At 41.1% G+C, this 121,896-nt stretch overlaps 2 protein-coding genes across 3 annotated transcripts in view; both read right to left on the bottom strand.

The window, feature by feature from the left end:
• Positions 1 to 4,625: 4,625 nt before the first annotated feature.
• Positions 4,626 to 58,488, bottom strand: zgc:113516 (uncharacterized protein LOC541449 homolog). Of its 2 annotated transcripts, XM_034684855.1 has the most exons (8): positions 58,243 to 58,479; positions 44,406 to 44,668; positions 42,017 to 42,169; positions 28,484 to 28,632; positions 27,849 to 27,932; positions 23,333 to 23,493; positions 16,118 to 16,191; positions 4,626 to 5,203 (listed from the first exon to the last, which is right to left on the bottom strand). In XM_034684855.1, exons 1-8 carry the CDS (start codon positions 58,381 to 58,383, stop codon positions 5,134 to 5,136), a joined length of 1,095 nt encoding a protein of 364 aa, XP_034540746.1. In that variant the 5' UTR covers positions 58,384 to 58,479; the 3' UTR covers positions 4,626 to 5,133. The 2 variants fall into 2 exon arrangements, 1 of the variants encoding a protein (XP_034540746.1); XR_004631463.1 differs by lacking the exon at positions 4,626 to 5,203 and having other exon boundaries at positions 27,845 to 27,932; positions 58,243 to 58,488.
• A 40,071-nt stretch (positions 58,489 to 98,559) lies between these two features.
• LOC117813710 (protein inscuteable homolog) overlaps positions 98,560 to 121,896 on the bottom strand; it is a 104,725-nt gene continuing 81,388 nt past the window's right edge. The window contains exons 9-15 of the mRNA XM_034684707.1: positions 114,583 to 114,708; positions 107,973 to 108,144; positions 106,299 to 106,477; positions 105,987 to 106,053; positions 104,042 to 104,197; positions 102,287 to 102,363; positions 98,560 to 99,577 (exon numbers count right to left, since the gene is read on the bottom strand). Coding sequence (XP_034540598.1) covers positions 99,449 to 99,577; positions 102,287 to 102,363; positions 104,042 to 104,197; positions 105,987 to 106,053; positions 106,299 to 106,477; positions 107,973 to 108,144; positions 114,583 to 114,708 — 906 coding nt within the window. The 3' untranslated portion in view covers positions 98,560 to 99,448. The remainder of the gene's footprint in view (positions 99,578 to 102,286; positions 102,364 to 104,041; positions 104,198 to 105,986; positions 106,054 to 106,298; positions 106,478 to 107,972; positions 108,145 to 114,582; positions 114,709 to 121,896) is intronic.

Below are 121,896 nucleotides of genomic sequence, written 5' to 3'. Positions count from 1 at the left end.
AATGGAACACATCAAAGCAGAATAGAATGGAACACACCAAAGCAGAATAGAATGGAACAGAATGGAACACATCAAAGCCGAATAGAATGTGACGAATTGGAACTCACCAAAGCAGAATAGAATGTAATGAAATGAAATGGAACTCACCAAAGCAGAATAGAATGTAATGAAATGAAACACACCAAAGCAGAATAGAATGGAACAGAATGGAACACAAATCAAAGCAGAATAGAATGGACTGCTTGGGACTGATCAAAGCCAGTGATTCATTCTAGAATGCAAAAGCAACACCAGGTACAACCTGATAACACACGTCATATCAAATCAATCCACAGAAAGTAGTCTGTTACATTCCCTCTCTGCCTGTTGACACTGTGGTAAAAACGTTAGTGTGGTCTCAGGCTGGTCTTGAGAGTGGGGACATAATGACAGTTAGTGGGCACAGATGTGAGAGCAGCCTGAGGAGCTACTGGACCCAAAAACAATCTCTGACATGGGAAAGTGGAGCAACATCATGTCCTGTAATCCAGGCAACGGCAGCGGAGACTGTAAACATAAATCATTTCAAGTCACCAAACTCATCATTTAATCCATCTTTAGTTGGTAGCTTATAAAGCAGGTCATTTTAAGCAAACAGGTGGTTTTGTGGGTCTTATTCAGTTTTTATATTTTTTACTCAACCTAGTTTGTTTATCTGGTACATCTTGTTGCACTGAACTGTTTTCTTTGCACCATAATCCAATGCAAATTTCCTCTCAGGAGTTATGAATATGGCATTTGATCGTAAAGAAGATTTGTCAATGTGTTAAATTGGTTATCACTACAAAAGAAAAAAAGGATAAATTAATGCGTGGTGAATACAAATTATTTTTCATATTCTCTAAATACCCATCTCATATTTGTCTTATTTTACTTTAGAGTGAGTTCTTCATTTTCATTCTTGCAAAATTGTATTTCTTGATCTTTTTTGTATTTATATGATGCATCTATGGCTGCATGATTGTGTGAAAGGTGCTATATAAGTGACATTCAATAGGGTTGAGAGTTACAGTTGTATGTAAAGTATAGAAGTTCAAGCTGAGCTCCTCTTACCTCATATTTCTAAGAAGAAGAAGTGAAGCATGCAAACGCTCCTGCTGCCAATTCTTTGACATGACTGCTGGCTTCACCGCCCGGAGCATTTACATTAACACACCGCGCTGAAAGGAGAAGGTACGAGTCTATCAAAGCTTTGTCATGGGAGTTCTCATCAGGTTATATAAAGCCAGCGGAGGGGACTCAGGGACACGCAGAGTCAGGGAGCTTCTCTCATAAATCAAAACATGCTTTCTTTGCAGGGTTTCATTTGTTAGATAAACTAATTAATCACTAATTACATTTCGGTCACAGACAGAGCATTGTGTGTGCGCTCAGTCATATGATGTTTACTGGACATTGGATCAAAATCCATTTGCTGGTGTTGAGCTTTGGTCACATGGTGAATATAAAACGGAGCACATGCAGTATCACAGAAACCTCCTGCAGTCTTCAAGCATGATCTTGAAGTTGTGGCATCGTTCCAGGTGGCAGAGGTGTGATCAGGGTAAAGTTATGAACCTGTCGTTGTGATTGACTCGCTCTATAGCCATCTTTAAGGAAAATATTTTGACATGTTGCAGCAAGATAAAAACAAACCATACTGATTGTGGTTAAAGAACATTCATAATGTATTTCTATTCTCATGCTCAGGTATGAAATCCTATGATCCAGCTCTGACAGCAGGAGATTAAATATCCTGTCAAACTTAGAAATCAAGCTGCAGCTCTCATTTTTAGGTGACACTAATCTTAAAACTTTGCACACTTCAGTTTCTGAAGAACATGGGGTGTAACGATTAACTCTTTTCTGCAGCAGAGCAGGACATGAGATTGTACCTGTTGGTTTTCTGTCAACAACAACATGCTATTTAATATTGATCTCAAAGGCTAGAAAGATCAGCTGTAGTGGTACCTCTACAAAAACTCTGTAGGTAGAGTTTTCAATGAGTATGGCTGTTTTCAAAACCGCCTTCTATACTAGCAGTACTTACTGATTTGGCCAAAATTCAGTATGTATGAACAAGAGTCAAATCTGCAGTATGCCAAAACTCCTTGTATGTCGTACTGATTCAGGAAAATCTCTCTGTAAGCAGCGGATCAGTCTCCCTCACATATTGTTTCCCATAATGCACAGCGCTAACATTCTCTTTCTTCTTTTTTTCCATATATGACGGGGGCACTCAGTTTTTAGGTGCTGGGAAAATGATTCATTTCCTTATAAACCACTTCTTATCTTTTTAAATCAGAAGTGATGCTAAAGAAGCAGTTTCACTCTCAGCTTGGCCGTCGTCTACTTCTGCTTTCCACACAACCACAATTTCAGCGACGCCTGACCCAGCATCCTGCAGAACAGATCCAACAGAACACTCATACTACAGACTACCTTCAAACGCAGTATGCAACATGCAGTACGTACTGCATACTACATCCGTGGGTAGTATGTGGCAAATGTGTTTATACATACAGTGCAATAAACTGTATTAAAAGATGGATGACATTAAAGTGAAGCTCTCTCTACTGGCTGGGTGCAGGATAGGTCATAAAGCCTGCCTCCTCCATGCGAACAGATGGGAGATGAGCATAGACTGTATAATAAATGGACGTAGTATCCGTGACGTCACCCATCTAGTTTCTGAGTTGTTACAGTGTTCCCACCTGTCAATCAAGTCAGCTGTGCCTCTCATAATGGAAAACTTGTCTCTGAAATCCAGGCTCCAGGAGTGTGCATGGATTGACTCTGCAACAGCAGTCTCTTCTCCTTATCTAGCTCAACAAGGATTGCCACCCGTGCCTTGTTTGGAAAGGCTTGTCCTGGTGGATTTGCAGCGATGTCGATCAAAGCAGAAAGACCCGCGTGAGAGTAAAGAAAACAGGCTTATTGATGATTTAGCTTGAGTTTATTGTTTCCTTTCGCTTAGCTAATGATGCACTAGTGGATACAAACAGCGCTAAAATTTCCCCCTGGATGATCAGTCTAACTCAGACTTGACCTCGGTGTATTACACTGGACTTATGATTCTGTTCCACACCACTGCAGCGGTGATTGAAAGTTTAAAACCCCGATAAAAGTCAATTACATGTGAATGGTGAGTTGCATTCTGCCTCCCCGAGACGTGTGTAGCCGGTGTTTATCTTTGAAATTACTGTGTTATGAAAAAATTCACACCCCGTACAGTGTGTGCCGATCAAGAAATGAGCTATCCAGACTACACTTGTTTTTTGTACTAGGCTGTAAACATGTTTATTTCTGCTGTAAAGATCGGCTTTTTTGAATTGGTGTGTATGTGCCTTCCAGTACTTCCGGAGCCAGCCTCAAGTGGACACTCGAGGAACTGCAGTTTTTGGCTTCAATTTTCGTGGCCGGAGGTTCATCTACACTGAACATGTCTAACAAACAGTAGAGCTGTTACAGTATTATATATGTGTGATAACTTTTCTCCTGATATCGTGTCATCAGTACAACTGGATAATGCTAGAATGACAGTTGTGAGTACTAACAGCAGCCATGTTTGTTTGTGTTTTTAACTTTCACTATGAGAATGTTTTGGTGAGGACCGGTTTTGAATCAGTCACCATCATATGGTCGCAAGTCAGTGGCGCTCGTGCATGTGAGCGGGGGGGAGCGTCATTTTGGAGGAGCTCTGAGGGAGGAGGGGAGGGGTTAGACGGAGACCTGAGGAAATGCTACATTCAAATACATGCTAACTCCAGCTTTAATGTGATTATTTGCCATGAAAACAGCCGAAAAAGGGTGTTTCTAAAGCCAAATGTCAATCATGTGGTCTGACACCTGCCCCCTCTGAGTGGTTTAAGGCATTAAAAATGACAACAGAGAAGGTATCAGTGTTGTTGTTTACGGTTTTGTTTGCTTTTGAAGGTCATAAAGAGGCATCAGTGTTGGTTTCAGTCTGTTTCTCAGCTGGTGAAAAACTCCTCATAGTGCCTTTAATTGCGCCTGCCAAACAGATTACACTGAGTGGAGTGGGTGACCGGACCAAGATGGCGGCCCCACGGCTCGTAGTAGCGGTCGATGCGGCGTCTACTCTTTATATGTCTATGCAATAAACTGTATAAAGAGATGGATGACATTAAAGTGAAGCCTAACTTTGGAGATCCCTCTACTGGCCTGGTGCAGTGTAGGTCATAAAGCCTGCTTCCTCCATGCCAACAGATGGGACATGAGTCAAACTGTAAAATCAAGATACAGGTCAAATAAATGTCTCTCAAACACGGTTTCTGTCTTTATAGTTCGTTCTTATCAGACTGGTTTACGTCCAAGTGTTCATTTTTCTGGGAAGTGTCGTTATGCGAGTTATACGATGTCATAAAAAGCTCTGTTGAGGAATGAGCTGTCAGTAATATTGAAATATCAGATCTGAAGAGAAGCATCTGGAAGTGAAGCAAAATAAGCAGCTGTATCCTACACTGCACTAAACTGCTGTTCCACACTGTGATAGTTCTCAATCAGGAGTCAATGAATTTGAAACACCTCTCAGGGTATACGCAGTGACCTTCGTGATCTGGTGACATCATGCAAAGAAGACGAGAAGCAGCTTCACAACTTTATTCCTCAGGACAGAGAAAGGCTTAAAATAACGCTCTGCATGTTTAAGTCAATAAGTAGAAGTGGAAACTTGTTTTCCATCAGATCTGTGGTGCACACTGAATAAGCATGCAAATAACCATCTTATGGCTTTTATGATCAGGCTCCGTTTTTGCGGCTTCATGCGACTCTGCTGAATGTGGGAACAATTAATGCGTTGCTGGCATGAGCTTCGTCTCAATGTGCCAAATAGGCTTATCGGCGTACTGGCTGTGGTAAAACAAATATTTAAAAAATCACAGTGATAGCAAAACACATGAAGTCACACTGCAGCCTGAAGAAACAAACAATGGGGAGCACATTTAGAAGCTCATTCTTTGCCTTCGTTTTGACTGTGGAGTTGGATTGTTTGACAAAAGAGGACGGCTCTCATCAAAGAAAACTCTCCTTGGACTCACACAGCGGGGTGATCCTCATCTGATTCACACGACTTGGGTTCGTTAACCTTTGTTTCTAGCTCATAGTCAGTCCAAAGAATTCCTCCTTCTTCTCAAAGTAGTAGTTGAGTCGGGCCATGGCGTATCTGTGAAGAGAACACAGGACAGAGACAATCATTAAAATCTGCTTTACAAATTTGTAACTAAATATTTGAAGTACAGATATCATCCAATGGATCTTTAATGCATAATCACAACATGAATTCTCAGGCTCCTGTACAGTCAGCTCTAAGGTCTGTTTTCATCCTTTAAAACACATAATCAGGCCCGTGTCAGGGTACCCTCTACTGTCTGTTTAAAGCTGTGATTCCAACCCTTCAGGTCTGTTTCTAGGTACACCTGAGCAGCAGATATGTGGCTCCTGATAGTGACTATAAGTCTTTTTTCTTAATTTCTTCTGGTGTGAAAATACCTTCAATATGTAATCAGCTGTGTCAAGGTACCCCTAGATGTCTGATTTAAAGTCTGTTTAAGAAATTTCAGAATTGTTATTGGGTCTGTTTCAAGGAACCCATAATGGGACGTGTCCAGGTACCTGCTTGTGTTTATCTTGCTGTCCTTCTCTAATGAATGATAGGGTGTTCTCCTGTACCCCTGGTCCTTCCTTAAATGCCTCTTTTCTTTCTACGTAATGAATCATAAGCTGTGTCAAGGTACCCTTAGATGTCTGACTCAAGATCTGCTTTTATTAATACTAACTTGTTATACGGTCTGTTCAGAAGCACTTAATAGGATGTGTCCAGGTACCCTTATATGTTTAAAATAAGGTTATATTTTCCTTCTTTCCAACAAGTGATTTTTACGATTTAAGGTACCCTCAAGGGTTTTGTCATGAACCTCCTGGTGTTTCCTTTTAGGCCATTTCCCTAACTCTGTGAAAAATGAGCAGCTGTGTCATGGTACCCTTAATTGTATTTTTTAAGGTATTTTTAAGTCATTGTTTACACATTATTAGGTCTGTTTCAAGTAACCCTTAATGGGATGTGTCGAGGTACCCTCCTGTTGAAACTTTAGGTCATATTTCCCATTCTATCTAACAGGTGATTTTGACAATTTAAGGTACCCTCCACAGTTTTTGTCTTTAACCTTCTAGTGTTTCCTGTAAGGCCATTTTTTTTACGTTTTGATGCACAATAAGGTCATTTCAAGTCATTGTTAAATTCATATTAGGTCTGTTTCAAGGAACCTTTAATAGGACAGGTCAAGGTACCCTCTGATGTTTTTATAAGGTCTGATTTTTCTTTGGTGATTTAAGGTACCCTCAAGGGTTTTGTCATGAACCTCTTGTGTGGTTTCCTTTTAGGCCATTTCCCTAACTCCATGAAAAATGAGCAGCTGTGTCCAGGTACCCTTAGATGTATATTTCAAGGTGGGGCGTTGGTGGCCTAGCGGTCTAAGCGCCCCACATACAGAGGCTACAGTCCTCGTCGCAGGGGTCGCCGGTTCGATTCCCGGCCGGTCGACCATTTCCTGCATGTCTTCCCCCACTCTCTACTCCCCACATTTCCTGTCTCTCTTTAGCTGTCCTATATAATAAAGGCAAGAAGCCCCAAAAATATAACTTTAAAACAAAAAAAAAAGATGTATATTTCAAGGTATGTTTAAATCATTTTAAACCTGTTATGAGGTCTGCTTCAAGGAACCCAAGGTACCTTTTATGAACCCTCTCTAGTTACCTGTTTTTAGGTCTGTTTGAAGGCGTTATTTCATGGCTATATGAGATCTACATATGGTCCGTCTCATCCTTTCTTACACATAAAAAGGTTCGATCAAGGTAGCCTGTGGCAGCTCTTTACCTTAGATACCCTTTTACTGTCGTGTCCAGTTACCCTTTACAGGTCTTTTTCTTTCTCAGGCCAGTCAGCCCTGAAAGTCTCAAGAAATCTCAACTCAAAGAACATTTCTTAACTAGTACATCGGCAAGATTATTTCCTCAGATTTAACAAAGTTCCAGTTGATGGACACTTCTAAGCCTGTAACTCACCAAATGGGTGTCTTGATCTGATTCGTAACACAAGGAAAAGAACCTTTGAAACTGATGGACTGTATGAATTTCAATCATTAAGTCCGTCTCTATTCGATGTTTGCAGCAGGTAATTAAAGTACTTAAAGTTCTCTTTTCTGACCTCTGACACGCCGTCAGACTCTAAAGCTTTCAGTCCACTGAGCTGGAACATTTTCATTGTCATTTAAAAGAATACGGCTCATGATATGCACTTGTTCTGTCTCTACCTTACTTTCAGTGTGAGTAACATAAAAGATGTAAGAATAATAGCATACATTTGAAAGCTGTAGACTTTAGGAGGTAGAAGTTAACAATGAAGTGTCTCCAGTTTCCTGTGTGGTATACAGGTCAGACTGCCGGCCCTGTTAATAGCTCAACGTGGGCAATGTGGAGGTTTTTTTTGTTTGTTTCTTTGGCAAAACTTGCATTACAATAAAGCATTAAATCTCTATTCAATAAAGCACTGAGTCTGAAAGCTGTGTCAAAGCCTCGGTGCATTTCAGAACTTAACTGTGAGGAAAGTGGTTTTGTATTTGTTCAAACCATATTATCGAAGGCTTCAATAAATCTGATGTCTGAGTACGCTGTTGCCCTTGGCCATTATACTATCCCCTTTGAAATTAAGTGAAGTTTCAAAAGCACAGAAAATGGAGGCACAGAGAGGAGTTTGTCCTTTAATCAGTGCTTTCACTGAACTGCTCAATGCCAAATCAGTTTTCTCTCTCTCACCGCGCGCTGAGACAAAAAAGATAATTCTGACACATGCCTTTTAGTTACTTGTGTTCCATCACTCTGTTCCCCCACCTGTATCTCTGGGCAAAACTGCTCTCTAATTATTGTGTCAGAGTCTGCCTTCTGTTGTCTGCAGTTTTCCTAAGAGCTGCTTCTTTCTTGTACTTTCTTAGCTTCGAACTCGGGCCTTCTTTAGAAAGTGGAAAAACACCTGTGGCTTTTTGAGAGAGATAGGCGTGTCTGATCTCTGCCACTGGAAAGCAGTGGATGAAAAGGCAGGGGGAAGATGAAACCTAAGAGTTAGAGCTGGCAGATTAGTTTGAACATATATATTATGGTTTGGTGACACTGAAAATTAGTTCTTTTTGTAATCTAGAAAAAATCTAATTCAAGAACAATTACAATAAATCAGTCCCTCCAGGAAGTTGCGATTTCGCGATCGCAACTATCAACGCAAATTCAACCAATCAGCGCAATTTTTTCGTGGCCTTGCAATTTTTTACAATCAGCGCAACTTTCCCGCAAATTTGACCAATTAACCTCAATCTCAGCCCCTGTACGTCATCAGTTTTGTCATCAATTTCACTTCCTTGGAACATAAACGTAAGTCCTCACTTGATCGGCTCTTTTCAACAACTAAACACGCACAGAGAACGGGTGAAAAGAGAGGACAGCAGGCAGGACAAGTGACCATGACAACGTTATTATTTATAGATTGAGGGGCTCAGTGTTAGCTTGGTCTCTACCTGCAGCAGGTGTGCTTTATGAACCAGCTCTCCTCACCTCCATGCATCTGTCTCATCTTCATTGATGATTTTTACCCCCGGTGTGCGTTAGTGACACAGGCACAACCGGGGGACGTCTGTTTACTATTTGATGTTTGACGTTGTTGCCTTGGTTACCGTAAAAAGCTCTGCTTCTACAGCTTGATTTAATCCAGTTTGGTGATACATCAGACACATTTAGTAAGTTTTGATCAACTCATGGTCATCAAAGATGCAGATTCAATTCAGAGTGCGTGAACTGACTGTGCATCAGTCGCTGCGAGGTGCATTCAGGGACCGTCGTAAATGTGCAACACAGCCCTTTCATGGCATTTTTCTGTGAATCAAGAGAATCAAAATACAGTCAGTGGCCACATCAAGAATGTTTTCTAAAAACAACTGTAATTTAGCGTATTTACTTGCCCCTGAGATGTTATTGGGGGAAAAAAGCAAAAAAAAAAAATCGCAACTTTCACCGCAATTTTTTCAAAAAGCTGTCGCAAAATCAGGCTTTTTGGGGACGCAACAATCACAAAAAATCCTGCGAAATCCTGGAGGGACTGAATAATGATTGACAGCTCCAACATTAACTCACACTGCTACATGAAGCCACCCTTAACCTGATGATATTGAAGCAGTTGAGCATAGACAACCTTAAAACAAGGGTGTGTTGTTTCATTTTGTGAATGCAAGGTGTCTGCAGAATCAAGTTTAAAGCTCCTGGGAAGAACCTTTGGCTTTTGTTGATTTTGGTGTCCCCTGTGCCCAAAGAGGAAGCTCCTTTTTCATTGCTGACACCTCTTACAGTGAGGAAGTGTAAGATTGTGTTGATTTTGGCGCCCCCTGTGGCCAAAGTGCTAACTCTTATTTGACTGATGTCATCATGCACATGTATAACGGCCAAATTCCACCAGATCCGTGTCCAGTCTGTCACCGATCTGTCACAGCACCAGATCTGATAGGTTTCTATTCTAGTCAATGTGTTAACTTCCACTGGATCCGCTCCGTTGCGTTCCGGCTGAGTCTTTGATCCGGCAGAGACGCAAGAACCCTCCGGATCAGATACACAAGACTTCTATTTTTGCCGGATGCCGGAGCACGACGCATCAATCTCAACAGAGCAGATGGAGCGGGACAGGAAGTCAGGTTTCACCAAAACAAAATGAAAACATCCGGTTAATTTTCAGAATAAAACACTCTGTGTTATCACCAGATCGTATTTCACTTAACTACAACAACAAACCAAAGTCATGATGAGCGGAGCCAGGCCTGGAGTCAACAGGTCAGAGGTTTTCAGAGGACCAGAAAGACAACATGGATGAGGAGAGGAGGAGGAGGAGAATCCTTGATTCAGGGATTACCGTGGGGAAAACCTCGGTCCCATGACTCCAGCTGTGCGGCGGTCCTGCTCTGTGCTACGTTCTGAAAACGCAGCCGGTGGGTGTTGACGGACCAGAGAGCATAGAGCCGGACCGCAGCGGATCAGAGACTGACCGGACATGGATCCGGTGCAAGTTATCTCAACCTGAGTTATTTTAACACCCAAATGCATGACTCATCGAAACTCTCTGCTGTGAGAGAAGTAAGCAAAGGCTGCTTCAGCAACACAGAGTTAAAGTCTTTGACTGACACCAACCCCCGCCAGAGGTTTCAGACTAAATGGAAATATTAAATCTCTATGCTGATGGTTTTGTTTGCTTTTGACAGTCATAAAGACACATCATCATAAGCAGATAAAAAACTCCCCACAGGAGCTTTAATGAATCTAAGTCATTCAATAGACATGAGGTTAATTTAAATAGAAAGTGTTGAAGGATTCAATGTCAGCTTATCCCAAAAAAACAGAAGACATGAAGTGAAACACTGACTCTGTTAATCATCAAACCCACGCCCTTCCTACGTCAAATTATGTTTGAGCATACTTGTTTTAAAAGAACAGCAACCTTCACAGGGGATCCCATTCATCCCTCACTTTATTGAAGCTGACACCTAAAACTTAGCGTGCTTAACATTTATCATCATCAGAGATGAAACTGAGCCGCTTTTCTCTTTAGCAGAAGCAGGGGAAAATGAAGTCCCTCCATGGCAGGTATTCAGTTTCACAATGTGCTTTTGTGCACAATTCCCCCCAATTTAACAGGCAGGCTTCTCCAAACAGTGGGCCTCCTCCTCCTCCTCCTTCATTTCCTCATAATAATGTCTTTGTCAAATAGCGGCTCACCTTGCCAACGCGTCCACAAATCTAAACCGCTGACTCGCAGACACTTTCAGCACATGAATAAAATCACATAAAGAAAAGTAAATAACGCGAGCGGAGGGAGGGGAGCTCTGCATTCCCCTTGTGGCTCCCTATTGTCACTTCTACATCTGGCTCTGGTTAAAGCACAAGGCCTCGGCGACGCCTGTCACTCGTTGGGAAGTCGGCAGGGATTTGGCTTGGGGGGAAAACAGTGGGAGGAAAACATAAACACACACACACACATACTGCAACACACACACATATTTTCAGTCTGATTCTAACTTCCTTTCCCTTTTCTTTTTATCACAGAAACTTCAAACTTCAGCGGGTCGTGTGTTTTTCTCTCTGAGGTTGAAACTTCTGGGTTAAGCTGTGAGTGAGGTTGTGGTCATGACAAGTTAATTATAGTAAAAGCTTCATTTATCACTTTATTTTAAATCAAATCATTCGATGGTGTTTAATGCAAACAGGTCACCTGCAGAGATCAACCCACAGAGAAATAACAAACTCAAATCTGCTGAAGATTTCATGGCAAATGAACATTAATGCACTCACTCATTGAATGCTGCACACATTAAAAGTTAGCTGCTAGCTTTTGAAGACAGCCATGCATCTAGAGAGAAAGATAGCTTGTTGTGTGTGTCTGCAGCTTGTTTTGAAGAAGAGTTAATACAAAAAAAAAAAAGGTAAAACTTTTCGCTCAAGGTTTTGAAAAAGTAATTGAACTATGATTCACTTTCGAGTCGACAGCTAGCAACAAGTCTGGTTAGGAAAGTGGATGATGGTGCAGCTTAAGAACCAAATGTTTTCTTCTGGAGGTTCAAGGCTCCTGGAAGCCAAACAGACTTACAGAACAATAAAAGTAGATTACTAAAGAGCCAGGGTTCCCAAAGTGTGGGTTGGGACCCCCTGGGGGGTTGCGAGACACAAATCAGGGGTCGTGAGATGTCTTTCAGAATGCTTTTTTCTTCAAGTTATCTAAAATTAGTAAATTTTACCCATTATAGTAAAAACAATCCACAAAAATAGTAGCTGAATTTGATATAAAACCTTGAAAATAGAAAATGTAATGAGTTTTCTGCCTTTCTTTGTTTCCAGATGACTCCTAAATTTAGGGTTAGTGAACAGTTAATTATCAAAAGCATCAGTAGCAGCACAGGAGACACAGACACATGCTCGTACAGGTAGGCTAATTATCTGCAGACTAGTTAAATGAAGCCACATTAAATCACTTTGAGGGACAGTGGGGGTCGTAAGTCTTTGGCATCTATATTTTGGGGGTCACAGGCTGAAAAGTTTGAGAACCCCTTCTCAAGAGGAGCTGGAAAACAATTTCAGCTCCTTGTTACAATTATCAGCCAAAACTTGAGCTAACTTGGGCAGTGACTTTGCATCTTTAATAATATATGCACATATGCTGTTCCTTGAAAACATCCTCAAGCTCTTAAATGAAGTGGTGGTTAAGTAATCCAACAGCGGCTCCTGTTAGCAAATAAACCTTTGTACACTTAAAGCAAATAAAGGTCTTGTACCCGTCTTATCTCAACAAGTGAGTCATGGATGAATACATGTTTTAAAATGTTCTGGCACGGGGGAACCGGTGGCCTAGTGGTCTAAGCATGCAGAGGCTATAGTCCTCATTGCAGAAGTCCCTGGTTTGACTCCCAGCCGTGACCATTTGCTGCACTCTCTACTCCCCATGTTTCCTGTCTCTCTTCAGCTGTCCTATCAAATAAAGGCGAAAAAGACCCAAAATATAAAATGTTCTGGCTGACTCAGGTATCTATTGATTTGAGTCTGTATATAAACATGGACGACACAACAGCTCCCTGAAAGTGAAACCAAAACTTTGAGAGCCCCCTCTGACTTCAGCTGTGGAAGGTACCCGCCTGAAGGACCTTTGAAGTTTCATTGCTAAGTTAAAAGCATGTCTTGGTGGGGCGCTGGTAGCCTAGCAGTCTAAGCACCCCACATACAGAGGCCTCGTTGCAGAGGTCGCAGGTTCACCTCCTGGCTGCAACCATGTCCTGCACGTCCTCCCCCGCTCTCTACTCCCCATATTTCCTGTCTCTTTTAAGTTGTCCTATCAAATGAAGGCGAAAAAACCCCAAAATATAAAATGTTCTGGCTGACTAAGTTATCTGTTGATTTGAGTCTGTATAAAAACATGGACGACACAACAGCTCTATGAAAGTGAAGCCAAAATCATGAGAGCCTCCTCTGGTGACTTCAGCTGTTGAGTGTACCCGCCTGAAGGAACTTTGATGTTTCATTGCTAAGTTAAAAGCATGTTTTGGTGGGCGCTGGTGGCCTAGCAGTCTAAGCGCCTCACATACAGAGGCCTCATTGCAGAGGTCACTGGTTCGACTCCTGGCTCCAACTATTTCCTGCACGTCCTCCCCCACTCTCTACTCTCCATGTTTCCTGTCTCTCTTAAGTTGTCCTATCAAATGAAGGCAAAAAAGCCCCAAAATATAAAATGTTCTGGCTGACTCAGTTAGCTATTGATTTGAGTCTGTATACATATATGACACAACAGCTCTATGAAAGTGAAGCCAAAACTTTGCCAGCCCCTTCTGGTGACTTCAGCTGTGGATTGCACCCCTCTAAAGGAACTTAGATGTTTTATTGCTAAGTTAAAAGCATGTTTTGGTGGGGCGCTGGTGGCCTAGCGGTCTAAGCGAGCCCCATATACAGAGGCTATAGTCCTCGTCGCAGAGGTTGCAGGTTCGATTCCAGCCTTGACTATTTTCTGCATGTCATCCCTTTCTCTCTAATCTCCACATTTCAAGTCTCTCTGAAGCTGTCCTGTCCAATAAAGGCAAAAAAGCCCCAAAATATAAAATGTTCTGGCTGTCTCAGTTATCTGTTGATATTTGAGTCTGTATAAAAACATGGACGACACAACTGCTCCATGAAAGTGAAGCCAAAATCATGGGAGCCTCCTCTTGTGACTTCAGCTGTGGAGCGTACCCGCCTGAAGGAACTTAGATGTTGTATTGGTAAGTTAAAAGAAGGTTTTGGTCAGCGGCTCACCAGCATGATTTGTCGGCGGTATTTTGGTTTCACTTTTTCCCGGCGACAAGATTGAGGTGCGCTCTCTATATTAATATACATTCAATGTTTTGAATGCCAAAGAAAAGGCGTGGAGCGAGGCGCCAGCTGCCTACATGCAATGCAAGGTGATTCGTGAAGGCTCTACTGGCACGAATCAGCAAGCAGGAGATAAATCCTTCAGTAAACTTTCCCTTCAGAAGCGATCGGACATGTGCGGACGCTTCAGTCAGATATTTTTAATAGGTTGACAAACTAATGACAAAACCCCTGTGATGATAATTCACAGGATTCAGAGCATCATTTATTATACAACAAAAGTTAAATGCTTTTACAAGGTTTGAGGGAGATAGAGAGAACGCCACGCTTCATTTTAGCTGATGAGAGAAGGACGGCGAGAGAAGGTCAGTCACGAAGAGAAGAGCAGTACACGGGGATGTCCTCTTGAGGTATAGTATTCAAACTGTCCCCAGAAACAACTGAAAGTTACAAAACCTCCCATACGGATCTGGATAACCAGAAGCGAACATGTTCTGCGATTGAATTAGCCCACCTAGCAAAGACAACACCAGCTTTGATGTTCCAACTCCAACCACCTTCTCCTGTGTTTCTCTTTTCTATATAGTATCAGTCAGCTACGCTATAAATCCTGGTGTGACCTGCTCTTTATGCATCCAATTAAACATCCTCAGTGAGACCTTTCATAGAAAAAAGGAGTACATAACATTACTTACTGCTCTGCCATTGAATTTTAATGAAGCTGGTTGCTTTATGCTCTTTAAACAAATGGCAAGGACAGTTTCTGTAGATGATGTTCTGACTGTGGTGTGCTCCCTGTTAATGTATTTAAAATGAAAGGATGAAAGCGAGGGCAAACTTGACCGTTGCCTTCCTCGTTGTCTCTTTCTTTACAGCGTGATAAATCAATCCATTTAACGGCGTTGGCAGATGTAATTAAGTGTATACGTGTGTTTACATGTGTGTGTATTTTCATGTAAGTTCCAACTTGACTCTCCATCAGCGCTGTTGTTCTCCGAGCTCATTTCAGCTCAGCCCCTCTGCTCTGAAGAAAAGGTAACCCGACCCTCATCGTGCACTTTAGGACAACCTCAGCCGGCGGCTTAGAGGAGCAGACGTCTAGCAGGCGCATGTGGCCCAGCCGGGGATGAGAGACGTATATGTAAGGGAGGACCGACGGCACGGGAACAATAGTGCCTCTGTGCCTCGGCACCCCTCTGGATCACATTTCCTCCGGGGTCCGGATCGAAATGAGGCGGGGGCCCTTGCCGCTGATCTAGCAAGCGTGCAGAGAAAGCCACACAGAGGGGAGGGTGCCGTATGTCAATAGTGATTAGGATCACGATCACAACTGTGGCGGGTGTGGGGCGCGCAGAGAGAAGGAGAGAGGAAGAAAGAGTGGGGGAGAAGGGAAACATTTTGCCCTCCTGAACTTTATTGTCTGGCTGCTGGAGGAGAGGAATGCCTCCTCCTGGACTTGTTTAAAGATGACTTGCCGTGTGCGGATCATGGAACGCATAAAGACATGTAAAACTAAAGAAATGCACTTTTAATTATTTTAAAAAGTGTTTGTGAGAGCTCAACCTTTCATGGCTGAGAAGTTCAGACATAAATAGTATGTAAGGATGCAAAAACTGCATTAAAACATCTGTAAGAAGAAGAATAGAAAAGGTGCCTCTGTAGGTTTTATGCTGGGAGCTCCAAGTCTTGAAGCACCGGTTGAGAAACATGACATATTTCAGCTCTGGACTTAAGCTCTGAGTTCTTTTCTGAGTGTTTTCTTTGCCTTAATTCTTGTTAGATCAATCCTAATGTTGCTCAGAATAAAACAATGCAATCAAACAATGAAAGTGTGAATTCAGGGTGCAGATATATTCGCAGTCTGCTTGTCTTTGTTAGAGGAAAGATGATTGCGGTTCCATGAAACTGCACCCAAGTCTTTGTGGTTTTAAGTGTTTCAACATTAATCAGCTTTTTGAGGTGGTGTCAGTGTGAAGGTGGGGCTTCATGTCAGCTGGGTGTGAATCAGTTTGCAGCATTCAGTGTTCAGAATGTCAGAACCAGAGCACTCCAGAAAACTGAGACAATATTTATGAAAAGAGACACCCAGGCACGTGCCTCCGACTGTGGACACAAGCAAACCACACGGAACACAGACTTTATCTTTCTGTTTGACGGTTACACAAACCTTTGGAAGTCAAAGTCAATCGAGGAGAAGCGTGATTGCAGGATGGCCCAGAGACCCCAGAAGAAGTTGGAAGCCTGGAGGGGGAAAGGGGGAAGAAAAAAAACATGAAAAGGACACACCACTTGTTTCCAGCTCCATACATCACTGAGCAGTCTGCAGAGTTTTAGATGTCTGCTGCGTTTCCAGCCAGGGATTGGTTGTCGTTTAATTTAAAGAGGTGGTCTCATGCTCATTTTCAGGCTTCATATTGTCCTTCTGACAGCTTTGTAGGAGCTTTACATGATTTACTTACTTAAAGTTCTATAATTATCTCAAGCTGGGGTCTTTGAAACCCCCTTCATTTCAGCTACTGTCTCTTTAAGAACCACCCAACATTCATTGAACCCTCTTTTACCGCTGCCAAGCAAAAAAGTTTGTTTCTCTTTCTTAAAGGAAATATCTGCCCTTATAAGGATATTCCTCAACTTGTGATGTCACAAGTTGAGAAATTATCATGTTGATCTTGCTTAATTCTCACATGACTTCTTGAAGAAGTATTTCAGAGCAGGCTGCAGTCTTATCGGGGGATTGCTCCAACACTGAGCAGTCTGGAGTGTTTTAGATGTCTGCTGCATTTCCAGCCTGGGATTGGTTGTCGTTTAATTTAAAGAGGCGGTCTCATGCTCATTTTCAGGCTTCATATTGTCCTTCTGACAGCTTTGTAGGAGCTTTACATGATTTACTACTTAAAGTTCTATAATTATCTCAAGCTGGGGTCTTTGAAACCCCTTATTTCAGCCTCTGTCTGAAACACTTCATTTCAGCTACTGTCTCTTTAAGAACCCCCAAGCATTCTGGAACACAATATTCTGGAACCCTCTTTCACTGCTGCCATGCAAAACACTTTTTCTTTCTAAACTGACAACCTTGCCCTTATAAGGAAATTCATCAACTTGTGATGTCACAAGTTGAGCAAATCTCGTGTTGATCTCGTTGAATTCTCACATGACTTCTTGAAGAAGTATTTCAGAGCAGCCTGCAGTCTTATCGGGGGATTGCTCCAACACTGAGCGGTCTGGAGTGTTTTAGATGTCTGCCACATTTCCAGCCAGGGATTGGTTGTCGTTTAATTTAAAGAGGCTGTCTCATGCTCATTTTCAGGCTTCATATTGTCCTTCTGACAGCTTTGTAGTAGCTTTACATGATTTACTACTTAAAGTTCTATAATTATCTCAAGCTGGGGTCTTTGAAACCCCCTTTATTTCAGCTACTGTCTCTTTAAGAACCACCCAACATTCATTGAACCCTCTTTTACTGCTGCCATGCAAAAAAGTTTGTTTCTCTTTCTTAAAGGAAATATCTGCCCTTATAAGGAGATTCCTCAACTTGTGATGTCACAAGTTGAGAAATTATCGTGTTGATCTCGCTTAATTCTCACATGACTTCTTGAAGAAGTATTTCAGAGCAGCCTGCAGTCTTATCGGGGGATTGCTCCAACACTGAGCGGTCTGGAGTGTTTTAGATGTCTGCCACATTTCCAGCCAGGGATTGGTTGTCGTTTAATTTAAAGAGGCGGTCTCATGCTCATTTTCAGGCTTCATATTGTCCTTCTGACAGCTTTGTAGGAGCTTTACATGATTTACTACTTAAAGTTCTATAATTATCTCAAGCTGGGGTCTTTGAAACCCCCTTAATTACGGCTACTGTCTCTTTAAGAACCACCCAGCATTCTGGAACCCAACATTCTGGAATCCCCTTTCACTGCTGCCACGCAAAAAAGTTTCTCTTTCTAAACTGACAAATGTGCCCTTATAAGGAAATTCATCAACTTGTGATGTCACAAGCACTTGTGACGCCCCAGCATTCTGGAACCCAACATTCTGGAACCCAGCATTCTGGAACCCAGCATTCTAGAACCCAACATTCTAGAACCCCCTTTCACTGCTGCCACGCAACAAAGTTTTTTTCTCTTTCTAAAATGACAAATTTGCCCCTATAAGGAGATTCCTCAACTTGTGATGTCACAAGTTGCACAATTCTCGCATTGATCCCGCTGAATTCACGTGACTATTTGAAGAAGTCCTTCAGAGCAGCCTGAAGTCTTATCCGGGGACATGCGACCAAACCAAGCGGCAACCTTCGGTCCTATAATATGAAGCCCATGCGGAAGTGCTAAAAAAAAACTGCAGTTCATCGAGTGTCCACTAGAGGCTGGCTGCAGAAACACCAGAAACCACATACACACCCATTCAAAGAAGACGAACTTTACAGCAGAAATAAACATGTTTACAGCCTGGTACAAAAAACAGTTTAGGTCTGAATAGCTAATTTCTCTATTGGCACACCTTTTTTATAGCTAGTAATTTCGGAAGATATTTAACTTACGAATTTCGCCCAAATAAGGGCATGGCTGACTTGATTGACAGGCGGGCACCCTGTATCTGTTAGCAAAAAGTCTAAAGGCCAGCCTCTTTACCTTGCATTAGCTTGGATGAAGTTAGGGTGAGTTCGGCATTTTCAATATGGCACCCGCCGACAATCGGCCTCCAAACAGGGCTACAGAAACAGATGGGTGACATCACGGACACTCCGTCCATTTATTATAAAGTCTTTGGTCCAAACAGTCTGAGCTGAGGAGAGAAGCGCCGCCTACATCTGAATTATCATCCATTCCCAAAGACAGATTTTGTGCAGTGTCATCAGACAATGATTGCCGATGGGTTCAGAGATTAGCTGCTTTATGACTCTTAGACATTTGAAAAAGAAATGTATAATATCCATGTCATTTTTAAACTAACTTACAGTAAGGGGAAAATATTTAGCATTTAAGTTGATCTCTATTGTGTTTATATCTGATATAAACAGGTAAAAAATAAATGAATGCTGATGCTGTTTGACTAAAGCTGATTCAGTACGGAGCTGTAGAGCTGCTGCTGTGTTGCGGTTGGATTCAACAATGAATCTATTTTAAAGAAAAGCTGTTTTAAGGTGTGTGTGTTTGTGTGTGTGTGTGTGGTTTATTAAATCTACAATCTACAGTATAAAAGAACATGTTATGATATCAGTGTACACGCTAATTCCAATATTTGTCATTGACTAAACAGAAAAGGCAGCAGGAACTTGACTGACACGCTCTTCTGATGTTATTTCATGATCCTATTAAGGCTGAAAACATTTCTCCCTTCCTCCCTGCAGGGAGGAGGTCACGCTGGGGTCAGATGTTTCACTCAGGGACATTTCAATGGGGCCAGAGCTTACAGACAGAGACTGAATTGGAGCGCTCTCATTGAATAACAAACTCATAAATAACAATGTTTATCTTGTCCATGATGCTCCAACAGGACTGGATGTTATGAAAAAAAAAAGAGCATGCTGTAAAGTGTGTGTTCACTGACTCTCAGCTTTCTCTTTCTGGGATGTTGTGCTACTTTTTTCCCGTGCCACAGAGCAGAACTGTAACAACACAGATGAGTGACCTCCAGTTGTCGTGTTATAACCGCTCCCATGACGGCTGCTGCTGCTGCTGCTGCTGCTGCCTGCCAGTTGCACGCTGCTCAGTCAGGATGACAAACCTCCGTATTGAATGGTTCCCTCCTTAATGGCTTTGCTCACTTAGGCTTGCGGACTTCCATGCCTCCATAAATTTCTGTTGTTCTCCACCCTTATTGTAAATCTTCATGGTAGGACCACTAATAGCGAGTCCTAATAAGATCCAGACAGGCCTCTGTTCTGCGGCCCAGTGATATAATCACATTTTTATTTGATAATCAAATAAAGGGCGGAATGAAATACTTGAAGAGCGATGTGCGGTTTTTCCCTTGGCTTTCTCCCCTCCCTGGCGGATTTTCATCTCTAATCTCTGTCTTTAGTTGGAGGGAGAGATGGAGTGTGTTTCCATTATGATTAATAACTGCTCTCCATTAAGACAGCATTAGTCTAACACTAAGCAGAGACCAGCAGTGACAGGGAGCCATTGAGAAAAACCCAGATGAGAGATGTGTGGGGGGTGACATCACAGAGCCACAGGCTTCGGCTTAGGGGGGGTGGGATCCCTGCCGGGGAGAGGGCGAGCGGTAAAGACCCCACTGCGACTTGGCACAGTTCACCAGAGTTCGGTTTGTGAAGGAGGCAGCTTCACGCCGCACGGCTTTGGCATCCGGCCAGGCTTTGTGGAGGGCACACAGCGCAGACGCAACGTGCACACTGGTTCCCGTAGATCCTGATCCCTGAGACTTTACTATAGCGTGGATTCAATGTACTTTGATTATCGCAGGCAATTACAAGAGATATGACAGTGACACACGAGACAAACGCCATTTCATCCTATTCACACAAAAATACACGATTTAAAACGACATCGTTCGTTATTACTGATTTGGAAATGATCCAAAGACTATCTCACATATCCAGATACGTACAGTATATCATCTGGGTTTGCCAGATGTGCTGCACAAATAGACTCAGAATGTCAGTGAGATCTGTACGGTGCACAAACAGGAAAGGCTGTAATTGCATGAACACATCCATCACCTCTGCTTCGTCTGACTGAACCAGTAGAAGTGCAAACAGTGGTATTCTGAGGCTTTCAGTATGAGTGCGTTAATCACAATCAGATTAAGGTTCAAAGTTTGCACATCGTACTTTAGCAGCTGGAGCGTCTTCATGCTGCTTCTGTGCTGGAAAGTAACGACACTCCTACACGGGATCGTTGACAAGTCAAAGGTATTCTGCACTTTATGTCAAATAGAATTAAAACATCAATGAAAGGTTTGAATTTGAGCAAACACAGCAACACATTCAAGCATTTTGTTATGTGTGGACCCCAGGAAGACTAGCGACCATGTTGTGGAAGCTAACAGGGATCTGAATAAAGAATAAATAATAAAAGCTAAGCACACCAGACTGATGTCAGCATGCAACGGCATCACAAGCCAACAGAGCATTATTTTGGATTGTGCAAGTCAACACGAGAAGAAGAGAAAGCAACCAAATTGGAACTCCTGAAAAGTGTGCATGCTGCTGCATTAACCAGGAAACACTGGATGGCAGTGAGTAATCAAAATGGTCTTTTCTGCACATGCACTCCTGCATATTTCTTAATATGCAACAGCATCATCTTTAAATAATAAGAATAAACTCTGTATTTGAAGAATAAACACAACAGAAGCTGTCTCCTTTTGCTAAGTTGTGGTTCAAACCACACTGATGAAGGAGTGCAGCATTTATTTAAATCTTAGTCTGGATCATAAAGTACATTTCATTGCATTTATATGATCCCAGATCGATATACTATGAAGATTTGCTTTACATGATTGACATGGACTTAAAACTGACTTTAAAATGCTGATTAAAAATGAGATTAATCTTGATTTAAAAAAATGTTAACGTTTGAAAGGACGGCTCCAACTCATCCAGAACACAGCAGCTAGAGCCTGACACATGCAAGAAAATATGATCATATCACCCCAGTTCTTAAAACACTTCACTGGCTCCCCATTCAATACAGAATCCCTTCCAAATCCTACGATTTAAATCCTACTTTTAAATGTACCCAGGGGGAAATCAAAGTCCGGTGAAGAAGCCTTTAGTTACTGTGGTCCATCTTTTTGGAACAAACTGCCTGCTGACCTCAGGTCCATCACAAATGTGTCCACTTTTAAAAAAAGACTGAAAACATATTTATTTTCAGAAGCGTATGAATGATTTAATGACTGTTGTGACTGGATGCATGTGCAGGAACACTTGCTGTTTGTTTGATTGCTGTGTTTGATGCATGTTGGGTGCATCTATTGTTTTTATGTTTTTATTTATTCTATTTGGAAAAATGTTTTTATGTTTTTAATTCTCCATGTAAAGCACATTGAACTTACGTGGAATGAAATGTGCTTTATAAATAAAATTGCTATTGATAGCCGTAATGTTTTTTTAAGGAACAATTAATTGTTGGAGTTTGATGATTTGTTGATCCATAAAATGTAAGAAATGATGTAAACTTCTGTTTTTTCCTCTCAATTATTATTAGAATTTTTTATTTTTTTGTGGATTTAATTGAAACAGCCTGATTTTTTCCGACGACTCTTTAAAAATTCAAATAATTTATATTTAATTCTAGAAAAAAAAAGCACATTATTACATTTTAGCAGATGGACCAAGGACACTTTATTACCATTTTTACCATCATTTTAAATGTTGATTATCACAAGAAAAAAAATGATTGTGTGTTTTTGTCCACTGGATGTTAAACGCAATACAAGGGGGAAAAAAAGTAGAAAAGAGCTTTGAAGGAATTAGATTAGGAATTAAAGTGCTGTACAAAAACATCAAATCAAGCAGGCAAACATGCCTGTTTAGGGCTCCTTTAAAAAAAAGAAAAAGGGTGGCTGTGTCCCCCAAACGATGAAAAATAGACCCTGTTATTTTCTTAATTAACCGCCTCAGTCTCCCTCATTTTGACGCGCCGCCCGTCAAAACGAGTGGAGCTGGAAACTTGGCTTGTTAAACATCAGTGATCAATTCCTCCCTCTCCCCTCTCTCCTCGAGAGTCGTCCTCGGTTTGTCAGAGAAAATCTGATTTCAATCAACATGATGTTATCGCCTCTCTCCCTCCATTCCAGGCGTTATATCTCCACCCTCCTCTCGTTCTTCCCCGGCTGCTTTTTGGCCGGGGCGCGAGTTATTTTAAAAAGTAATATGCTTCCTCATCATTTCTGGGGCTATTTCAAGAGACATTCACACCAGCCCAAAATTGGTCGCACAATTCTGCGTATTGTGTCGAGCTATGAGAGCACTTTGAGACTGATAGCCCAGCACCACTCGAGCCACCAAAGAATGAAAATTGTGGTCATAAGAAAAATAATTTTGGCCGCTGTCTTTCATTTTTCCCTGCGGCAGCTTCTAATCAACTCAGATGGAGTCCATCAAAGTTTGGTGGGTCAGCTCTGGTTTGCTTTGGGAGCCTCTCTTTCTTTGGGTGCTGGAAATGTAAATTGTTAAAATGTAATGGTGGGGTGTAGCCGCCCTGTCATTTCAGGGATCTGCACACATATGGATATTGTTGAAATGCACACACTAATCTCATAATATTGAGAGATTTGAGTCTCTCCAAGAGTGGAACTTTAAAAAAGGGAAATAACTGTTGAGAGATTTGTCACTTTTGGAAGTCTTTCCAAAGCACTGAAGCACTTCATAATGACAGATTTCAACATTTCAGCAGAGTCGCAGGCAGCAGACACTTACCAGTGAGAATTTGCAGACTTGAATGTAGAGCTGTGTAACTTCTGCCTCTGTAACAGTGACCTCATGTCCTGAGCTGTGCTTGTAACTCTCCAGATACGCCGTCAGCCAGTCGGTTTGCAGCTCCCGGCTCGGGTACAGGCTGTAGTTCACATCGTTCACACCTCAAACATGAAAAATACACACACACATACACATACACATGTCAGTGGATCTACTGTGAGTGAATTACCTTATTTAAATTCTGGCTGAGAGCTTTAAAGATCTGCACACAGCTGTTTCACATCAGCTTAACTCTTCTGTCAACACGTGTCAATCACACAGAAACGGTTCAATAATGCACACGACTGTTACAGACATCTCTATTTGAACTCAAATACAAAGTGAAAATGTTAAAAAAAAAGAGCGCAGCACCTTCACCTTTATTTAAAATCAGGTGAAGGTGAAATCGAGTCGATTCAAAAGATGGAACAATGAAAACAATTTTCATTTTGCATTTTTTGGTAGAAAAGGAGAAGGACAACTTTAAAAATTATTTTCATTTTCACAATTTTTCAACTTTTTTTTTCTGCAGCTGGTTTAAAAAATAAAAAAAATATATGAAAAGTGTCCCATATGGTTTTAATATAACAAATATCCTCTCTGATGTGTTGTGCATATTTTGTGCAAATTTAAGGAGCTTGTATTGTCCTCAAGAATTTCAATTTCATGCCATTGTTCTGCTTTTCCTTATTAAATTTAAAAATTCAAAGTCAAATTCACACAGAACATTTTCATACTTTTCTAAAAAAATGCATTTTGTAATGCAGGATTTGACCCTGAATACGTCCTCTACCTCCACATACCGTGGATGTACTTGCACACAGAATCACTGGAGTAAGAGTGATTGACATTTCATGAAATTTAAAACACCTTCAGATGAAAACTGAAAACTGCTTTTGGAGAAATGTGAGATTTGTGCTGCAGATGTAACAGAAGCATTGCCCAGTTTTGATTATTTGTGTGCATCAAGGGGATTATAGTCCCATGCAAACACTGAGTAGATGCATCGAACAAATCAATGACTGGACGTGTCAGAGTTGTCTTCAGTTAAACAAAGAAAAACACTGAAATGATTGTTTTTGGAGCCAAAGGAAGAAAGGTTCAATCTGCAAAGATGAAATGTTCAAACAAAGCCAGACACCTTGGTGTCGTCTTAGACTCAGACCTTAATTTCAGCAGCCACATTAAGACAATTACAAAGTCAGCCTACTATCACTTTAAGAATATATCAAGGATTAAAGAACTTATGTCTCAGCAGGATGCAGAAAAACTCCTCCATGCATTTATCTTTAGCAGACTAGACTACTGTAACGGGGTCTTAACAGGACTCCCTTAAAAGTCCATCAGACGACTGCAGCTCATACAGAATGCTGCTGCTCGAGTCCTAACAAGGACCAACAAAGTAGACCACATCACTCCAGTTCTTAGATCTCTACACTGGCTTCCTGTCTGTCAGAGAATAGACTTTAAAATCCTGCTGATGGTTTATAAAGCACTGAATGGTTTAGGCTGATCTGCTGCTACTGTATGAACCATCTGGACCTCTGAGGTCGTCAGGTACTGGTCTGCTTTCAGTCCCAAGAGTCAGAACGAAACATGGTGAAGCAGCGTTTAGTCATTATGCACCACATATCTGGAACACACTCCCTGAAAGCTGCAGGTCTGCGCCAACTCTCACCTCTTTTAAATCAAAGACTAAGACTTTCTTATTTGTAAAGCACATTTCATACATGAGAGCAACTCAATGTGCTTTACATTAAAACATTAAAAGCACTTGAAACATTTAGGCAAGCATAACAGAGCACAATTAAAATAACAAATATATAATAAAACAGAAAAGAAAAGGAAAATTAGAAATATATTAAAGAATGAAAATTAAAAGTTGCATTTAAAGTGAGTTAAAATGAGCTAAGATAGGAAGGCAGTGGCAAATAAAAAAGGTCTTAGTCTTTGATTTAAAAGAGGTGATTTTATCTTATTTTAACTCGCTTTAAATGCAAATTTTAATTCTTGTTTTTAATATATTCCTAATGTTCCTTTTCTTTTCTGTGTTTCATTATATTTGTCATTTTAATTGTGTTCTTTTATGCTTGTCTAAATGCTTTTAATGTGTTAATGTAAAGCATATTAAGTTGCCCCCTGTATGAAATGTGCTATACAAATAAAGCTGCCTTACCTTGCCTTACACAAGGGCAACTAAATGTGTTTAACATTTAAACATTGAAAGCATTAAATTAACATTTGAAGCGAGTTAAAATAAGCTAAGATAGGAAGGCAGTGGCAAATAAAAAAGTCTGCTTATTTTAACTCACTTTAAATGCAAATTTAATTAATTTTTTGATATATTTCTAATTTTCCTTTCCCATCTGTTTTATTATATTTGTCATTTTATTCATATTTGTGTTTTATGTCATTACTCAAAACACCTTTTTACAGGAAAGCTTTTATTGTGTGATTTTATTTAATTTTAGCTCAGATTTTAAGTGTCTGTTTTATAAGTTTGAAGGTTTTTTAAGCTTTGTTTCATTTTGTTTTTCATTGCCTCATTTTGCTTTGCACTTCTTCCTGTTTTTAATGCCCACTGTAATGCACTTTGTTACTTGTATTGAAAAGTGCTATATAAATAAAGTATTATTATCATTATTATTATTATTTTAATTGTGCTCTTTTATGCTTGTCTGAATGTTTCCAATGCTTTTAATGTTTTACTGTAAAGCACATTGAGTTTCCCTCGTGTATGAAATGTGCTATACAAATAAAGCTCCTTACCTTGCCTTACACAAGGGCAACTACATGTGCTTAACATTTAAACATTAAAAGCATTGGAAAGATTTAGACAGGCATAAAAGAGCACAATTAAAAAGACATATATAATTAAACATAGAAAAGAGAAGGACAATTAAAAATATATTGAAATTAAAATTAAAAATTGCATTTAAAGCGAGTTAAAATAAGCTAAAATGGGAAGGCAGTGGCAAATAAAAAAGTCTGATTTAAAAGAAGTGAGCCACTTCCTATTTTAGCTTTTTTTTAAACTCAATTTAAATGCAAATTTTAATTTTATTTTTTTTATATATTCCATATTTGTGTTTTATGTCATTACTCAAGTACACATGTTTACAGGAAAGCTTTTATTGTGTGATTTTATTTAATTTTAGCTCAGATTTTAAGGGTCTGTTTTATAAGTTTGAAGGTTTTTAAAGCTTTTATTTCATTTTATTTTTAATCACTTGATTTTGCTTTGCACTTCTTCCTGTTTTTAATGCCCACTGTAAAGCACTTTGTTACTTGTATTGAAAAGTGCTATATAAATAAAGTATTATTATCATTATTATTATTTTAATTGTGCTCTTTTATTCTTGTCTGAATGTTTCCAGTGCTTTTAATGTTTTAATGTGAGTTGCCCTCGTGTATGAAATGTGCTATACAAAAAAAAGCTCCTTACCTTGCCTTACACAAGGGCAACTAAATGTGCTTAACATTTAAACATTGAAAGCATTAAATTAACATTTAAAGTGAGTTAAAATAAGCTAAGATAGGAAGGCAGTGACAAATAAAAAAGTCTGATTTAACAGAGGTGAGCCACTTCCTATTTTAGCTTTTTTTTAACTCAATTTAAATGCAAATTTTAATTTTATTTTTTTTATATATTCCATATTTGTGTTTTATGTCATTACTTAAAACACATTTTTACAGGAAAGCTTTCATTGTGTGATTTTATTTAATTTTAGCTCAGATTTTAAGGGTCGGTTTTATAAGTTTGAAGGTTTTTAAAGCTTTTATTTCATTTTGTTTTTAATCACTTCATTTTGCTTTGCACTCTTCTTGTTTTTAATGCCCATTGTAATGCACTTTGTTACTTGTATTGAAAAGTGCTACATAAATAAAGTATTATTATCATTATTATTATTTTAATTGTGTTCTTTTATGCTTGTCTGAATGTTTCCAGTGCTTTTAATGTTTTAATGTGAGTTGCCCTCGTGTATGAAATGTGCTATACAAATAAAGCTGCCTTGCATTTCAGCTGCTTTCTCCTTTTAAAACATGACAATGCAAAACATGTTAATTTTAATTCAAATTTGCATCCCCGTTAAATTCTCCGTCGCAATCAGTCTGAGTTGTGTCGACGTGAAAGCTGCAACTACACGCTTTAAATTGATGATTGTTCCACAAACGGTCACATTAACCCCGTCAGGCTTTGCTGGGACTCAGCTGCCACATGAAAGAAACATTTATCACTCTGAAAAAGCAGCAATTTGTCCTGGCTGCATCAGAGGGAGGACACAGTTTCATAACGGCAGAGAAATAAATGATATCATCGACAGAGAGGTGACACGAAACCGGACCGTGTTTCTGCTCATCACACGCTCGGGGAAGCTATTCCTGCTTCTCTCAATATTCCACGTTAGGCCTTCGTGAAAAAAAATCAGTATTTGGAGGCAAATTGAGGTTTATTTTCATCACAACACATACCTACCAGCAAATTCATTGAAGTGATTGCCAATATCGAAGGCCTGGTAGTTGTAATCGGCGTACTCGTAGTCAATGAATTTCACTGTTCCTGATGGAGGAGGAGAGGGGAAAAGCAGCAGCAGTTACCAGGACAACATGACGAACACTTCCTAGGTACGGGGGTCTACAGAAAAACTGAAACCTCCTTTTTTTATTGAGAGCACAGAACCTTGTAGGAGTCAAAGGAACAAGGAGTCTCTTTTGACTGAGAGTCAACCCGGGCATCCTTGTGAAACACGTGAAAGAAACGAAAACATAATAAAAGGATCCTGCAAATGAGGTAAGATTTTTCATAAAGGAGCGAGTTTGCAGCGGTGCAAAGGTTGCCTTGTGTGTGTAAAATAAAGGGGAGAGGTATGAAGACTCTATGAGTTGCATTATTTCAATCTGATGTAAAAAAAAAAAAAGATATCGATTTAACGTGTGAGTAAAAATCTCTCATCATCACAGAGCCACGGCGAGAGAGTTAAACAGTCTTTTAACAGGATTCAGCTGCTTCACTTTCAAAGACTCGTGCCACAATGACTCAAACGAGCTCATTCAGCGCTAAACTTAGTATGCTCCGCCGTGGCACCGACATGCCCGGCGGCTGCTCCTCACCCTCTTTGTGGTTGTAGATGATGTTTTTGGTCAGGAGGTCGTTGTGACAGAGGACAGTGGGCGAGTCGATCTGGGAGAGGTGTCTCTTCAGGGACTCCATCTCGGCCGACAGAGTCTCAAAGCTGGGGACCTCTCGCTCCGCCGCAGGACTGAGGGAGGTGAAACAGAGAGATTAGGTTTTATTAGAGGCCAAGAAGAGGAGGAAGAAGAGGAAGAGGAGGAGGAGATAGACATGTGTCTTTTTCCAAGAGAGAGGGGTGTCTTTGATTCACAGCAGCTCAGAGGAGTCACTTCAGGTGAGGCTAATAAACTGCACATATCACAATTAACAATGGTTGTCTGTCTCTCTGTGTTAGCCCTGTGATAGGTTGGCGACCTGTCCAGGGTGTACCCTGCCTTCCGCCCATAGCCAGCTGGGATAGGCTCCAGCCCCCCGTGACCCCTAACGGGATAAGCAGTCAAGATAATGGATGGATGGATATCACAATTAACACCAACACCTGCACAGAGGTCTCAGAAAGTAACATATCTTAACTCTGATATAAGTGAGACAAAAATCTTCAATGAGGCAAACATCTATTTTAAGGGTTGAGCTAATTATTCTAAAATATATAAAAATGAGTCGTTTGTAACTTCCTTTGAGGACTTAACTTCAGGGGTGTCACAAGGAATTCTGGGTCCCATGAAAAGATCATCTGGGACACCACCACCACAACCAAATCCATGATATCGCCTCCGTTACATTTACGACCAATTAAAAGCTTTTAATAATTGAGGCTTTATTTTATAACTAACCACAGAGGGGACGTGTGATATTTCCACAGCAGCAGCAGCAGCAGCAGCAGCAGCATTTAATCTGAAACTACAACATAGCTTATAATCCAGCTGTGTTTAATACTGGATTCTGAGTGTGTGTTCATTGCACAATGACAGAGGAAGATTTTCAGATTCTTTGCTTATGTGAAAGTTGCCCATCAGTCATATAAATACTCAAGATATGACTTCAGTAAAAGATGTAAAAGAAGTAGAATCTGCAGAACGTCTGCAGAATTCTTAATGGCATGACCACGACAGACTGATGTGCAAAATTGCATGTAACTGACAAAACCAGAAGCTAGCTGGTGGTTCTGGCTAACACGTGCCTCCCTGAAGTATTAAGATGATGCCAGATTCCAAAACAAAAAAAAACATGACACGAAATGATACAACACAACACGGCACGATATGAAACTACATGATACGACACGATACGATACCACAAGACACGAAACGACACGACATAAAAGGACCTGACGGGGCGCTGGTGGCCTAGCGGTCTAAGCGCCCCACATTCAGAGGCTACAGTCCTCGTCGCAGGGGTCCCCGGTTCGATTCCCGACCGGTCGACCATTTCCTGCATGTCTTCCATCGCTTTCTACTCCCCATATTTCCTGTCTCTCTTCAGCTGTCCTATGGAATAAAGGCAAAAAGGCCAAAAAATACAACTTAGAAAAAAAAAAAAAAGGACATGAAACAAAACGACAACACGCCATGAAATGACAAGACATGACACTATAGGCAAGACATGAAACGACACGATGCAAACAACACGACACAAATAAAGAAGCAACATGAAGTGGAAGAAAATCGCGGGACTCCACTGACTCCACCCACTTTCTGTGCACAACACACAGCTCTATCTTAAAGTGACAGCGACTTAAAACATCTATCAAAATGGAACAAATAAAGCCAACAAAACAGCCCCAAATCCAATAACAAATTTCCTATGCATTACAATTAGCATTTCTTAATCAGAATCAGAATCAGAATCAGCTTTATTCGCCAAGTATGCTTGAACACACAAGGAATTTGACTTTAGTAAACTGTGCTCTCTTTGTACAAGGCATAAGAATAAGAACTACAATAAAAAATAAAATAAAAATATAATAACAATAACATCAGCTATAAATACAAAGAAACAACAAATAGGCTTGACTAATATGTACAGGCTAAAATAATATGATAAAGTGCAGTGGTGAGTTGCAGAGGTAGTTTTACATTATAAAATAGCAGTTAAATAATACAAAAAATAGAAATATGGAATTCTGCTTGAGAATTGTTGCATTGTGTATCTACATGTATATTTACAGAGAGTATTGATCCGACAGGTATGACACTGTTATGGTTTAGTGTTCATCAGAGTGACAGCCTGGGGGAAGAAACTGTTCTTATGGCGGGTTGTTTTGGCGCACAGTGATCTGTAGCGCCTGCCGGAGGGGAGGAGTTTGAAGAATTTGTGTCCAGGGTGTGAGGGGTCAGCGGTGATGCTACCTAATTACCACAACTTTGCCTCACATATTGCATTTTGCACCTGTTTGTCATATTTTATTGATCTATTTTAATGTGTGTGTGTGTGAGTTTGTGTTGAGCAGAGTGAATGGGAACAGTCCTTTTTTTGAGAGACAGCAAACTTTGTCTGATTTGAACATGCAATGACAATAAAAGGACTATTTTATTTTATCTTTTTAAAGTGCAAAAACTAAAACATCCTGCAGATTGTGATGTTAGGCTTTCTTTTAAACATTTTCCTTTAATATCAGGTTGAGCTCCATCTAATTTAATTATCTTATAAATTGTATTTTAGTTTGTTTGCTGGGTGTCGGTTCAGCTCAGAGTTTAAATCATGTGTGCACAGATGGTAGAATCCATGAAGTGGTGGCTATCTGATCTGCAGCATGTCATCCTTCCCTGTTTCAGACTCCACTGTCCTCTCAACAGAGGGCATTTTTACTTGAACCAGTTTATTGTTTTGTCTTTCTTTTGATTGTTTCCTTCATGCATCAGGTAACAATATCCCATTCATCTGATTTTAAATGGACTAATGGTTCTAAGCAAAGCTAGTTGAAGGGAGATGAAGAAGAAAATACATGCTCACTCATTGAACAAACCACAGAGACATTTTTTAGTCTCATTGTAAAGCAGCGTTTCCTCTGACAGGAGGTGACTCACCTGCCTCTCAGAACTGCTCATATAGAAACAATCTGATCCGTCTGCATGGACACACAGACTCGGTGTCCAGTTGTTACTATAAATATTTGTTCAGTGGGCTCACACCCACGCACAAAGAATGTTAAAGAACAGACTTCCTGCAAATTATTTCAAAGGAAATCTGAATTTATGAACTGAGGTAAAAAAAACAAAACAAAAGGTGAGTAATATTCATCAGAAATATTGGCCTTCAGAAATCTCCTTAAGGAAGTTTGATTCCTTCACTTGAGGAGAAAAGATAAGGTCGAGGAAGAGAAGTAACCTTGTGTAAATAAAGAGAAATTAAAACTTCCCAGTGAGAGAGAGAGTTCGCTAGAAGAATGCAGACAAACTTTTTCATGAACTCCTCACTTTTCCCTCCGTGTTTGTAAACTGCAGCGGCTCCGAGAAAGGCCACATGCCTGTTTTTTTTCCCCCTCCTCTGATTCCTCCATCCATCCATCACAGACGGCACACACCGTCGTCCTTGGACGTCAGAGCGGAATGCACCTGGAAATAAATGCTGCGCAAGCGTCTCCCAATTAATTTTCATGTTTCCTTTTCAGCCGTCTGGCCACCATAAGAGGCTAATTTAAACAGTGTAATTCAAACAGTATTCACGGGGGGACAAACAGACGCTCCGGTATTATACACACACTCGTGGACATAATTTAGAGAGGCCTGTTAGGAACGCACAATAAAAGCAGAGGAGAGGAGACTTGTTTATAGTGGTGACACAGAGCTCTGCTGCCTCCTACACATCCTCATCAACACAACTCATTTTGTACATTTCCTCCAGTGTGTTCACTCTTCCTCTCTGCTTTGCATTAATGAAAGGAGGATTGATTGAATCCAAATCTGAAATATCTGTCGTTGAGTGTGCAGGAACATATGTATCCTCTCTAAAGCTCACTGCTGTTTTCTGCTTTTTTTTTTTAGAAGTAAAGTTATTTAACCGTGCTACCCGAGCCAAAAGGGACTTTATTCCAAATAGCGTTTTAAAAAACATGTAGGCCTGGAGTAGAGCTGAGTGTGTTCCACTCAGACCTATCAGCCTGTGAGATCTTTGTTTGTTCAAAATCGACCCCCTCTGACACGCACAATTCACCCATCTCCTCTCCAACACGAACTCAAACACAGCCTCACACGTTGAATCACACTGATTCCTTTTCAGCCCCGTGCATTTCTTTTTTTCGACTTAACAAAACTGACTTTATCATAGAGCGCCCGCCACGATTGCTCGGAGTCAAAAGCTAAATGAAAGACTTGCATTGACTTGAAATGGAAACCTGTCGTCTTGCCATCAGATCTTTTCCTCTCTCTCTTCTCTGGCCTTTTCATGCCAAACAGTGCTTCAAGTGCGTTCGCCTCCTGCTCCTTGTCAAGTCTCTGTAAGGTAATTAGTGGAATTTCCTCCTCTGGCGCTTCATTATCAATGTGCCTTATTTACATATGATTTCAAACACCAGCCGAGCTCTGCTGATTCTTTTTTTTTTCCTCCTCGCGGTTTTTATGCGATTATGGGAGAGCAAACGGGAGTCACAGCAGGGGGGCTTTTAGGAGGAGAAGAAGATGCTGCACTCTTGCTTTCCATTGCTTTTCTCTCTTTTCTCTCCCATCTCTGACTTCTTTGGCTGTGCACTCTCTCTCTCACTCTCTCTCTCTCCATGCAGCTGCCTCTCTCTCCCTCTCTCTCTTTGCACAGCGGGTGGCTTGAGAGCTGAAGACCTCCTCTGCAGGTGCAGCCTCTTCCTGCTTTCTCTCCCTCTGCCTTTCTTTCACCATTTCCTCTGAAGATCACATTCAGAGCAGCCCCTCGTACATTCTCAAGCACAAAAGTTTCTCTGATGCCTGTTTGAAACCTCGTTTTCTGTCCTCTCTCTGTGTGTCTGTGCCTCTGCAGGAGTGTGTGAGTCTCACATGCCCTCCAGAGACCAGTGAATATGCAAACAGACGCTCTTCATGGATGTGAGTTTGAACCCCTAAATTAGCCTCTCATAAATCAAGCTTCAGCGCCTTACTTTCCCTGCACTCTTTATTATTCTACATACTCATATTATTTATATTTCCCTGTTTTTCATGCCTGTGTCTGAGCAGCAGTGGACTCCGCTCATTCACACAAAAGTCTCACAATATAGCACCATCTATTGGGCCTCTTAATGAGGTGCAGTCTGCCTCTTTAGATGCAGAACACACAGCGTCCTGATTCAACCATAAACTCGTCACCTCTGGTTCCACATTGCTGCATGCGAGTGATAACACGTTGGACAAATTAGGACTTTTATAGAACTTGTGACTCATACTTATTATAAACTGCTGTGCTCGGGTTCAAAGTGAAGCTCAAATGGAAGAAAAAAGGAAGATTTGCAGTCAGAAATTAAAAAGTTTGAGATCAGATCTCAAGAAAGAGTCTAGTGCATGTCAGTGTCAGAGTTTCCTTTCATGCATTATTTAGTTTCCAACATGATGAAGTTTCACAAAGATCATTATCGGCTGCCCATAACTTTTAGAAGAGATTTTTAAAATTATTTTATTGGTTTTTAAATCTCTTAATGGTCTTGCTCCTTCTTATTTATCAGATTTGCTTTTATCATATGAGCCAGTGAGAGTCCTCAGGTCTTCAGGTAGTGGATTTTTAATTGTACCAAAAGCTAGAACAAAGACTCACAGTGAGGCAGCTTTTTATTATCACGGCCAACGCCTGTGGAACACCCTACCTGAAGATCTAAGCTGCACAGAGCATCAACATTTTTAAAAGCAAACTCAAGACTGACCTTTTTAGTCTCACTTTTAACTGAGTTTTATTCTAATAACAGTTTTATTTCACCTTACTTCATTCATTTATTTATTATCTAGTTCAATATTTAGTCACTTTTTATTTAATTTAAGTATAGCATCTTATTTTCTTTTAATGGTTTAATATTTTAGTGTTTTATTATCTCAGAAATGTATTTTATTTTGGTGAGTTTAATTTCCTGTGTTGAGTTTTAACATCTTATGTTTCCTCCAGCGTTTCCTCATTTAGACATCATGAGAGCGTTTCCTCGGTTCGTTTCAGCAACTTCTTATGTATTTTTAATTTATTTATTTATTTTATTTTTTACTGTTATCACTTTTAAAGCACTTCATGGCCCCAGAATGCCACCCCCCCCTCCCCCCTTCCTGAAAGTTCCCATCTCAAACTTTAAAACTAAAAGGTGAGCGAGTGTTTGCCATTCAGTCTTGCCCGAGTATCTCAGGTGAGCTTCATCAGGATCTTCTTTTAAACATATTGTTATCAAAAGGCTACATGATACATTTATTTTAAATTTAGTTTTATTCCCTCCTTGTTTTTAAATGTTTTACTGATTTTTAATTGTTTTTAGTAGTTTCTCTTTTACTCTGTTAATCAGCTGTTCCTCTTTAATTCTCTTGCTAGTTCAACATGTCTCCCTGTCTTGCTTTATTTATCATTGTTGGGTTTTTCTAATGTTGTAAAGCACTTTGTAACATCTGTTTTGATAAGTGCTGTATGAATAAACTTTATTATTATTATTATCACTACTTAAAGCTAGGGTTGGTAGTCTCGGAAAACCAGCATGAATTTGAATGTAGCTTTTCCTCATGACTCCGTCTAACCCATCCCCTCCTCCCTGGGAGCTCCTCCAAAACGACGCCCCCCCCGCTCACATGTACGAGCGCCGCTGACTTGCGACCATATGATGGTGACTGATTCAAAACCGGTCCTCACCAAAACATTCTCATAGTGAAAGTTAAAAACACAAACAAACATGGCTGCTGTTAGTACTCACAACTATCATGCTAGCATTATCCAGTTGTACCGGTGACACGATATCAGGAGAAAAGTTATAACACACATATAATACTGTAACAGCTCTCCTGTTTGTTAAACCTGTTCAGTGTAGATGTTCTTAATTCCTACAGTGTTGACAGTCAGTGAAGGCATCAGGAGAGGTGTAGAGTGTGTGAGCTGGAGAGAGGAGAGACGAGAGGAGAAGTTCTTCATTCATTCAAACATTGATTGTTGTTTTGTTGGTTGTCGTGATCACGGCCGACAGTGACCGGTTATTAAAGATCAACGTGTTCACGAATCGTCTCGTCATCACTACAGCGTCCGGACGGACGCTACAATAAATCTATATTTTCTGTAGGACTTACTGAACGTCATTAATTATTCTGCTTGTTGATGAGAGCTTTTTAGACTCTGATCCGGACTACAGTCCTGAGCAAAGCACCTCATCAGGTCAGAGGGGACAGGCCCGAGGACGAGCGAGAGGGGCAGTAAATAGAGTCAGGGGAAGCAGAGGCAGGAGACGGGGACTCGGAGGAGTGCACGCCGGGGAAATGTACGCGCAGGAGGAGGGCAGAACGGCTGGACGGGATTTGATTGGTTTAAAATTTGGGGAGCCAAAAAACGGTGATTGGTTGGTGTTTTCCCAGGTTTACTCCGGCTGTAGATAGCAGTTTTTTTCACTCTTTTTTAAGAACACATTATGTATTGATTACCATCAGGACATAAAGATCATTTTAACCAGTATGACAAAAAGTGTATCGAAATCTGATTACCAACCCCAGCTTTAATGTTGACTTAATGTACTAAAGATTGTCAGACTCTCTGGAAACAGAACTATTAAAATCTAAATCACGTACAGTCTGTCTCCTAAAATGCAAAAGGAAACCCTCGGTCCTGTAAATGTTCTCCTGAGATGATAAAACTTCATCTGATTTGGATTTTAAAGATAATTCACTTTTTTAAAAAGCTATTTTTTTGGGGCACTATTTCCTTTATTGATGAGAGACAGGAAATGAGGCGAGTAGAAAATGCAGAAATATACTGTGTATTGTTCTAATAGCTGATCTGACATTCATGGGCCCCTTGAATCATCCTAACTTTTCTCCCCCATGCAGCACCCCTGGCTGTTGCTACGTCATTACCCACAAATCAAGTTTTTCACCAGAGATCACATTCTCCTCCTCTCTCCCACAAAGTGCACATTATGAGCACATCATGGCAGCATCAGGAAGCAGGAAAACTCTGCTGTGGCTGAACTACAGTGAGCCGAAAGGGACAAAACAGCATGAGATTCAAAATGATTTATTAATTTCAGACTTTGGGGAGTCTTTGCCCCAGGCGGAGGAGTTTAAGTATCTCGGGGTCTTGTTCACGAGTGAGGGGAAAAGGGAGCGGGAGTTTGACAGACGGATCGGGGCGGCGTCTGCAGTGATGCGGGCGCTGTACCAGTCTGTCGTGGTGAAGAGAGAGCTGAGCCAGAAGGCAAAGCTCTCAATTTACCGGTCAATCTACGTTCCGACCCTCACCTATGATCACGAGCTGTGGGTAGTGACCGAAAGAACAAGATCGCGAATACAAGCGGCCGAAATGAGCTTTCTCCGCAGGGTGGCTGGGCTCAGCCTTAGAGATAGGGTCAGGAGCTAAGACATCCGGGAGAGGCTCAAAGTAGAGCCGCTGCTCCTCCGGATCGAGAGGAGCCAGATGAGGTGGTTCGGGCATCTGGTTAGGATGGCCACGGGGAAGGCCCAGGACACGCTGGTGAGACTATGTCTCTCAGCTGGCTTGGGAGCGCCTCAATATCCTCCCAGAAGAGCTGGTGGAAGTGGCTGGGGAGAGGAGTGTCTGGGCTTCCCTGCTGAGACTGCTGCCCCCGCGACCCGGACCCGGATCCGGATAAGCGGAAGAAGATGGATGGATGGATGGACTTTGGGAACACGGACAGCCCTACAGTCTATGATTTACCTGTTACTCAAATACCCTATATAGTCTATATTTGATGGAATCATGGTGCAATATGATTTATTCTTACTAAATATTCTGCTTTACACTAAAAATTGAACAAGCCTTAAATACAAAGCTGCTCAGACATTCGTTTTTAAATTTGCGCTCCATCTCTTTATCTGTTTTGAAGGATGTCTGGACATTGTGCAATCTGTTGTTCCCTAAATCTAAACTAGGACAGAAAGCTTTTCAGACTGATGACTGAATGATTTTAAGTCTTTGGTGAAGTGTTGTGAGTCCAGGAGGAATTTCTGTGTCTGATGATTTTAACATTTCTGTGACCTGCAGACTGTGTTTGCTTTGAATGTGCTCACCTCCTTTGCAGAGAAAATGTGTCTGAACTCACACCTAAACTCAATCTGGCCTCTGCAGGATTTTAGTCTCTGCATCCAGGAAGCTAAAACGCCTTATCATGTCTCCTCCACTGTCCTTTTCTTTAAGGGATGACTCACCCTTCTCTGGTACTGAACGTCTTTGTCCATGTGATAAACCTCAAAAAGGAAACTCCACATGTTCAAAAAGCTCCAGCTTGAGTTTTGGTGGACTTCCGACCCCTCCACACAAACATAAACACGGCTGAACGTTTGACCGATAAGGGAGAGCTCTGCAGGAAGCTGGAGGACGAGCTCTGTTTCTTTGTAGTGTCTGAACCCCCTCCCTCCCCTCACCTTTCACCCCGTGACCCCTGTCAGAGATAATGCAATGTCAATGCCACGCAGGCCACGCCCCCCGCTTCGTCCCTCTGACCAATCGCAGCCCGTCGTGACCGGCTCCGTCCACATGAGGAGAGAGGCGAATGTGCCAACACCCTCGGAGCTCTGGCTGTTACACGTCGAGGTTTAAGGTTTGATGAACGTGCTTTTTGCATGTGAGAAACTGATAAGACATCAGCGGAGAGCTGCTGCCGGAGAGATAAAGATTTGGAGAATGTTGCTGGTTTCCATCAAAAAGGACGACAGCAGATATCTCGCGGTTATCCTCCTCACACGAGCTCGACAGACATCTGTTTAAAACTGATCAGAGGAGACAGAGTGAATGTTTACTCCTCTCAGTTGATCCTTTCCTCCACCTGACTGAAAGATGAACCTGCTGATCCTCAGACACTCTCCCTTCACTCTCTCTACACCTGCAAACGTCTCACAGTATTGATTTCTCTGTTAGATACTCGCACTTGACCATCATCTTCCACATTCCTGCACAACTGCAAGGTTGTTCCATTAAACCCGCTGTACATATTTTGTATTGCATTATATTATTTTACATTTGTATTACTTCTTTTTCTTTTTCTATTTAAGTTTCCCTGACAGTAAGAAAACTGCTGTGAGCTCATTTTTACTTTATATTCTATGCACCAATAACACAGAGGCACATCCTTCATATATGAAAACCTCCTTGGCATTAAACTAAACTTCTGACTTTGAATACTAGGGACATAGACACACTTTTCAACAATGCTTTCTTCATTTCATGCAGAAGCAGACAAAAGCAAGACTCTTATATATAGTTGTGAACGTTTGATTTCACTGTCACGGGCAGATCCTATCAGCTGAGCTCACTGCAGCTGACTTCTTTCATTTCCAGCTGCATGTTTTATCCGAGTCTCTTTATTTATTATGTTGTGTTTTTGGTTTTACATGACTAATCAGTAATAGATTCAAAGTAAAACTAAACTGATATGTAAGCTCCAGTAAAGTGTCTTTGAGTTTGGCTCCTTGCCCCTCAGGTTGATGAATATTCTCCTCTTGTTGTGATAGAACAGAACAAAAGACCAAAGGTGCACAGCTAAAACTCAAATCTTATGAGTATTTGTCAAAACATTTCACATCTTTTTTTTTTTTTTTTTTTCTTTCTTGTTTTCTTTTTTTCTTTTTTCTTTTTCTTTTTCTTTCCTCTTGTCTGCATATATAACTGGTTTGTGTCATGTTTGTCACAAACTGTCAAATATTAATGCAATTTATTCTTGCAGCAAAAGAAAAGAAAGAAAACATTTTTCTTCTGCTTGTGACTGTGTGCATGCAACCATCACCATCCCTCTTAGAACTCTGGCCTATCTTTTATTGACAGCTAATATCATGTTCTGTAGAAGAGGGCGTGTACACCTAGCTGGACCAAAAAAAATAAAAAAAATCAAGAGAAAGTGAAAGAAAGATTACATAAGGATATACAAAGGGACAGGGAAAGAGAAGGAGAGAGAGACCTAACACACTTAGATGGAGAGGGACCATCTCACCATGACTCCAAAAACTCTGTGTGGTGATACTAATGATTAAGCAACCCTTAGTGTCCACAATCATTACTGAAGCTTGGGTCGCAGAGGGTTGCCGCCGTGCTGTGTTCTATTTGTGTAACAAGACCACCACTGGTGCAGATGAAACCACTTGGGTCAGATCAGCCGAGCGGTTCGGCCCGGCACCCGGGCCGCGAGAGCAGTCAGACCGAAGGACCCAACCCGCCGCGGGAGACCCAGGCCAGGGGACAAGCCAAGGACCCAGACCGGAAGCAAACAGGCACCGCCGGAGCACCCAGGGCGACCCCCAGGTCACCTAGTAGGAGGAAAGGGGGGCGAGGGGGGAGAGGTCCCGCAGCCCCCCCAAGGGACACCCCCACAACACCGCCCCCACAGCCCCCCAAGACGGAGCCAAAGGAGCCACCAGGGCCGAGGGGGCCCAGCACCAGGAGCAGACAGCCAGGCAGACGGGCAGGACCAGGACCAGAGCCCGCCAACCGGCGCGCCGGAGCGGGGGGAGGGCGGAGGCGGCAGGGCCAATCCCCCCCGCCCCCCCCAGACGGCCCGACCACTCCCCCCAGCCACGCCCCCCACCCACGCCCTGCGACTGATGGACCAGACCGCGGGGGCATGGAGGGACACCCCAATGGCTGCCGTAGTAACACCCCCCCAGCAGCGCGCCACCCCACCCCCCCAAGAGGGCCGCGAGGGAACCCCCGGGAAACCCGGCCCCGAGGGCAGCCGCGGACCAGACCCCCACAGGGGAGGGGGCAGCAGGGGGACGGAGGGTGACAGGGACACCAGCCACCCACCCAGCCCCGATGGACCCCCAACGAGTAGAATAATACTTATAATAATAATGATAATTGTTCTCCACAAAGTTTTTCCGTTTTGTCACTGGAGCCCCATTCACCACTCACCACTGTCACCTGTACTCTCAGCTGAACTGGCCTTCACTCCACTCTCGCAGACAAACACACTGGTTTCTATTCATTTACAAATCCCTCACTGGTAAAACCCCGTTATATCTACAGTCACTAATCAAACTTCACAGCACAAACCGGAGCCTGCGCTCAATTAGCCTTATCAAACTCATCCCACCCAAAGCCCGGACCTCCTTTGGTCGCACCTCCTTCCAGTTTTCCACTGCAAATGACTGGAATCACCTTCAACAATCCCTAAAGCTGACCTCTCTCATTCCACTCGCCACTTTCAAAAAACTACCCATTCTCCTCTACTGTTCCCCCTGCTACTACAACATGCTAACTGTCTCCAACAAAAACAAACTCATACGCACCACAAACACTGCCACCAAAATCATCCGCCTCCCCACACCCAACCTGTCTGACCTCAACAACAGAGCCATCACACGCAGAGCACGCACTATAACACTGGACCCCCAACACCCCCTCTACTCGGTCTTCACACTACTCCCCTCCGGTCGCAGGTACAGATCCCCTTACTGTAGGCGAGCCCGATTTGGCAGAAGCTTCGTCCCATCGGCCATAGCACTGCTAAACAGAATGCCACTGTAATGTGTCCGGTGTGTTTATATGTGTCCGGTGTGCATATATGTGTCCAGTGTGTTCATATGTGTTCGGTGTGTTTTTATGTGCCCAGTGTGTGCATATGTGTCTGGTGTGTATATTTGTGGGATGCGGGGCACCATTGCTGTGAGGCTGGGTGGATGATTATGGTTATTGTGTTCATACATGTATTCCTGTACAGACGGTGGCAACAAATATCCTTATTAAGGACAAATAAAGATCTATCTATCTATCTATCTATCTATCTATCTATCTATCTATCTATCTATCTATCTATCTATCTATCTATCTATCTATCTATCTATCTATCTAATACACCCCATAACTCAACATCACTGCACTTGCTTTTAAATTGCTTTTAAGTTGTTCACTGCTGTCATATTTTTGTATTGTATTGTTCTGTCTCTAGGTATCTCTGTTTCTTGTTTTGTCTTTTATTTATTGTCATGCCACCTGTGTTGCCTCCTCGCCCAGGTCGTTATTGCAAATGAGAATTGGTTCTCAATTAACTCACCTGGTTAAATAAAGGTTAAATGAAATAAAATAAAATAAAATAAAAAGTCATATAATAGTTAGTAATAACATAAATAAACTTCATATCTGGACTTTTCATGTCAACACAGCTTATATTAAGCGTTAAGATATATTTTAAAAAGATAAACTAATATACTTAGTAAGAGTTGAATTTTTGGAGGAGCAAGTTTTAGTTCGACACACTTTTTTATTTTCTTTGATGTAGCTGACAGTTTTTGTGTCTCTACCCTCTCCTGACGTCCCTCTGTTGTTTCCCCTCTTCTCCTCCGTGATCAGAGATGCATGCAGAACAGTCTGTTCTTCATAGTAATGGTGAAATAATAAGTCACTTCTCTTACAACCAATAAGAGATAAGTATTTAAAACAGTCCTGTAATAAGTTAAGACATCTTTAAGTCTACTGAGAGGATTTCACAGTCTCTGTACCTTGTGGATCCGGGCTGCTCAGCCGGGCTGCCGTTCAGACTGCTCTGCACCAGTGTGAGAAAGTGAGACATTTTGGTCCAGAGCAGAGGTTCAACAGGCCGACCACACTTTGGCTGGATGGAGTGGATTCTCCCCATCTCTGCTGCGATCAATCTGCAGAGAGAGAAAACATTTCTCAGATGAGCCTGGCTGACGCTGTTATTGCACAAACAACCATTATCAGAGGAGAAATAAAACTCCCTCTCCATTTAGCGCTCTTATCTTGTTCTCCTCCTTTTAAAAAAATGGGGCTTGTTGCACCGGTGACCTTTCGACTATTTGAGAGCTGGTTCTTTAGCGGTGACATAAAGTCCTCTTGGTTTCCCCACACAGGGTACCAGGTGATTGATGTGTGTCGTGGCCCTGGCTGCTCGGCCTCAGCTGGCTGTGTTGTGTCCCACTGTCCTGCACTGAGAGTTATGATGCCGGCCTGTTATCATGAGGATGATGAATGAAACCGGGGGCACGGCTACACAACATTGCTCAACATGAAACATGACTCAGCTGAAATAATTAAAGAAAACACCTGCGTCAGCACAATTGAAATGCTCGGCATAAATACACACACAAACGTCAGTTCATGCACACACACACACACATGACCTCCAGGAAACACACACACTGTTATCTGGGAACACAAATGTTCAAGGTTTCACATCAGCTGCTGAATTTATGCAAGATGACCCCTGAATGCAACATTTTCTTTATGTAACACTGAAACCCAGAAAAACTGAAATAGAAAATATTTAAAAAATACCAATGTATGCTTTATTTTAACATTCTTAGCTTATAAGGGCTTGGGAAAAATGTTCTCCTTCATGATGATGCAAAAACAAAAAACATCTCAACATCTCATCTGTGTGCTGCTTTTGATTTTTAATTTTTTTTGCTTTTCTCTGCAGAAATTAATCAGTAAATAATAATAATAAATATTTTATACAGCAAGACATAAAAAAATCAAACATTATGTGCATGTTCATTTTAAATTAAGCTTTTTAAAAAAATGTCTTTGTGAATAAATTATTTACATATAATTACATATTATGTTATCTTGGATTGTGACACTGACAGTTTTTTTCTATGCCTGTTTAAAAATGTGTTTCTAAATTAAATTAATGGACACAGCTAAATATTTAAAAAATGATGAAATAAAAATCCCCATGATATGCTGCTTTGTTGAATTTAAAGGTCATTTAAACTTTGATAGATCATACTGTTTTCTTTTAATTCTAATATTATAAAATCTCAACTTTTAGAGGCTTTTTACTCATTTTGATCCATTCTCATTGGTCCAAATTAAATATGTTTTTTGCAGGTATTGTTATGCAATTAAATCACTTCTACAAACACAACCAATCTGCAACCAAAACAATCTTCAAACATCGAATGTTGCTGCAAATCCTGCAGCAAATCCAGACATGATGCAAATATCATGCACACAAACAAAAGTCCAAAACAAATAGCAAATAGCAGAAAGATGCTTCAAACGATGCAAAAAGACAAAACAACTGCATAACCAGTAAGTAAACTGCAAATGCATAAATGATGCAAATCCAGAAATGCAAGAAGACAGAACAATCATGTAATGTAAAAGGTGACAATGGAAGGGCTCCAGGCCTCTAGGGGGCACTCTGTTGAACAACTTATTGCTGACGTTAGCTGTTTTCCAACTAAAACTTTATTTAAACCGCACAAGATTTATGTCCTGGTTGATGTAATGGCATGATAGGATGACAGAGAGTAATGTAAGACTCAAACTAGCTGCCATGTAGCCAACACACACAATCTGTATTCAGAACCTGACGCTGGGCAGCTAATAGCATCGCTAGCTGCACGGCTCCCTGAGATTTGCAGCCAACTTAAGCTACTCTTAGAGGAGGAAGCTTTAGCATAGGTGTCCAACTGAAAGCATACCTCAACTAAAGCTGTTTGGGTGTCTCTACAGATGAGATAGTAGTGTTAACGCACAGTAGTCAATGAGGCCCGGCCTTTATAAAAACCCTCCTGCAGCCATGTGTGTCACTATAAAAGTCCCCTGCCTTGTCCTCCTCACAGTCTACATCAATGATCCAGTGTTAGAACCTGTTCCACTGAGCATCTCTAGAGGCCTGCAGCACTTTTGTTGCCTGTCTAAATTTGCAGAGTTTCTTTTGCATCTTTGTGTTTCATTCAGTAGAAACAACACAAACAATCATTTTCAAAGTCAAACTGAGAATATAGAGTTTTATGAAGCAGGATTTTCCTCCATAAACAGCCCACTCATGCCCAGCACACCTCCTCTGATCAAATCTCCATCAGAAAAAGAAAGGGTGAAGTAAAGCAGAGCGCTGAGAGCTGTTCTGGCAGAGACCTGTAGATGGAGGGCTGTCGGAGCAGCTCGTCGTCCAGGACCTTTCCTCTCACAAACTCGTAACAGATGCCGTTCTGGAAGCTGCAGTAGATCTGTGGACCGCATCCGTGGGCGTGCAGCACCTGGAACATTTCCACCTCCCGATCCCGGTTCACATAGAGCTCCGTCATCCTGCCGTACAGGCGCACCAGAACACAACCCGGCTCCTGCAGAGAGCCCACGAAGCAGCCGATCAGCTGGTTGGTGATGCCCTCTGTGAAGGTCTGAAAGTGAAGGACAAAAACACAAACATTTACAGACTTATATTTTGTACATACTTTCATAATAATAATAAAAATAAAAAATATATATAAAAAAAAAAAAAATAATAATAATAATAATAATAATAATAATAATAATCATAATAATAAAAATAATAAAAATACAAATTATAAAAATTATAAAAATTATAATAATAAAAATAAAATACTACTACTACTACTAATAATAATAATACTTATAATAATAATAATAATAATAATAATAGTTAAAACAATAACACTAGATACAACATAGATGATAATAAGTAATAATAACAATAATAATAAAATAAAAAAAATAATAAAATAAAAAAAAATAATAATACTAATACTACTACTACTACTACTAATAATAATAATAATAATAATAATTAAAGTTAAAACAATAACACTACAACATAAATGATAATAAGTAATAATAATAATTAAAATAAAATAAAATAAATAATACAAATTAAAATACAATAAGTTAGCCATTATTTGTCCCACAACATGGCCATTTTACAGCAAAGAGACAGGAGCATCACACAGAGAAATCTTGACCATGAGAGGTGATGGCTTTGCCCTCATCCTCCTGTCTCCCACCATCTCCACAGGGTCGAGAGGGCAGCCCAGAACAGAGCTGGCCTTCTTCACCAGTTTGTTTACTCTCTTCTCATCTGCAGCTGTGACGCTGCAGCTCCAGCAGACCTCTAGATAAAGGACGGCTGATGCCTAAGCATTGCTCCCTGCACACCTAAGTGCCCCAGTCCCCTCAGCAGAGTGAGTCCGCTCTGGCCTTTCTTTCAGTGGTCTGTTCAGTCCAGTTCTTTGTTCAGGCGAACACGCAGGTACTTATAAGAGTCTACAATCTCTACCGACATTCCCCTGGTTGTTTGTTTCAGAGGGAGAGATGTGTTTATGTCTGCATAAATCATATGATGATGATAGTTTTACAAAAATTAACTACAAACAGATGAAGAAAAATAAATAAAGGAGGAAAGAAAAGAATAGAGAGAAGAAAGACAACAACAAGAAGATCAAGAAGAAGATACAAGGAGAAGAAGGAGAAGGAAGAAAAAGGAAGATGAAAATTACAAAAAGGAGGAGTACAAGAGGAAAAACTGGATGAATAGAAGATGGAACTGAAGAAGGGAAATAACAACAAGAAAGACATGTGGTACAACTAAAGTAAGAGGAAAAGAAGGATGAAAGAAAAAGAAGAAAAAGAACAAGAGGGATGTAAGGAAAGGCAGAAAATGATGGTGATGATTAAGAACTTTTAAAAGTCAAAGCAAAGGAAAAAATAGTGAAGAAGAAGAAGAAGAAGAAGAAGACGAAGATGAAGACGAAGAAGAAGAAGAAGAAGAAGAAGAAGAAGAAGAAGAAGACGAAGAAGAAGAAGAAGAAGAAGAAGAAGAAGACGAAGAAGGAAGAAGAAGAAGAAGAAGAAGAAGGAAGAAGAAGAAGCAAGAAGCAAGAAGCAAGAAGAAGACAAACAGAAGAGAAAACAAATCAAACCTCAGGAAAAGTTTTTTAAAAAAGGGAAAAACAAAACAAAACCAGGACAGGCGACAGAACTAAACTCTACCATGACCTAAAACTACAACTAAAACATCCCATCAAGGTCAAAGATGAAGCTAAAGAACAACATATGTAAAAACAAAGAAGAGCGGAGGAAGAGAGAAATGAGAAAAAAGCAGAATGAGGAAATACAAGAAAAAGGAAAACTATAAAAAATGGAAATCAGAAGAAATTCAAGCTTTAAGAAGAAAAAGAAATACAAAATAAGATGATTTAAGATGTTGAAATGAAAAGCTGGATTAAAAGATAAAGAGAAGATGTCACACGGCTCTAAAGCAGGTGATTTAAAAGAGGTCTCTGATTCTGGACTCTTATCTCCTTGGTCTTTCCAGAGACACGGCCCCCTTTAGATTTAAACCTTGACTTTGAAACGACCAGAACAGCCCCACCTCAGGACCTGAGGCTGTGAGCTGGTGAGCTGGTTCATGAGAGGTCAACAGACTCCAAAGACAACTCCATAAACGTTAAACCAACAACTGGAAGGTTTTCTAAGCAGATTGTAAACCGGCTCTTATGTGTAACTTCACAGATTACACTGATAACACAGTGATAACACAACCTCCTGTAAAAGAGGGGAATGCCCTTTAAGATGGAGTTTATGACCGTCTTCACATGTTGACAGCATGCTCTGGTCTATCTACGTCAGATAACAGTCATGTTGTTGTTCTGTCACTTCTGTGCAGGAGAAATGTGTGTAGAATACAAGTTACACCCTCAAACCTCAGTCTGAGTTTCTGTTAATCCAGAGCTTTGAAAACTGTCAATAAAGTTTCCTTTGAAAAACTTTTACAGACAGAAACTAAGGTCTGTGAATATGATGTCAACAATGAATATAAAGTACAGTTATCAAGTATATTTAGGGGTCAAGCTGTTGTTTTTAATTACATTTCATTCACAAATGGTCCAAATTATTATTTTTTAAATATGAGCAGTTGTTGATGGAGATGAATTGCTGTCTGTCTGTGAGGTAGGATGAGAGCCAGGAGAGGGCTGAACCAGTTATGCCAGTGTAATGCCAACGTTGTTTTACTTCATTTTGTTCGTCTAGCACTTGTAAAGCACTTTCTAACCCTCTGCTGTATCAATAAAGATTATTATTATGATTATTTTAAAGGTGACATATCACGCTTTTTTCATCAACATATATTGGTCTAAGAGGTCCCCAAAACATGTCTTTAAAGTTTATGCTCAAAAAAACACTTTGAAATCAGATTTTGGTCTGCCTGAAAAGTCCTCTTCTTCAGTCCTCCTCAGAACACTCTGTTTTCCCTCTGACCACGCCCCCTCAGGAAGTGGATGTGTCTCGGCTCTCCAACACGTTGATCTAATGTTTACATGTTGGCTGAATATACACGGCTGCTCAGAGATCACGTTACTTCAACCCTCTGAATGTGATCCTGACAGAGAGGCGCCTGTAGTAGGACCTTTCTGAAGGATTGGTCATAGATTTAGTGTTTCTTGTTGTTTTATTTATCAGTATGTAGAGGTGTGTCTTGGTACACAGCTACGAACATGTAGCTATGTGGCTATGCTAACTAGCACTAGCACTTATCCATGATAAATAAAAATCATCCACTAGATCTTCAAATCTGCAGACGTGGGGAGTAGAACCGACCTCTGCCAGAAAGGCAGCAGGACCTTTTATGAAGGATTGGTCACAGATTTAGTGTTTCTTGTTGTTTTATTTGTCAGTATGTCGACGTGTGTCTTGGTACACAGCTACAGCTACAGCTACAGCTATGAACATGTAGCTATGTGGCTATGCTAATTAGCGCTAGCACTTATCCATGATAAATAAAAATCATCCACTAGATCTTCAAATCTGCAGACGTGGGGAGTAAAACCGACCTTTGTGTTTATTAAGACAGCCTACAACTAGCATGCCTCCCTCCTAAGCTCCTTGTTAGCACACATTTGTGCAGGTAATGAAAAACGGAGGAGGGATTCAGTATTATTTTATACAGTCTATGGGCTGAACAAGCTCTGAGCTCTGACTCCGTGACAGACCGGATATTGTTGTTACGTAACAAAAACACGGAAGTCTGAAACGGCTCGTTTCACACACATTTACAGAAAGGTGGAGAAATCAGAACAGGGGCAGAATGGATTTTTTTCATTCTCGGGGGGTTTGTAGACATGCCAGGGACACATATTCCAGGTAAAAAAACATTAAAAAGTCAATTTTGCATGATATGTCACCTTTAATGTAATGACTGATGAGTTTGCATATCAGTGTATTTCAGTTGTTTACATCACCTGACATTATGCCATGGTGCTTTCATACACTGTCATTTGCACAATCAGGACAACAAGCCTCCCTGTATCCTGCACATTGAACGACACATCAAAATCCGTTGTGAGACTGAAAAGCTGGGTCTGAATCAGTCTCAGGTCATGCAGCGAACGCTTGGCTGAAACAAAACTACACCGAGCTTTAAAGGGAAAATAAAAAGCAGCCGAAAGATGCAGAATGTTTGGTGTCTGAAATCTGGATTACAACTTCTCCACAAGCATGCTATTGCTAACGGCTAATTGACCTCAATTTGGTCCCGAACTAACATGAAAGCCTTCTTTTCACAGAGAGATCACTTTCCAGCAGCAGCTTGTTTGTACTTTAAATGATACTTGAGAGAGACCATGAGACCGCATTTAATCTGGAGTTTTTCAAATTGAAATCCTCAGGAATAACAAAATGTCAACACACAAGCAGCGCATGAACGATCTGCATATAGTGTTGGAAAACTATGAAACACAGGAATGCTTTAATTTGACTTCAGATGGAAACTAAAGCAGATATATACAACATGAGGCAGGTTACTGAAAGCTAATAGATGTTCAGTGTCAGAGAACCTGTTGATGTTAACAGATCCCACTCACTGCTCTGAGTGTGTGTGTGTGTGTGTGCGTGTGTTAGTGTGTACACAACAGTACCACAGTGACCAGTGTTTGCTTGCTGAAGCCTCATGGGGCTTTTGTTGTCATTCAGTGGTTTCTCAGAGTCTCTCTTTCTCTGCCACAATCCCCCAGAGTACTCAGAGAGCCTCGGGCCTCCGAGGTTTCCATCAAGACGGAGAGTGAACAAACATGTTCACCTTGACATCACATCAAGTATTCATGTTCTGGATGGAGGACGACATGGAGACTTGAAGCTACCTTTGACGTTGTTGCTTTCTGAGCTGCCGTAGACGTCCTCCTGCTGTGGATGATCTGGACTCCAGCTGATACGGACGTGCTGGACTCCAGCGGCAACAGCTTCTACGACTCGTCTCATCACTATCACCTCTCTCTCTTACTCCCCTCTATCTGTCTTTCCAGACCCAACTCGGTCGAGGCATGATGGCTGTCTAACATGAGTCTGGTCCTGCTGGAGGTTTCTGCCTGTTAAAAGGAAGTTTTTCCTCACCACTGTAACTTGCTAAATACTGCGATGTGCAATGCTCATGGTGGATTAAGGTGGGGTCAGACTGAGTCTTACCCTGTCTTGAAGTTGGGTCTCTGTTCATAATTTGACATAGAGTGGTCTAGACCTCCTATGTTTGTAAAAGCGTCTTGAGGTAACGTTTGTTGTGATTTGGCGCTATACAAATAAAGATTGATTGATTGATTGATGTCAGTCAAGCTTTCTGATGCACTTTCTATCTTTGAATCAGAGACTTCATAAAGATGGACGGAGGATCTTCCACTACTTTTAGTGTTTTAAAAAGAAAGTACAGTAAAGTCCACATCAGATCTTGTCCTGTGTTGGTCCGAAGCAGACACTCACAGTTATAGAAAGTTCAGAGACTCTTGTGTTATCATTTGTTCTTACAGCTTGTCCTCTACTTTGCTCCTCTTGATGCAAACAGCACCACAGGAGCTGCATCTGTCAACAGAGCTGTCAATCACTGGGTCACACCCCCTTTTCATTGTCCAATAATGAAATTAAAACTAAACTTCTCTCCTCAATGAATCAGAATCAGAAATACTTTATTTATCCCGGGGAGGGAAACTCGAAACACACACAAACACAAACTAACAAAAGAAATGACTGATTTGTGTATTTCCAAAGTCTGTTCTGCTAACTGCTGCTAAATACTACAGACTGCACCTTTAACTACAACTCTACCAGGCTGTGTGTTAGTGTTACCTTGTGCTGAAGTGTTTGAAGGAGCAGTTTTTAATCTGGCTTTTCACTTGGAGTAATTTCCTTTTAGCCCTGGACAGCATTATTACAATTATGACCATTGTTTCAGCATCATTATTTCATTCTATCTTTATTTTTATTTTTTTCTTAATCTGATTTGATTTGAGTTACTTTATTGTAATGATTTTGTTTCATCTTACATATATTTATCTGATTTAATTTAATTGATTTTATTGTAGTAATTTTATTTATTTTCCTGGTATATTTATTATTTTATTTTTCTAGTTTTACTGTACTGATTTTATTAGATTTTTATATTTATCTGATTTGACTTTATTGATTTTATTGTAATGATTTATTTAATTTTTCTGGTATTTATCTGATTTTATTTTATAGATTTTATTGTAATGCTCTTATTTATTTTTCTTATATTTATCTGATTTAATTTTATTGATTCTATCATAACTTTATTTTATTTCAAAGTATTTCACTTTCCTCTCTCTTTTTTAGCCATGTATCATTTTACCTCTTGCTTTTGTTTTCCTGCTTCTCTGTTCTTTTGTGAAGCACATTGGGCTGCATGCTAAAATGTATGAAAGGTGCTATATAGATACAAATTAGCTGAGTTGACAAGTTACCACACTCAAGGCCGTATTCAAAGGATTGCATGACTTTTGCACGTGCTTAACTTGCAAATGAAACAAAAAGACACCGTCCATTTCACAAAGCACACACAAAGGGTTAAATGCCACCCTAACTGCACTGCAGAGCACATAGCTCTTCAATGCTATGGTTCTATATGTGGGTATTTAAATGGACCATCATGCAATCATTTGCCCCCTCTATATGCTTTCTGCAATTAATGTTGAATTCACAAACACTGAAGTGAACAGCCATGTGCAGTAATTCAGAGTCTCTCTCTTTTCCTCTCCTCTCTAAAGAATCTGCATTAGGGATCTGTCTGCACCCCTGTAGCTTCACTGTAAACATTTTTATACATACATAACTGGGGCATCAATTCAAAATGATGAACAGTTTCATCTGCATCACAGGTAACATCCTGCAGCCAATCAGAATCCAGTATTCACTTAGTTCCATTATGATAAATTTGCATTGTTCCTTTCACGTACATCACTTTGTACACTTTTCAAATAAATCGCTCAAAGTGCCTCAACATGCATCACCTTGAGCCTCCTAGTTAATTTGCACGAAAACAGATTACATAAGAGCTTCACAGGACAGCTTCAAAGCAAGAAGAGTCTGATGGAAACACACATGAAAACAAGATCCAGCAGGAAGGCCAGGTCTTTAAAAAGCACAGCCAACAGAGAGGTAGCAGCAGAGACTCTGTCTTTTCCTTCACAGTCTGAGTACTCCAAACAGAGGAACACAATACATCATTAAAGAGACAGTCGGGATCTGAGCGCTGTAGGCAGACATCTACTTCTTTGTGTACATTTCTGGACCCGCTGTAGATTGAGAGGTCACCCACCCAACGTACCATCACCTGACAAACAGAAACCTTATTTCTCTGAAAGATTGGACCTTGTGTTTGCACATGGGACCAGAAAGGGTTCATTCTGTTCTGAACAGCTGCTCTGACAACACTGCTCATCTGTTTCCAGGGTTAAAGAAATAATAATAAAGTCTGCTATTGTGTCCAGTTACCTTGGGCTATCTGCTGGTTCTAAAAAGGTGTTTTTCTATACAGAGGCATAAGTAGAGTTTTTCTTCACATTTTATCACCGTACGTGCTTTTAATTAATCTTTCCCATAGCATGCTTTTATTTTGAAAATTTGAACATTTATCTGTAATAATATTCACAGCCAAACATCTTTCATCAACACGTATTCAGCTGACAGCTACACACCTGTCAGGATGAATCTCTTTAAAGACTATATGCACTATTTCTTTCTTATGGTTTTTAGCATCAATCAATCAATCTTTATCAATAAAGCACCAAATCACAACAAAGATTAGCTCTTTACAAACAGAGCAGGTCTAGACCGTACTCCATGTTCTATTATCAACAAAGACCCAACATCAAGACCGGATAAGATCCAGTCCCATCTTACAGACAGGACTCAGTCTGATCTCATATTAATCCACCATGAGCAGAGCACTTTGCAGCATTTAGCAAGTTACAGTGGCAAGGACAAACTTCCTTTAACAGGCAGAAACCTCCAGCAGGACCAGACTCATGTTAGACACACATCTGCTGAGACTGAGTTGGAGAGAGGGATAGAGGGAGATGAAGAGAGAGAGAGATGATAGCGGTGAGACGGAGAGTAGTAGTTGTAGCAGCTGGAGTCTGGCACATCCACTGCAGCAGGCCAGAGCAAACCTACGGGACAAGGGAGCTCAAGGACTCCAGAAAGGTCTATGGTTAGTAACTTTAATGGGACAGGGAGAGTTAAAGTGATCCCAGTGTGTCAGTGGGTCAGTTCCCCTGACAGTCTAAGCCTATAGCAGCATAACTAAGAGCTGGTCCAAGCCTGATCCAGCTCTAACTATAAGCTTTATAAAAAAAAAAAAAGGAATGTTTGAAGCCTACTCTTGAAAGTAGAGAGGGTGTCTGCCTCTAGGACCCTGACTGGTAGATGATACCAAAGGAGAGGGGCCTAATAACTGAAGGCTCTACCTCCCATAGTAAGTTACAGTGGCAAACTTCCTTTAACAGGCAGAAACCTCCAGCTGGACTAGACTCATGTTAGACACACATCTGCTGAGACCGTGTTGGAGAGAGGGATAGAGGGAGATGAAGAGAGAGAGAGATGATAGCGGTGAGTAGTAGTTGTAGCAGCTGGAGTCTGGCACATCCACAGCAGCAGGCCAGAGCAAACCTACGGGACAAGGGAGCTCAGGGACTCCAGAAAGGACTATGGTTAGTAACTTTAATGGGACACGAAGAGTTAACCCTCCTGTCATGTTGCGGGTCAAATTGACCCTTTTAAAAGTCTATTTTAGGCAGTATATGCCTTCCAAACCAGCTAAATGCAGCATAAAAATATGGGCAGCATGTGACAGAAGAGGTGTCTCATGTTAATTTATAAATTTCACTTCATAAAAATCAAAAAATCAAAATGTAAAATAAAATAAACAAAAATCAATGTCATGTAAAACTATTGTATTTATATTTAGGGCTGTCCAATGTACATTAAAAAAAGTTTCAACATTAATTTTAATGAAAAACGAGAGTTATCTTCATTGAACTATGATCTGTGAGGATTAAAGAACACCAATGGACTAAATCTTGATTTAAATGGTTAGTAATGGAGTTAATAATTTAATTTTAATAAAGTGTATTGGGATTTTTTGGGGTTCTGATACTTTTGCATAATTGAATATGCCCCGGGTGAAATTGACCCAAGAACATTATTGCTGTTCCAGAGAAACGAACATAACAGGAGGGTTAAAGTAACAGGCAGAGAGAGGGGAGCCTAGTGTGTCAGTTCCCCGGCAGTCTAAGCCTATAGCAGCATAACTAAGATCTGGTCCAAACCTGATCCAGCTCTAACTATAAGCTTTATCATAAAGGAAAGTTTGAAGCCTACTCTTAAAAGTGCTGCTAACATCTTCACTTTATGTTTCTGTGTTCTTAGATGTTTGAGACCAGCTGGTGAGTTAAGTAGTATTTTCATTATGTGTGCAAAACTAGAGGAAATGATAATAAAGAGAAATCTTGAACTTTACTTTTCACATTTTTCAACTTTTCAAAAATGCATTAGCTGCATTAGCTGTTCTATGGTTTTGTTGTAGTGCATTATTGTGATCACTCTCCATGAATAGCTAACAGTGAGCGTCTGTCTCTCAACACTTGTGTAGCTTTCATCTCAAGGCCCTCTGCTCTCTGTAAACACACCACATAAATACACTTTATTATATATTCTTTCAGAAAGGCAGCATATTGTCCTGAGCTCCAGTGTTATTAGCAAACATAACTATGAACAGACATAATGTTTATGTTCTATCTGGGGAAAAATAATTCAGATTTGTAACAATGTGCTGGAAAAAAACAAGTTTCTGTAATCTGTTCTGCTGAAAGGTGCATCAATGTTTGGAAAGGTAAGTTATTTACTCGTGTCACACTGACCTCCTGTGTTGCTGATGCTCTGACCAGGTCAATGAAAGCCCCACTGTGTAAAATACAACATAACAATGTACAGTCATGGCCAAAAGTTTTGAGAATGACACAACTATTCATTTTCACAAAGTCTGCTGTTTCAGTTTTTATAATGGCAATTAGCATATACTCCAGAATGTTATGTATAATTGCTCAACTGCAATTAATTGCAAAGTCCCTCTTTGCCTTGAAAATGAACTTTATCACCAAAAACACATTTCCACTGCATTTCAGCCCTGCCACAAAAGGACCAGCTAACATAATTCAATGACACCTTCAAGGAAACACGTGCAGCCATCATTGCATTGCACAAAAAGGGCCTAACAGGGAAGTTTATAGCAGCGAGTAAGATTGCACCTCAGTCAACCGTCTATCGAATTATCAAGAACTTCAAGGAAAGAGGTTCAGTTGTTGCCAAACAGGCTCCAGGGCGCCCAAGAAAGTCCAGCAAGCGCCAGGACCGTCTCCTGAAGGTGTTACAGCTGCGGGATCGGGCCACCACCAGTGCAGAGCTTGCTCAGGAATGGCAGCAGGCAGGTGTGAGTGCATCTGCACGCACAGTGAGGCGAAGACTTTTGGAGGAAGGCCTGGTGTCAAGGAGGGCAGTAAAGAAGCCACTTCTTTCCAGTAAAAACATCAGGGACAGACTGATATTCTGCAGAAGGTACAGGGACTGGACTGCTGAGGACTGGGGTAAAGTCATTTTCTCTGATGAATCCCCTTTCCGATTGTTTGGGGCATCTGGAGGAAGGCTTGTTCGGAGAAGACGAGGTGAGCGCTACCATCAGTCCTGTCTCTTGCCAACAGTGAAGCATCCTGAGACCATTCATGTGTGGGGTTGCTTTTCGGTCAAGGGAGTGGGCTCTCTCACAATCTTGCCTAAAAACACAGCCATGAATAAAGAATGGTACCAGAACGTCCTCCAAGAGCAACTTCTCCCAACCATCCAAGGGCAGTTTGGTGATGAAGAATGCCTTTTCCAGCATGATGGAGGACCTTGCCATAAAGCAAAAGTCATAACAAAATGGCTCGGGGAACAAAACATTAAGATTTTGGGCCCTTGGCCAGGAAACTCCCCAGATCTTAATCCCATTGAGAACTTGTGGTCAATCCTCAAGAGGCGGGTGGACAATCAAAAGCCCACAAATTCTGACAAACTCCAAGCATTGATTATGCAAGAATGGACTGCCATCAGTCAGGATTTGGTCCAGAAGTTGATTGACAGCATGCCAGGGAGAATTGCAGAGGTCTTGAAAAAGAAGGGTCAACACTGCAAATATTGACTTATTGCATGAATTCTGTGTAATTCTCAATAAAAGCTTTTGATACTTATGAAATGCTTCTAATTGTATTTCATTATACCATAGAAACATCTGACAAAAACACCTAAAAACCCTGAAGCAGCAGCCTTTGTGAAAATGTAATATTTGTGTCATTCTCAAAACTTTTGGCCATGACTGTATGATGCTGTTATGGTTGCAGACTTTTGAAATTGAGCACAAGAAAACAAACCTTACATTGAAACCAAGCAGCAAACTCCGGTCTCAAATGATGAAGCCAATGCGGAAGTGCTATAAACTGCAATACATCGAAAATCCTCTTGAGGCTGGCTGCAGAAACACAGGAAACCACATAGATATGAATGGTAAAAAGACGATCTTTGCAGCATTAATAAACATGTTTACAGCCTGGTTCAAAAAACGTCTTGGCCCTACAAAGCTAATCTCTCTAATGGCACACACTGTACGGGGGTGAATTTTTTTCTAACGTGATGGTTAAGAAGATATTAAGATTATGAGTTTTGCCCAAATAAGGACATGACTGACATGACTCCCGGTCGGGAACACACAGCCATTGGCTAAGAGACTCACACTACGTCACACTCTGCCTAGTTGAGTTCCGCATTACCAATATGGCTGCTGCCGTCGATTTGCTTCAAAACAGCTCTCAGGAACAGATGGGTGATGTCACAGATACTACGTCCATATTTTATACAGTCTATGATTGAAACTCTTCACAGCATGGGTACCAACCATTCTGCACCTGAGACATATTTATATAATGTACCTGGGTTTTACTGCACTCTGAACGTCGTCATTGCTGCTAGAACTTTTTGCATTGACTGTATAATAAATGGACGTATTATCCGTGACGTCACCCGTCTGCTTCTGAAGCCCTGTTTTGAAACCTGTTATCGACGGGTGCCATATTGGAAACGCTGGACACAACCTAACTTCTGTCCAGCTAATGTGAGGTAAAGAGGCGGGCTTTGAGCCTCCTCGCCAACAGCTACAGTGCTCCAGCCTGTCAATCAAGTCAGCTGTGCCTCTCATAATGGAAAACTTGTGATCTTAATACCTTCAAAACTGCTGTCATCAAAAATTTCACCCCTCATACAGTGTGTGCCGATAGAGAAATGAGCTGTAAGGCTAAAATAATTTCTTTTACCAGGCTGTAAACATGTTTATTTCTACTGTACAGATCGTCTTCTTTGAATGGGTGTGTATGTGGTTTTCGGTGTTTCTGCAGCCAGCCTCAAGTGGACACTTGATGAACTGCAGTTTTTAACACTTCTGCATTGGCTTCAATTCTCACGACTGGAGGTTGCCGCTTGGATAAGATAAGATATTACTTTATTGATCCCCCGGGGGGGGAAATTCAGTTGTTACAGCAACCCAGACATAAGTACAATCAAGAAAGAAGTTTCAATAAGTAAAAATAAGTACAAAATAAAAATAAAACAAAAATAAAAACAAAACAAAATAACATAAAATAAAAAAATAAATAAAATAAAAATAAAAATAAGTAAAATAAAATAGATAAATAAAGCTAGAGTACAATTTAGATATATACAATGTTACAAATGGAATTTAAATTAAATAGCAGTAATTACAGGCAGTATTAAAAAAAGTTTCAGTAGTGACAGGTTGACATGGTGTGATTATGGTTGGTAATGACAAATTAAGCAATAAATATTAAGAATATTTGTATGTAATATGACCATGGGTTGTAGTTAGAATAATAACCATCTGCACTACTGAGGTATCAAACCCAGGGGTGCATTGGTTAACGTGCTTCTAATTGGCAATCAGACCGTACTGCAAAACTGTCTCTTAATTCGTTAGGACAACACATTAAATGCCACGGCGGACAATATGAAACAATTTTCAACTTAAGATGATGACAAGACTTTGCAGTATGGCGATCAAAAACCATTTGCCACTCCAGGATTACACCTAGCAATGATTTTCCTGTCTTTAATCCCTGAACTCTTTCAGCAGAGCTACTCCCAAAAACACTTGGCTCTAACCTTCACAGACAGAAAAAATTGGCGTCCGCTAAAGAAGGGAACTCGCTACAAGATGATCGATTCCCCCCTTCGGACAAAAGTCAGCAAATTCCTGACTTTGAGATGGTTTTAAAGATTATTTTACCTGATTTTTCTCTGATGTGAGGTGTGGTAAGAGTGATTTTACTTCCCCTGATTACAATCAGATATCTGGTGGTGTGTAGGGATCCCCTAGCACAACAAACTAAGCCATGGTGTAGTAGTATAGTAAACGCAAAGGAGAGGAGGCGATTCTTGGGTTATGGCATTAGGACAGTGCGTTGACATACTCACTGATACCCAAAACCTCATTGAGGCTGACACAGATATTGGTATTATCATAAGAACAACCTCTAACTGGGACACAATCCTCTATCTGGAGAACCGAACATTCACTTGCCTTCATCTGAACGTCCTCTGCCTTCCAGTGAGGACGGAGTCTGCTGAGGAGGTCCAGGATTCCTCCACGAGGTTCCTGCTCATCAATACGGATGTCCACATTGAAAAGTGGACTCCCGGTGTAAGAAGAATGTCTGTCCATTATCAAAAAGTAGATCCAAAGTTGAAGAGATTTGAACTCAAAAAACACTTTGAATGTGTTCAGAAGCTTCTTGACCAAAGTACTCCTCAGATTCAACAACTCATTCAAACATCATCCAACGAGTCTAGAGTTTCTGGACATCAGTCTCATCTTGAAGCAACACCAAAGTCAAATAAAGCGCACAGAAAAGTCTTACAATCCAAAACCAACTCTAAGACCTGCTATACAGGAACTCTTAAAGAGCCATCAGTGGTGTTTGTATCGTCTGAAATCGTCCACTCGTGTGTCCAGTGACTCAGCAGCCCAGGTTGCTTATCAGGGGCCAATGTTCCTGTGGGCATCTTCATGGACAGAGTACAGAGTTTACACATTAACCACTGGTGGTCAGAGCTGGGCTGCAGGCAGGCGCAGTGTTAAACACAGCTAAAGGAGCCTTTCTCTCAAGTATACCAGACCTTCTTGAACTTTACTAATTCAACCATCATGCAAGTACAAATAGAACTTTACCAACATGATATAGAAAGAAAAACTTTCTTTAAAATGACTCCTAAAAGCTACTTCCAGTAACTCTCTGTTTGTTTTTAACATTCAAACATGTCACTCTTGGTGAAACTTCTCCTTGGAAGTTGTAAACTAAGTTACTTTCAGTCTCCATCCCAGCCATCTGACAGCAACCTGTTAGGTCTCATTCACACCAAACGTGAACGGCCACGTCATCAACTTGCTAAATTTGCGTGTCAAAATAGCGTGTACGCAAGTGCCCAAGAGGCAAATCTCTGCAGAAGGAGAGGGGTTCCCTTCAAATGCCACTCCAGTCTGTTGTCATCAAACAAGTTTGAGCTCGACTACATTGAATGACGGAGCTTGTTGTGCTTAAGGGGGCAGTGCTAACTTCCTAGTACAACCGATAGCTGAAATCAAGTGACAGACAATGGTTTTCACAATTTAACAGATAATCTGACCTCCTGTGAGCTCCTGTTTATTCCTGATCCTGTAAAAAACAGGTAGCGTCACAATGTTTGAGGGAGCCGCACAGAGATGTAATCAATTTGTCAGATATGTTCCAGATGAATGAACCTCCACTGGTCCGTACGTCACATCATACGCCACCAGATGATCTGCATGCTGATTGGCTATCGCTGCAGGAATGATTCACTGGAGTTCAGATTTTTTTTTAACTGTTGCAAATTCATTAGAGTGTAATTCGCTTCATTCTAACCACCATACAAGAACTTGTGTCTACTCAAGTTTTCACCTTGACTTCACTCACCCAAATGATTTTCTTGCAATTGGTGTGAACGCCCCATTACAGTATTAACAGGTATTAAAGACTAACTAATTACTTCAAATACATCTGATAAAGTGGGACTGTCTTATAGTCATGAGGTGCATTTCGACCAAGAGTTCCAGGGTCTTTTAGCCCCCAGAACTACTTTCCCTGGAACTGAAAGGTTCCTGTGCCCCCATTGTTGTCTGCGTTTCGACCACGGGCTGAAGTCCCGGGGAGATTATGCAAATCAGGCCAGTGACGTATGGAGGAAAAAAATTATATTAAATAGTATTTTGAAATCTTAACAAATAACTAAACTAGTTTGCAATCCCAGGAACTCCCTCTGGGTTTCAACAACTGTGTAAACTCCACAAACACTGTTACGTTCAGCCAAAAGTCCCAGGACCTTTGAAAAGTACTACCCCCAAAAGCAGGGGCTTTTCAGGGGGGAGATTAACTACCCCTGAACTAAATTTAGACCCTGGTTCCTCCGGTTGACATGCATGTAGTTCAGGGATAAAGTCCCTAGTTCTGGGGTAAAGTTCCTGCGGTGTGTAGTAGTGGTGCAACGGATCATCGTTGATCCGTGATCCGTACGGATGCCTCTCCACGCTTCGGCACGGACGTGGTCCGCGGATCGGTTGATGAAAAAAGTTGCGCGTGTTCACGTGATGACCATATGTTCAATCCACACTCACTCGTCAAGCGCAGCGGTAGTCATGGCAAGTGAAGGAGCAGAGGAACTTGAAAACCCTCCTGAATCTTGTAAGTCACATGTATGGGAGCATTTTGGGTTTCCCTGTGAAATACAGTGAATGCTGAATGTGCTTGAGCCACGTTATGAAATTCCGTTGCGCACCCACTAGACCAGAGGCCGTCAATACGAGGACCGCGGACCGCACCTGGCCGCCTCTTTGTGGCCCCCGAACTGTTATCCCTTCACTCTGTGTTTTGGTCGGGTCACTGCGTGTTTACTGGGACTTGTCTCCATGCCAACAATACGCAGACAGGCTGTTACTGGGTCACTTAGAGTCCACTGCTCCCAGTGCAATTTTTAACTTTCACTTTCGTTTATGGAGCAGTTCACATATTGGCACTTTGCCAGCTGTAGGACCCGAGAATAAAACGGTGTGTTCCAAGTTTGCAGCTCAAAGAAAAGTGGACGGTGAAAATCAGCGTTTGAAAGAAGAACAGAGTGAAACTTTTGAAGTTCCTCTGCTCCTTCACTTGCCATGCCATGAAATGCAGTGAATGAGGCAGGACTGGGCCCACAGATAGGGTGCTTTGCACATGCAGTACATTTTGAGTTGAATGTTGTTTTTATTTAATGGGCGAAGTGTTTTACAAAATAAATAGAGGGAGAGTTATATTTGTCTTGTCTTCCTTTTTTTTTTGCTGATCCGAAAAATTATCCGATCTGTGACTCAAAACCGTGATCCGATCCGAACCGTGAGTTTTTTGATCCGTTGCACCCCTAGTGTGTAGATTGTTGAATCTAGACTCTGGACGGCCCCACTTCTCTGTTCCACTCATGACTGAGGCCAGCTGTCACTCACAACCACAGTGTCAGGGGGATGAAAGATGGAGAGACACAGTGATCGTCCAGAACAAAGTGGCACCAAATCAGACCAAGTTATTCAACAACTGAGGCAAAGTTTTGATGCTGATTTAAGATGATGATCATCAGTGCAGCAGAGACATTAAACAACTGTCAAGCCAAGAAATATGGCGCCACAAAACATGCTATAAGTCGGAGAAAATCTTACCTCCGTATTCGCTGCTTCAAAGGGATTAACAGGAGAGAGAGAGAGTATTTATCGTCAGTCCACAAAGATGCAACACAAGTCTCTCCAAACAGAGCCGAGTATATTTCCTCTCCTAACACTAAACCTCTTTGCAGCCAATTTAACACAGCCCCTCAGATAGTTGATTCCCCACCAGGCTGATCCAACAGTAAAACTGGGCACGCTGCAAACATCACTGCAGCAAGTTCCACATGGGGAAAGCAGAATTTAGGTTACAGATTACTTTATTGAACTTCATTCAAGCTTAAAAGTAAGCATACGACTGAAATGGGGCCATTAAGATGACTTCGGATACTGTAAATAGTTTTCATATGCTCTGGCCCGTGTGCAGCAGAAACAACTTCAAATGGGTGGAGTCTATTGTCTGACCCGAGTCGTGGTGAAATCCAGAAGATCCATTTAAATATCATTCAAACATGACCTTTTATGCTAGCTCAATGCCACAGAACATTTCAACATGATCATTCTGTAAACACAATCTCATAAACATTGGGGCAGTATGTTTTCAGCCTGTTAAATTATTTAGATGTTGAGCCAATGTTTACCATTTTGCATCATTACAGTAATTGCCTCGAAGTCACGAACGCAGTGATCATCTTGAACCGAATACTTTGCAAGCTTTTAGACGCAAATGAAATTCGCTTGCCATCAAAGGGCGTCTCATCATCAAAGATGTTGTGCATTGAAAGAGAGATGAGCGTGGAGATTAAAAATGTAAGGGTCAGGCTGTAGAACAGAAGAGTGGAGTCAGTGTTTGCACTGCTGCATGCACCTCTTGAATAAAGCTGAACAGGAGGGCAGATTTAAGAGATGACACAGACAATAACCCATGCATGCATTAATCTACTGTTCTGACACGCTTCAGACGGATGCACTCGCTGTGTGTCGGGCTTCTCCTCCTCCTCCTTCTCTTGATTGTTGATGAGGAGAATGCAGACATTAACTTTTGGGCCTTTGAGCCTTGAAAATTAATCATTTATAAAAGGATCAACAAAGTAGCAGTTGTGTTGAAGACAAGCATGAAAGAGTAACAAAACTGAGTTAATGTTGCTGGAGTTTCTCTTGACTTCTTGACATTGCTTTAACATTATTTTTTTTTGCACTGAAGTCAAGAAAAAAAAAATCGAGCTTTATCTATTCAACGAAATGTTGGAATAAAAAGAGAGCGGGGGAGAACAACCAAAGATTTGACTGTTTGCAAATTATATATTGTGGCGAACAGACCTTCCCGTCTTTTCATGATTCAGTCCTTTATTTTCTGGAGCAATGCAGCAAATGTTCAATCAGTGAAAGACAAAATCTGAACATAAAAAACTAACCCTGGACACAAATGATGTTCAGTTCTAAAATGTAGAATAGAATTTAAAATCCTTCTTTTAACCTACAAAGCCCTTAAAAATCAGGCACCCTCGTATCTTAAAGAGCTCATAGTGCCCTATTACCCCTCTAGAACTCTACAATCCCAACATGCAGGCTTGCTAGTTGTACCTAAAATCTCTAAAAGTAGTATGGGAGGTAGAACCTTTAGTTATCAGGCTCCTCTCCTTTGGAATCATCTACCAGTCAGGGTCCGGGAGGCAGACACCCTCTCCACTTTTAAGAGTAGGCTTAAAACTTTCCTTTTTCATAAAGCTTATAGTTAGAGCTGGATCAGGCTTGGACCAGCTTTTGTCATGCTGCTATAGGCCTAGACTGCCGGGGGAACTGGCACACTGACACACTGGGATCCTAGCTCACCCCCTTTCCCCCCAACCCCTTCATCACTTACTTTAACTCTGCCTGTCCCATTAAAGTTACTAACCATAGACCTTTCTGGAGTCCCTGAGCTGCATTGTCTCGTAGATTCCTCTGAGCTGCCGTAGACGTCCTCCTGCTGCGGACGATCTGGACTCCAGCTGATACGGACGTGCTGGACTCCAGCGGCAACAGCTTCTACGACTCGTCTCATCACTATCACCTCTCTCTCTTACTCCCCTCTATCTGTCTTTGTACGGGGGTCATTGTCTATTTAGGTAGGAACCTTTGTTGTGTGGTCAGGTGTTCCGCCCGGATGGTTATACAGGTTTTGACCGCTCAAGCAGCATGGTGCTGCGGGAGTTATGCGTGTATGTTTGTCTATGAAATGTCATGTTTTTGGACACTTTTGGTGAATATATCACGAAAATAAACGGACCAAGAGTTCAACTGGGAAATATGACTCGGACTTTCATTCATCAATCACGGTATCCCAAGAGCGTCAGATAGGTATTCCAGGTGCAGCGCCTCAGTGGCTTAAAGCTTTGGCTTGGCCTCTACAATCAAGTCAAAAACTTGACATTTCATAGACAAACATACACGCATAACTCCCGCAGCACCATGCTGCTTGAGCGGTCAAAACCTGTATAACCATCCGGGCGGAACACCTGACCACACAACAAAGGTTCCTACCTAAATAGACAATGACCCCCGTACAACCTTAATTACGCACACAGGTCACACACATTCATTCATAATCTGCCGTTACAGGTGTAGAAATCAAAACAGGGGCAGAATGGATTTTTTTCATTCTCGGGGGGTTTGTAGACATGCCAGGGACACATATTTCAGGTAAAGAACCATTAAAAAGTCAATTTTGCATGATATGTCACCTTTAAAGTTATAGAGTCCGGTTGCTTTGAGTGACAGGTGGATCCTGCTGCTTTATGAGACATCATCCAGATAATTCATTAATGAACTGAATTTAACCCCTCAGTTGTTAGTGGGATTGTTTTCATCCAATTTCAGACACATAATGTATCTGAATAAATAGTTTATGGCATCAATTGGCCATCCAATCAGCTTTTATGGTGAGTAAAGTTCTGGGAATCTTGTATTCGTATTTTCTCATTCTGTTGAAAGTTAACTTTGTTCGCCATGTCTGAATTGTTGGACCTTTTATGAAGGATTGGTCACAGATTTAGTGTTTCTTGTTGTTTTATTTGTCAGTATGTCGACGTGTCTTGGTACACAGCTACAGCTACAGCTACAGCTACAGCTACAGCTACAGCTACAGCTACAGCTACAGCTACAGCTACAGCTACAGCTACAGCTACAGCTATGAACATATAGCTATGTGGCTATGCTAATTAGCGCTAGCACTTATCCATGATAAATAAAAATCATCCACTAGATCTTCAAATCTGCAGACGTGGGGAGTAAAACCGACCTTTGTGTTTATTAAGACAGCCTACAACTAGCATGCCTCCCTCCTAAGCTCCTTGTTAGCACACATTTGGGCAGGTAATGAAAAACGGAGGAGGGGTTGAGTATTATTTTATACAGTCTATGGGCTGAACAAACTCCGAGCTCTGACTCCGTGACAGACCGGATATTGTTGTTACGTAACAAAAACACGGAAGTCTGAAACGGCTCGTTTCACACACATTTACAGAAAGGTGGAGAAATCAGAACAGGGGCAGAATGGATTTTTTTCATTCTCGGGGGGTTTGTAGACAGGGACACATATTTCAGGTAGAGAACCATTAAAAAGTCAATTTTGCATGATATGTCACCTTTAATAAATTATATTGGTAGAGAATATATGATTCTGGGTACAGAACAGCAGGTTAGTCCTGAGTCTGATAAATACAGCTGTAGCCAGCCTGAGGACAAACAAACCAGTTCATCCACCTGTTAATGAGTTAGCGATGGATATTGATTGTTAACTGTTTAGATTCCTCCAGAAAACCAACATGGCGGCAGCTGAATGCCAAACTCCTCCAGGCTCCATTGAAGCAGTGGAGAAACCAGTGGATGAGGTCAGCATCCTTTATTTATACAGTACATGGTTTAGTTTCAACCTCTATTTAATGTTATAATGTGAGGAATTGTATTGTAGTGACACTAAATGGATAAAACTAGTCTTAGTAGGAGATGGATCATCACGTCTGTCTCCTCCTTCAGCACATCCAGTAATAGGTGTAATAAACTGCCATCAGGCATACAACATAGCTCTTGGAGATCAACATCAGTGAAGTGCATCTTTTGATCACTTCAAGTGTAAAGAATGAAAGAATCTCAGCAATGCTTTGAAAGAAATTTAAAGCTGTGTAGAGAAGTTTAAGGAATGTGGCGTCATTATTATATGTCTTTAAGTTGGTAACATATAGCCGTCAGTTTAAGGTCATTTCATAACCATCTCTGAGCCGCTGCTTTTATCTACGATCTCAGAAAAAATTGAGTCCACTCGTAGATAATCAGATCTTTGAAAAGTTCAACCTGCTCTCTGCTCTCAACAAAGCACTGAGTAGGCTCGGGTCAAGCTCTCCAACTATCAGCTGCTTTCAGCTTTCACTCCAATTTATGTCTCCTTGACCTCAGCTCAGCCTTCAACGCAGCAGATCACACTGTCTTAATTAGCTATTTGAAATACTGTGATGGAATTAGAGTGGTTTAGTTTTGAGTTTCTGAAGTTTAATATCAACACTTACTTTAACCCTTCCTGTCCCATTAAAGTTACTAACCATAGATCTTTCTGGAGTCCCTGAGCTCCCTTGTCCCGTAGGTTCTTCTGGATCTCTGCTGCTATGGATGTGCCAGATTCCAGCTGCTACAACTACTACTATCCATCTCACCACTGCCATCTCTCTCTCTCTCTTCATCTCCCTCTATCCCTCTCTCCAACTCGGTCTCAGCAGATGTGTGTCTAACATGAGTCTGGTCCTGCTGGAGGTTTCTGCCTGTTAAAGGAAGTTTGTCCTTGCCACTGTAACTTGCTAAATGCTGCAAAGTGCTCTGCTCATGGTGGATTAAGATGAGATCAGACTGAGTCCTGTCTGGAAGATGGATGAAGCCAGGTTAATGTGAAAAATATGACAAAAAAATCTGTCTTCCTGTCCCATTAAAGTTACTAACCATAGACCTTTCTGGAGTCCCTGAGCTCCCTTGTCTCGTAGGTTTGCTCTGGGCCTGCTGCTGTGGACGTGCCAGACTCCAGCTGCTACAACTACTACTATCTGCCTCACCACTATCATATTTCTCTCTCTCTCTTCATCTCCCTCTATCCCTCTCTCCAACCCTAAGTCAGTCAAAACAGATGTGTGTCTAACATGAGTCTGGTCCTGCTGGAGGTTTCTGCCTGTTAAAGGAAGTTTGTCCTTGCCACTGTAACTTGCTAAATGCTGCAAGAGTCAGATCAAGTTTTACTCATGATCTTAAAAGTCACTGAGTGTTGAATCAGGATCTGGATGGATGGGTGTTTTTCTAGAGTGGGAGCAAGAAATTCAATGTCTCATCCGGTCTCAGCAGATGTGTGTCTAACATGAGTCTGGTCCTGCTGGAGGTTTCTGCCTGTTAAAGGAAGTTTGTCCTTGCCACTGTAACTTGCTAGACGCTGCAAAGTGCTCTGCTTGATCTTATCCTGTCTTGATGTTAGGTCTTTGTTAATAATAGACAATAGAGTATGGTCTAGACCTGCCCTGTTTGGAAAGAGTCTTCAGACGTTTCTTGTGATTTGGCACTTTATAAGTAAAGATTGATTTATACTGTTTGAAAAAGCAATGGTCAGCTTTTTGCTTCTCCTCATGCATACAGGATACTCAAGGCAATCCATACAGAGCTGCCTTTTATAAAAGAATACAAACAATACTAACTAATATAACTTCAGTATCCTGTTGAAATGTGTTAAAAGTCTTCAAAAATAAAAGTGCAAAATGACAAACACTTTCTCTTCTACTTGAATTCCTCTTGTTTCCTAAATGGCCATTAAAATCGGATTTTTCCAGCACTGAGGAAAATTTTAATAAATGTATACATGAAGCCACTTCATCAACTGACTTAACAATTTGAAATGAGTTTGTCCTTCGCAGGAGAACCGTTTATGCACCACATAACCGCATACCTCCTTTCTTCCCCCCCAGCGTCTTGCTGTCTTTCAGAAGTTTTTGAAAAGAGAAAATTCCCTTTTATTACAAGGCAAACAGTTGTTGGTGTCCTTTATCAAACAGCTCTCTGAAGAGAAAAAGAGAGAGGTAGCTATGCAGACATTTAACCTTTTTATATAGTCTTACAATTGGGGCTGTCAAGGCCTTTCATTTGTGAAGTTCCTGTGGAAAAATCAGGGAGCTTGGACTCATTACATCCACCGGTACAGTATATTTATATTTCAGCTCCAATCAAAGCTAGCCAATATGCCATCCCTATGTATTTTCTCCTCTGAGCCCTGCCTCCCCACTATAATTTCCACCGACATTTTGTGTGCAAATGCAGTAATAGACACATTTATCACATCAAAAGGGATTCAATTTTCTTTTCAATCATCCACCGGTATGAATAGCACCACATCCTCTGCGGCCAACAATGAGGGGCCATTACCGTGAGCCAAAGGATGGTTCGCCGTCTCTTTTTGCATTCAAGGGGAAAGTGTGTCAAACTGTTTGCCGACGTTTGTTCTAGGCAAATGGAGACTGCTTTCAGACAGGTTAGTATCCAATTTTATTGTCAGACAAATGTCATTTTTGTTTGGGGCGGCGGTAATCATTGGGCTCACACTCCGGTGTTCCTCCGCGGTAAAGCCGGCAGTTAGTCCATTTAATACTCTAACTCTCATGTCAGGAGCAGATTGCCAAGTCCACACATGACACCTGCTGTCTCTTCATTATGTGGAGAGGGTGACATGCAGGACGCCAGCCCCGGTGTGAGGAAGGGGGAGGGGCGCGGAGCCTAATTGCTAATGACATTGTTGATCTACATGAGGAAAAAAAAAATACTTCACAACCGCAATTAATGGTCGCTGAGCGCTGACAGATCAGAGAGGTGGACGGGAGAGTTTCTGTCACAGTGTCTCTTTGCGGTGACGTGCGTCATGTCTTGGAGTTACAGTACGACATTAAACTGATGATTACAGCTGCACTTAAATGCCGTCTGTGAACGTGCAGCACATTCAGGAGGTTGGAATAAATCTGCACGATGATGACGATTCGTTCTGATTTCTGCTGAGTTTTTAAGACTAAAAACAGAAAATAGGAAATCCACTTGAGAGCAGAGTTAAAAATAATCACACAGATTTTTCTCCACATTTTACCTCTTATATATAAGTGTTTTTCTATGTGTGTGTGTGTGCATGTGTGATTAAATCCATGTGGATATGAATCCATTATAGTTAGTGTGTAATTACTGCATGGTTTTCTATTCAATCATGTGTTTGTCTTGCTGACTTTGGAGCTCAAAGCAGGATGAAGGGAGTTTATGTACAGGTAACTGGGTTTTAAATCATTAATCATTTAAATTCCTGCTTTTGTTTTTTCTATAACTTATTTGAACTTTTTAAAATTGTGATTTATCACATAATTATTAGTTAAACTGCACAAAAATTATGCGTAAAGCTCCATTATTAATCTTTAAGTTTCATATTAACGATGTAAACAATATCTTCTTGATTTGGGAATCAAATGAATCTCAATAGTCACTGAGGGGTGAATCAGGATCTGGTTTGGATGGGTGTCTTAGAGTAGAGCAACAAAACCCATGTCCCACCCAGTCTCAGCAGATGTGTGTCTAACATGAGTCTGGTCCTGCTGGAGGTTTCTGCCTGTTAAAGGAAGTTTGTCCTTCCCACTGTAACTTGCTAAATGCTGCAAAGTGCTCTGTTCATGGTGGATTAAGATGATCAGACTGAGTCCTGTCTGTAAGATGGGACTGGTCCGGGAGGCAGACACCCTCTTTACTCTTAAGAGTAGACTTCAAACTGTCCCTTTTGATAAAGCTTATAATTAGGGCTAGCTTAGTCTTGGACCAGGTCTTAGTTATGCTGCTATAGGCTTAGACTGCCAGGGGAACTGACACACTACTGGGATCCTGTCGTACCCTCTCTCTCCTCTCTCTGCCTGTCTCTTACTTTAACTCTTCCTTTCCCATTAAAGTTATTAACCATAGACCTTTCTGGAGTCCCTGAGCTCCCTTGTCTCGTAGGTTTGCTGTGGACGTGCCAGACTCCAGCTGCTACAACTACTACTATCCGTCTCACCACTATCATCTCTCTCTCTCTTCATCTCCCTCTATCCCTCTCTCCAACACGGTCTCAGCAGATGTGTGTCTAACATGAGTCTGGTCCTGCTGGAGGTTTCTGCCTGTTAAAGGAAGTTTTTACAGACGTTCCAGACTCCATTGGAAACATCTACTATTATCAGTCTCACCACTATCATCTCTCTCTCTCTTCATCTCCCTCTATCCCTCTCTCCAACCCCAACTTGGTCTTAGCAGATGTGTGTCTAACATGAGTCTGGTCCTGCTGGAGGTTTCTGCCTGTTAAAGGAAGTTTGTCCTTGCCACTGTAACTTGCTAAATGCTGCAAAGTGCTCATGGTGGATTAAGATGAGATCAGACTGAGTCCTGTCTGTAAGATGGGACTGGTGTTGGAGGCAGATAAAGTTAATAGTTAGAGCAGGGTCAGGCTTGGATCAGCGCTTAGTTATGCTGCTATAGGCTTAGACTGCCAGAAACTGACATACCTGGATCCTGTTTTTCCCTCTCTCTCTCTTCTAGCTCCCTCTCACTTACTTTAACTCTTCCTGTCCCATTAAAGTTACTAACCATAGACCTTTCTGGAGTCCCTGAGCTCCCTTGTCTCGTAGGTTTCTGCTGCTGTGGACGTGCCAGACTCCAGCTCCTACATCGACAACTATCCATCTCACCACTATCATCTCTCTCTCTCTTCCTCTCCCTCTATCCCTCTCTCCAACACGGTCTCAGCAGATGTGTGTCTAACATGAGTCTGGTCCTGCTGGAGGTTTCTGCCTGTTAATGGAAGTTTGTTCTTGCCACTGTAACTTGCTAAATGCTGCAAAGTGCTCTGCTCATGGTGGATTAAGATGAGATCAGACTGAGTCCTGTCTGTAAGATGGGACTGGATCTTATCCTGGTCTTGACGTTGGGTCTTTGTTAATAATAGAACATAGAGTACGGTCTAGACCTGCTCTGTTTGGAAAGAGTCTTCAGATAACATAAAACATACTGTGTTACCCTTTAGTTTCACACAGAGAAACAATAAGAAAAGATACAAAAACACATTTCAGCTCCAACAATGAATAAACTACAAAGAGCTCCCTCTCAAGAGTTAATCATCTTCAAGGTAAGGGACTGTTCTTAAACTCTTCAGATAATAGAGTTTTATGCAGCCTCTTCATGACCTACACAGTGAAATAAGAACATCAGAGACAAGATTGTTTTTTCTTTATACTGAGTTTTAGTGCCTGAGTTCAAGTCGATATTCGTCCCTCACCCTGAAGTGTCTCTGTTTAGAGCGCTGATGGTTAAGTTTGTCAGTGAGAAGTATGTTATCAAGCAGGAGGAGTTTTTCTTCTTTAGATAACTTTCTTTTAACATAATGTTTTATCCTCATGTCTGATAATGGAGCATCAAACAGACGGACGCTTTCTGTAGACGTTTCAGACGGAGGAAGTTGGGTCTTCTAATGTCAATCAATCAATCAATCTTTATTTGTATAGCGCCAAATCACAACAGACGTTATCTCAAGATGCTTTTACAAACATAGGAGGTCTAGACCACTCTATGTCAAATTATGAACAGAGACCCAACTTCAAGACAGGGTAAGACTCAGTCTGACCCCACCTTAATCCACCATGAGCATTGCACATCGCAGTATTTAGCTAGTTACAGTGGCGAGGACAAACTTCCTTTAACAGGCAGAAACCTCGAGCAGGACCAGACTCATGTTAGACAGCCATCATGCCTCGACTGAGTTGGGTCTGGAAAGACAGATAGAGGGGAGTAAGAGAGAGAGGTGATAGTGATGAGACGAGTCGTAGAAGCTGTTGCCGCTGAAGTCCAGATCGTCCGCAGCAGGAGGACGTCTACGGCAGCTCAGAGGAATCTACGAGACAATGGAGCTCAGGGACTCCAGAAAGGTCTATGGTTAGTAACTTTAATGGGACAGGCAGAGTTAAAGTTAGTGATGAGGGAGTTGGGGGGAAGGGGGTGAGCTAGGATCCCAGTGTGTCAGTGCGCCAGTTCCCCCGGCAGTCGAGGCCTATAGCAGCATAACAAAACCTGGTCCAAGCCTGATCCAGCTCTAACTATAAGCTTTATCAAAAAGGAAAGTTATGTACTGTGGGTCTCCTGGCAGGATGACAGGCAGGTGTGATTGGCACATGATCTGCCACTGCTGTTTCATCTGATCTAGGATCTGTAGAGTGCAGTCTGATGTATTTACAAGAGTTAATAATCAATATACATATATCTACAAATCAGCACATTAGTTCATCACTCTGCAGAACAAAGAAATCTAGTTTTAAAAAGAAGATCTGTATTTAATTTATCTGCATCAATTATTTTCATTGAGATAAATAAAGAGCTACTTCTTTGTACGATGAATTTAGCTCCTTTGCGCTCTACACAAACTGCACCTCTTCTTCGTGGAACCAAAGCATTTAAAGCTTGATTCTTCATTACAGCCCTGATCTTGCATTCTTCTTCAGGCATCCTTTCACATTGTGTTTGCATTAAATTAGTTGTTTCTGTGCATACTCTTGAAATAATCCTTGCTAATGCATCTTTTACCGTACTTCCATACACTGTGGGAAACAAGTGAATAAACGTTTTCTTGAGTGTGATTCTTTGAGGGATTAGGACCCCCGAGTGCTTCCAAAGTATTACTCTCACTGACTTAATTGCATCACGTAAAGCACTGAGAGCACCAAACCTTTGCCAGTGTCTGCACCAGCAGAAAACGTCTCTGCTGTGTTCTCTGTCATCTCCTGCCACAGCTTACGCTCACTCCCCCGCTGCCAAACCACCCGAGCCACATCTGATGAGGTCATCCACGCAGCCAGCACCGGACGGGCCCTGAAAGCCTGACTTAATCTGATCCCACTTGCAGAGGGGATCACAGCTCCATCTCTCACCACACTCTTTTTAGGGTGATCGCCATCCAACAATGCTGTCTTGTCTTGGCCTGCGTGGATTCTTCATGGCTGCGCGTGGAGCTAAATCATTCTCTTCTTATACGTTTGAAGTCCGTTTAGAGGCTCGTGCTTGTGATGCTGTTTGCAGAGAGCAGAGCGGCGGTTGGGAGAGCGTTTATAGAGCATGGCGGTAACGCTGAAACAATTTTAAAATGAAGAATGAGCCACAAAACCACGTCAGCACATGAGGCAGAGGTAGCCCGCTTCCCTTTTATGTGACTTCTTGCTGTGGTCTGGCTACCGAATCATGTTGAAAGTGAAGGAAATGAACAATCATCCTCTGAATTGAGACTCTGCAAACTGGGAGAAACAACATTTCTTATTAATGAAACATTGAAAATAATAAATAATGCAGTGTTAAGATGCTGCACAGTGATTTATTTGACTGTGTAATTTACTTCACAGGCCTAAAAATGAGCAGCAGCTGTGCAGCGTATTTAAATTACAGTATAGCTCAAACATCCAGTCACATATGTCCACGTTCTGTCTTTCTGCATTAAATATGTATCGCATAGGATCGGGCCTCTGACCTTGGCTGGGGAGAGAGCGTGCATCATTTCATCTTGAAATAAAAAGAGGAGCGACTGCTAGCAATTACAGCGTGTTAATTACATATTCACTTTCATCTGCTGGAAAAATCACACGGATCTGCCCTCGATGCTGCTGTTGGGTCTCTTTTGATGGAGGGAATAAAGCGCTGCACTGTATTAGAGAAACATCTGTCAAGTGCTCCGGCTAGTTAATAACGACTAGTCCGTACCTGGCGTGGATCCACGTGAGGCTCGTGTAAGTCTTGAGAAATGAGGCTTGAAAATGCTTGGAGGTTTGTGTGACACAGCTGAAGAAAGTGGGCAGTGTTTCGAGCCGGCAGGGTGAGAGAAGTCTGTCGTAATCTTGTGTTAAAACCATAACCCTGAAATGCTAGTATCAATGAAAACACACACACACACACACACACACACACACACACACAGGGGGAGTCGCTCGCTTCCCCTCCGAATAAAAGACTCTTTTGTCTTCAAGTGTCTCTAATAGAGGCCAGAGCGCTCAGGGTACGGGAGAACGAGGAGGAGGAGGAGGGCGTCTTACAAACACTCTGAGACGTGCACAGAGATTTACATGAAGATGGTAATGTCGCTGCCATGTTAGATTGGAGGGCGGCTGTAAGGAACGGTGCAGCGAGGACACGAGGAGGCGAGGAGGCGAAGGCTTCAGCGCTCTCTGCTGAGCGACGACAGAGACGCTTCACAGGATGAATGAGATTAAAACGGCATGAAGAGGTTTAAAGAGCAGAGGACGGAGGGAAGTAAATGTGAAATAAGCATCAGAGATTTTGTGTCAAATTTACTCAGGAACAGAAGCTGTGATCTGGTTACTAAATGTGCTGTGATTTTAATGACAGGCTGATCTTTTCATCATGCATCCTAAAGGTTGCATATTTTTAAGTCTATACAACATCATTTTAGGATCTCTATAAATAAAGGATCTTGCTATAAAAGTAGTTTGATTGTAAATGTAAGGTGGCTGTAAGAGTCCGCCTTCAAAAGCAGTAAAGCTGCACATCTGATCTGAAAATGAGGACAGATAAAAATGCAATTTAATTTGAAGTATATGGTTATTTTTTATGTAATTTAGAGCCATACAGTTTTTCAGTTTTGGCACAAATTTAAAGGTGACATATCACGCTTTTTTCATCAATATATATTGGTCTAAGAGGTCCCCAAAACATGTCTTTAAAGTTTATGCTCAAAAAAACACTTTGAAATCAGATTTTGGTCTGCCTGAAAAGCCCTCTTCTTCAGTCCTCCTCAGAACACTCTGTTTTCTCTCTGACCACGCCCCCTCAGGAAGTGGATGTGCGTCGGCTCTCCAGCACGTTGATCTAATGTTTACATGTTGGCTGAATATACACGGCTGCTCAGAGATCACGTTACTTCAACCCTCTGAATCTGATCCAGAATCTGATCCTGACGGAGAGGCGCCTGCAGCAGGACCTTTCTGAACCATTGGTCACAGATTTAGTGTTTCTTGTTGTTTTATTTATCAGTATGTCGACGTGTGTCTTGGTACACAGCTACGACATGTAGCTATGTAGCTATGCTAACTAGCGCTAGCACTTTTCCATGATAAATAAAAATCATCCACTAGATCTTCAAATCTGCGGACGTGGGGAGTAAAACCGACCTCTGCCAGAAAGGCAGCAGGACCTTTCTGAAGGATTGGTCACAGATTTAGTGTTTCTTGTTGTTTTATTTATCAGTATGTCGACGTGTGTCTTGGTACACAGCTACGAACATGTAGCTATGTAGCTATGCTAACTAGCGCTAGCACTTTTCCATGATAAATAAAAATCATCCACTAGATCTTCAAATCTGCAGACGTGGGGAGTAAAACCGACCTTTGTGTTTATTAAGACAGCCTACAACTAGCATGCCTCCCTCCTAAGCTCCTTGTTAGCACACGTGTGCAGGTAATGAAAAACGGAGGAGGAGTTGAGTTGTATTTTATACAGTCTATGGGCTGAACAAGCTTCGAGCTCTGACTCCGTGACAGACCGGATATTGTTGTCACGTAACAAAAACACTGAAGTCTGAAACGGCTCGTTTCACACACATTTACAGAAAGGTGGAGAAATCAGAACAGGGGCAGAATGGATTTTTTTCATTCTCGGGGGGTTTGTAGACAGGGACACATATTTCAGGTAGAGAACCATTAAAAAGTCCATTTTGCATGATATGTCACCTTTAAGGACCCATCCACACATTCTGGATATTTGTGAAAAGGTTGTTTTTTTCCTCATCCACGTGTAAACAGAGTTTTAGGTCACTGGAAACAGAGATGTTTTGAAACTCCTTTCAAGGTGGAGATACTTTAAACCTCAGCTTTGTTGTTTATGTTTTGGCAGAAAGTTTCAGGACACGCTGAAATACCTACGCCTGGCAGTTGTTTCTATTTATACGTATTGCATCTACACAAAGATGGCAGGCTACCAGTTTGTTTCTGTGTGCTTCATACTTGTAGGTTTAATTACATATTTGGAAGGAAACCAAAAAAACAAATATATCATGCTCAATTGATTTTTTAGTTCACCACTCCAAACAAAGTTTAAAGAACTCTGTTAACAATTACTACTCACTCAGGAAGACGCTTAATACACACAAGACAGACTGATTAAACATTCTGAATCAATCAATCTTTATTTATATATCGCCAAATCACAACAAATATTATCCTTAGACTCTTTCCAAACAGAGCAGGTCTAGACCGTACTCTATGTTCTATTATTAACAAAGACTCAACATCAAGACAGGATAAGATCCAGTCCCATCTTACAGACAGGACTCGGTCTGATCTCATCTTAATCCACCATGAGCAGAGCACTTAGCAGCATTTAGCAAGTTACAGTGGCAAGGACAAACTTCCTTTAACAGGCAGAAACCTCCAGCAGGACCAGACTCATGACTCATGAGAGAGAGAGAGAGAGAGAGAGAGAGAGAGAGAGAGAGAGAGAGAGAGAGAGAGAGAGAGAGAGAGAGAGCAAATTCACATGGCAAGGACAAACTTCCTTTAACAGGCAGAAACCTCCAACAGGACCAGACTCATGTTAGACACACATCTGCTGAGACCGTGTTGGAGAGAGGGATAGAGGGAGATGGAGAGAGAGAGAGATGATAGTGGGGAGACGGATAGTAGTAGTTATAGCAGCTGGAGTCTGGCACATCCACAGCAGCAGGTCAGAGCAAACCTACGGGACAAGGGAGCTCAGGGACTCCAGAAAGGTCTATGGTTAGTAACTTTAATGGGACAGGAAGAGTTAAAGTGAGAGAGAGGCAGAGAGAGGAGAGAGAGGGAGAGACAGGATCCCAGTGTGTCAGTTCACCTGGCAAGGACAAACTTCCTTTAACAGGCAGAAACCTCCAGCAGGACCAGACTCATGTTAGACACACATCTGCTGAGACCGTGTTGGAGAGAGGGATAGAGGGAGATGAAGAGAGAGAGATGATAGTGGTGAGACGGATAGTAGTAGATGTAGCCACTCATTCTCACCATCTACTGGTCTGGCATGCTTATGGAGGAGTTTTCAACTGTTTCTGCATTTTGGTGTGGACATAGAAATATTCACAAACACCTCTAGAATTATCTGCGTCCGTGTGGATATAGCCTAAGACAAAGAACTGGCATTAACTCATTGAAGTTCTCAAAATAAAAGGTACTGACCAAAGCTACACGCTGTGAGCAAATATCTAGGAAAGCCTTGGGCTGAAACAAGCCTGTTATTAAAAGTTGTGAGCTTTAGTATGAGGGCTGACGATTTTTACTTTGTCACAAATTCTAGCAGACTGTTACTGCCAGAGATTGAACAAAATATGAATCTGCAGCCAAATCAACATCATAAGTGAACAACTAACTGCTGCACGGTACCTCAGAACAAGAAGTCGCTGCATGCAGAACCCATGAAAAAGAAAGAGAAAGAAGCATTTGAAGTGAATTTCCTCTGCGTCAAATTGTCTACCTGAGCTTTCAGTCACAAAGAAGTTGCTCCAACAACTCTGACAAGGTTTCTCTTTCTCTTAGTGTTTGGAGGCAGGCTCTCGAGCTGTGTTAAGGCGCAACTTCATTGTCTGTAACACCAACATGTAGACATTATGTAACTGATGTAAAGCACACAGTTATCAAAGAAGAAGAAAAAAGGTGTCTGAATTGAAATATGTTTGAATCAATGCAGTGAAGAAATACTGAGGTACTTAAAACACTTTGCTCAGTGGAGAGGAAGAGAGTCTGAATTATAAAACTCTGAAGCAGGAGACAAGAACATTATATTTCAGTGGTTATGTAACTCTGAACAAAGAAACAATACACCCTAACCTTTACCAAAGTGCTTCTGTGGCATAAAGTGAACCACGACTTCAGGATGGGAATCTCAGCCTGTGGTGCTTTTGTTCTTCACCATGAGCCACCTTCACAACTCTGAATGTAACAACGGGCTGACAAACAGACCGCAATGAACGTCATTTATCTGTATCTGTTCAGAGAAGACTCAGGATATGATACAGCACAATATTAAATGATGCTTTACTTTAATAAACTGCACTATACTGTCCTATCATACGATGCAAGATCAGTTTATACAACACTTTTTAGTCCCTGTGCAGAAAAATGTCTTGGTTTTGGATGCTGCTCATATTACCTTATGGTAATTTAATATGATGCAATTTTATTTTGTCTGAATGTAAATTGGCCTTGGTCCTAATATTTGTCACATTTAGTAATCTAGACTGTGGTTTTCATGAGAAACAAACAAACATCAAGCAATATGTTGAGCAAGGAGGCACAAGATGATACGACACGCAACAATACGACGCCGTGATACGCTATGATCAGATAAGTCACGACACGACATTATACATGTTGATCAGAAACAACGTGACCTACTCGTTGGGGGGTCCATCGGGGCTGGGTGGGTGGCTGGTGTCCCGGTCACCCTCCGTCCCCCTGCTGCCCCCTCCCCTGTGGGGGCCTGGTCCGCGGCTGCCCTCGGGGCCGGGTTTCCCGGGGGTTCCCTCGCGGTCCTCTTTGGGGGGTGGGGTGGCGCGCGGCTGGGGGGGTCTTAGTACAGCAGCCATTGGGGTGTCCCTCCATGCCCCCGCGGTCTGGTCCATCAGTCGCGGGGCGTGGCTGGGGGGAGTGGTCGGGCCGTCTGGGGGGGGGCGGGGGGGATTGGCCCTGCCGCCTCCGCCCTCCCCCCGCTCCGGCGCGCCGGTTGGCGGGCTCTGGTCCTGGTCCTGCCCGTCTGCCTGGCTGTCTGCTCCTGGTGCTGGGCCCCCTCGGCCCTGGTGGCTCCTTTGGCTCCGTCTTGGGGGGCTGTGGGGGCGGTGTTGTGGGGGTGTCCCTTGGGGGGGCTGCGGGACCTCTCCCCCCTCGCCCCCCTTTCCTCCTACTGGGTGACCTGGGGGTCGCCCTGGGTGCTCCGGCGGTACCCGTTTGCTTCCGGTCTGGGTCCTTGGCTTGTCCCCTGGCCTGGGTCTCCCGCGGCGGGTTGGGTCCTTCGGTCTGACTGTTCTCGCGGCCCGGGTGCCGGGCCGAACCGCTCGGCTGATCTGACCCAAGTGGTTTCATCTGCACCAGCGGTGGTCTTGTTACACAAGACAAGACATGTTATGTTATGACTAGATTCAACATGACATGAAACAATACAACACGACGTGAATTGTTATGATCAGACACCACACGAAACACTGTGGCGGGGCATAGTACGTTTTGATCAGATACGACATGGCACGACACGAAACAATACAATATGCCTAGTTTGTTATAACCAGATACGACACAATATGACACGAAGTGATACATTATGATCAGCTACGACATGACACGACACAAACAACAAGACACAATATAATATATAATGATCAGATATGACATGAAATGAAACGACATGAAACAAAAGGACACAACATGATACGTTATGATCAGATAAGATACAATACAATGCATGGTAATTTGATGCAAAACAAATGATTGTGTCTGAATAGAAATTGTCTTCGGTCATGAACGCTGGTCACTAAGCCATCTGGACAGTAGAAGCCTTTAAAAATCAGCTTAACACACATTTGTCTTATAATGTTGCATTTTACTATTATTGATTTATTTTTGGTTCATTTTCCATGATATTGTTTTTGTGGCTGTTTGTGAGCATGCTCTGTGAAAAGGTTCTGAACCATAAACCAACAGAAATTTGCTTTGGACTAGAATGCTGCTCACATTTAGCCGTCTGTTTCAAATTAAAAGATAAACCTTCCAACAACCAAGATGTGATCAAATTTGCAGATACCAATCACAGCAACATTCACATAATGCACAATAATGATTTATGGTAAAGAAAATAGGAAAAAACTTTAAGCAAAAATTACAAACACTACAGCCTCCAAATGATTGATTTTAATGCTGCAGAGGTTTTGTGACAGTGGGCTGTTTAAATAAAGTTTCAATAAAGCTTATCTCTGATTTTTTTCCAATGCAAAGACAGATACAACCTCAGCTCAGAAGTTGGATTTATTTTCTTGTGAAAATACCTGCACACACACACACACAAAAACACACTCACTCACACACACACACTCACTCACATATGCTCAAACATCCATTCCAAGAGGGCAAACTCAATCAGCCACCTGCCTTAATGTTTAACCAGGAGTGTCACTTCAGGACACGAGAGGTTACATACATGACACCCTCTCTGTGTTTACTCTTCAGCTGCAGGAGAGATCATGATTCAAAAGACACCGTTCTCTTTGTTTGACTAAAAAAATCTAATCCTATAAATATCTGTGAATTACAGAAGAGGATTAGGGCCACTGAAAAAAAAAAATAATTAAAGTCCAATTTTTTTTTTTTAATTATTACTCTGAGATTAAAGTCAGAATTCTGACTTTAATCTCAAAATTCTGACTTTATTCTCTGAATTCTGACTTTAATCTCAGAATTCTGACTTTATTCTCAGAATTCTGACTTTAATCTCAGAATTCTGACTTTAATCTCAAAATTCTGACTTTATTCTCTGAATTCTGACTTTAATCTCAGAATTCTGACTTTATTCTCAGAATTCTGACTTTAATCTCAGAATTCTGACTTTAATCTCAGAATTCTGACTTTATTCTCAGAATTCTGACTTTAATCTCAGAATTCTGACTTTAATCTCAAAATTCTGACTTTAATCTCAGAATTCTGACTTTATTCTCTGAATTCTGACTTTATTCTCTGAATTCTGACTATGTTCTCAAAATTCTGACTTTAATCTCAGAATTCTGACTTTGTTCTCAGAATTCTGACTTTGTTCTCAGAATTCTGACTTTAATCTCAAAATTCTGACTTTAATCTCAGAATTCTGACTTTGTTCTCAGAATTCTGACTTTGTTCTCAGAATTCTGACTTTAATCTCAGAATTCTGACTTTAATCTCAAAATTCTGACTTTGTTCTCAGAATTCTGACTTTATTCTCAGAATTCTGACTTTGTTCTCAGAATTCTGACTTTAATCTCAGAATTCTGACTTTAATCTCAGAATTCTGACTTTATTCTCAGAATTCTGACTTTAATCTCAGAATTCTGACTTTAATCTCAGAATTCTGACTTTGAACAAAGGAACAATACACCCTAACCTTTACCAAAGTGCTTCTGTGGCATAAAGTGAACCACGACTTCAGGATGGGAATCTCAGCCTGTGGTGCTTTTGTTCTTCACCATGAGCCACCTTCACAACTCTGAATGTAACAACGGGCTGACAAACAGACTGCAATGAACGTCATTTATCTGTATATGTTCAGAAAAGACTCAGGATATGATACAGCACAATATTAAATGATGCTTTACTTTAATAAACTGCACTATACTGTCCTATCATACAATGCAAGATCAGTTTATACAACACTTTTTAGTCCCTGTGCAGAAAAATGTCTTGGTTTTGGATGCTGCTCATATTACCTTATGGTCATTTAATATGATGCAATTTTATTTTGTCTGAATGAAAATTGGCCTTGGTCCTAATATTTGTCACATTTAGTAATCAAGACTTTAATCTCTGAATTCTGACTTTATTCTCTGAATTCTGACTTTATTCTCAGAATTCTGACTTTATTCTCTGAATTCTGACTTTATTCTCAGAATTCTGACTTTATTCTCAGAATTCTGACTTTATTCTCTGAATTCTGACTTTATTCTCAGAATAATAATAATAAAAAAAAAAAATCTTTTGACCTTTTTTTTTTTTTTTTTTTTTCAGTGGCCCTAATCCTCTTCCGTAGTGAATAACTCTTTCAGTGAGGCTCATAAAAAAATCTAAATTACCCAACAAAAGAAAACTGGAGCTTAGCTTTTTAGCATTTCCTCACGTGGAGCCCAATTTTGGAAGAAGCCTGACATGACATGTCCCTTAGAATATAAACACCCCGGAGACCAAAAGCTGCTCCTGCCAATCCCAAACAGTGTCAAACACACTCCGCCTTGTCAGACATAGAAAAGCTAAAGGCCGTGGATCCTCTGTTACACGATACACTCCGTCATAACTGTGGACACAGACAGTTAACACACACATCCCGGCGGTCTGCTACCGTCTGCAGCTCCAGGCAGCACGACAGAAAAAACAAATACAGCCGCTCGTCTGCAGGAGAAACAATCTCTCCACAAATCCTCTGAGACGCTGCGTGGAGAGGGAGGAAAGAAGAGACTATGTGTGTGTAATGCATGTGAGTAATATGTGTGTGTAATGTGTGTGAGGGGAGTGGGGGCTGGACTGGAGGACCTAAATGGAGAAGGCTTGCTGCGGTGGCCTGTTAATGGAGAGAGGGGCTCAGAGGACCAGAGAGGGGAAGAAGTGTGTGTGTGTGTGCACGAGTGTGTGTGTGTGTGTGTGTCAGCTAGATGATTTGCTGAAGAACAGATGGTAAACAGAGGTTAAGTGAGGCTGGGCTGGACGGGCCTGATGCTTTTTTAAAAGAGACAACGGAAAAACTATTAATAAAATGATCAGAACAGATTGTGTTTGTGTGTGTGTGTGTGTGTTTGTGTGTGTGTTTGCATGAGGTGTGTGTAGAGAAAAGCCAGGGACAGTGTGAGCTCTCAGTGGCTTTCCCTCTTTTGTCTTTACATGCATTTTTATATTCAGATATTCTCTGTCGTAGAGCTTAAAGTGTGCGCTGTCTTTTTATTTCTGAAGGTCAATGAGGCCTTGAAAGTCTTCACACTGAGGACTCTTGTTTTACTTTTACTGTTTCAAAGGAACGCTCCGGGGTTAAAGGGTAGCTCAGGTATTTTAAAATCCTGTTTCTTATACATTTAGGTCTACAAGACGAGTTCACTTGAATTACTTTGTTGGATTGCCTTAGCCAGCAGCTGCAGAACCGTCTGTTCTTACCGCAATTTATTAGTTGTGTCAACTGCACCCGGATCAGGGGCCTCATGTACAAAGACTTGCGTGAATTTCCTACTGAAACAGGGCGTTTGATCAAATCCAGAAAACGTCACACGCACAAAAATATCCAGATGTATGAATCTGTGCAGAAGGATCAACAGCTGTAGAAACGTGCGTACGCCAGCCATGAAATGTTTGAGTGAGGCGCCACACATTTCCACAGTCATTTTAACTCATCTGAACTTTGCCGTGAAAAAGAGCGTACACCATGTTTTTGTGCATACGCACCCTTTGTACATGAGGCCCCAGGTCCGTCCTCTTGAAGACATTGTTTGGGCTCTGCTCACATTGTTATTTGAAGTGTCCACATTATTGTGTTAAAGATCCTTGACTCTCTCTTCAATGCAGACTCTTATTTGCACTGCCCTCAGGGGTCGACAGATACTGGTTTTTCAGGGCCGATACCAACACAGATTATTAGTAGTTTATGAGACCGGTAACTGATTATAGGAACTAATCAGCATTTAAAGTAAAAAGGAAAAATCTGGAATATTACAAACTCCAACAAAAGATATTGTTTAAGTCCCAGAAGAGTTAGTGGAAGTGGCCGGGGAGAGGAGTGTCTGGGCTTCCCTGCTAAGACAGCTGCCCCCATGACCCGGACCCGGATAAGCGGAGGAAGATAGATGGATTGATGGATGGAATAAGAAAGCTGATAAAGATAATCAGCCAGATTCTGAATACCGGCCTTGGCTTTGATAAAAGGCCAAGGCCAGTTATTGGTCGACCAGTTTTCCTCATCTTCCAAAAACTCACCGTTATGCTGGACTTCTACCAGAGCAATGTCCAGTCCTGTGGTAAGGATCCGTGCTCCCTCGTTCGTCAGCACCCACCGGCTCCATGATGAGCCTCTCCCTGGCCATGTTGTCTTTATTGGCTTCTGAAATCAGATTAAAAAAAGAAGACGAGAGCGATGTTGGTCGGGCTCCAGAAGGGCAGAAAAATCTGTGATGAAAGCAAGTTTGTTGTTGGTGTGACACACTGAATAAGTTATTTTATTAACTGTATGTTGTGAAAATCAGCAGTCTATTCTGGTATCTGAGGAAATGTGAGATAAGATAAGATAATAATTTATGATCCTAGGGGGGAAATTATGTTGTTGCAGCAACACAGACATAGTAGCAAGAGTAGAACAAGAATAAGGGTGGAAAAAATGCAAAGTAGAATAATGAAAAAATAAAATAAATGCAATTTTAATAAATAAGAATAAATAAAATAGATAAATAAAGTCAAATAAAAAAGGCTAATAAAATAAACATTTGAAGGTATATAAAAATGATACATATGGTTTAATTAGTTAAAATTAAACAGGTAGTTTGGACATGTTATGCAGCCTGACTTGGTGTGATTATGACATATGGCAACAGGGTGATATAATCATCATCATAATAATAATAATGTAATACTGATGATTTACTGATTCTGGCCGGACGATACACACACCATCAAGTGAATAAGAGAAGTACTTGCACTTATTATTTTCCACTGAAGGTTATTACGATGAAGATGAAGTTAGCTTCAAACCTTCAAAGTGTTTCATCAAACTGATCTTTCATGTCCGAGAGAGATGCATGACTGTTATATCAGCAAAGCTTCAACACAGGGAAACTAGATTCAACTGAGCTCTTCTTAAAGGCCCTAAATGGAATATTTAAAATTCATATAGAATATCAAAATTAAATGTGTAATCAAGCTTCAACAATAATCTGAGTGAAAATAAACATCCATTAAAAAACTCATCTTATTTTACAGGTCTGAGCATTTCTCAGGACTGTGTGGGCGTGGCCTAACTCTTTGATTGACAGGTCAAGAGAGAGTTCACAGCCTGCATGTTTGAGCCGTCTGACTCTGAATCTAAAGACATCAAAACTCCAGAATATGAAAATGATTCATTTCAAATGGTCTCTGAGTGCTGAGTCACAAAATACTTCAGAATCAGGACTTCTATCATTTATTAGTTTATCACTCCGTAGTCTCCGGGGCAACAGGACCATGTGACGCCCGGAGCAGAGGAGGCTGAAGTTTAGTACGTGCACGCAGAGGAGCTCGGCTCCGGGTGTCAGACGGAGCTGTTTGTCTAAACTCTGAGCTGTTTGGGGAAAGTTAGTGAACCGGTCCTGGGGAAAGTTAGTGAACCGGTCCTGGGGAAAGTTAGTGAACCGGTCCGGGGGATAGTTAGTGAACCGGTCCTGGGGAAAGTTAGTGAACCGGTCCTGAGGAAAGTTAGTGAACCGGTCCTGAGGAAAATTAGTGAACTGGTCCTGGGGAAAGTTAGTGAACCGGTCCTGGGGAAAGTTAGTGAACCAGTCCTGGGGAAAGTTAGTGAACCGGTCCTGGGGAAAGTTAGTGAACCGGTCCTGGGGAAAGTTAGTAAACCGGTCCTGGGGAAAGTTAGTGAACCTGTCCTGGGGAAAGTTAGTGAACCGGTCCTGGGGAAAGTTAGTGAACCGGTCCGGGGGATAGTTAGTGAACCGGTCCTGGGGAAAGTTAGTGAACCGGTCCTGAGGAAAGTTAGTGAACTGGTCCTGGGGAAAGTTAGTGAACCGGACCTGAGGAAAGTTAGTGAACCGGTCCTGGGTAAAGTTAGTGGACCGGTCCTGGGGAAAGTTAGTGGACCGATCCTGGGGAAAGTTAGTGGACCTGTCCTGGGGAAAGTTAGTGAACCAATCCTGGGGAAAGTTAGTGAACCGGTCCTGGGGAAAGTTAGTAAAGCGGTCCTGAGGAAAGTTAGTGAACCGGTCCTGGGGAAAGTTAGTAAAGCGGTCCTGAGGAAAGTTAGTGGACCGGTCCTGGGGAAAGTTAGTGAACTGGTCCTGAGGAAAGTTAGTGAACTGGTCCTGGGGAAAGTTAGTGAACCGGTCCTGGGGAAAGTTAGTGAACCGGTCCTGGGGAAAGTTAATGAACCGGTCCTGGGGAAAGTTAGTGAACCGGTCCTGGGGAATGTTAGTGAACCGGTCCTGGGGAAAGTTAGTGAACTGGTCCTGAGGAAAGTTAGTGAACCGGTCCTGGGGAAACATAATTAAACATATTGGATAGAAGATGGATAGAAGTTGAGTTCTAATATTTTTACCTCGTTTTGAGTATTTTACATACGCTCTGAAATATCATAGGTAGAATGTTTTTGTTGATTTGGGTTCCCAGGGCCTGTAAAAAGTTTAATAAGAATGAAGCACTTTAAAAGACCGCACACTGTAGAGAGAATGAAGCAGGAAGTATCACAGACAGAAAATTTATAACCAAGACAGATAAAACTAAACTCTGGGGACAATTAGGCCGACAGGGATAATTACAAAAATGTATTCATGGTCATTTAGAAGAATCAGCTCTTTAGTTGAGATTGGAAAATATTGATACAACTGAAGAGAAGTTTTTATTAAGTGTATTTCTTTATAATGTCGCTATGATAGTTAATGTGTACTGTATTTAAAGACAGTTCAGAGGTAGAAACGTGTGTGTGCATGTGATGTTTTTCTTTGCTGGAGCTGCCCCATCTCTAAAGAGCAGCAGACTCTCCCTCTCTCTGTGTGTCTCACTAACACACACACACACACACACACATATTTTGAAAAATAAAAAGAGAGACTTAATAAAAACACTCTTTGAAACTCACAAGACTGTGGCTGCTCAAATTTTAATCACCACATTTCATTAATTCATTCCTTTTTCCACCAGCATGCTTCTCTCCGTCCAATCAGCCGCCGCACGCCGCACTCCAGAGTTACTTTAGTGATAGGAAAGATTAAAAATGTTCATTTTCTGTGAATGAAAATTAATCTCTATTGTTTTTTTTTCTTTCACTTTACGCCATGAAAAAAGGAAATTGCAGCCTTGAATATGCCGAACATGTGATCAAGGCTGCGCGTCTTGGGACAAAAAGGAGCTGTTTGAGCGTTTATTTGAGAGTCAATTCCGACCCACACGGAGCGACCTCCCGCGGTCCTGCCTCGCACAAACAAATTAAGGTGCACTCAGGCAACAATGAGCAAATTCTTGGAAGTCTAGCAGGAATTCAGCTGAACAAATAGAAAAGGGGTTTTGTTTTACCTTGAAGGTCTGCAGAAGTTAAGTTTGGGTGCATTACTTGCAGACTGAGTCGCTTCACTTTGAGCACAAATGATCTTTAAGATCTCTGCTTTCAGGATTTCTTTATCTTTCAGTTGTTTCATCATAATGCATTTAAATGGTTCAGGAGGTATTTTCTATTAACCAAAGTGATCTATGATAACAAAAAGGATCATGCAGAGGTAAGAATACTAAAACACATGCAGAGTTTTCTTCACTGAGTCCATCACTGCTTATATCAGAGCAGAAGAGAGGGCATAAATATCAGTAAAGTCATCCTTATTTATCAAGGATCATGCTGAATTTGATAGTTTCTCAATTTGAATCATTTATAAGGAGTTTTGAATGTTGAAAATACAGGTATGGGTGTTTATCTGAACTGAAGACTCATTGGAGATCATGTAAACGTGAAGTGTGAGCTACCCACGTGTGATCTGATCATCCTGGAGACATGTTGAGGTGTTAATGACCCCTGAGACTCTATAAAGGTGCTCTGTTATGGTTTGATCTGGCTTCAACAACCTTTAGTTGTCTCTTTGTCTGCACTCACTTGCATTCATCATACTTTTCTCTGTGCTATCTCCAAGAGTTAAAGCTGGGGTTGGTAATCAGATTTAGATACACTTTTTGTCATACTGGTTAAAATGATCTTTATGTCCTGATGGCAATCAATACATGATGTGTTCCTAAAAAAGAGATGAAAAAAAACTGCTATCTACAGCCGGAGTAAACCTGGGAAAACACCAACCAATCACCGTTTTTTGGCTCCCCAAATTTTAAACCAATCAAATCCCGTCCAGCCGTTCTGCCCTACTCCTGCGCGTACATTTCCCCGGCGTGCACTCCTCCGAGTCCCCGTCTCCTGCCTCTACTTCCCCTGACTCTATTGACTGCCCCTCTCGCTCGTCCTCGGGCCTGTCCCCTCTGACCTGATGAGGTGCTTTGCTCAGGACTGTAGTCCGGATCAGAGTCTAAAAAGCTCTCACCAACAAGCAGAATAATTAATGACGTTCAGTAAGTCCTACAGAAAATATATATTTATTGTAGCGTCCGTCCGGACGCTGTAGTGATGACGAGCCGATTCGTGAACACGTTGATCTTTAATAACCGGTCACTGTCGGCCGTGATCACGCCAACCAACAAAACAACAATCAATGTTTGAATGAATGAAGAACTTCTCCTGCTTGTCTCTCCTCTCTCCCACTCCCACTCTACACCTCTCCTGATGCCTTCACTGACTGTCAACACTGTAGGAATTAAGAGCATCTACACTGAACACGTTTAACAAACAGTAGAGCTGTTACAGTATTATATATGTGTTATAACTTTTCTCCTGATATCGTGTCACCGGGACAACTGGATAATGCTAGCATGATAGTTGTGAGTGCTAACAGCAGCCATGTTTGTTTGTGTTTTTAACTTTCACTATGATAATGTTTTGGTGAGGACCGGTTTTGAATCAGTCACCATCATATGGTCGAGAATCAGCGGCGCTCGTGCATGTGAGCGGGGGGGGGGGCGTCGTTTTGGAGGAGCTCTGAGGGAGGAGGGGAGGGGTTAGACGGAGTCATGAGGAAAAGCTACATTCAAATTCATGCTGGTTTTCCGAGACTGCCAACCCTAGCCTTAACACAAATTGGTCGTGTTGCGGTTGCAAGTCCTGCACAGCACCTCTTTCTGTTTAACGTTGTAGAACCTAAATCCAAAATATTCCCATATAGCGGACGTTGTCTTTTTCTGTCGCCACTGGTTCTGTCGACTAGCTTGTCATGCTCCTGCTCATCATTATCCATGTTGGTCACTCATGCTAAATGGTCATGTGACCACACGAAGTGCTATGCAAGCACTCAAACATAAGCACACCATCAATCAATTAATCAATCAACCTTTATTTATGTAGCACCAAATCAGAACAAATGTTCTCCTCAGACTCTTTCCAAACAGGGCAGGTCTAGACCGTACTCTATGTTCCATTATTAACAAAGACCCAACATCAGGATCCAGTCCCATCTTCCAGACAGGACTCAGTCTGATCTCATCTTAATCCACCATGAGCAGAGCACTTTGCAGCATTTAGCAAGTTACAGTGGCAAGGACAAACTTCCCTTAAGGGCCGTACTGTATCTTATCAAGTTGCATAGTATCATATCCTGCTGTATCCTAGCATATGTTTTGTAACACTGCGATTCCAACCTCTAGTTTGTACCATGTTCAAGCACTTACACGACACATCCCAAAAGAGAGAGGTGTCACATTATCATCCCTCTCTGCCTGAAGTTTAGCGGACTGAATGGACTTGAAAAGAATCCAGAATTCATACCAGGTGTGTCTTTCATATTAAACATGAACATCTACAACAAATGAAAAAGTCTGAATGCATCAAAAATGTACAACTCCGGAGTCGCATTCCAGGAAGAAACCTCCACCAAGCTTCACCTTGAGTTTAACATCCTGTTGCCTGGCAGCCCCTCTGTTAGGCAGAACCAAAGAACTCCGAGTCATACCTGGATGAGTTCGGCTTTTGTAGCGCAGCGCTTTGTTCCCACTCGGAGTAACATGATCATTTGAATTTGTACAAAACCGCTGACCTCTGACCTTTGTGTGCTGCAATGATACGCCAAGATATGAACAGATGTAGAGGCAACAATGACACACAGAGAGAGCACATGGCTTCACAGTAACACTAAAGAAATCATTCAAACTATAATCTAAGAGTCAGATTATCAGGAGGATGTTTTCATCTCATCCCTGCTGTATGAACCTTTAATTGTAGTCCTGATAATATTTGATTTAAAGATGTTGGGGGAGTAAAAAGGTGAAACTGCACAGGAGTTGCTGATACTAGAGTTATCAGAGCCTCAAAGATCAAAATAAGAACAACACAACAGACAACATTTAAATCCCAAACCAGCAAGAAATCAGAAGAAAGGGGGACTTTTATGTTGTCAGCTATGTTTACTTTAATCTGACAAAACTATCCAAGCAATAATAAAATGTGTGAATGAAAAACACAGCACTGATAGCAAACTCAAATCAAGAAGAAGCAGCACACCAGCACATGGTCACTCATTTGCTTTGCTTGATTCTTTGCAGCTTTTGTCTAAACTGGAACAAAGCTGGAGTGGATATTTTCTCTGCAGGTCTTACCTGTGGATGTCAAATGTCTTCCTCATCCTCTTCTTCTTCTCTCATTTTAATGGCAGATAGCAAAACAATTTTTAATGGTGCATACCGCCACCTACTGCACCGGAGTGTGTTACATCAGGGTTTGTTATAATGAATAAATAATAAAATAAGATTAACGACTAAATGATATATAAATTAGAAAATAACAAATGAATAACTAACAATAATAAAATTAACAAACAAAAGTAAATCAATAACTAATATAAATTAATTAATAAATTATCAAAAAAATAAAACAATGATTCAACAAGATTTAAAAATGTCTTCCTCTCTGTTAAAGCAGGTTTTACCTCCAGCATCCATATTTCAGGTTACAATCTACATAATGAAAACATGGACACAAATGAATAAATAATGAAAGAAAATCAAGCAACTAATTCATATATAAATATAATAATAGCAACAAATAAATAACTAATGAAAATAACAACTAATTAATTAATTAATTAATGACAAAAATAAGACAATAACTAATTAAATGAAAGTTAACTAAATAAAAGAATGATCCCACAAGATTTTAAAATGCCTTCCTTTCTATTAAAGCAGCATCCATATTTAGGCACCTTAGCCTTCTTCTTCTTCTCTAGTTTTGAAGGCAGAACACAAACCAACTTTTAATGGTGCATACCGCCACCTGCTGTACTGGAGTGTGTTACATCAGGGTTTGGTATTTAAATGAATAAATAATTAAATTAGATTAACTACTAAATGATATATAAATTAGAAAATAACAAATAAATAACTAACAATAATAAAATTAACAAACAAAAGTAAATCAATAGCTAATATAAATAAATTAATAAATTATCAAAAAAATAAAACAATGATTCAACAAGATTTAAAAATGTCTTCCTTTCTATTAAAGCAGCATCCATATTTAGGCACCTTAAGCCTTCTTCTTCTTCTTCTCTAGTTTTGAAGGCAGAACACAAACCAACTTTTAATAGTGCATACCGCCACCTGCTGTACTGGAGTGTGTAACATCAGGGTTTAGCATTTCAGGTTACATTCTATTTAATGAAAACATGGAAAAAAACAAATAATAATAAAAGTCAAATTAGGAAATAAATAATATAAATATAACACTAACAAATAAATAACAAATTATTAATACTACAACTAATAAAAATGTATTAATAAATTAATTAATAACAAATAATAATTAGATAACTTGTGAAATAAATAAATAAATTATACAACAATATTTAAAAGTGTCTTCTTCTCTGGTAAAGCAGGGTTTTAAACTCCAGCATCCACATATAGGAGCCTCAGTTTTTTTTCTTTGCTGCTGAATTAAAGTCTTTTTAAATTGTTTTGGGTATTTTTGTAATGTTTTGCTCATTACTGCCACCTTCAGGTCATTTGAAAAATGGTGAAAAACATTTTGGATTAATTTTTTGACAAGATTCTTCTTGAATATATTTTTTAAACTCTTTAAGAGAATACTGAACAAATTCCTGCCGTGCACAAAACAAACAAAAAGGTTTAGAAAATTCAAGTAATTTTTTCAGATAGGATTTATTTTAATTGCACAATATTCATCCATTTCATACTGTGCTGTAGATCTGTACGGAATTAAAACCCAGATATTCACACGTTATGTTTTAATGCATCACAGCTAAAGGAGCATAAAGCCATGTGACTAATGTACACAAAGTCCTGAACATTTTTTGGCATTAAGCTTTTACCCTCCACTAACTCTTCCACCAAAGTTGGGGCCTCTAAGTACAGATACTAGTTTGTGCTTGATGCTGAGGTTGTATCTCAGCAATTAAAACGCTGCTCTAATGGGGGCCAGCTGGGGACTGGAGCAGAGACATCAGTAAACAGGAATATTACTCTGTTAATTGGCTGTCTAACAGGCGATGAAACTGAAGTCATAATTAGTCTGTGCACTGTGAGGTCTATATGTGCTGCAGCAGGATGCTAATGTAGGATAGGGGAGCAAGTTTAAATTAGTGTGAAGTAGATGCAGCTTGAAGGAAATTCAGAGGCTGCATGTTTGGGTGTAAAGTCAGGTCAGGAGACATGGGAGAGGAATTAAGAGATGTAAGAGAAAAGTAAGAAGTTAGTTTGAAGCTGCATGGGTGCATTGAGGACAATCACAGAAACGTCTCATAATCATAATAATAATAATAATGCATTTTATTTAAAAAGGTGACTTTTTAGCACTCAAGGTCACCGTACAGGGCAGATTTTAAAAAACAATATTCAAGTTAAGCTCAACTCAACTCAACTCAACTCAACTCAACTCAACTTAAAAAAGCACTTTAAGAACAACAGCAGTTGGACACAAAGTGCTCTACAGAAACATAATGGATAAAAACAAACAATAAAATCAGAAAATCAATAAGAACAATAAGATAAAATAAAGTTGAAAAATAAAAATAAAAATAAAAAGGCACTGAAACAAGAGCAGGGTCTCATGCTGAGTCGAAAGCCAGGGAATAAAAATGGGTTTTAAGACGACTTTTAAAAGTGGACAGTGAGGGGGCTTGTCTGACGGCTAAAGGAAGATCGTTCCACAGTTTGGGAGCAGCGATAGAAAAAGCCCTATCCCCCCTGAGCTTCCGCTTGGACCTCGGTACCTCCAGGAGCAGCTGATCAGCTGACCTGAGGCACCGAGCAGGGGCGTAGAGATGGATCAGCTCAGAGAGGTAGGGCGGGGCGAGACCATTTAAAGATTTAAAAACAAATAAAATAATCTTAAAATGGACTCTAAAATGCACAGGCAACCAGTGGAGGGAGGCTAAAATGGGCGTTATGTGCTCCCTTTTACGTGCTCCAATTAAAAGGCGAGCGGCTGCATTCTGGACCAACTGGAGACGTGCGAGGGAGGACTGACTGATTCCTAAATAAAGTGCATTGCAGTAATCCAGCCGGGATGTGACAAAGGCATGGATTACTGTTTCAAAGTGCTGTCGTGCAAGGAAAGGCTTCACCTTTGCCAGCTGTCTAATGTGAAAAAAGCTGGACTTTACTATAGAGCTGATCTGCTGATCCATCTTAAAATCACTGTCAAGCTTAAAACCCAAGTTTGAGACTTTCGACTTAAAATAGACGGCCAAAGGGCCCAGATCAACCGGAGGGAGTTCACAAGGGCCACTGGGACCAAACACCATTACTTCTGTCTTTTTTTCATTGAAGTAAGCTGATAGAATCAACAAGGCATGATAGAGTGCAATTAATAAATACAAATAAAATGAACAGGATCAAATACAGAGCAGTGAAGAGATGTAACCAGAGTGAATATGACAGTTTAAAAAGATGTGTCTTTAGATGTGATTTAAAAATGGAAAGAGAGTTGATGTTACGGATGTCTGGTGGGAGGGAGTTCCAGAGGCGGGGGGCAGACCGGCTGAAGGCTCTGGACCCCATGGTGGTTAAACGGGCAGGTGGTGTAGTGAGAGGAATGGAAGACGAAGACCTGAGAGTGCGGCTGGTTGTGTTGATGTATGGAGGAGCGAGGTTATGGAGGGCCTTAAAGGTGAGGAGCAGGATCTTGTAATCGATGCGGGTCTTGACCGGTAACCAGTGAAGCTGCTGAAGGACGGGAGTGATGTGATTGATGGAATGAGTTCTGGTGATAATACGAGCAGCAGAGCTCTGGACCAGTTGGAGTTTATGGATGGATTTGAGAGGGAGACCAAAGAGGAGGGGATTACAGTAATCAATGCATGAAGTGACCATATTCCTCTCTTTCTCTGCCGCAGAAACCCTTATCCACGCATTCATCACATCCCGTTTAGATTACTGTAATAGCATCCTGTACGGCACATCCTCCAAAGTCCTCCATAAACTGCAATACATTAAAAACTCTGCTGCACGCCTCCTCACCTGCACCCGCTCCCGTGACCACATCACCCCCGTCCTCCAACATCTTCATTGGCTCCCCGTCCCCTACCTACCGCATACAGTTTAAAATCCTCCTCCTCCTCCTCACCCACAAAGCCCTCCACCACCAGGCCCCTTCCTACCTCACTGACCTCCTCCACCATCACACTCCTTCCCGTAACCTGCGCTCCTCACACGCCAACCTCCTGTCCCCACCTCACAGAACCAAGCACCGAACCTGGGGGGACAGAGCCTTCTCAGTAGCCACCCCAACCCTCTGGAACTCACTCCCCTACCATATCCAAAACTGCTCTGACCCTCCAGCTTTCAAATCTCTTTTAAAAACTCACCTTTTGAAGTTAGCTTTTCATTTGTGATTGTACTGTTGTGTTGTTTTGTTTGATCTGTGTTATTTGTTACTTGTTTATTTTGCTTGTATTGATTTCAACAATTGTACAGTGTCTTTGAGTTTTTGAAAAAGCGCTATATAAATAAAATGTATTATTATTATTATTATTATTATTATATATGACAAACCTGATGTGTTCATGAAGCTGCTCCTGATTCAGGTCTGAACTGAACACCACTTCCACCCTTTTGTTGCCGATGAAGGCTTTGTACTCCTCATGAAATGCTCTGAATTCTTCAATAACTCACAAAGGAAACTACAGTCCACTGTTCTTTGTGCAAATCTTGAAAGCATGTGAAGATAACTTCCCTTTTAATCTGTAGGCCGTGAGAATCTTAATTTCTATTTCTGCAAAAGTGAAGTCTGATGTTTCAACTTCTTAAAGCATTTTCAAAGAATAAGGAACTTCAGTGTTTTTTCCTGCTGCTGTGACATTAAAACTGAGGGAAAACTATGGGGGGGGTGCAAAAGCAAAAAAGATGTGACACATTAAATATTAAAGTCTCAAGAGAGACACAGAGCAGTGTCCTCTTGCATTAGACCACGAGTCCTCAGATCCTTTTCTTACTCTGATTTGTCTCATTTATGGTTTGGGACAGTGAGCAAGAAGACGAAGATGAAAACAGCTCTGTAGTGAAGCTTTCATTAGCGAGCGCTGAGCTTTATTTGCAGTGTGCACTCCAAAATGAAAAGTGGGTTTTCTCATACCTGTTTTTGATGGAAAGATAGGATTAAGCATGGTTTTAATTTCACTTACTACCCACAATTTAAAGCTTTGATTGAACTGCCAATGGAGATACACTAACCTGCATACAGAGCACAGTGCAGAGGAGAGGAGAGGGAAAGTTCAGGAGCTATAACAGAGAGACTGAGCTACAGCTCTTGGTACCACAGCGATGGTCCAACCAAAACAATATCAAAGAACCTGTGTTTTTTAGGCCGTCTGTTTAGTCCTCCTCTGTGCCAATGCATATTTCATCGGCCCTCAACAAAGCCAGGCAGGAGCATATTCTATCACAAAGGCCTCTGAACCCGGTCCCACGTGTACACTGGACGATGCACAGACACGCACACACAAAGCCGCTCAATTGTCTCAGCGCTGGGCTGCAGCGTAACAAGTCCAGGCTCAGCATAAGTGCCCTTAGGTGAAAAAGAGGCTACAGAGAAAGCAAGAAGACCCTCAATTGTCTCTCCAAGGAGAGGAAGGCTTATGGAGGAAAAAAAAAAAAACCTGAGAGTGTTTTAATCAAAGACATGACAATACAAAGGACAAGTTTTGCAGACAAGCTCTCAGATTTCTTTACAAACACTTGCTGCATCTCGTCCCGAGCACTCGTGAGCTGAGAATGCTGCAGAAGAACTCTGCAGCACTCGTGAACCTTTTCAAAGCCATTGTGAGGGAGTGAAAAAAACATTTTCATGACTGGTTCGTTCTGCTCTGCTCCTCCCAACGAGACCCGATGTTTCGGGGAAAAGTTGGAGGTCTAAACAGAGAATGTTCCTCCTGTTTGTGGTGGTTCACAGAGGACCAACAGGTAGACCTTCGGGTCTTGGTCTCTTAGCCTCTCTCTTTCTCTGTGAACCTCATCCAAAGCCTTTTCCTGCGTTTGTGACAAGAACAGAGTGTGTGAGTGCAGGTCCTCAGAGATAGCTGGAGGTCTGGGGGGCCCTTTGAGAAACCTTACCTGCACTCAGACTGCGTTGAAATTGTATTCTCAAATATTTTAAACTCTATAAAATCTTCACAAGTCACTATGTTTGCTGAGTAAGTTTAGAGAATGGTGATTGAGACTTTGACTTTTGTGGTATCCTTTGTTTTCAAGAATTCAAATGTTGCTGAGTCATGTGTGACTTTCATCATCCAGCTGCTGTTGGTCTGTCAGAGAAAGTAAGAAGTGAGGAAGAAGCAATGAATCAGGCCCACAGCCTTCCAGGATCGAAGTTCTAAGACTGCAGTTCCTCCATTGGCCACTTGGGGCTGCCTCCAAAAGCATGTCAGTCTTATAGATTGTAAGTTAATTGGGATTTTCTTGGCTTTTAAACTTGATATCTGTCTATGATATTATAGTAGAATAAAGGAATTAACCTAGGGTAGGTTTAAGCATCTACTGAAAAAAAATAGGTGCAGCTGAAGAAAAGAAAACAACGTTAGCATGTTCATTTTTTGGACCATGAAATTAGTGCATAATTTAAAATAATGAATGAATGCCAACTACCTCATTTTACATTGAACCTTGCGCTAGCTCACTTTTAGTGTGAACCTGCACTACAGTTTGAACAGAAATCACACTCTGCAGAAAATGCAATCAGTGGACACAGGCCCTAATTTGGGCAGTAGCTGCTTTGGACTATCTCCTTTTAATCTGGGGGTGGCTGTGGTTAAGTGGAGGTCAGAATCAAGCGCAACCTCCAGTCTTAAAATATGAAGAAGTGCTAAAAACTGCAGTTCATTGAGCGTCCACTAGAGGCTGGCTGCTGAAACACCGAAAACCACATACACACCCATTCAAGAAGACGATCTGTACAGCAGAAGTAAACATGTTTACAGCCTGAATTTTTTTATAACTCTTTATATTTGAAGATATTAAACTTACTAGTTTTGCCCAAATAAGGGCATGGCTGACTTGATTGACAGGCGGGCAACCTGTAGCTGTTAGCAAAAAGGCTAAAGGCCCGCCTCTTTACCTCACACTAGCACAGACATAGTTAGGTTGAGCTCAGCATTTCCAACATGGCACCTGACAACGATTGGCTTCAAAACGGCGCTTCAGGAACAGATGGGTGACATCACGGATACTACATCCATTTTTTTATACAGTCTATGTTCAGACAGGGTTTGTATGGGTGCTTGAAATCCTTGCATTTTAATGTTGTGTTTTCAAGGTTTGAAAAATGCTTGAATTTTGGGTCTAAGTGCTTGTAAATGCTTGAAATTGTAATCATATAGATTTCACAATAAACAGCAATCTAAACAGATCGATTAAATGGAGAGAAACCTAGGTGGAAGGTTATCGCATGACCGCGGTCAGTCGACCACAAGTCTCATCTAAAAAGCCGGCAATTTACAATTTTAATTTTTGCAATTTTATGCAATTTACAACTGCTTACAGCAGGGTTGTCCAAAGTTTTTTCAAAGAGGGCCACATTTGATGTTGTCAGAATACCTCAGGGCCAGTGGCTCCTACTGAGACTTAGGAATCCTAAAAGTTGCATATGAAATATCAATTTAATAACAAATATTTTAATTTTTTCCTCAATAAAACAGTAACTAGGAAGTCCTCAGTTTTCAACAACCCATGTAAATATTAGCAAATATCTTCTTCTGGAGGAAAATGTTTTTCTTTAGGGTCGAGCAATGTGAGAAAAAACATTGTATCATTATTTTCCTATGGCAGCATCACGATCTGGATTTCATCACACTTCTTTTTCATGTTGTTTTTAAGACTTTTTTGACCAGCAGACAACATTTTAAGAACAAAATAATTATTTTCCTGAGTTCTGAACATTTTTTATGCACCAAATTTTGCCTTTTCTGTACAATTTCATAATTTTGTCTTTGTCTTGTGTCCTCTCTTGTGTCTTCTGAACTTTTAAGGCTGATTTATACTTCTGCGTTGAATCGACGGCGTACCCTACGCCGGGGGTCCGCGTAGCTCCCGTACCTACGCCGAGGCCTACGCACGTAGCTGACGTGCACCTCCTCCAAAATGTAACTCCCCGTAGAGCCGACGCGGACCTCAAGCCCTGTGATTGGTCCGCTCGGCGGCTTTGTCTCTCCCGCATTTACAACACTTCCGGGATCCCGGACATCGGTAATCATGTAATCATGTCTGTATGATAAACAGCAACATGTATCAGCTGTAGATTAACAGAACACGCTCTGAATCTCTGTGGAAAAGTAAACAGAGATCGTAGCGGGGCAGGAAGCAGGCGACCGGCTATCAGAGAGACCACACTGCCCTCTAGTGTTTCGGCGGAGAATTGCTGCGCGACACAGACACACCGACGCACAAGTATGTGGGGCTCATGTCCGCGTCAGCCCCTGCTGCGTAGGGGAGACGCAGAAGTATAAATCAGCCTTTAGTGTTCATTAAGAACATTTTCACATCATGATAAAAACATTCATTTGAAAACTTGTCAAAACTTAGTTTTGTTTGTGCGCTTGAAAGAAACTGCAAATGTTCAGATGATTCAGAAGGTGATTCATTTCTTTGCTATGAATAACACAATTTAAGATGGAAGCTTGGGGCCATAAATAAATGGACCTTGGGCCGCAATTGGCCCCCGGGCCGTACTTTGGACATGCCTGGCTTACAGTACTTGATAAGTTTGAAAATTGACCTTGAAAGTCCTTCAAAAGCACTTGAATTTGACCATGAAAACAGTGTACAAACCCTGTTCAGTGTCGGACATGCCTCCATTGGATAGCCCACATTGCTCTTGAGTGTCAGCTGCTTATAACAGGGATTGGTGAACACTGATGGGCACTTTACATTACATCCTCTACTATCAGTGTATGAATGTGGTGTGAATCAGTGAAAGCGGCTTGTACTATACTGTTAGATGACCAAGTACAGTCCATTTACTGCTCTGATTGTGACATTTACAGGATCAAGTAGAGAGGCTTCCTCTGCTCCTGAACTTGCTTTACCTTCTGGATAATAGAAGCACACAACGACGACTGGAATTCACTCTAGCGACACACTCTGCATTACATAGATTGCCTTTATTCCATGCATGGCATACAATAATGGTAATTCTCTTAAATAAAAAGCACTTCTATATTCAAAGTCAGTTCATTATTCATGTGTCCAGTGGCAAACATGATATTTAAGATTAATGGCAGAAAGTTCAAAAGGATAATTCATCCTGCACATGAAGCAATATATTCTACTACACCTGTATGAATGCTGTATGCCTCAGATAAAACTCTACTCATGAAGCTGAGATACTCGCGAAAGCTGTCTAACTTTGATTTGGTTTACAGCAGCTGCAGTTTGAAAACATCAAAACGGATTTGTTTTGACGAGAGCTGTGAAGAGTTTAACCAGACAAACATCTTTAGGTGTTTCAGAGCTAAATGCTTCAGATGATCACTGGAGTCAGGGACATTTGGTTGTGTAATCCACTCGTGTGAAGGAGCTGTTCTCTGTTCCCACAAAGGCAAAAAAGCTTTTGTTGCAATATATTCAGACAAGAACAGAAATATTTGCACAGTGGAAGCATATAAAGTGTTTCCTTTCCAAACAGGTTAGACTTTCATTTTTGGAGAAGGAGCACCTGATAGTACAAAATATCACTCATATTATTACTGATATGAATCCCCACTTACATAGGATGACACCATACACATTCATTGCTTTCTATGGGATCACTTATTTGCACTAGTGACATATTTATGTACATTTACATATCAATGACCTTCCGAAATCCACAACAGTCCCTTCAATTCGTCCAAACGCTTCATGGCCGTGAGGAAACTTGGATTAATATCGCTCCTTTAAGTCAATAGTCTGCTCATGAGTCCTCTCTGTGTATTAAAACTGAAAATGTACACCATCCATGTCCACCAGTTCAGCCCTCTGCTCTCAGGCCGTCATACAAAGCTCTCCTCCATGTTGGAGCACAGCAGGAAGGAGTCGACTAGCCGCGGTTTGATCAGCTGCTGGTGGTCTGCTGCCTCGATGCTGTCTGGGCACCCCGCTGCCAGCCTCCTCAAGGCAGCCTGGAGACACACACACACAGGAATACACACACACACATCAGTATGGATGTGCACAAACCAGAGAATATACACATTTTACAGTATCACATATGAATTGAATGTTGTGCTGCTGTACATGCAAACACAATTAATTAGATACATGGGAGTAGTATACCTGTGCATTAACAGAATTATTAAGAAAATAAACCTTTTAAATCTGAGTAGATTTGTGCATTTATACACTATTCATTTCATCATCTATACATTTATTTTCAGGAAGACTCAATATTGTTTTTGTTTAATACATTTGATAAATAAATAAATACATTAGGATCAAAGTTTGATTATTCTTCATATTTTTAAACATCATAACTCAATAACTGACAGAACACACTGTCCACAGCGGATAATCAACAATGACCAAGAAACCAATCTGACAGAAATAAATTAATAAAATTAAAAATAGACAAGTGAATATATAAATAGATAAAAATAAGAATCATCGTAGAAAAATTTCATTTAAAAAAATAATAATAATCATGGAAAAATGTAAAAAAAAAAAAAGTAATAATAATCATAGAAAAATTCAATAAAAAATAATAATCACCCTAGAAAAATTCAATAAAACATAATAATAATCATAAAAAAATTCAATTTAAAAAAATCATAGAAATATTAAATTAAAAAAAAAAAAATCATAGAAAAATTAAGTTAAAAAATAAAAAATCTGAAAAATTCAATAGGGGCGCCGTTGGCCTAGTGGTCTAAAATGTTTCCAGTTTCTACCTCTACCTTCGTTCTCCCCTCTCTACTAAAGGTGCAAAAGTCCCCAAAAATATGACTTAAAAAAAAAAATGAAGCAAATGGGTAAGTCCTGAAAACTGCAGTTCCTCAAGCGTCCACTAGAGGGTTACTCCAAAGTGAAGGAGACCTTAATAACATCCTTGTTAAAATGCAGAAATACACTGAGCAGGGGGTGAATGTTTTAGGAATTGTTTTGGAGATATTAGGCTACAAATTTGGCATTATTCAACTTAATTATAAACAGGTGGGCACTTTGTGGCTGTTAGACAAAGATAACCTGTCTCTCGCTATGACGATGGAAAGTTAGGATGAGTTAGCATTTCAATTGTGGCAAACTGTGTGGCGTCACTGAGACTTTACCCATGTTTTATATCAGGGGTTTTCAAACTTTTCAGGCCTTGACCCCCGAAATACAGGTGCCAAAGACTTGCGACCCCCACTGTCACTCAAAGCTTCATATTTCATTTAGCTGGTCTGTAGAAAATGAATGAACTTATCCCTAACCTCAGGAATTCTGTGTCTACAAGCAACAAAATAAAACTAATGAACCATTTTTTTTTTAAAGTTATATTTTTTGGGGCTTTTTTGCCTTTATTGGATAGGACACCTGAAGAGAGACAGGAAATGTGGGGAGTAGAGAGCAGGGGAAGACATGCAAGAAATGGCAGCGGCCGACTGTTGCCTCTGTATGTGGGGCGCTTAGACCACTAGGCCACCAGCGCCCCTAATGAACCATTTTTATCTTGAAGTTTTATTTCAAATTGAACTAGTATTTTTGTCTATATTTTTACAATGCTGGTTTAAATATGACATTTGAGACAGTTCAAAAGTATATACAAAATTCTGGAAGACATCTCTTGACCCCCCCAATAGTGTATCGTGACCCCCCAGAGGGTCCCGACCCACACTTTGGGAACCCCTGTTTTATATGATTGAACACAGTAAACCGTCCCTTTTGAGAACCACTCTGGTTTCCTCTGATAATTATAAAATCTGAGGAGCGCTGGTGGCCTAGTGGTCTAAGCACCCCACGTATGCAGGCTATAGTCCTCATCTCAGAGGTTGCTGGTTTGACTCCCAGCCAGTTGACCTTTTCCTGCATGTCTTCCCCCACTCTCTACTCCCCACGTTTCCTGTCTCTCTTCAGCTGTCCTATCAATAAAGGCAAAAAAGACCAAAAATATAACTTAAAAAAAATATATATATATATATAAAATCTGGTATATATCCTCTCCGTTCAGTTTGGGGGGATGGATGCTGGATGCTGGACCTGTGATGTCAACACCCCTCAGCCAGGAGAGCCTCCGACATTAACATTTAAGATTACAAATGATCTGAAAAGCTCAGCAGCCTTTGAAGGTGAAAACTCAACAACTACAAATGCTCGACTTAACCCTTGGCAATAAGGATAAAATAGAATCACATTAATTGGAACGGACTGATGAGTGTGGTTACAGTGAAGAAGAGGGCATTCCTCAGTGCAGCGAAGCAGCCCAATTAGGCTCCTCCTGACCATTATACCGCCTGAAATCCCCTCAAAGATCTGGTCTTAATAATTATGATCAGAATGAGAGGAGCAGGGATATTATTCATGAGATGTACATATTTAAACACACGACGTTTGAGATGATTGCACTGGTCAGCTATCTCAACATGGAGTACAGATACTGAGTTTGTGCTATGTTTCAATTTCACACATTGCCCTGTGGATGTAATTAGAGTGGACCGTCATCAGATGTTACATGTGCAGGTTCGTGGTGCCTTCAGTGTGCGGCACGTGCAGCTGGAAATGTATATCAGGGGCAAGACTGAAACAGGCAGTTTGAATGTTTGAATGAAGTATTTGTATTCAGGACATGAGCTCTTGTTAACACACACACACAGTTACACACAGTTACACACACACACATTATGCTTTAAACCTACCAGGCAGGCGACCAGCACTGAGTCACTGTTATTCCTCTCGGTAGGAGAGCGACAGAGTTCAATAAGACGAGGAACAGCTGAAGAAAGAAGAGGAGAAACACATTTAGATCAACTATAAGGAGGGTCACAGAGGAGTTATGCACATTCAGTCATTCACTTTTAAACACACATCTTTTTTGCATTGTAAGTAGAACCAATCATAAATGCTGACACACTTTTATAGATATCTTACTTTATTTATTTATTCATTTATTTATTTATTTATTTATTTATTTATTTATTTATTTATTTATTTATTATATAGTTAAATTGCAGTCACTTTTAATTCTATTTTATTTATTTATTTATTTATTTATTTATTTATTTATTTATTTATTATATAGTTAAAATTGTAGTCACTTTTAATTCTATTTTATTTATTTATTTATTTATTTATTTATTTATTTATTATATAGTTAAAATTGCAGTCACTTTTAATTCTATTTTATTTATTTATTTATTTATTTATTTATTATATAGTTAAAATTGCAGTCACTTTTAATTCTATTTTATTTATTTATTTATTTATTTATTATATAGTTAAAATTGCAGTCACTTTTAATTCTATTTTATTTATTTATTTATTTATTTATTATATAGTTCAAATTTTAGTCACTTTTAATTCTATTTTATTTATTTATTTATGTATGTATTTATTTATTTGTTTACTTATTTCAAGTATAGCATGTTTAATATAAAATTAAATTTGTATAATTTAATGGTTTAATATTTCAGTGTTTTTTAATCTTAGAAATGTATCTTATTTTGGTGAGTTTAATTTCCTGTCTTGAGTTTTAAAGCAATTTGGTCAACTTTGGTTATTGTGAAATGAGCCTTAAGTACAGAAGCCTTAAAAGGACATGATTAAATACACTTTATTAAGTTAATTTCACTTGTTTTCTCAAGATCCCAACTTATTCATCTCGTTATCTCAAGATAACAGACTTTGTTTCTTGAGATAACGAGACATTTAAGTCAAGATCTCCAGAAAACAGAGAAAATCAAATGTTTTAAATCATGTCCTTTTAGGGCTTCCATAATAAAGATAAAGTTGACTTGGATTTCTTGCTTCTGTTCCTGGGTGTAAAGTATGTTCATATCCTCTTAGTGGATTGATCTATGGAGTTTCATACAGCATCCATGGATGACTGTTTCCCATGAGGCAAAGCGATCTGCTAGGAATCAACATTCGTACATTAAGGGAAGAGTATTTCTGTTGATAACTTTTGACCTGTGAAATTATCTTTAAATACTAAATATTAAAGCTCCCAGAGGGTTTTAAATCAATGCATAGTGACAAGTCATTGCTCACTTTTTTATTTCTAGTGACGGTCAGCTTTAGGAAAATATCCTTCCAAAATTTCAACATCTCACAAGTATTTAATCGTCCACCTGCAACAAAGGTAGATATTTTACAGAACATAACAAGTAAAGCTTGTGTTTGGACTTGTGAACATGTACTGTTAATTAAATGTGCACCTTGCAACAAAAGCTTGTATAAGCATCAGTTGATAAATCAGCGTTGTTTGACCCTCACTCCTCTCCAGCTCTCATAAAACATAATGCTAAAATATTCAAACTTAAGGCCTGAAATCTTTGGCTCATAATCCATAGGGTACCATCATAGTTTCTTCTTCTACTATAAAGTTTATAATCCTGATTCTGCACCAAACAACAGGATAAATAGCTGTAAAATAAACTCAGATTCTGCTCTACCTTTCAGCTGGATGGCTGTTTGAGCCACATCAGCGTCCCTGCTCAGCCGTGCCAGAGTGACAGCAGCTTTCTGCTGGACCCGCTCGCAGGCGGCGCCCTCCGATGGACTGGGGGAGGTTGGTTTCTCTCCCAGTAGCAGCAGCAGGCGCTCGATTCCTAAAGGATGTAAAAACAGTTTAAAAAAGTTATGACAGGTGAGAGACCAAAGAAGGGGAGGACGAACAGCAGAGTAATGAAGAATGAGGTACACATCAATGTTAGTGTAACATGAGGATTCAAGAGGTGGTGGTTGGGTCTCTGTTAATAAGAAACAGCAGGATAACTTTCTCAAGAGCACTTTACTGCAGCATCAACACTTCATTCACTTAATCACATGTCATAGAATCAACCAATCAGAAGCCAGGATGACCGAGAAGTACATTCAGCATATTTTAGTCCAACTACAAATGCTGCAGAAATTATTGTAGCATCGTAAATACACAGTTAATAACTTTTATAAACATTTGTGTAAAAAGTGCACTGTGTAAATAATGTGAACATATTTTAACCTTAACTCAAACACATGAATTAACTGATTTAAGGAACTGACTTTCCTGTTGAAGCTTCCAAAGATAAGGCATCAATGAAGATTAGAAACAGGCGAGTGATGAATATGATAAGGACGTAAATATAGGAACCAAACACAGCCCACAAAAGAGTTCAAGACTTTGAAGATCCAACAAAACAAAGAGCACAGGTGAATCAGAGAGAAGACAGACATCACTAACTTCAGCAGTAACAGGGATCAGAACTAAAAGAGCAGGGAGACAAAAATCAATGGGCTCAAACTCTGAAAAACAGCAGAGTCACTCGGTTACTCAGATCCAGAAGGGTGCCGAGGTTCACTCTATCAAAACAACTGCAGAGAAATGGATCATGCAGTATTATAGAAGAGGCTCTTTTTGGACAATATGATGCCGTACAACAAACTGAGTAGAGACCTGGAGGCATCAAACCCTGATGTAATAAAAGGTGAATCTATATATCTATATATATATATTATCAATAATAGACATGCAATCAAAATCTATTAAGAAAGGTAAAATTGATGAATAGAAACATGATTTGAAAGAACATCACGACTGTGTTTTATATCCGTGCTCAGTGGTTGTTTGGTGTTGAAGCTCTTGCAGGCTTCATCACAGATTTTATCTGATGCTGCCATCTTGTGGATTAAAAAATGATTGCATGGATATGTCTTGTACGTTGATGTACAGTATGTGTGTTTGTGAGAAAGTCAGTACTGAAGGAAGAGTTCTGATCTGGTGATTTGGTCGGTGTTCAAAAGGAGACTTAGAAACCCCTCGCTTTGAAAACCTGTAGGAGCCCAAAATATGTACAAACAGGTCTGAGACTGAATGAAGCTAAACAGAAGTCATCCAGCTCCGTCTGCTGCTCCATCATGAACTCTAAACTCTGCAGGCCCCATTCCTCCATCCACTCCCTGACAAACATGCTGCTGCTCTCAGAGTCATGTAGAGATTCAGTCACTGTCATCACCAAGGAATGACCTGGGCTGTCCTGATTCATCAGCTCTGATTCAACAGAACATGATGCAGATGTTTCTCCTTTGTTTCTCTCTGCTGCTTCAGTAAACTGACCCGGATGAAGAGTTCAAGCTTCCTCACGTTCAAAATCAAAACCAGTGTCATCTAATAGCCCTCTGATCTCACCTTTTTAACTGCATTTCAGATATTATAGCCTGGATGTCACAAAACTTTTTACAGCTCACCAGGACAAAACAGACGTAGTTGTCATCGGTTCAAAGGCTCAGAGAGAGAAACTGGCCTCCTCACTAAGTGTTCATGGACTTAACCCAAGCCATGAAGCAAGAAACCTAGGTGTTTGATTTGATTCAGAATAAATGTGATATTTCATCAAGAATTGAAGCTGAAGAGTAGCTCACCTTGTTCTTGCAGGACTTCAGCAGCACACTGCTCCAAGACTGAGAGGTTCGCCAGGATCGTCACCACCTGAGATTAAGAAGAGAAGAGAATTATAAGAAATGTAGAAGAATTAGAGACATTTGAATATACATCCTCTCCCAACTCCTGTAAGAGCGTCTCTGCATGATCACAACCTCCAGCCATCAAAGTACAGAACAGCTCAGAGCGCTCAGCTGAGATCAGGATTCATGTCTAAGTTACCATCATGTCTTTATTACTCTGGAGTTATTTCTCTACTTTGTGATGAACACCAGCCGCACGTATCCGTGTACCTGGTCTTTGGAGTACGGCGTGTCAACTCTCTGGCGGTCTCTGCAGGCCTGCAGGAGGATCTGGATGGCGTTGAGCTGCAGCAGAATCTCACAGGCCATGCTGTCGAAGAAGGTGATGTTTGCCAAGGCTGCAGACGCCAGGAGGAAGACTTCGCCGCAGGAGGCGCTCTCGCACAACTCTGAGAGAGTGAGAGAGAGAGAGAGAGAGAGAGAGAGAGAGAGAGAGAGAGAGAGAGAGAGAGAGAGAGAGAGAGAGAGAGAGAGAGAGGAGAGAGAGAGAGAGAGGAGAGAGAGAGAGAGAGAGAGAGAGAGAGAGAGAGAGAGAGAGAGAGAGAGGAATCACTCAGTCATTTCAGATGTTGTTAAATGAGATAACACAAATAAAGCACAGAAAGTGAGTCTGCATAGATATTGTCTTTTCACATAATCTCTTCTTGCTTGTTTATTTCTACTGTTGGTATTTTTCCTCACTGTGATGGTGTGTTTGTTTTTGACCTGGTTTGAGCAGCTCTGTAAAAGTTGCATTTTTGCATTTGCTCTTTTAAAAAAATCAATGTTTCATTTGCATTGTTTTGAGTTTGAAAGAGATTTAAAGGAATTTAAAAGAGGATGCAACAGAATATTATTCAGAAAGAAGCAGCTGTGATGTTTGGGAGTGTAAACTGTAATCTGGAGACTCAGGTGACTGAGTTCAAGAGCCAGACTACAAATAGTATCACTGCACACTGACAAAGAATTAAAAAGTACAACCATAAAGCCCTTTTTTAAATTTCAAATCACTAAAACAGGAACTGACTCCAAAAAAATCCTTAATGCAATAAAAGCTCTGATAACTTTTGAAAGAACCAAGGAAGTCCCTGAGCTCCCTTGTCTCGTAGGTTCCTCTGAGTCACTGCCGTAGACTCCAGGGGCAGCAGCTACTACTACTACTACTTTCCACCACTATCATCTCTCTCTCTTCATCTCCCTCTATCCCTCTCTCCAACACGGTCTCAGTAGATGTGTGTCTAACATGAGTCTGGTCCTGCTGGAGGTTTCTGCCTGTTAAAGGAAGTTTGTCCTTGCCAGGTGAATTTACACACTGGGATCCTGTCTTTCCTTCTCTCTCTTGTCTGTCTGTCTGTCTATCAATTTAACTCTTCCTGTCCCATTAAAGTTACTAACCATAGACCTTTCTGGAGTCCCTGAGCTCCCTTGTCCCGTAGGTTTGCTCTGGCCTGCTGCTGTGAACGTGCCAGACTCCAGCAGCTACAACTACTACTATCCGTCTCACCACTATCATCTCTCTCTCTCTTCACCTCCCTCTATCCCTCTCTCCAACACAGTCTCAGCAGATGTGTGTCTAACATGAGTCTGGTCCTGCTGGAGGTTTCTGCCTGTTAAAGGAAGTTTGTCCTTGCCACTGTAACTTGCTAAAAGCTGCAAAGTGCTCTGCTCATGGTGGATTAAGATGAGATCAGACTGAGTCCTGTCTGTAAGATGGGACTGGATCTGATCCTGTCTTGATGTTGGGTCTGTGTTAATAATAGAACATGGAGTACGGTCTAGACCTGCTCTAGTTCTCAAGAGTTTTGGATAACACTTGTTAGGATTTGGCGCTTTATAAATAAAGGTGAAGATTGAATCCTTGGTCTACTATAAGTCAAAGGTCAGGGTTTCACTCGTCCCACTCACTGATGAGCGCGGTGACGATGTCGTGCATGCTCTCCAGGAAGCTGGCGAGGTGCTGCGTGGACGTGTGGTGAGGAGAGGTGATCTGAGCCACGACCGCCGCTGCCTCGGCCCTCGCTGCTTCCACGCTGCTCTCATCCGTCAGGATCTCTGCCAGGCACAGGATCCCATCCACCTGCACAGCGGACAACACAGATCACATTGACAGCATGTTAAGTGGTCCTCATGTCACAGAGGTTCTTTAATGAACGTCTTTTTCCCCATAATCCTTTCACTTTTATACAAAGTTATTAAAATTAAATAACTTCTATAACCTTCATGACTGAAACACGGACTGTGTTTAACATTTAGTGAAAAAGTGGCGTCAAAGTTTTCTAACCTTCTGCTTTTTGTGACATCAACAGACTAATAGTCAGGGTTTGTAGTCCTTCGTATATTTGCTGAAGAGCAAAAATCATTGAATTCCAATTCAAAAGTTAAAAAGCTTGCAGGTGATTGAAGATGTTAGAATTAAAAGTGACTTCTAATACATTTTAGAAGCTTCCTTTTGTGCACCTAAATCCTAGATAGCAGACGTGGACGGCTTTTGAGAACTGGGGTTCCTAGCAGCTTTAAATCTGATCCTGAAACATCCTGAATCACATTTTAAGCAGGTTTGATGTTAGTTCAATAACCTGATTGTGGAGCTATACATCTCTGTCTGCTGAATAAACCCTCTCTCTTCATCTGAACACCGCAGGCCTGACAAGACAACCGCAGAATCTCTGACTGGACAGACAGCAAAGTGTCCGAGGTGTCAGCTTGGCTGGAGCTCACAGCTCTGCCCGTAAAGCCATCACAATTAAAACACAGCACTCAGATTTAATGGCCGGCTCTGGGGTGAATCTGCCACGGCTGGCAGGGACCCAGAGCGAGAGCATCATCGGGTTCAGAGAGACGCTGGACTTTTAAAAGAGAAGAAAGTTTTTATATCTGCAGGAGATTATATTTAGGAGCGAGAGGTTAAAAGTGTCTCATATTGGAGTCAGTGTTTTCATGTGTGTGGGGATCAAAGAAGCTCCTCTGAGGGATGGAGGTGTAGAAGAGATATCTGTCCACTTGGGGGCAATGTTGAATAGTTCAGCTGCTGGTTGTGACTCTGCATGTGTCTGCAGAAGTTTGCAGATGTGTTGAGAATGTGCACACACTCTGGAAATCATGCATATCATCAGTAAGGGTTCAATGTGAAGGATGAAGGTCTTTAATGGACGTCTGAACTGTGTCCCTGTGTAGTGGTTTGTTGTAAAGACCTCACCTGTTACTGCAGACATGTTTCAACTTCTCCACATTTATCATTGCTCTCATTTCTAAAGACAACACATGATTCTCTTTCATCTCAGCCTTCATCACTCCTGTACGTTCTCTGTGCTCTCAGGCAGAGTGAGGCGAGCCGTCAGCTCTCAGGCAGACACACACCTGTCACTCTCCTCCGCTGACGAGCATCAGCGCTCAGCTTCGCAGGGCGATTCCCTATTTTTGTCTCCGTGGACGTCAGCAGCAGTGTGGCAGCGCGACCCACTGACGTGGAACAATCCACTCTCCACACACCCCACCCCTCCTCCTCCTCCTTCTTGTCCTCCTCCTGTCCCTACCTGCACTTCCTCCTCCTCCTCCACCTCCTCCTCCCTAAAATAAGATATTCCCCAACCCCTCATTTACCAAACACCGGATGTTTCTCCGTCAGGAACAATGCCAAATAACTTTTCTGCATTTTTTAAGAGCAGAAACTTCACGATGTCGTCTCACACAAAGTTTTTGCTTGTTACCTCCTTGTTAGCATCTCAGCCGGTGACAAAACACATTCACATCTTTGTTTCAGGAGAAATGAAGGTTTCATCCACTCAGGGAGAAGCATCCAGGAGAGCAGCTGATTCTTCCTACGTAAACATCTTGAGGCTGCCTTATCTGGATTACTCTTCTGTCGATCAGACCCAAAACAGCGTAGCCGGGCTGTGTTTAACGTCTCCTGCAAGTTGAGTTTCATGAGAAGGTCCACATTTGATCTCTGCTTCTTACAGACATTTATAAAAATACTCATCAAACATCTCTTCTGCACCCCTGCCCTGCAATCTCTTCCTCCTTTGCACAGGGTCCAAAGAGGTCATGCCCTGATGCTACAGTACATAACAGTGTGGGTTGTCAATGCAAATTAAAATGTTCAACTTGCTTTCATTTTGCCAGCACCCATAGCTTAACACTTTTAAAGCGTTTTTTCAACCGGAGGAACTTTACCCCAGAAGTAGGTGCGTTTTGACCGGTGGACCCAGGGTCTAAATTTAGTTCAGGGGTAGATAATCTCCCCCCTAAAAAGCCCCTGCTAGCAGGGTAGTACTTTTCAAAGGTCCTGGAACTTTCTGGGGGCAGGGCCTGAATGCTGAGCTTGTAACCGTAGTCTTCTCTCAGCCCCACGTGAATGCGTCTCTCCCGGTGTTCCGGTTTTAAAAGTGACCCTGTAAACTGGAGACCTTCAGCTGAACGTGTCAGTGTTTGTGGAGTTTACACAGCTGTTGAAACACAGAGGGAGTTCCTGGGAATGCAAACTACGTTTATGAGGGATGCATCCGGCTGAGAGTCTCCAGTTATCAGGGTCGCAGTTTTAACCAGAACACCGGCCGATTCAGCCACGGCTTTTTGAGTTAAAAAGGATTTTAAAGCCGTGTTGAAACGTCTTTACTACTCGTGCTTATCTCCTCAGTGAATCCATCTGCAATGAAATATCACTCAAAGCGTGTTTGACTCCATCCTGCCGCCCCTTGTTTTGAATTTGATGCAAGCGGCAACTGGAGGGTAATGAGCGTGAGGAGTAACGTGTGCCATTGGGTTTGTTGAAGTCCAGTAAAGCTGCTGCATTCTGGATCATCTGCAGAAGTTTGACTGTGCATGCAGGGAGGCCCGCCACGAAGGAGTTGCAGCAGTCAATGCGTGACAGTACGGGACCCTGCACCAGATTCTGTGTTGCATGCTCCGTCAGGTAAGGTCTGATCCTCCTGATGTTACACAGGACAGATCCGCACGACTGAGCAGTGGAGGCCACTTGAACCTTAAAGGTTAGTTGTTCATCAATCGTGACACCCACGTTCCTGCAGACGTAGTGGGCAGAAGTTCAATTTGACCAAGCTGGATAATGATTGGTGTTATATGGAGGGAGTCAGTTAGTCTAACATGGGACGCCCACCAGATCCGTGTCTGGTCTGTCTCCGATCCGCTATGTGATCTCTCATCCGTCAACACCCAGATGTGTTTTTGGAACGCAGCACAGAGCTTGACGGCCGGACAGCTGGAGTCATGTGACTGAGGTTTCCCCACAGTAATCACTGAATCAAGGATTCTCCTCCTCCTCCTCTCCTCATCCATGTTGTCTTTCTGGTCCTCTGAAAACCTCTGACCTGTTGACTCCAGGCCTGGCTCCGCTCATCATGACTTTGGTTTGTTGTTGTAGTTAAGTGAAATACGATCTGGTGATAACACAGAGTGTTTTATTCTGAAAATTCACCGGATGTTTTCATTTTGTTTTGGTGAAACCTGACTTCCTGTCCCGCTCCATCTGCTCTGTTGAGATTGATGCGTCGTGATCCGGCATTCGGCAGATATAGAAGTCTTGTGTATCTGATCCGGAGGACTCCGACCTGCCGGGTCTGAGAACGCAACGGAGTGGATCCAGCGGAAGTTAACACATTTACTAGAATAGCTATCTATCAGATCCTGTCCAGACACGGATCTGGTGGAATTTGGCCGTTAGACCAGCTGAGCTAAAGGTGGAGTTCCTTCATCATATAGAGGTATCAGAAAAGCATGATGAGATCTGAGCTGAGGCTGCTGTGACATCTGGTGGAAATGACGGCATCGTCTGCATAACGACAGTGTTTTTTAGCTTTCTGTCTTTCTCGTCATGTAGAGACAATATTTCTACACTTCCTGCACTGAAAGTCCATTTTATAATAAGACAACCTTCTCAACACCTAAATACCCCTCTTGGATTTGTCTAGTGTAGCCTGATGTTATTCATTAAACATGTACATGCTGCAGAGTTTGAACTTTGAGGACTTCCCTTTTAACTTTTTAAGCAGCTGTGCTCAAAATCAATACACTCCCGTTCATCATGTTATGGTTACATAACGTTTCAGAGGGGGATAAAACTTGAAGTATACAGTGTATCCACCAATGAGCAGCACAGATGCGCACCGGCCCCCTTCTCTCTATCACCCCTCATCAGCGACAGGTGTGTTTCTTAAGCCTGAGCGGGCGTCGGTGAGCGCAGCCTGACAGCGTCCCCCCCGGGACGACGTGCTAATCTGAAGGCGGACTTCGGTTCCCGTTAAAGAGTCTTCACACTCGGATGATTCACGCCGTCCCAGCTGCTCCGTACGTGAACACAGACACCGCTGTGGCTTCATTATTGGCTCCACACTCAGGTTATATTTGTCTGTCTGTGAACGCTCCATTGACACAGGTGTGTCTGTTGTTTATTTTGGTGGAATTCTCGACAGAGAACAAAACAAAGACAAACACAGAAGATGTTTCTTTAGTTTCCTCTCCTCCTGTTTCTGTTTCCTCTGTCTCAACGACACAGGGAGAGGCATCCAGGTCTGAATGTTTGACCTGTCAGCTCTTTGTTTAGGAGGTCTTATATAATGATCTGTTAGCATGACTCATCTTTCTATGTTTCACTCTGTCATCATAGCAAACATATACCTGACACACACACACAGGTGAGGTGCTTATTTTATTCCCTGCTCCGGTCCATTTACAGCAGGGGTTCCCAAAGTGTGGGTTGGGACCCCCTGGGGGGTCGCATGACACAAATGGGGGGTCAGGAGATGTCTTCCAGAATGTTTTTTTTTTTAAATTAACCATAAATAGTACATTTTACAGATTATAGTAAAAAATATATCGACATAAATAGTAGCTAAACTTGAAATAAAACCTTGAAATAGAAAATGTAATGAGTTTTCTGCCTTTCTTTGTTGCCAGATGACTCCTAAGTTTAGGGTTAGTGAACAGTTAATTATCAAAAGCATCAGTAGCAGCAGGTTCATTCATAACAGCACAGGAAACACAGACACATGCTCATATAGGTAGGCGGATTGTCTGCAGACCAGCTAAATGAAGCCACGTTAAACCACTTTGAGGGACAGTGGGGGTCGCGGGCTGAAAAGTTTGGGAACCCCTGATTTTCAGGACTTACAAGGATAGCAAAGAAGAAGGAGGTACTACTTTGTCTACAGGGGGGGCGCCAAAATCAACACCAACCAGAGGTTTCTTATAATAAATAGATTCTAACAATAACAAGCAGCAACTTCCGGTCTAAAAATATGAGTCCAATGCAGAAGTGCTAAAAACTGCAGTTCATCAAGGATCCACTTGAGGCTGGCTCCAAAAGTACCAGAATCCACATACACACCCATTCAAAAAAGACGATCTTTACAGCAGAAATAAACATGTTTACATCCTGGTACAAAAGACGAGTGTAGTCTGGATAGCTCATTTCTGGATTGGCACACAAGATATTAAGATTACGAGTCTTCCAATGAGAGGCACAGCTGACTTGATTGACAGGCTGGAACACTGCAGCTGTTGGCTAGGAGGCTCAAAGCCCGCCTCTTCACGTCACAATCGCTCGACAGCAGCAATATGGCTCCCGCCGCCGACTGGCCTCAAAACAGCGTTCAGAAACAGATGAGTGACATCACGGATACTACGTCCATTATTCATACAGTCTATGAACAATAATCAACCTTGCAAGCTACTGGGTCTTAAGTCTTGTAACTTCACACTGGCCCGAGATCACGACATGTTTTAAAAGATTTTGTTTCCCAGAAAAGAAACAAACCACCTTTCTTCTTCTTCTCCCTCCAAACGTTTATTTTTCCTGTTGATCCTTCAGTTTCATGATCACACACTATGTTTCTGTGCAGCTCAGTCTCCTCCTGCTGCCATTGTTGGCACACATCACCTGTGAAAATAAACTCCACTCCCAGTCATAACACAGGGAGTGAGAGAGCCCGACTGGATGTGTCCAGCAACACTCAGCGCTGCTGTCTGAGCTGCAACTAAACACTGCGTCTGACTGGAAGGAATGTACACTACAGACTAATGTCATCTCATCTTCTGTCTCTGTTTGGATCTTAAACACAACCTCAGTCTCAGGTTTCCTATCTGGAGAACTGTTGATGTGTTGTTTATGTCTGGTTGTTTCTTCATCACTTGGATCCCAAAAAAGTGCAACTCATCAGCTAACTGTGTCTGAAGTTCAGCTTTAATCATGAGGACCTCAGGGTTTGAAAATGTGCATCATGTCTCAGTTTGTTTTGGATTCACTCCTTTTAAAGTTTTACTGTTGCCTCTGGTAATTCGCAACTGGATGTAGTCTCACATTATTGATCTGTTCAGTTGTATGTCAAAAGTCAAACAAGGAGGAAGAGAAGGGTTGTGGTGTTTTCTTGTACAATCAGTCTCTAAAATTAGAATTATCGTCATTTTTTAGTTTAATAAAATGCATAAAACAAACCTTGACTCCCCAGTATCAATAAAATCTGTCTCTTTAATTTCTACCAAATGAAAGGAGATAGTCTACCTTGTCCAGCTGGTTGATGCCCTCCTCCACGCAGCAGATGGAGGCCACAGTCCTCAGAGCGTGAGCGTACAGCTCTCTGAAGCGGTCCTGCCTGCAGATCTTAAACAGGGCGACCACGGCTCCTTCCTGTGGGAAACACAAAGACATTTACAATTTAGACCTTTATCTATAAGTCATTGCAGACACAATATTCTGTTGTCTTTTTACTTCTCAGAATAGCCGGTTAAAGTTGAAATCTTCTTTCTGATAAGGGCGCGCACACACACACACACACACACACACAGTGTTTGAACAAGACCTGAGGGTACAGCCTCCTTATTTAGGGGGAGGGGAGAATACGCTCAGGTGAATTGGTCAGTGATGCAATGTGGTATAATTGTTTAAGGTAAGATGAACTGATGGTTGGACTTATTGGGGTAGAGGAAAGTTAATTGATCCTAACAGTTGGTTGGTCCAGAGGGAGGGGCTGAGCACTTAAAAGCCTCTGACCACTATGTTGTTTGAGGGAGTCTGAGGGTAGCTCTTAATGAGAGGTTTGTGTACATTTAGTTTTTAGTTTTTCTTCTCCTTTTGTTCTAGAGATTTTGTTTTTCACTAGTTTTTGCAAATAAAAGGCACAATAGTCAACTGTGAGACTCAAGCCATCATGTTGTTATTTGTCTAGGGACCTTTTTTGTAACATATGATTGCAGTGGTGGGATTTACATTTTTATTCTTATTTTTATTTTTACTTTATTACATTGTTTTCTCTATTTGTGCTCCATTATTCTTGTACTACTCTTGCTGCTATATCTGTATTCCTGCAACCACCAAATTTCCCCCCAGGGATCAATAAACTATCATCTTATCTTATCTTTCTATCTTTTTTTGGTCTCTGTGTTTAAAATTTGCACTGTTTTAATATAAAGCCCTCTGAAAGGTGTTATATAAAGTAAGTTTTTCTTATTTACTGATCTCTGAATAACATTAAATTCTCCTTTGTGGACCAAAAGCGAGAACTGCATGCAAGATGAGGGGAGCAGAGTGGATATTTCTACAATATGAACATGTAAGTTATGAGAAAAATGACTGTTTATGAACATTTTGTGACATAAAATACTTAAATATTGTGTATTTAACAGAAAAAGAGCATTCGTTACAAGGAAAATGATTGTTTATGAACATTTTGTGACATAAAACACTTAAATATTGTGTATTTAACAGAAAAAGAGTGTAAGTTACAAGGAAAATGATTGTTTATGAACATTTTGTGACATAAAACACTTAAATATTGTGTATTTAACAGAAAAAGAGTGTAAGTTACAAGGAAAATGATTGTTTATGAACATTTTGTGACATAAAACACTAAAATATTGTGTATTTAACAGAAAAAGAATATAAGTTACAAGGAAAATGATTGTTTGTGAACATTTTGTGACATAAAACACTTAAATATTGTGTATTTAACAGAAAAAAAATTGTAAGTTATGAGAAAAATGATTGTTTATGAACATTTTGTGACATAAAACACTTAAATAGTGTGTGTTTAACAGAAAAAGAGCATAAGTTACAAGAAAAATGATTGTTTATGAATATTTTGTGACACAAAACACTTAAATATTGTGTATTTAACAGAAAAAGGGTGTAAGTTACAAGGAAAATGATTGTTTATGAACATTTTGTGACCAAAAACACTTAAATATTGTGTATTTAACAGAAAAAGAGTGTAAGTTACAAGGAAAATGATTGTTTATGAACATTTTGTGACATAAAACACTTAAATATTGTGTATTTAACAGAAAAAGAGTGTAAGTTACAAGGAAAATGATTGTTTATGAACATTTTGTGACATAAAACACTTAAATATTGTGTATTTAACAGAAAAAGAGTGTAAGTTACAAGGAAAATGATTGTTTATGAACATTTTGTGACATAAAACACTTAAATATTGTGTATTTAACAGAAAAAGAGCATAAGTTACAAGGAAAATGATTGTTTATGAACATTTTGTGACATAAAAACCTTCAATATTGTGTATTTAACAGAAAAAGAGAGTAAGTTACAAGGAAAATGATTGTTTATGAACATTTTGTGACATAAAACAGTTAAATATTGTGTATTTAACAGAAAAAAGAGTGTAAGTTGTGAGAAAAATGAGTGTTTATGAACATTTTGTGACATAAAACACTTAAATATTGTGTATTTAACAGAAAAAAAATTGTAAGTTATGAAAAAAATGATTGTTTATGAACATTTTGTGACACAAAACACTTAAATATTGTGTATTTAACAAAGAAAGAGTGTAATCAGCTTCCAGAAATAACACTGAATGACAAAAACTCAACACTATAAATCAGTTTGCTCTTGTTTGTTTCCTTAAAGTGGACACAGTGTTTGTGCATTTCCTCCTCTGACTGTTTCTGCATCATAACAGAGAACAAAAAGTTCAATTCAATCTGCAAAGAAAACTTTGAGTGAACTATTCTGAGTACTTTCAACATTCGCCTTCAAACCGCTAAATCACACACCACACATCACAATGAGCCCTTGTCTTGGAGCACACATGATTGTGCAGGATGATGGATCAAATTGCTCCTTGCTGGACTCTGCCGTGGGAGCCAAAAAGGTCCCCGCAGCAGCGACGCCAACAGCAGCACGCCGCTGCTTCTAAAAGAGTCTGGGAGACCCGGAGTGACCGATGGATTTGGCTGGCTTCAGTCAGCGAGCCTGCCAAACCACAGAACCCATCAAATAGCTTACACAATCCATCACGTCAGAAAAGAACAGCCAAAATATACATATTTCAATGGAAAACAGTGAGCAGGAGAAAAGATGATTTGCAGTAATAGCTGAGCATTTTCTGAGCGACTCCACACGGTGTAAACAAACAGAAATAGCTCCTGTATCGGCTCCTGTGTCTACACTAAAGCACCTCGCTGACAAAAAAACACTTGCAGGTATTGAATTGTATTCAGCGTGCAGATAGATCGAATTACCTGGAGGAAGACGAAGCCTGTAACTACCAACCATTATCCTAATAAGGCCATTATACTGGGCTGGCATGTCTCATACGCTGTGAAGGCCACGCTGCAGGGGCTTGGAGTGAATAATCATCCTGCCCTCCAGCCTGACCGCTCCTCCCTGATCGCTGCCTACGCAATATTGCTCCAACATACCTGGAAGAAGAACTGCGAACACTGAGAGCTTCACACAAACACACAGGATGATGAACGCTGTGTTTGTGGACTCATGAAGAGGGAGTTGATCCTCATGTTTGTGACGCAAATGTTGCTTCAGCATTTGGAGATGATGTGCAGAGGGAGTCTGTTCTATTAAAACTTAGAGCGTCATTCTTTGGTTTTATAAAAATAAAGGGTCCTGGACATCAAGGATGTGAAGAAACGACCTCTATTATCATCTTTGGAGAAACTATCACACCTTTGCATTTCATCTGAATCTTAAACATGAGTGCTGAATTATAAACCTCTGAGTTTAAAGCTCCTGTGAGGAACTTTCACTTTGTGTGGACCATCAGGAGGTTATTCTGACCACTGACCACATTTAAAGCTCGCCTGGGTCTTGCTGACACCGAAGAGCCATCTAACAGCCTTAGATCCTCAGGTGGAGCACATGATGTTCCAAAGTCAAGGCTCAAATTGAAGGGGGACCTTGCTTTCTCCACGAGGACCCCTCAACTTTGGAACGACCTCCCTGAGGAGTTAAGGCTCACAGAGTCAGTGACATCTTTAAATCACTTCTTTTTTCCCCCCCCCGCCTTTATTAGACAGGACAGCTGAAGAGAGACAGGAGTAGGGGAGTAGAGAGTGGGGGAAGACATGCAGTGAATGGTAGACCAACCGGGAGTCGATCTTGTGACCTCTGTGACGAGGACTGTAGCCTCTATACTTGGGGCATTAGAACGCTAGGCCACCAGCGCCCCTTAAATCTCTCTTTAAGACTCACTTTTACAGACTTGCTTTTATGTGACTTTACCTTTTTAATTGTTTTTAATTTTTATTTATTTATTTGATTAAACTAATTAATTTAAATCTATTTGACTATTTATTGTTTTATAATTTCCCTTTTCATGTATTATTTTTCTGTTCTTAATCTTTCCTTTTTTATTTTCTCTGATGTAATGTCGTCTTCTTCTAAGGACCTTTTTATTGTTGCTCTAATGTTTTAATTTATGTATTTTATTTTTGTATTTTTTATTTAACCAATTAATTTCAATCTGTGTATTAAGTTTTTATTTTTTTATGAATCCAATTAATCTGAATTAATTTATTTGACCATTTATTGTTTAATCATGTCCTTTTGATTTATTATTTTAGGTCTTAATCTACCTTCTTCTATTTTCTCTATGATGTGATGTCTTCTTAAAACCTTTTTATTGTCCTTTAAAGCTGGGGTTGGTAATCAGATTTAGATACACTTTTTGTTATACTGGTTAAAATGATCTTTATGTCCTGATGGTAATCAATACATAATGTGTTCTTAAAAAAGAGTGAAGAAAAGCTGCTATCTACAGCCGGAGTAAACCTGGGAAAACACCAACCAATCACCGTTTTTTGGGTGCCAAAATTTTAAACCATTCAAATCCCGTCCTGCCGTTCTGCCCGCCTCCTGCCAAACATTTCCCCGGGGTGCACTCTGAGTCCCCGTCCCCTGCCTCTGCTTCCCCTGACTCTACTCACTGCCCCTCTCGCTCAACCTCAGGCCTGTCCCCTCTGACCAGATGAGGTGCTTTGCTCAGGACTGTAGTCCGGATCAGAGTCTAAAAAGCTCTCACCACGGGGGCTCTGACAAGCAGAAGAATGAATGACATTTAGTAAGTCCTACAGAAATATATATGTACTGTAGTGTCCGTCTGTCCGGACGCTGTAGGGATGACGAGCCGATTCGTGAACACGTTGAGCTTTAATAACCGGTCACTGTCGGCCGTGATCACGCCAACCAACAAAACAACAATCAATGTTTGAATGAATGAAAAACTTCTCCTCTTGTCTCTCCTCTCTCCAGCTCACACACTCTACACCTCTCCTGATGCCTTCACTGACTGTCAACACTGTAGGAATTAAGAACATCTACACTGAACAGGTTTGACAAACAGTAGAGCTGTTACAGTATTATATATGTGTTATAACCATAGACTGTAAAAAATATGGACGTAGTATCTGTGACGTCACCCTTCTGTTCCTGAGAGCTGTTTTGAAGCAAATCGACGGCAGCAGCCATATTGGTAATGCGGAACTCAACTAGGCAGAGTGTGACGTAGTGTGAGTCTCTTAGCCAATGGCTGTGTGTTCCCGACCGGGAGTCACGTCAGTCATGTCCTTATTTGGGCAAAACTCATAATCTTAATATCTTCTTAACCGTCACGTTAGAAAAAAATTCACCCCCCGTACAGTGTGTGCCATTAGAGAGAGCTTTGTAGGGCCAAGCTGTTTTTTGAACCAGGCTGTAAACATGTTTATTAATGCTGCAAAGATCGTCTTTTTCCCATTCATATCTATGTGGTTTCCGGTGTTTCTGCAGCCAGCCTCAAGCGGATTTTCGATGTATTGCAGTTTATATCACTTCCGCATTGGCTTCATCGTTTGAGACCGGAGTTTGCCGCTTGGTTATAACTTTTCTCCTGATATCGTGTCACCAGTACAACTGGATAATGCTAGCATGACAGTTGTGAGTGCTAACAGCAGCCATGTTTGTTTGTGTTTTTAACTTTCACTATGATAATGTTTTGGTGAGGACCGGTTTTGAATCAGTCACCATCATATGGTCGCAAGTCAGCGGCGCTCGTGCATGTGAGCGGGGGGGCGTCATTTTGGAGGAGCTCTGAGGGAGGAGGGGAGGGGTTAGACGGAGTCCTGAGGTCATGCTACATTCAAATTCATGCTAGTTTTCCGAGACTACCAACCCCAGCTTTAAAGCTTTAATTTATTTAATTTATCTTTTTTTTTTTTTACTTTATTACATTAAATTACTTTTTTTTTTAAAATTAACTTTATTTAATTTAATTTTTTATAAAACCTCCATAACAATGATTTAATGGTCCAATATTTCATCACTTCATTCTGTTTTATTTGCATTTACTCTCTTTAACCTTTTGCTTTTTATTTTGTTTTTTGCATTCTTAGAATTTCTACACTTCTCTATATAAATCAAAGTTATTATTTAAATTTTCCAATCCTGCGGTCGGCCTCATCTCCCCTCTGAAGATGTGAAGACACCTCTATGGGGTCTGACCCCTGAAGACACCCGACATCCTTCTCTGAATCTCCTACACTGTCAATCTAAAGAAGTTAGCCTCTCCTGATTGAAACACTTCTTTGTCTACCTAATTAAGGTTGTTCAAAGTTAAATTAGAGACAAGAAGCCGCCTTCAGATGCTTCCTACCTCTCTCTCTAAACCGTCTCTAATAAAGACACGGACTTGAGAAGAAGCAAACCCTCAGCCTGTCTGCAGCTTCTTTTTAATAATCAGTTACTGTTTGCAGCTTCTGTGTTGTTTTTATCTTTCCAGACTTCCTCCTGCTTCTCCTCACAGATCGTTGGGCTTGTCTCTGCCTTTCATTCCCTCCCCCCATCAAACAACTTGAAGCTCTTTTGTTTCCACTGACTTCATCCTCATTCCTTCAGTGGAGCCCGCAGAACACATTTATCCTCACGCTCATGCATTTTGGTACTTGCTGCATAAACATAATCATGTGAAATTTGACTACTGGACTAAAAATACCTCTCTCCTCTCTTTTGTTTGTATGCAGCAGCCTTCACGGCGTGCAACTTCTTCCATCTCCAAGATTTCTGAGCTGAACTTTGTGCTCGGGCGGCGGCACCAGTGGTTTTTGTGAGATTCAAGAAGCTGCAGGAAACTGACTTCTGGATTTTGCAAAGAAAGTCAAGATCTGATCGGTATCTCAAGGACCTCTCTGATTTCAGTGATGCTTGTTAGCGACAAGATGATCCATTTTAGTCTAAGATCTAAACACAGACGTCACTTAAACATCTTTATCTCTTGAGCTCACATGGATCTGATATCTTTTACTACACCTGAGTTATGCCCTCGCACCCTGCAGCCTAAGGCCTTGAGTGTTAGAGGGATACACACACACACTCATGAGCACCCTGCCAGCCTGGACACATTCAGATCAGCATCCATCATGACAGGACGGTAAACACTGAGACAGCTGACTCGCTTGTACATCATGACACAGTCGCTCTCTAATATTTCAGCAGCTGCTTGATTTATGAAGAGGGCATCAAACACTGTCGGCTCACGTCACATTTTTCTGTTTTATGAGCTGCACCTTTCCACTCTGGGGTTTCTGTTTC

This window comes from Notolabrus celidotus, chromosome 6, assembly GCF_009762535.1.
Source record: "Notolabrus celidotus isolate fNotCel1 chromosome 6, fNotCel1.pri, whole genome shotgun sequence".
NCBI lineage: Eukaryota > Metazoa > Chordata > Actinopteri > Labriformes > Labridae > Notolabrus > Notolabrus celidotus.
The sequence above is the reverse complement of the archived record's forward strand: the minus strand, read 5'-3'. Positions and strand labels throughout refer to the sequence as shown.

Bases quoted from the DNA above. Each gene is read 5' to 3' on its own strand.
- zgc:113516 (XM_034684855.1), bottom strand. From the start codon at position 58,383: ATGGACAGACATTCTTCTTACACCGGGAGTCCACTTTTCAATGTGGAC. The intron at 44,669-58,242 runs GCAAGTGAATGT...CTTCACTTTCAG, and splicing joins CAGAGGACGTTCAGATGAAG to ACCTTCACAGAGGGCATCAC. The intron at 42,170-44,405 runs GTCTCTGCCAGA...CTCTCTCTGCAG, and splicing joins CGACAGCCCTCCATCTACAG to ATTGATCGCAGCAGAGATGG.